Source organism: Telmatherina bonti, assembly GCF_933228915.1.
Source record: "Telmatherina bonti genome assembly, chromosome: 17".
Classification (NCBI taxonomy): domain Eukaryota; kingdom Metazoa; phylum Chordata; class Actinopteri; order Atheriniformes; family Telmatherinidae; genus Telmatherina; species Telmatherina bonti.
In genome coordinates, this window is record NC_136615.1 from 24,417,642 (window position 1) to 24,561,820 (window position 144,179).

A 144,179-nucleotide genomic window follows, 5' to 3' on the forward strand; every position below is an offset into this window, starting at 1 on the left:
CTTGAAAGCAAAAGTTGTTAGGGGTTTCTCAGCCTTGGGATGTTGCCAGGCAGAAATGTTCATTAAAAATGTCACTGTGCCAACAAACTTGGAGTTTTCAGGTTAGAGAGTTGTGTGGTGTGACTTTACATTTTGCAATGCTCTGCTCTGCTTTTCTCAACTCTGCTTTGACAAAAGCAGATCTTCCAAGGTTTAAGATCAAATAAAGTGTTTTGATATTAATACCGAACATAAATCAGCCATTTCTGAAGTGGTTAAAATAAGCAGCCATTGTTTGGTAACAAGTATGAACTGGTAAAAATGATAGACATAAAGAAATGTATTGCTAGAAAGACATGCTTTGGATTTTCACTTCGTCTTGGCTCCAGCAAACCTCTCCCTACTCCATTCCACACACACTACTTTCATGACTTTAGGATAATGCAGAAGATCAAATTAGAACCTTTATTTTAAAGGGGAATTAAAGGCATTTCCAGCCTCTTAACACATTTATGACTATTGAATATCAGCAGGGATGTCAAAGCTTTGATTAATGCCAATGAATTGAAAATTACTGCCTCAAATACTGACACTTAGCTCTTATCTTAAACACTGAAATCTGCACCCACTGAAACTATTAAGCACCTCTTGCATATGAAGTCAGTTATTTGAAATAGTGTTATGTGAGCAAAAGGGAATTTTGAAAAACACGATTTTTATGCATAGAAATTGGAATTAGGTTTTTATTGTATAATGTTTGAAAAATATCACAGCTATTCTTAAAGCAATACTACACAAGTTCTCAACTTAAAATCCTGTGTTTGACTCGTTTTGATGGCACACTGGCATTCATTGTGCATATTCCTAGGGTTGTCATTGCCTGCAGCATCTCCGAGCTACGAAAACCCACTTCATAACTTTGTGTTCAAGCCCAGAGCATCACATGACACGTTTGTTTTGCTTTATGGGACCACATCACACACCAGCAGCACATTAATTGTTTAAAATGTGCACCATTGTTGATTGAACAAATAACCTTAAGAAGACAGAAAAGGAAGGGGAAAAAAAAGGGATGTAAGCGATGGAGTCAGAGATAAGAGAACCGTAAACATTTAACTGACTTCTATTGACTGTGGGGAGCTCAGAGAAGAGATGGGATGCAAGACCAAATGAAAATCTGAAGCTGAAGAGTTTTTCTAACTGGATTTAAACGTTTCTACATCTGATGGGAATTTAATCTCCAGTGGCAGTTTGTTCCTCTTGTTTGCAGCATAATAGCTAAATGCAGCCTCTCCATGTTTAGTCTGGACTAGTTGACCTGAGTCTTTGGATCAAAGAGCTCTGCTTGGTTTATATTCTCTGAACATATCCAAGATGTTTTCTGGTCCTAAACCATTCTGGGATAAGTAAACGGCCAGTACGATTATAACAATTATTCTGTGATTGACTGGAAACCAGTGTAAAGATTTTAAAATGGGTGTGATGTGTTCAGATCACATAGTCCCAATTGAAGTTCTAGCAGCAGCATTTTAAATGAGCTGCATATGTTTAATGCTCTTTCTAGAAAGTCTTCTTAAACGACCACAGTAATCCAGTTTATTGGAGATTAGTGCACGGAGAAGTTTCTCCTGGTCTTTCTGGGAGACTGTACTTCTTTTTCAGATTATTCAGTTTGGTAGCAGTTTTTATCTTCATCCTTTATCTTCATTTAATTCAATAAAATTTCTTCCTCATCCAGGTGTTTATTTGCACCAAGGACTGACATGGTAAGTCTATTAGAATGCAGTCATGTGCTGAAAAACACACACAAAGTTGTGTATCGTCTGCGTAATTTAAGTTCTGTAATATCTGACCCGAAGGGAGCGTTTGCATGCTGAACAGAAGACTTCCAAGTACTGACTTGATGTTTCCGTGTTGTTGCAGAGTGAGCTGCTGTGAATCCTGAGAGCACAAGTCTCCTGACAGGTGACAAGATGGCATCCAATAACACCCTGCGCAGCTATTCTATCATCCCATGTTTCATCTTTGTGGAGGTGAGAAGTTCTGTGTGTAGGCATGCAAGATTGTATAAGAATGTATGTTTTGTAAGTTTGGAAACTTGCTCTGAAAAAAGGAATGGTTTTAAAACCGACTTTGAAAGATCCAAAGAAGATTTACTGTCACCATGGCAATAAAATGAAGCTCCCAGTTGGGCAAGATGACTTGCTTTAATGGGGTCGGCCATTCAGTGTTGAGGGTGAAGGTAAAGGCGAGGAGCTGGGAATTTTTAATGTCACTGCAAGGTTTCCACTGGGATACAGATAGAAATGTGTGTTTGAGATGATTTAACTATCAGCAAGTGACCTCCTCTGGTAAATTATACACAGCTAACCAGAACAGAATGTGTTGGAGTGTGTCTGCGAGCTCTCCAGCTTCTTCATATTTAATTACAGCGTCAGCTGAAAGTTCTTAATCAGGAAGATGTCTCAGGGCACTTTGCATTCTTCTCCTCCTATCTGTGTTTGACTCACATGTGCTTGTGTTTGTGCATGTGCACACACACTTGCATTAGAAAACATTGTTTAGATAGATTTATGCTAAATCATTTGTACATCTGTTAAAAAAAACAACAAAACCAAGTAATGCCTTTCTTCCTGGCTGACATTTGTGTTGTGATTCACCCACATCGTAAAGGCGTCACTGGTATACAAAGTTTTGAGCACTGTCCTCTTAAGTTTGTGGCTGAGAGCAACAGTGATTTATGACATTTTTTAACATTAGCAGAGAGCTTTATGTGAGATGTACAATATCTTATTTAATATGTACAGTTTCTGAGACATTTAGCATCACTTAATGGTAGAAACGGGCCTGCGATGGATTGGCGAGCTGTCCAGATTGTACCCTGTCTGTTGCCCAAAGACTGCTGGGACAGGCACTTGAGCAAGAATCAGGATAAAGAATAGAGTCAATGAGGAAAAGCAGTGTCATATGGTGGGGAAAGCGCTCACAATAAACTCCAGACGCAAACGCTGCAACAAGCATTTACCCGTGAAATGTCATACGGCCATACTTCCCCCAGATGGAAGGAGATCACTGCTGCCGTTGCAAAGCACCTGTGACAAATACCTCATGACTGACACAAATTACACAAACAATCTTATATTGTTATGTAGATTGTTATAGGGATATAAAATGAGTTATATCAGGATATGAGATTTTGGTCGTATCGTCCAGCGCTATATAGGAGATATATTTAGACTCACGTATCGCATTTCATGCAGAGCAGCACAGATTCTCAGCACAGATATGTTTGTTGAGCAGCAAGAGCATAACAAACTTCTACATTTTAGTCAAAGAGCATCCATGGTGGAACTCATAGTGACCGTCTTGGTACTCTACACACAATCATTTTTAAGGAATGCTACATGTGTTCATCCAGGCATATTCTGTTTAATTGTTTTGGAAAGCAACAAACGTTTATTTGTTTAACACATTTCATGTACAAGACTACTCAAGTGCTTTACATGAAACATTAAAAGCACGACAGCAGGGTGCACAAGAAGCATGAAAACAAAGCGCATTTAAAAACAAACTTTGAAACAAGAAAATTTGACAAATGAACAAATGAAAGGAGTTGAGTCAAGACAAAAATGACAAAAGTTCGTTTTCATTAAACCATCTGTTTTGGTGATCAGAAGAGGCAAACAGAGGCACAGCTGAATTTCAGCAAACCTGCAGTTGTCTGAGAGTTTGTTTTTCCATGTTTAGTTTGGACTGGTAGAAGAGAAAGCGGTGGCCTGAGGGACCAGTTTGGTTCATAACAAGCCAAAGCTTCTGAATGTAATTTGGCCCTAAGTATGTCAACTCTAAAACATCGAGGAAACATCCACATCTGGTAAAAATACTATAATTTCAAATGTAAATGCGACTTACTACACTTTTTTTAGGATGGCTCAGTCAGACTAAGTTTAATCCAGGTGCTGCCGATGTCTCCGGAGGCAGAGGAGAAGGAGGGATGCATCCACCTGTGGTTGCTGCAGCGGTTGCTATCTTGGGCTCGCCACATTGCTGAAATAATCCAAGCTGTCGGAAGTGGTTCAGCGTGACACCTGACACACTTCCTGTTCTTCATAGTATCGCTGAACCCCTTTTTTTTTGTCCCTTTTCCAAATGTAATGGATAATAATACGTTGTCAAGGCTGGCTAATGACTGAGAGCTGAATACTGAAATAACTTAATAACTTGCAAACATCTCCAGGGGAAGTTTCTCAACCATAAAAAGAATTAATAAACAATTATGAATGAAATTTATTTTTAAACGTATGTAAATCAAAATAAAGAGATTACTTTCCAGGATGGGTGGGCCTGATTTGTGACTAGGCAGACCTTGGTTTGATCAGTTGACTGATTGGTTCTGCTCTCTATAAAAACAGGTAACAGACTTGAACCCTTTAAGATCTGAACCATGGAAAAAATAGAAAAAAAAGTACAAGTGTTTTAGTATGACATCATTATTTGTCCCTTTAAAAAAAAAAAAAAAATGCTTAGGGATATTTGACCTTTATAACAATGTAATATGTCAAAATTATTAAAGTGTATTTCTGCTCTCTAGTATCTATTAGGGGGGAGAAGACAAGTATCAGAATGTGATTTTCATCAAATCTTTTATCATAAAGTGATGTCAGATCTCCCAGAATGTTGTAGGAGAGATGTCACATGCGCTCTGCTGGGTTGATGTTGACTTTACATCTGTGGGGGGATTTCAAGTCTTTATTAATGTGCAATATTTATCAGTGTAATTTTTCTGAAAGTTTGTTTTATGGAGTTACAGCAGAATTATGCTCAGATTGTTCATATCACCCAAAACAACAGAAAGGATCATATTAAAATTAGTTTCACTCTTCAGCAGAAAATAGTCAGAATCTCTCCAAAGTCAGAATTTAATAGTCCCCTGAGTCATGTTTTCTGAAATTTACATCACTTTGCTTTTCCTTTTTACAGTTTTTCAAAGACATCCAAACCATCTCCCAGTTTGATATCGCCTGTTCATGTTTTTTTGTGTTTGATAACTGTCATATCTTCATAGCCTCGTTCCTCTGTTGCCCCTCCTTTCCCAGCTGAACCTGCTTCTCCATCCATCCTATTTCTCTCTGAGCCACTGGAGCTTTTCCTTCCCCTTTCCTCTCCCTGTCCTCCTCTGTGTGGCTTTATCTCCATTGTTCCTTTCCTGCTTGCTTCTTTGTCCAGCATATTTCTTCCTTCATCTTTTTTTCCCCCCTTCCTTCTCTTACTCACCCTGCCTGTCACGAGCAGAGTAAGGCGCTGCTGTCACATGACAGAAGGAGAGCTCTCTGATTGGGCCATGCATTTCAGTGCCAGAGGCAGTGTGACAGGGAGGATGCTTATTCATGGTGATTTTGTTTATTTAGAAATGAAACTTGTTGCTTTTATTTATCTGCTGCTCAACTTCAGCATTATGATTTGCTGCTTCCATTTGGCTGAACAGTAGCTGTTTTTCTTTTTTAGGAGTAACATCAAACTGTGTGATAAAAAGACATAAGATTAAGATCATGATGAAGAAGGGGGACTTGAAAGCAAAAGAGAGGTATGTTGTTTGTCTGAAATTAATTCAAATGCAGTGGATTCAAGGCAAGTTTGAAGACTGAGATGAAAACGGATGCATCTTGCATACGGTTATGTAACAGTACAGAGCTACAGGCATGATTTTTAAAAAAAGGCCAAATAGACCTTATAGGTTTGTGGAAAAGAACAAAAAAGTGGTGGCATTCGCCAGTTTCAGCCATTTATAAAGTAAAGAAAGCATCTATATTATTTGCTGTAAAAAAAAATAAAAAAAATAAAAAAAAAATTCAGGAAGCAAACTCATCATTTGACTTATGTAAGTGAAAATACTAAAATAATCAATTATTTTGCTCAGCATCATATTTCAGTTTGGGGTAACTGTTGTGGCCCATTTAATAAACAAACAAGGGGAAAAAACAACAAAAACAAAACACCCATCCCTACAGGAGCTCATTCTTTTCATCATGTCAACAGACATGTTTACAACATTTCTTGAACTGGGCTGTAATTCCAGGCAGACCTGTTTACATGGAGCCTGCAAAACATGATTCCGAACATAACGTGTGTTTACATGCACTACATCTTTGAATGGAATAAATTATTTTGGCATTCTTACTGATTTTATTTTTCTCCCCCCTTACTGTCTTTATTACACATTAAAATGCCTGATATATTTTTTGAAATATACTGTATGGTATAAGACAAACTGTGAAAAATAAGCTAGAAGATAAACAGCAGGATTACGTTATGTTGACATATAACAGGCATGCAATGGTTTTTACCAAAAATTTCAGAATATTTTTTTTATTCAGACAATCACAATCAATATAAAGTTATCAGATTCTTCCAGTTAGTATTTTTCTATAAAGAATTTTTAATCCAATCAGGTGTGTAACCTGAATGCTTGTGTCTGCTTAAACATGGCTGGTATAAGTTTAGGATAAACCTGAAGAGAATCTATTGACTTGAATATTTGTTGTTTTTTTTATTATTCTCGTTGACATTGCAAGTTTCAAATTTTTAAATCGGATGTGAAAACACCTCCAGATCAAAGCATTGACTTGCTTTTTCATCTATTTTTCCTCTTTTAATTTTCCTCTTGTTATGCACACGTTTGTAGTCCCATTCCTCTCATGGAGGAATATTAAATGAACAGATTGCTTTTCCAAAAACATTACAGCTGCTGATTGAAATATCCAAATAAAAAGAGTAATACTATGGGTGTGGTACGTGAAAGAAAATGTTTATCCTTTTCTAAGGCTCAATTTCAAAAAGGTGAAGTTTGTGAATATGTACGTCAGGATAAAAAACAATCCGGGGAGAGTAGCTGACTTCACTGTCACTTCAAGACAAGTTTGACAACATAGGTGTAATATCACGGTTTCTAGCTTGGCAGGCCAGGGTTAGATGTCTATTTCTGTCAGTGCTTTTTCTCCAGTCTACTAACACAACATGACAGTGAATTGAAAATCTAGGACTCTGTGTTGGATTTATATAACATCTTTGTTTTCACTTTGGGAAGGAGGGGTGAGTGACAGCTGTGGCGATACAAAAGATATGAAAGTAAAAGGAAATAAAAGGGAAGAAAAACAAAGCAAATGTAGATGATAGAATGTTGTTATTGTTTCTTTTGTACTGGAATGAAGATTAAAATGACTGTTTGGTGGTTAATTAAAAGGGTCTCTATTATGTCATTTCTAGTTTTCTACAATGTTATTATACTCATCAGACATATGAGCAGTGAGGGTTTTTTTTTATTTTATTTTATTTTTTTTTATCATCTAAACGCATGTTTGAGTTTTCCATGACTCCCTATGTTTGGTTTCCATGACGACGGAAACGATTCGTTTTAGAGTTTGGTTTTTTTTTTCAATTTTTTATTTATTCTACTTTGGCGTCCCGTTGGAGGGACGCAGTGATTGGTCTTCTTCTTTAGGTTGTGCATATTCATGAGAAGAAAGCCACGCCCACATTAACTGTTCAGTAAAACTACTCCTAGCAGTTGATCAATCAGAAGCAGCCCGCAGGCAGGACATAGGGCGAAGCTTTCTGTGTTTGCTTGTTTATGTCAGAGGCTGATCTGAGGGGATCAATACAAAATGAATGAAGGGATTTGTGAAAAATGCACTGTACTGTAGTTATCATATATATATATATATATATATATATATATATATATATATATATATATATATATATATATATATATATATATATATATATATATATATATATATACACACACACATATATATTCACAAAAAGTTAGGGATATTCAGCTTTTGGGTGAAATTTCACAACAAGCCTAAAATGCATTCAAACCTGTACAGGTGAACTTAATGTGATCTTCTCTAAGCTTTTAAATGCACATGTCCAACTGTTAAATGTTTCAATAAATTTTGCACAAGTTGCTGTTCTCTAACAAGGAGCTTAACGGCAAAAATCACGGCAGGTGTGTGATCCTTGAATTGACCAATAAATGTCCTGGTTCAATTAGAGCTGGTGTTTAAACAGTTGTCCACATCATGCTGTTCACATTTTGACATCATGAGACCAAGACGACACCTAACAATGGAACAACAGTCCCTTGCCATTGCGATGCTTCAAACAGGACGTTCTCAGACAGAAGTGGCCACTGAGCTTGGAGCGTCACAGAGTGTCATCAGCAGGTTGCAACGGAGATATCGAGAGACTGGAAGAGTCACAGAAAGGCCTAGAAGTGGACGTCCTTTGGCCACATCCCGTGCTGATGACCGCTACATTGTGAACACTGCCCTGAGAAACCGGATGATGAATGCCGCTCAACTCCAGGCATGTTTAAGAGAGGTGAGAGGCACCCAAGTGTCACGTCAGACCATTCGAAACCGTTTACATCAGTGTGGTCTGCGTGCTAGACGACCTGCACGGGTACCTGACCACACCACCAGGCACAGGCATCATCGTCTTGCATGGGCCAGGGAGCATTTACGCTGGACGAGGAACCAGTGGGCCTCAGTGCTGTTCTCTGATGAAAGTCGATTCACACTGAGCAGAAATGATGGCCGGCAACGATGTTGGAGACGTCAGGGAGAGCGCTATGCATCAGCCACTGTTGTCACCAGGCGAGCTTTTGGTGGTGGCGGTGTTACAGTGTGGGCAGGGGTGTCCACTTGGTACAGAACTGCCCTACACTTTGTGAATGGTACAGTGACAAGCCCAAACTACCTGAATAACATCATTAATCCAGTGATTGTGCCCCTACATGAACAGCACAGGCCTAATTTCATCTTCATGGACGACAATGCTCCTGCTCATCGAGGCCGCATCATCAGGGAACGGCTGTTGGAGACTGGTGTACCTCAAATGGAACGGCCTGCACTCTCTCCAGACCTGAATCCCATTGAAAACCTGTGGGATCAGCTGAGCCGTCGTGTAGAGGCTCGAGACCCTGCACCCCAGAACCTCAATGACCTGAGGGCTGCCCTTCAAGAAGAGTGGGATGCCATGCCTCAGCAGGCAATAAGTTGCCTTGTGAACAGCATGAGACGTCGTTGTCAAGCTGTAATTGATGCTCAAGGGCACATGACCAGATATTGAGACGTTCAAATTTTTTGTTGTGGTGTAACTACCATTGTTGTTACCTTTTGTGTTGAATGAATTTTTTGAGATGAGGAAATCAGTAGTGCATCCTTCTACTTAAATGTCTTACTTTTATGATATTATATCACTGTAGCATGAACATATTGCATTTTCCATAAATTTCACCTGAAAGCCAAATATCCCTAACTTTTTGTGAGTAGTGTATATATATATATATATATATATATATATATATATATATATATATATATATATATATATATATATATATATATATCTATATATATATATATATATATATACATATATATATATATATATATATCTATATATATATATATATATATATATATACATATATATATACATATATATATATATATATATATATATACATATATATATATATATATATATATATATATATATATACATATATAGGCTTTGGGATAGGGTAAGGAGTTTCCCTCTAGGGAGGGGCTCACAGTAGACAGTAGTCTTGCTGCTCTTTCACAGTAAATAGAGCCAACTGAGATGGTTTGGGCATCTGGTCAGAATGCATCTCTCAGGGGAGGGGTTTCTAACATATTCCAATGGGAGGAGGCGACAAAGCAGACCCAGAACATGTTGAGAATAACTAGAATAACTCCAGCAGTTCTGGATGATGCCACAGCTTGTCTTCATGTAAACAATCAGCGTTGCCTTATTGGAGGAAAACTAATAAGCCTGTCAATGCTGTTTTTGTATTAAGATGATAAGAAAGTTGAATTTAACGACTTTGATAGGGGCCAACAGCTGTGGTTTGGACGGTGGAGACTTCTGGCACAAAAGATTAAGGACAACTGTAACAGAAAAGGATATTATATATAGTATAAATCCTTCATTACCAAGAGGAAAACTTATATATTGCTGAAAGAAATTTCCTCCAACACTGTAACCCTTAACCCTTTATGGGGCAAGTGACTATTTTTGATCACTTCATTTTCTTTCATATTTAGCATAAAACTACATTTTATTTGTTAATGTAACAACAGAATAGAGGTCTTTGTTCAGACCAGAATGACAATTTTTAGGCTAAAATGTCTAATTTCAAGGTATTTCATTGAGTGCCCTATAAAGGGTTAGTACTCCCCTCCACTAAAATAAGGGTGAATCATTTGATGAGTCTGAAAATATTGATGCACACATCAAATCTTGTCCCAGTCAAATGCAAATTTTGAGCAAAAGTCATTTAATCTTTAAATCCTTTCAGTACTTTCTATGCTGGCTTGAACTTACATCCTTGTCATGCATCAGTATGTGTTACACCAGGGATGTTCTGCCACACTGGTGTGCAAAAGGTGAATTGTACTCTCCAGAGTCTAAGAATAATGGCATTCTGCAGTAACTTTACAATCGCCTCATGACAGGCAGTCTTGTCAGCCTGCCCTTCACACAGCTAATGCAGCGTGACGGTGGCTGAGCAGTGAATATAATAGAACCCCAAGTTATGCTTTATGCTGAGAAAAGAACATTTTCTCAGGTGTATGAACTCTCACAGAAAAATTCACCCCATGAAAAACTCCCAGAAATGGGCAGCATCCATCAGGGGTAACACTTCACCGCTAGTTTCTTTTCAATAGACCTGGCATGCTTCAGCATCTTAATCAAAAGGTAATTACTGGGCTGACTCCCAACCAAACAGGCTCTGCGACAGACTGCTGACAAGAAGAGCAAAGAGTCAGATCAAGCTGAAAAAGCTGCAATTGTTTCTCTCAGTTGGCTGTTTATTTGAAACAGCCTGATGACTCTTGTCATGACAAGTGGCTCTCTGCTTGTTTATGGCGTTCTCTGGTTTACAGAATGTGTACATCATTAGGATTAAGGTAAAGTTAACCAAATGTAGTGAACGGCAACAGAATTATTCTGTTTGTGCTTTGCTTTATGCATTTTCACATAAATCGGACAAACGTATGTGATCCTACAAGGTATTACATGGTATTTTTCCATGCAGGGGAATTTACATATTTTTAGGGGGAAACATGAATAATTTTACAGCCGATTACGTTGCTGGCTTGTTTGAGGAACCATAAAAAGAAGAATCATAATGAATGCCAGATTTTTGGGTGGTCAAACAGCTTTCATATCAAGATTCATATTATCATAACCATGGGTACAAGTTGAATTGATATGGCTTTGGGTATACTAGTTATACTAGCTATTTATTTTTTAATTAATTTTAATTATGCACATTGTGGCCCTTTGGTCAACTTTTAAGTTGCATTGCATTCCATTGTAGATGTCAGTCTTAATTAGTGCGTATAATTAGCATAAAAGAAGCCTCCGCAGCATGATGTCCTTGTAACAACGAGATAAAGCAAAACAAAACAAAAAATTCCTACTAGCCAAGCACATGCATGGGAAACTGATTAAGGAAAGCACACCAAAGACACATGAACACACGAGGAGATACACGTGGACGTCTTCATGTGGCCATCTGTTAGAGGACTATATGTGCCAACAATGCTCTCCTGTTCTCTGTCAACACAGTTGCTTTCTTGCCCTCGCTGCCTGAACCCACACTGGCCATAAGGTCCATTATGGCTTACAAGTGCACACATTCTACTGCAAATATGATTCATTGTAGTTGCATTTTAACCGCTTAATTTAATAGAAAAGCATACATTGTGCACTATTAACATGTTCTCCTTTTTATGTTAGTATTTTACACTAAACCCTGAAGTGTCAGAGCGATACAAAATCCACAACACAAATGCATAAACCACAAAACTCCACGATTAGCCACAAAAGCTGCAAAGGATGGTAGGCTGCTAATCTTTTTTTCAGAATTTATGCCACAGGTATACGACGAATAGCGATATTTTTCATTTGATTAAAACACAGTCAGTCAAGTCAGTATGTGCTTTTATAAATGTTAACTGAGACGTGTAAATAAAGTTATTTCCTGTTAGAGGTAGTGACTTCCATTAGTGCTTTCTGTGTGTGTTGCTGACTTCGTACAGTATAAAGTCAGGAGAAAAAAAAAAAAGAAGTGTAACTTCTGTTATAGCAGCTGTTGTGTTTGTGGTTAATTGTGGAGTATTGCCATACCATACTGTACCATGACTTATGCTTCAAATCATAACTAAACTATGTGAAGGTATGCTGTAGCATAGAACTTACAAATGGGTGATCCTGCAGTACAGATTGGATACAACTCTAAAACCATTTGGAGTGGGAATTGATAACAAAGATCATCTCACTCTAGTGCAACATTGATGTCACTATGGCACGCATCACCCACCGACACATTGTTGCACATGAACAGTTAAAAAAAAATGCTCAGAATTACCTCAAGCACCAGAATAAAGAGCTTAAAAGGACGAACAATACTTGAGTCCCAGTTTAAACAAGTATTCACCAACTTTGCCAGAACAATCTTTCAAGCATGGTCCTATTTGGTTCAGTGTCCCGGTGCCCCCTCATCACCCCACAGACTTCCTGTATTTGCACACAAACAAGTCTGAAGTACTCTTGCAGGCAGTGTTTTAATGTTCTGGCTATTGTAAGTTTCAAATCTCCCATGTCTGCCGTTGACTGGCGACCTGTCCAGGGTGTACCCCGCCTGTTGCCCAGTGACTGCTGGGATAGACTGCAGCTCTCTGCAACCCTAAATTAGGCCAAGCGGTTAAGAAAACGAATAGCTGGATGGCCTTTTTTTTTTTTTTTTTTTTTTTTTTTTTTTTTTTCATTTACTAAAGTATCAGTCCCCTTACCTTGGCCTTACCCCTGTGTTTAGCAAGGGTAAATGTCTTATTGTCATATGGGAATTAAATGGCTCTTCAGCACAGGTATTGGGAGCATTTTGGATGACTACATGACCACTACATTTTGCCTACCTTACTTTCTAAACAGCTAAGCAGATGCATCAAACCAAGAGGATGAATTAAAAAAATAGCACTGAGATCAATGATCGGGATATAGAAGCTTTTTAACTCATTATTTTGCATATTTTCTGAAATATTTGTTCTAAAATGTCACAAATCACAGCTGCTAATTAATAAAGTGGTACATTTTCTCTTTTTGTCTGACAAATGATCACAGTAACATAATGACACCTGGTGTTGGACATGAGTATTGCAAATGGATGGCTTGGCATGTTTTCAGAGCCACATCAGCAGCTTGTCCTCAATTACTTCTATGGATACGTTTACACAGGTTTAAAGATTTGGTAGGTTTTAAGTAAACCAGGAGAGAAAAGAAATAAGCTACCATTATCCATAAAGAGTCTTAAAGTTATCTTCTGCTCTGCAGTGGAGACAATGTAATGGGAATTTAGCATCATGACTGCTTATGTAAAACAGTTCCAACAGCGGTGGTATTTTAAGTCACCCTTTTTCTTCCACTTCCTCTTCCTCACATAGGATCTTTTTTCTTTTATGGCTTTAAAATATCTTTAAATAAAATGTCTCATCGCTTCCGCTTGATGCCAGTCTGAGCAGGATTTTCTTGAATGGCAGCAGTAGTAAGGCATTAGTGGCTGAGTGACACAAATGCAGATGATTTTCAGAAACCTCATTAAAAGCCTTGCTATGCAATGCGATGCATCCTCTGTTTCAGCACCGGCTCATTATCACTGACTAAAGACGCTATATATAAACGATATATATTTATAAATGTGAAATCTGCCTGCAGCTGAGTCTAGAAAAAAAAAAAAAGCAGTGAAAGGAGGCCAGAGACAAAAGATGATGTTAGTGGGATAAAAGGATGAGGGGGTGAGGGAGGAAGGGAGGTGGTAAGTGATGGTGGTGCCAGTGGTGGTGGTGGTGGGGGGTGTATATACACGATCTGAGTTAGCATGAGATGGAGAAAAGGAGAGCGAGAGGGAGAGATGCCATTTTAGAGGATATATTGTTTTGTTTGTTTGTTTTTTTTCTTTTAAACGAAGTCATTTCTGCTGGGAGAGCAGCAGAGCGATTAGCACAAATCAACCGCAGAACTGTTAGAGAAGTCGACTTCCTAAACCGAAAACTGAATCAGGACAACTCTACACCTTAGTGGATGCTCATCTGACAACTCTCTCTCTCTCTCTCTTCTGCCTGCTTCTTCTTCACTTTTCTGCACTCTTCCTCCATCTGGCATGTTTTTCTTCCAGCTCGTCATCATGTCCGGCACAGTGCTGCTGGCCTACTACATGGAATGCACGGACTTATTTGGCGTTCACGTTCAGGGTTTCTTCTGTAATGACGCTGAGCTGATGAAGCCGTACCCTGGCGCAGAGGAGTCCAGCTTCATCCCGCCCCTCATCCTCTACTGCGTGGTGGCTGCTGCTCCCACCCTTGTAGTAAGTAAAATCCATTTCATGTGTGTTTCACAGCAGTGGGTTCTCTGAGGATTGCGTGCATGTTATTATTTTTTCACATGTTAAATGAATTGATAAGATGTAGCATGCTTGCATTTACTTGGCATCTCTCATCAGAAATCCTTCTTATGTTTTAGTGGTAGAAAAATATTGATCATTCTGGAGACTATTTTAAAAGCAGGATAGTTGTAAAGACATATCAAATATGAATGAATGAATGAATATAAATATTATTAACGTGTATAAATACTCAGCAATGTTTTACTATATATTGTCTTATTGACTTTTTCTGCTAGATAGTATTTTAGTGTATGGAATTAGCACGTTTTAACGCAAACCTTTATCTGTTAATAGTGATTTCATTAAATATAGACAACTTTTTAGAGCCTGGTTTTGGGCAACATTCATATTTAGTTTCAGAAACTGTATAAAAAAATTAAACTTATTTGTAATAAAAGGGATGTAATTTATATATCCAAGCATTAAAATGCAGAAAACTTACTTTGCAACAATTTCCATGTCAATGATCAACAGAGGATCATTTTTAATTCAAATATTGTGTATTGTTTCCTCGTGAACAGCTACTTTAAAACTTCCATGTTTTAACAGGGTCATAATTCATATTCGTAAGGTTATTTTAATCTTAATATATATTATAAGTACACCCTAACAGGATCAACTTCGGTAGTACTATTATTTACCACCAATAAAATCACATAAGTATGTACATTTTATGTCTGTACTATGTTGTACTTTGCAGTCTATTTCTGGTAACATCATCTTAAATATAGGGCAGAAGTGGGAAACCTGCCATTGAGGAAGGAATGTTACCTGCATGCAAGAAGCTATAAAGATTATGATGAAAGGTATTTTAAATTTTAATGACATGTGAAGCGCAGGTGTAATTAAAAATGTGAAGGCATCATGGCAGGGAGTGAAGGTGGCAGAGTCTGGAAACTATTGTCATTCATATGATTTATCAATATGAACATTTTTAGATATAAAATAATAGATATAATAATTACATATAAAAAAAGTGTTTTACTTGCTTTATTAAGTTGAGTGATTGCTGTGGATAGATGCAGAGGAGTGGTTATGCATGTGTACATAACGCAGTTGATCTGAATGTTTCATGTTGGAGTTGCAGCATTCGACCACCAGGTGTCACTGTTGCTCCATGCTTGTTAACTTTACCCAGCGCAGCAGACGCCATATATCTCCAGGTCAGACCAGAGAAAAACCTCGTCATGTATTTTCATGAATGCATCAGAAGGAGAATTTCCATTTGTTTTCATGATGGTGCAGTTATTTCTCTCTTGAAAAGAGACACATAAAAAAGCAAACAAACAGAATGAAAGAAAATTAAGAAACCTTCTGAAAAAGCCCACGAGTCAATCCCACAGTTTACTATAAATCAGCTGATTTTAAGGAGCTGCAGGTTGTTCTTTGCCTTTCATGCAATTAAGTGTATTTTATAATTTTGTTAAATTTGTTACATGGATACCTCCATGTATCTGCCATCTTCTAAATCTCCAAAGACTGAAAGTCTTAAAGAAACAGGATCCCATGAGTCTGCTTGTGTTTTAATAAAAAGTATATATATCATTCATCTTGTATATGTAGATATATCCAGCTGTTTAAACATCTTGTCATTTCTGGATTTTTAATCTCGTTCCTCTCATCATGTTTGTGATGCGCCCTGTGATGTGCTACCTTCAAGCTTGTTTACAGTATTTTAAAAATCAATTTGCTGGTTTAAATTGATGAAAAGCTTTGAATAACAAATAGCTGATACTACTGCATATTTTTAGATCACCTCCTACAGAGACTGAAATTATAGAGCAAATTTGCCGTATGTGCACAAATATGAACTTATATAGTACATGTAAACATAAGATTGGAACGTCCTCCTCACAAAGGCATGTTTTAAAATAGCCTTATTTCAATAATGTTATTTAATTATTTGTAGAAACTCAAGTTATTATTTTATGTTGTTCATTTGAAAATATACTAACCTGCTTGAACTCCAGAGGGATATTATTTATATATATATATATATATAAATGTATATATATATATATATATATATATACATATATGTATATATATATATATATATATATATATATATATATATATATATATATATATATATATATATATATATATATATATGTGTATATATATATATACGTATATATATATATATATATATATATATATATATATATATATATGTATATGTATATATATGTTAAAGATCCTTGAACTGCAAAGTGTCTTTAGTCATCTGTGGTCCAAACTTTTTAATTGTGCCCTTTGAGAGTGCTATGTCAGGTGCCCAAGCTGAATTTGACACGACACACACACATATATAGAGACATATATATATATAATATATGTATATTGCTCAGTCTCCACATGCCTCATAAAACAGAGAGCAGGCAATCAGAATTAATGGCGACAGGGCTGAGATGTTGGCCAATTAGCACAGAGGCAGTAATTTTAACTAGAGCGTTCCACATGACCAGACCAACAAGGATCAGTGGAGGTTAGACGCATCGTATTCACACAGTCGTCAGCAAACTTTTTCAGCCTTGCAGAGATGATGATATATATAGTTTGATGTTTTTTCAAAATGCAGATCTCGCAAAGGTGGTGTTGATAGTGAGGACAGATTACTTAGCAACTTGTTAGCCTTTTGCGGTTTCTTAAGCTTTTAAAAAAAAAAAAAAAAAAAAAAAAAAAAAAAAAAAAATATATATATATATATATATATATATATATATATATATATATATATATATATATATATATATATATATATATATATATATATATATATGGTTCAGGTCTGGACTGTGGTGATCAATCAGCATGTGAAAATGATGCCTCCTGCTCCCCCAACCACTCTTTCCCAATTTCAGCCTTATGAGTCCTCGCTTTGCCTTTGTGGAATATGTCTAGGCTATTGGAGAAGAAAAAATCCATTCATAGATCAAGCTGGTCATTTAGCATCTTCAGGTTGTTAGCTGACCTCATTCTTTGGGCACATAATGTTGCTGACCCCACACCTGACCAGCTGCTGCAACCCCAGATCAAAGTTCTGCCTCCACAGGCTTGTACAGTAGGCAGTAGTCATGATGGCTGCATCACTTCATCTGCCTCCTTTCTTACCCTAATGCACCCATCACTCTGGAACAGGGTCAATCTGGTCTCATCAGACCACATGACCCTTTTCCATGACTCAAGTCAGATCGTTTTTACTCCCTAGCAAATTCAAGTGTTTTCCTTCAGTTAGCCTCTGATTAGTGGCTTTCTTTTTGCTACGTAGCTGTTCAGTCCCAATACCTGTGGGAATGCTTTTACTTTCACTATTAAATATAGCCCTGAGTTCTAGTGTTGTTTTTCTTTTATTTAAGTTCACCAAACGTTTAAAGAAACAAAAAGCTAATTGTTTACTGTTGAGCGCTGCCTGTAGACCAAAGCCAAGTGTGTCATGAGCCACACCTTCCTCTACCTGTAAGTGCAAACACACTGAGCAAATATGATAAATTAAATGCAGTTAGTGAAGATGTTGAAGTAATCCATGTTATTTATGTTGTTACTTAGAGTAGAGAAAGAGCTAGCTCCGAGTCAAACTGTAGCCCTTTAACTCTAGCTCCAAATACAAGGCCAGTGTTCATCCGTTCCTGGGCTTTTGTTTGTCTGACAACTTCGCCAACGACCGTAGTTGTTTTTAGAGGTAATATTGGATCCTGGTTGTCTTCAGATGAGCGTTTTTTTCCGCTCTCTGCCATTTTGCTTAGAAAATATACGTTGCCAGAGCTCGCTTGCTGGAGCTTTTTCTAGAGAGGGCTGCGAGAGGAGAGAGAAGGCGGAGATTCATATGAGTGTACATGAACGTGCGACTGGACCGGCTGGTAAAAACGAGGATGGAGATCAACACAGAGGGATGGTATGTGATGTCATGCAATACTTCAGATGAAATTACACCTCTAGATCTTCACAAGGCAGTTTTACAGTTCTTCAGTCCAAAAATAAGGAATTTTTGTTCATTATTTCTTTAAGTGGTCATAGATGGCGATCATTCAGGGTGTTTTTCTGACCACATTTTTTCCTGGAAGATGGTGTTTTCCCACTATCCTTCTAGTTTTCAGAAATGCGTCGGACAGTTCTCGACCCAATTTCAGTAGTTCCTGCAATTTTCTTTGATGTTTTCTCTGCTTGATGCATGCCAATGATTTCACCCTTCTGAAACGGTCTAACTTCTTTTTCACGACCGCAGAAGGTGTCTCTCCACATAGTTGTTTAAGAAATGAGAAGCTTGAATAAATTATTGTTGTTTATTGCCAGAATACTTCAAGTAAAGAATTGCATATTAACTTAATGAAATGAAAAAATACACCCCACCAATGTGTGAAATGAGTTGGAGCTTTTAAGGTGGACCTAAACGGCGCTGGCATGCAGGGAAAGGATGTGATATGAGATGAAATGAGAGCATCAGTGTAATATGGAGCACATCACAGCCAAAATAGGATAAAATAGAAGTTAGCTCTTGTTTTACTGCGGTCACATCCTCAACAATACTCTGTAAAAGGTTTGCATGTTTAACCTTTTCACTTTCTGCTAAATAAATCAATGAGTCAGTTGAACTTTAGGTTGTTTTTCACTTTCTAATGATGTACTTGGGGAGGTTTGTTTTCAGTTAGGTTTTTATATTAATATATTTTTTCATCTAGCCGTATTTTCATTGATAGTTTTACCATTTCATAAAATAACACAACAAGACAGGAGCATGTAACATTTTCTATTTAGACCCGAGAAGACAAAAAAAAAAAAAAAGTCTGGAAATGTTAATATCACTGAAAAAAGAAAATAAAAATGAAAAACTATAGCTCCTTTGAGGGTTCTGGTATTATAGGAAACCAGGGCTTCACTGTCACTTAGTGAAACAGCTGTTTAGACCAGCTTTTGACATGGTTGCATGGAAGATGATCTGAAGGGCACAAAGAGGTTAAACTGAGATCCACTAATTAAAGATCATGAGTTTAACACCGTTGAATATTCAGACAAAAGATAATTGGATGTGACCATTGACATGGAAACTGAAGAATATCTTTTGATAGCATGCTAAAGCAGAAGCAATGAAGACAGGAGGCCTGCAGTAGTAGCCCAAATATAGTAGAGAGTGAAAGAGGTTCATTCTTTCACTCTAAGGTTTAACTTAGACTTGGATCTCATTAAGTAAATATTTTGCTGTCATCACACATTCAGTAAAAATCTCAGTCATTATCTCATTGTTTTCTAAATATATAGATTTCCTTTTGGTATTATAGAGGTTGCCCCCTGCTGGCCAGTAGATAGAGTACAAGTTAAAGGTAGAGTATGTAAGATTTTCAATATTTTCAAAATACATTTACTAAAAAAAAAAAAAAAAAAATACAATCATAATTAGATAGTTTTTTTTTTTAAACATGTAGGTTCCAGTCTGTCCATATTTGATGCCCTTCTTGAATGTTTTCTGAACAGTAAAAAGAAAAAAACTTTTTTTCCACCAGTAGGGTGAGTATAAGCCCATTTATTGCAGAGCGGCTCTGAGCTACAGCTCACAAGTAATTCCTGCCCTCATTGGAGCTGGCAAGGAGGAGGGGTGAGGGGTAAGTTTTGCTCATTACTGCCAACCTGTGGTCGTTTGTGGAGGTAGCAGTTTTGTGGCTTTGCTCACGACCTGGTGTTTGCCACCTAGTGGTGGAAAGAATCGCCTTGAAATCTTACATATTCTGCCTTTAAATGCACTTTGCATTTATCAGGTTATAACAAACTTTTAGCTCCATCTACACTAAAGCCCATTGTCTTGCATACATTCTGAAATGTCTGGTCTGTCGACAGTATATGCAGCATTGATTATACTATGACAAGTTTAATCTACAATAAAGTATTTAGCCTTTCATTTGCCTTACTTCATCACATCAGTCGCTCTTGCTGCTTGTACGACTAAAAAAGAAAATAAAAGGTTAGTTGCAATAACAAAAACCACATTTTTTTGGGAAAAACACAAACACACACAAAAAAATCAAAACAAAAGAAAAACCATAAGAGATGGTGGAAAACACACTTGTCCTGGGGCTCTAAATAAACTCTTTTCTGAGGACACACATACATCAAAGGCCAAAACCATGCTTGCACACATATGCACTTACTGCATGCACACTGTTTCATATAAACACGCGTATAGTTTTATAACAGTCTGTGTTTCCCAAGGCAACCGGCAACGACTTCCATTATGTGTGTCCAGCAGCAGCTTTTCCATTAGACCTGATGTAATGTCCACTCTATAATGGACCAGAAGAAAGGTTGCATTAAGACACTGGTTTATATACACAGGCCAGACTGGGGCTAAACGTCCTTCTGCCATCTAGCAAGATATAAAAAATGCAAAAACTTTACTTTTGTTCTTCTTTTTTTTTTTTTTTTTTCTAATTTCTACATATATATTTTGACTTCTAAATGTTTCTGGATGCCTCAAGTAATTCCGTTTCCTTCTCTGGCTTCTGCAGATCTTCATCGGAGAGGTTTCCATGTATGTGATGAAATCAACGAGGGAGGTTCTCCTGGCACAGGAGAAAACCATAGTGACAGGAGACTGCTGTTACCTGAACCCACTTATTCGTCGCATCATACGCTTCATAGGTATGATGGCCTCCAAGCCATGTATATAATAAGGCCACTTATGTTAATATAACCACATTGTGAGATATAACATCGAAATGTACATCAAAACATGGATGCATGTTGCATGCAAGTTGGCAGAGGTCTCCATTGCCTCAGTTCTTTACAAGTCATGGGGTCCGTGGGGTCCCTTTACTTTCCACTGATGCACCACCTCACTGCAGCTTCACTGAAGTGAAAAACCACAAGCGGATTGTTGATCGAAATAATTTAATTGCATTCAACACAAAGTATTATACTCACTTAATGAGTAGTTTACTTTCCTTGTAGCTAATTGATCGGATCAGTATTCAAACATCACACACACACACACACACACACACACACACACACACACACACACACACACACACACACATACACACACATTAATGCAGTTCAGTGGTTTCATCACTGCCACACAAAAGTGTCGTCTCTAACTGTGTGTCTTGTTCCCATTTCCTGTAAAAGTTCATCAAACTGCCAAAGCTTTCATTTTGACATGTGTAAAAAGAAATTCAGAAAGATTTGAACACTTACGCTCTGGCTGCCTGAGTCAATCGATAAGTCCCGCCATGCTTCTATTAACAGTCTGTCTTACACTTGACAAACTGTAGGAACCCGAGATTGTTCTCAAATCCTGGCCTGTGAATATGCTTTAATTTACTAAGTGACATAATGTGACATTTAGACTAACCAGTGTGACATGCAGGAACACAGAACTGCGAGCGGATGACAGCTAAATTGTACATTTTGCATGTGGTAGTGAAGCATATTATGACTGACTTTCAAGATATTGTTATGGATCCCATTAAAGTCCTGATTTCATATCTTTAAATATTCACAGCTAAATACATAAAAACTGAATTGCCTTCAGCTACATTTAATATGCTTTGTAGCTTTTTGCTCTATTCAACAGAATTAGTTCTAAATGATGCCTAACAGGGATACGCCTGCATTTTAAGAAAGAAATATTTGATTTTTCTATCCTTGTGTTGCACCTTTTTTGCCATTTGAAACAAATTTTGATGAAATATTTTAAACTCATTTGGATCATCTTTAATTCAGCACACTCATTCTTTTTGATTATTAGAAGTTCATTTGTGGATAGAAGTTTGTTTTTCTGAAGACTCTAAGGTTGTCTGACTTACTGTAACAGATTTCAGCCTTATTTAGTGAAAGATCCCATTTGGATGAAGTTCAGGTGCCATACATGCCCTGTTGCTTTTAGAAAAAATGACAGCAGTAATTGAAACCGTGTTAAGTCATAGTATGATGCGTGGGATAGGATATGATGTGATGCAATACAATACACATTATTTTCCATATAGGGAACTTAGTCTTGGACTCAAGTAGGCCTGTCACAATAAGTCAATTAATCACACGATAAGAAAATTGGGCGCAATAAGTTTGCCGGATGCAATAATTTTCATTTGCTTTACTTTTCTCTCTTGTTACTCCGAGCGAGTACCGCATTTGTTTTAAAACAATATTACCTCAACATGGCAACAAAACAAGTTTCCGTCTGCACTTAAAACAAAAATCACCAACTGCAGTTTTCCCAGCTGGGACAAAAAAGATATTAAAATCTGCCTGGATGAACATACACGATGCAAACGGCAAATCCACAACTTCACAGTGACATGAAAAATGACATACTGAAGATCAAAGATATTCAATTTTACCATTCCACCTCTGGTCAAGACCAAACATGTCCCCCGATATAAGCTTGACCATAGACTGTGTTACATCGTGTTTAGAGACCATTTGTCCAGATAACCACATTGCCAAAACCTCAGGAGAAATCCTGATGTGTTTTAGCAAACCGGGGACTAGATGAGCATCAACTAGTCTGCATATTGAGCTAAATGTTCTTTAGAAATTAAAGTATGTTCTTGAAAGAGTGTACTTGACTTATTGTGACATTATTGTTAAAAATAGTCTCAAAATAACAATTATCGCTTTGCACAATATTATCGTCTATCGCAATAATTTCTGAGACAATTAATCGCATGGCAAAATTAGTTACCATGACTGGCCTAGTGTGGTGGAATTATGCGTATAGTGTAGTTTTAATATGTTACTCATTTATTAAGTTTCTTTTAAGTAGTACAAGATATATATTCTGCATAGTTAGAGTATTTCAGTAAGCTTGCTTTAATAGATTCATGCATAAAACTAAGTGTTCTGTTCAAGGCCTGTTTCAACTTTGGCTGTTGTTATCTCCAAGCTAGCAGTTGTTTTGACTAGTGCTACCAGGAAAAGGTTGTTTGTGTATGCTTAAAGAACACTGTAGCACTCTGAGCAGGGGCAGAGCTCTCGAGACCTCTCGCCCGCAACATCTGTACATGGCCAATAAATTGAACAGAAAACAGTTGATTTATAGATTTATTTCTCATTTGATAAATTCCACGACACCTAGACTCAAGTGGCTTTATATTAGCTGCCTTAACCATATCAATGTTTCACATAACATAACAATAAACCACCGTAGTTAACACACAACCATCAGCCACACAGAGAAATCATAAATAAATTGCAAAACTTCCATCTAAAATAAAATGAGAAGAACATCAGGCATAAGTTCTATTGCAGGACCCCCACAACCCCAAAAGATCAGGATATTCTTAATAAACACGTTGTATCATTTGAAATCTGTGTCTAATACAAGGAGGTTGTGTTCACTTTTGTAACTTACTGTATGAGTTTACACTGTAAATTACATACACACATATAATCCAGAATAATACGGCTTCAGTTTTAAAAAACCTCTTAAACACTTTTCACGTATTCATTATGCAAGTGATGTAAATCATATTTCCATCTGTTATTGAGCAATCTCTCAGATTTGAAGGATCACTGAAGCTTTTCATTTCCCGCTCTCCTGCCCCCTCCCATCTGCTCTCCCATCACCCTAATCCCCCCCTCTCCATTTCCCTCCATGCCCTTCACACAACCATGTCCCTGTACGCCTCACAGGCACCCCTTGACACACACACACACACACACGCCCCAGCAACCCACCACCACCACCCCCTTGTCTGGATGACAATACAAAGGACAGTAATTTCATGGCTAAGCAGGCCAGATAATCAGCAGCCATATTCCACAGCAAAAGGAAGGCAGACGCCGGCGCGGGTCAGAGTTGGTGGGCTGAAAGTGTCGGTGCAATCATTCTTATTAAATGCCTTTTTTTTTTTTCTGCATCTTTGTTTGCGTCTGTTTCTCATTTGCTTTCCTTTCCTGGTAATTTAAATTTAGCTCGCCCCCACCATCCAACGGCTTCCCCCGTTGAAAACAAACTCAGGTTTGCTGCATCATGATATCTCCTAAAATTGGCTCCATATGACACTGTTACCACCTGAACAGCAGAGTCAGAATGATCTGCATTCAAGTTAGATTCTCCGTGTTTATTCAAGAAATATCTACAGTGAAGTCAGTGAAGCAGCTAACTCCACATTCTTATTTAATCAGCTCCCAGATGAGATGTAAACAAAGCAATTTTGAAAAAAATAAGTCTGAGCATTCATTCCTAGCCGAGCTAATCGTTTTGCATTCTGCAGCGTCACGCTTGCATTCGCTCCATCCCAAAATGTTTTTGATCATTTACATAAGTTTGGCCATTTTATGGCTTAGCTGCAGTGGGGGATTTGTAGAGTATGGGTTTTAATGATGTTTTAGAGGGTAAATATAAAATAAATATAGCCCACGTAATATCGTCAGGGGGCTTTAAGAGTTGTCTGGTTATAGTAAAAGAAAAACCACCAAATGCAAATAGCAGAACTATGTCTAAACAAGCTGAAGTGTGTGTCATCGCTGCGAGTTTGTTGGTTTTAATGTGCTCATTTCTGTCTTGTGTGCTGCAGGTGTGTTTGCGTTCGGTTTGTTTGCCACAGACATCTTCGTCAACGCAGGCCAGGTGGTGACCGGAGGTCTCTCGCCTTACTTTCTGTCCGTCTGCAAACCCAACTACACTGGCACAGAGTGTCGATTCAATCACCAGTTTATCGTCAATGGTAACATCTGCACCGGAAACCCCATTGTTGTGGAGAACGCTCGCCGCTCGTTCCCTTCCAAGGATGCTTCGCTGAGCGTTTACTCTGCTGTTTACCTGACGGTGAGCAGAAAGGACTCAGTTCTACTTTGTCAACATAAATGGGAAGCTCTTCTTTCTTATCTTTTCCTCTTACACCCCGTTAAACTTTCAGTGCATTCACATTTTGGGTACAAAAAGTTATATGAAAAATTATACTCCAGAACTAGCTGAAAACATCTAGTTTGTTGTATAATTTAACTATTTCCTTTACTTACCAACAGCACCATTTAACACATTTACACAAGGCCATCTGGTGGCTAGTTTTCCACCCCACAAAGAAGGAATCTGCCATATGTCATGCCCTCACATCAACTGACCATCAGAGAAGACCTGGTCCTTGAAGGGACAGAAGTTATGGTTGTAAAACAGCGTTTCAGACAGAAAATGATGGCATGCTGCAGCAATTTGCAGTTTGAAATGACTAATTTTTTTTCCGCACAATTATTGTGCAAAAATCTTTTGTTAGCAGACATCCAAAACAAAAACCAAACCATTACATTTGATTTAAAGCTAATATATTTATTTGATAAACACCTCCAGAACTATGAATTTTTCTTACTATTCTAATATATATAGATGTATTTTAGATGGTGAAACGGTTTAGGGTGTGTTGTAAAATGTTATAGGATGTAAATGTAAAATGTTGGCAAATGTACATTTACATCTTATTAGAGGGGCTACTATCATCTTTTTAAGACAAATCTTTGCTATGCAAATCTGCGCCTCAGATTTTTTTACTTTCTTTTATTATGTTGGGTTTTTATAGAAAAACAGACAAAACAGGTAATATATTGTTTTGCAATATTTCACACATTCAAAGAAAATATTCTGTTTTGTAGAAAAAAAATGTTTAAAAAAACATGCCTTTTTTTTCATATCAGCACACACACATGACATGACAGAATAAGTGGGGATTTTGTCAACATGATGAATACAGAGAGACTTTTGAAACGTTCATATCCTTTTTTCGCATTGCTTGAGGTAACAACTCAAGAAAGAAGAGATACTGTAAGTGTAAATACTGGTTCATTTATTAGGTTCTTGTAATCTTTTATTCTTTGTGAAGAAAACCTCTTTGTTTTGAAAAGTTAATCCACACCTATGATGCAAGGTTTTCCCATCTTTCTCCCACTCTCTGTGGGATCATTTTGGTTGATCTGCGTCAGACAAGTCTACCTAAATAGAGGAGTATGAGGGTCTTGGGGAACATTTTTGGCAGTTGAGAACATAATCTGGTCTTTTTAATGACTCCCTTGTCGTCTTTATGTCTAGATGTACATCACCAGCACAATCAAGACCAAGTCCAGCCGCCTGGCCAAGCCCGTGCTCTGCCTGGGCACGCTCTGCTCGGCCTTCCTCACCGGCCTCAATCGCGTCTCAGAGTATCGAAACCACTGTTCAGATGTAGTGGCTGGATTTATACTGGGATCAGCCATTGCACTGTTTCTGGTGAGGACAAATGGATGGGCTAAATGTGTGGGGAAAGAGAGGACTAAATGAGATGATTATTCTAAGGATTATTACTTTAATGGTGAAGTTACTGGGTAAATGAAAGGAGAAGAGGTAAGACAACATAGTGCATAGATTGTTCTAGACTTGAAAAGAAACAGGTAATTTAAGGATAGAGTGCTGAAGTTATGGATGCATTAGCTGATTGGCTGGAATAAGGGAAGAGAAGAAAGGAGAGAAAGTACTGAGGTGGCATTTAGATTTCCACTGAGATCAGCAGTAGTTGGTCGAGTTTTCGATGAGCGTGGTGAGGAAGAGGTGGAAAAGAAAGTTGAGGTAAGTGTCGGGTTTAACCCTATAAAGCCAAACGTATCATATGTGATACGCAAAGTTTCTGGGACACATTGCATCACTTCACGGTAAAAACTTTGTTTTTACAAAATCCTGTTAAACACTATTGTTAAACACTACAAAATCCTGTTAAACACTATTGTTAAACACTACAAAATCCTGTTAAACACTATTGGATACTTTTCTTTAGGCTCCTAATAGTCAACAGGAAGCAGGAGTACACTATAATAATTTAAACAAAGTAATAAATGGTAACCCCCCCCCCCCGCGGGGGGAAAAAAAAAAAAAAAAAAAAAAAAAAATTGTAAGTTTATTTGTTACAATTTGGGCCAAATATTTTTATTACTATATTTGTTGCATTTTTATTACTGTTAAAAATATGTTTTTATTACCATTTTTAATAGGTTATATAACTATTTTGTTTTATTAAAAAATAATCTAATACAATCTGATGCTTCTCTCCAGAGGTAACAGATGTTATTACCGAAATATTAAAACATAAAATGTGCATAATTAACACATGACAGTGATTTCCCAGACTAGCTGTTGTCAAACCCCGTTCCACCGGTATCTACAGGAAATGAATGTGCCCCTCTCAACATGTGAGTTTTCATGCAGTGTTTAAAATGCAGGGCTCGTGATTACTGCTGAAACCCCAGAATCGTTTTGGGCAGTACTGAAAAGCCCACTAAGTAGGAAGGAAGGATTCACAAAAGGTTTATTTATCAGCCTCAGAGGCTTCATTACCTGTAATTGCTGCCGTGTCCTGGGCATCAAACAGGAAGGATTGCAGAGACAAAGAGGACGAGTCAAAGAGGAAATGTAGGCTTGTGATGTGGCCATTGGTTGCTTAGGGTGCTGGAATAGACTCTCATTGTACACATATCACAGCACTAGTGGTTTCTGTGCTCCAACAGGCATTGTAATTTGCACAGTGCCTTTTGAACATTTGGACATCCAGTATTTAAGAAAATGGGTAGGTGTGTGTAAACTCTACCAAGCATAAAAGAGACAATAGCAACACAAACTCAGTATCTTTTATTCTTTTTTAAACATGGTGGTTTAGCTTTGGTTCAGCCCACTGGTTAGATTCCTGAGTGGAGTCATCGTCACATTGCATTTACTTTAGCGTTGAGTCGGCCACTACCAAGTTACAATATGCTAACGTGTTTGGTTAGGTTTAGGATCTTTGTTTTGGAGAGCCAGATGTTACCTGAAAAATGACAGTTGAACTCTGCTGTAAGTTAGAAGAATGAATTTTTCCCCAGAAACCAGTGGCAGAACCGTTGACAAGACTTGCTTCTTCATGTGGTCGTACACATTTTGCTTCTTCGGGTGAGACCATCTTGACCTAAATTTTGAGATCAACGCATTGCACTGACTCATTTAGTATTCAATGACTTGTTTGTTCTTTTTTATGGTAAAGGAGACAAACACACTTCTTTCACACACTGACTTAATAACCTGAGGGCTTAATGATATGTCTATGAACAGATGGTTTTTAGGGTGTGGAATGAGCCACTTTTGTTTCTATATGTTCTATAGAACACATAGAAACATATATATATGAAGTAAAACCGTTTTTTGATTGTGATTTATTTATATATATTCAAGGTTGTTCATACATGTCTGTTTTTGCTGCATTTGGTAATGACCTGGAGCTTAACTGGATAAATCAAACTAAATGTAAATAATATGTTGTATTTTGAAGTTGGGAACACAGTCAGTGGTTATCAGTTCATTTCCGCATTTTTTAGGTAAAAATCGAACTTTTTGCTTTTGATCTAATACAGCATTTAACAGAGTACTATGGTCTTTATCAAGTTACTGTATGTGTACCTGATAGCTGCTTATGAGAATTTCATGTTAATATCGAGGCAAACATTTGTACTACCTACTTTAGATGAAACAGTACAAACAAAATCTTCTTTTGAATCATACTTGTTTGTTAAAAAAATCATATACATTTATAAATCTTAAGATTTTGGACTTATTTATCTAAAAAGAATATTTAATAAAACAGTCAATTTAAGTATAGTTTTTCTTAAACCTCCATTTGTTTCTGAAGCACAGCAATTTCCTGCATGTTAAAGAAAATATTTGAAATTACTAAATTAAAGATTTAAATAAAGATTTAAATTTCATTTTAACAAGATTTTTGTCTTGAAAGATTTTTGGGCTAGGTCAGCTTGACGTCCATCCTTATTCACTGCCATCGCTGTTAGCCACGACACTTTGTCTGGCGTATATTTGGTGATGCAGAGCGCTGCATACAGTCTATAACTTTGTATAGGAATGTGTTGCTTGAAAGAATATTAATAGCAGTTTCCTTATGTGGTTCATAATCAAAATCGTCAACTCAGAATTGACCTCAACTTAGCTTTCCAGAGGCTCCGAGGTTGTGACCGCTTTCCTTCTGCTGCTTATTTTGTAAAGCTCTAACAGAGCTTTTAGCTGCACAGAGTCTCTTTCTGAGTCCTCACAGAATGTGGCAAGCTTCATGGTGATATGTCTCTTCTAACTCATGTAATGAGTGATAAAGTTAAGGAAAAAAGTGCACAAAATGCTGTATAATTGTTGTGCATAACTGTTTACGGTCGAAAGCGAGTTTATTGACAATTCGGTTAGAAGATACCGTGTCAAGTTTGAGATATGGGAAGGTAACTGTAGGAGGTTTGTTGATGGTATAGATGAATAAATGCTTATATGATATTGTTTCAGTAAAAAATCCTTCCTATGCTTGCTGCTTTTCTTGTATTTTGTTTGTCTTGGCAGCACAGAGGTGCTTCTTGTCTTTGAAACACGAGGAAGCACATTTAAACGTAAGCTTTCAGAAACTGACCTTTAAAAACCGACATCCACAGACAGAAAGTCCATCATCACCTCAGCACCTTTTAAATAGCTCATTTCTGGCTTATTATCATTGCAACATGAACTGAGGTCAGCTTCATCTTTCCTACACACATACCTAATACTCCTCATGGAGCTCATCTAGTTCTTGCCATGTGTGAACGACACCAGTTTGATGGATTGCTATCCTGAGGGATATTAATTGATAAGGAAAGTGAAGAAAGCTGGTGTGTTTAAAACCCTTGTGCTGTCTGTGTTCTCAGAGAAGAAGTCTGAAAGGACTCATTAACTAGAAAATACCTTTAGTCTTTGGAGAGATTTGTCCTCAGGCAGCAGATTGCGGGATCAGTGTTAAGCTCTTGGTTTTGGCTCACAGGAGGACAGGTTTTTCACTTCATCCAAGGAAAATGTGGCACATGCTGTCTCATAGAAGTAAAATCCCATCTAATTCACTGGGAGTTACAAAATGTCCTTTTAATTCAAGTTATGTTAAAATGACATATAAAAGGTTTACATTCTTTGGGGTATTACACAAAAAGACAAAGTTTTTTTTTTTTTTTTTGTCATCTAACTCTCACATCCTTTAAGAATCTTATTAAGCACCTTGTAATAAGACCTTAAAGCCACCTGGTTTGTTTGGCACCTAATTTAATCTTGCAGCAAGGTTTTAAAACGCTAGGTCAAATTTCCCTTTTGCTTTAGGTGACAGCTTAGCAGGGCTGTTTGCCTCTGTGACAGGACACAGAATGGAAAGAAGCGGTCTGCTAAGGTCTGGGAGAGGCACATCCATTGACTTAAAATTAGACAGTGAGTGTTTGACAGCAGCTACACCGGCTGACGGCCTCAACTTTCTCCTCCAGAAATTTGTCTTCAATCTCTAATTCACCTATTTTCTTGATTTTGGAGGACTTAAAAAGTCAGGGTCCATGAACTGTCACAAACAGAAAAACCTAGAGAAACCTCCAGCGGTGAGCCAGTCTGCTTCATCTCCTTTACGCTGCCGTAGGGCATGGGTGGTGTCTGGTGGGATGGGATCTCCTTTAGGCTGCTGACTTTGATTAACTGGAAGATGTGGGAGTTCACAGAAGCTGGAACCGTTTTTTGCTTGTCTGGGTTTTAAAAGAATCCGACTCATGGGCAAATAAATTGAATGTAATTTGAGCACATACTCACATCAGGCTTTGTTGAGGTGCTTTATGTTTTAAAACCATAGAGAATAATTGAAATGGTTCAAACTTAAATATGAAGTAATACATAATTGGAAATTAAATAAAGCTTAGTAAAACATGTAATTATTCCAGGTTGCAAGCCTGCAATTTTGCGATAACTGTATTTTCCTAATTTTGTAATTCTCCATAAAGAAAGGGTCTTATTACAACCCAGCAACAACATAAACATCCCATAAAGGACTTTATGATCAGATAACACGCAGTGTATGTGATTATTGGCAGAAAGGGTCACACAGTGTTATTGTACTGCTTACAAGAACAAGTATTGTCATTATTATTGGTTATAAATGTTAGTGCAGCGTGGTAAACACCTACCCAAGGCCTCAGGGCTGTAGACAAAGCAGTCAGTGTTTCAAATGTCCCCATAAAACAAGAAATTCATGAGAACAAAATAAAAGCCTTTGCAACTTTAAGAGACTGTTATGATATCTGACTTTTACTGGCTCGCATCATGTTTGATTTATATTCACCCATATAAACTTTATATCACTGCAATAACTGTTCTGAAGCTGAAAATATGGCCGCCTATCTCCAAAAAATCTCTTGGGTGCTCTTGACTTTTTTTTTTATTGGAGTTTATAACTGCCATAGTTATAAAACTGACTGTTTTATTAAACGTTCAAGAAATCACACACCTGCCCTCTAAGTCTTCATGAATTCACGCTGTGATTTCGAGATAAAGTGAAGTACTAAATTTATAGACTGTGGCGTTACATTTGTTAATATTACCTTCTCTACAAACACAAACTTCATGCAGTTTATCTGTGTTTCCAATTACGGACAGGTGAGGCTGTGGGCAGTGAATATTGTAGCATCAAGATGGATCTTTTAGTTCTTCATCAGAGTTCATTCCGCTTAGTGGACTGGTCAGTCGGCTTATGAGAAATCTTCAAAATTTTAAGTCTCTGTGACTTTGCAGAGCAGCTGAACCTGATGACTGTCATGAGTCTGACAGTTATGTTTTAAGTGGAATAGCCGAGCAGCTGTAAGACAGATTCATGTGAAATGTGTTAATGTATACGTAAATTGGGATATTCATGAAATACAGCATGTGTAATCAGTGACTTTATCAGGTTCATATTGATCATTTTAAAGTTTACTGATGAGATGTTTTATTTGTTTATATCACACCACACTAGTGGAAAAAGACAAGTGGACCATAAACAACCATGAGTCTCTGCACTGATCTAAGTAACTAAGGATGTGAAGACTACAGAAAATCCAATGCTGATTTAAACTGAGTGTCTTGTATCTAGACATGTCTCCAAATTCTCTGAATCTTTTCATATTTGGCCCTTTGTAGAAGATCATTAGACTAGGAGACATTTTTGTGGAATTGCACCACATTTTGCAGTTTGTGGAAGACTGCTGAACCCCTGGCTCTTTATTTCTGAGCAACTCTGCCTCTCTGAGGTACTCTTTTCATACAGTCATATTATAGGCCTGCTGCCAGCTAAACATTATAGAACATTTTTTTCCCCAACGTTTCCTCTTTACTTTTATAGCACTTTGTTGCACATGTCCAATTTCAAAGTTGTCATCAGAGTAAAAAAAAAATTCATAAAAAGTTATGAAAAGTAATGCATTTTAGTTTTATTGATATTTACACAACTGAGCAACTTTTTAGAACTGGGTGTCTATTTACATGTATTATTATTATTATTATTATTATTTTAATTATTATTATTAAGTATTATCAATGTTAACATGATCTGTTAACATCAGTAACAAAAAAAACATTGACGTTTAAATAGCTGATCTGATTTGAAGTGCAAATATTTATCTGTTTACATTATAATATAAAAAATGTCAGACATCAGAGCATATTACGATCCAGTCTTATGCAGATCTTAGTACACAAAAACACGAGCATGGATGGCGTCTTTTTGTGGGATTGGTAGGATTTGTCGCATTTCTGTATCAGCTGTACTCTTAACGCCGACCTCCTCTCATTCTTTTCAGGGTGTGTGTGTTGTAAACAACTTTAAAGGTGTCCACGGTTCAGCCGCGAAGCAGAAAACTGAAGACTACCGCGGCCTGCCTCTGATGACTTTCCCCCGTGTAGAGAGCCCCCTGGAGACCCTCAGCGCACAGGTAGCTAAAAACACTTAACCTGGATGCACAACTACTTTAAAGTGTGTGATGAGTGTTATGTTTCTCTGTGAATTGGAAAAACTTCCTCAAAGTTTTGGGCTTTAAATGACAAGCTTCTCTTTTAAATTGTGAATTTGGTGTTCTGGACCTTTTCTTCCACTGTGATGGGAAGCAACTAGTTTTTATTGTCTCTGCTTTCTATCTGATGATAAAGTTTATTTTTTAGTCCCATTTTCTTTCTTTCTTTGTCTTTTTTACACACAAAAAAGTGACACATCAGGCATGATTTTTTTTTCACCAAATTCACAGGATATTACACAGAGCACTCCTTGCACCACTTTACCACTTAATATTGACCTTTCTCTTTCTATTCATTTCCATAACTTTCCCTACTCCTTCTTCCTTCCATTACATTCCTGCCCTTATCTCTCTCTATACTTATACTCCCCTTTTTTTTTTTTATTCCTCCCTCAACCTGCATTTGTTTTAGAACCACTCAGCATCGATGACGGAGGTCACATGACTAAGGGGGCAGCACCGGGTCACGTTTGCGTCTCCACAGCACTTCCAGACACAATGACGAGGACGCATGCCACGTGGCGCCGAATGCTTACTAAAAACACTCCTGAATTATCTGTTTCAATCACCTGGGGGGAGGACACAATACTCCATGTTTGTAATGGTTTTCATGGGGTTTGGCTATTCTTAATTATGTCCACCAAGAGGGGAGGATGACTCCACAAAGCCAACTTCCTGTAAGCACAGAGCATTTTGTTTTCCCAGGTATGTGAAATCCTTAAAAACATGGGATGTTTCTGTCCTCCAAGGTGTGCTGTTTTTAGTTAGAGGATGGTGTTTTGTACATTTTGTATGAGCGAGTGCTGTAGCCTCTCCTGACTATGTTAAACCCGCACACTTCCTGTCAGTCGATTCACTCTGTTTTACATCACATCCTGTCAGCTGAAACGCGACGTCAGTCACCGCCTCCATCACCACTCCGTCTGAAAACTCTTCAAAGAAAAAGTTATTGATGTTGTTCTGTGGTGTTTGTCATTTGTACAGAAAAAAAAAAAAAAAAAGAAACCTTCTTTTTATTATCTCTCTGTACATTAACTGACCGTTATCGGGTCATATTTTTTAAGGATTTTTTTGTTAATCTGTATGACTATTATGATCCATTTGGACCTGTTTGCCTGCTGTAAACATGGATATGTTTTGGTGTCAGTTTAGGTGCTTTGGGGACAAAAAAAAAAAAACTCTTCTCCCTTTTGGAGGAAATGTGAGAAAGAGTCAGAGATATCACCTGATTTACAGACATGGGGTTGGGCATCACTTGATATTCACAAGTATACTGTATATATCAGCAATATTTAATATATCACTGACTAAAGTGCTCGATATGAGTCGTCATTCACCTCAGTTTCCCCTTATGTTGATAAAAACATCTCTGTCGCATGTCCACTAGGGCTTGCCAGTGTCAGATCTACACAGAGATTCCACCACTGTGGGGTTCAAAAATAGATATAAATACATATTCCAGTGGAAGAAATCCTCATACCTGAGACAGATTTGTATTGAATGAAATCGAGATATTAACTCGAAGCTGGACAAGCCCTTTTTGCGATGGCTCCTGCTCCACCTTTCCTCCTCGAGGCACCCCTACCCCTCCCCGACCCACCAGTGGATTGTGATGCAATGTTGTGACTCCTTTTCCTATTGGAAGATATGCCCAGCATGAAGAGAGAAGTCAAGATGTTTTATAGATATTACTCATGATCATTGTGATTATAACTGTCTTTTACTTTAAGAACAAAAAATAAAAAGGCATTTCATTAGAAATGCTACATATATATATTTTTTTTCTCGGTTTGTCCAAAAATTAAATAGCCAGTAGCAAACGATGTGCTGTCTTGTGATTTTTATTGTGTGTGTACAGTGGAAAAAAATACTCAAAAACATGACCAAAGATGGTTGCTGTCCCGTCTTGACAGCGTTATTAAGTTACCTCGATGGAATAAAAGGGAAACATTTCTGTCTTTGTGTTTGTCTGACTTTTCAAAGATTCATTTTAGTTCTTTTTTTTATTTTTTTTTTTATTTGCAGCATATTAATCCTTCCCTTCCTTGCTGGCTCATCTGCAGCTTAAAGAAATGGTTACATTATCCCTCTACTGAAGAGAATTCCCTGAATTTACCCTGAAAACAGATGTCAGGCTTAAAACAGTTCAACACAAGATTGAGCTGAAGGATCATATATGGATATGTCTCATACGGTTGACAATATAAAAAATGGAAAGTTTCCTGGAGCCCCAACAGGTTGAGGAATGTGCTTGAACAACTTAACTTAAATTGAGAACAAATTTGTGTGTGCAATTTCAATCTAAAAAAAACATGAGCTTCCTTATTTTTACTTAAATCTGCAGCTGAAAGATGATGTTCTAATAAGATGTTTAAATGGTCAATAATGATAAACCTTTTTGTTGAATCCTCTGTGGAAGCTGTTTCTCTTTACTTTACACTCCTTGCAACCACACGTGCCTCCCAGACAGGTGATTAGAATGCGCATGGATATGCTAAAATCAGGTTCTTATTGAGTTCTTGTGTTGATTCATCCTGTTACCACCACATCGACTTCTCTGGCGATTATGTCACCGCAGAGCAAGGCGTACACGCACAGCGACACAAAGGAAAGCTGACGGCTCAGCCAGTGCGCTCTCTCTTTTGCTCTGTCAGGTATTCATTTCAGCTCTGACAGCCGGCGCTTACCCTGCAGACACACTGGTTAAATAGATAGGAGCTGCAAGAGAGTGTGTGCGGCGGTATTTGTCCATGCCATGTGTTCAGAAAAAATGTCATCGCTGGCTGTTCTGTGTATGCCTCCATGTCCAAATTGCTGTCCCAAAGCAATATGAGTAGAGAAGAGCGTGCCAGCCAAATATGGTTTCAGGGGTGAGGGAGATCGCTCAGAGTGGTTTGGTTATTTATATAGCTGCAGGGTGTTTCATAATGGAATCTAATAAGATGTGTGGAAATGAGTTTCTGCAGGTGGATCTTAAAGGCTAGCTTGAATGTGTGTATGTAAGATGGATGTGTCACTGGTATCAGTTATTGTCTTACTGGTGGTGACAGCTAGTAAAACAAACCTGTGTTAAACCCACAGATGATCAAACCCATCATTTTGTCCACAGCAAATGACTTCAGATCTTTACTCGAGCGACTTATTTTTATGTATTCGGTGATTAGCACATTGTCTTGAAATTGATTCTTAGCGGTATTTCCCTCAAGTAAGCCTCCATGTGTTTCTTCTGCTCCTCATTTTCTTCATGTTCTACTCAATGAAGACTTGCACTTGTGTGGTCAGAGCTCAATCAAACACCCAAACCTTTTACACACTCAAAATGACAAGGTGAAGGAATTGCCACACATGCTTTGTCGATGAGCCGATGCAAAAACCCAGTTTGCTAAAGAGATATTGGAAGCTTTTTTGAGAGACTAAAGAAAAGCAATTTCTAACTTACTAAAAAGGGAAGAGTAGAGAAGAGAGGTACATTTTTTATTAACAGAACCAAAACCAAAACAGAAATGATGCAAGAAACTACTCAAAAGAGAAACCGCTTTGGTGTGTTTAGGTGTAACTGTTACCGGTGATAATGTGTCAGTCACACCAGTGGTTCATGTGTAATGTATTTGCACTTATAAGTCGATGGTACTGCTGTGTTTGACATAGAGCACCAATATGCTTTCATTCAGAAAAGAGGGGGGCAAAGAAAAGAGAAACTTTCTGGATCAAATTTAAACAACAGAAGGAAACTTGGGTTTATTATCACTCCATATAACACTGATTCAGCTTGACGGTAGTGAAACCACATTGAAACACCTGTAGAGCATAACTCAGGACTCTGACAAGTGAAACAGTGGCTTTGTTCAATATAAAGGGAGTGTTTCAGTGAAGTGCAGGACAACATTATACAGTGATCCATTAGCAAGGTTGTGTATTGTCTTCTACAAGATGCCAACCAGGTCTGCTTTATGAGGATGTTTTGCAAAAGCTTTGGACAGTATCTTTTTTTTTTTTTTTACTTTTTCATAGATTTTTTTTTTTTTTTTTTTTTTTTTTTTTTTTTTCCCGCAACAACAGCCCCATCAAAGCTCAGAATACTTCTCAGAGAAAATGGCCAAAGCCAAAGAAAATGCACTGCCTGGGGCCAGAAACATTACATCACCAGTGGTAATATCAACCAATCACCAGCAGCTGTTTTTCAGCAAGACATATAGACTTAACTGGGTGGGTTCAACCAAAGGTTATTATATACTGTCGGGAGATCTCTGCAAACTCACTGAGTTAGTCCATTAAACACCAATAAGTCATCATACCTACGATCAAGCTTATCAATACAGCAAGCAAATCTGTTGCGTCAAAGAGACAGCGCATAGAGGGAAGCTATGGAAGGGAAAATATGAAATAATAAGCAGAAACAGAAAGTTAACAAAAAGCTGAAGGCATCAGACAGAAGTGAAATGGAGATTGAGTGGGAAAAGAGGATGCACAACTCTTCAGTGGCACAACAAGCTAGTGGAGGTCCCAAAACATATTTGGTTCAAGATTTTTTAGTTCACCCCTGTTCGACACACCCAATCAAATCTCACCTTCCACAGGTTGGAAAAAATGTCCCAGTTGGAGACACAGAGCATGATCTGGTCCCAAGTAAGTATGCCAGTCCAGCATTCAAGGGATCTCCTTTACCTAAAGGAGGCTCCTGCAACCAGAAGTCTGTGTGTTCCAACTCCAGAACTCAGGAAAGGACCAGTATCCAGAATCTAGAGGGTTTTTTTGGGGGGGGGGGGGTAGTCCCATTGTCTAACAAGGTTTCTCTGGACAAAACAGAGGAGGCAAGCTTCAGAGGTCTGGGACAGTGTTTGTGTGTTGGTTAGTCTGCTGGTGGGATTGGGTGTACTGAACAAACTGGTGTGTAGTGGGCTGACTAGGTGCAGTCTGGTTTGCTTGCTGGTTTTCTGATTGGTACTGTTCAAGCTCTCTCTTTCGTCTCATGGCTGACTGTAGCTGCTGCTTGATTACAAGGATTTGACTCTCCAGTTCTGATAGTTCCTGAACCAGCGGATTCCGGCCCACACCCAGGCCCTGACTGCAGTCACCCAGTCCTATACCCCGACATGGTATAAGGCCCTGTCCAGATCCTCCTTGGCTCAAGCTCCGCCCTAACAGGTCAGAGCGACCATTAGAAGCGGTCACCTTGGGCAGATGTTTCTCCAGCAAGGGGAGAGTATGGGGATGAGGGAGAGGGTTCGGGGGCGGTGGGGGTGGAAGATCCTGGGAAGACGGACGTTCCAGGTCATTTTGCACATCTTGTGGAAGGAACCTTCTTCTGTTGCAGAGGGAGGATTCTGCAGCGTTCCAAGAGGCTGACTGGTTGTTTCCCTCATTGCACCTGGAGATAAGCAGGATACATGTGAAATGTCAGGTAGAAAGTTTAAACCTCAAGATAGGAGAGCTGTATATCACCTGACCTCATCTTTTTAAGCTAAATCCAAAGTAAAAACAAATCCTCTGATGGTATTTCCATCCAACCTCAGAGCCCGGCTTTGTCTCAGCTACAAACACCGACTGTAAATTTCTATGCATACAAACGCCAACCTTAAAACACTCAACCTTAAGGAAGATACTAGAGAAATGTTCATGAATGTGTTTAGTCTTGACATGATCCCCAAGGTAATTACTTTGACATTCTTTGATATCAATTTGAAAACTCACTGAGAAGTTTAAATGCTTTCTCTAACCATTCAACTAAAATAAATAAAGTAAATAAATCTTTTTCTTGGCTGAAAAAAAATTCTCTAATCTTTCAGTTTTTGTCTATTGAGTGATATTTTCATTGCCTAACAGTAAAGGGCTGCTGTGTGCATAGTGGCAGGTGAAAAAGTCACAGCATCATTGGATTTGTATCCAATCCAAGTGCTCAGCTACGTGTCGGGCACAATATATAAACAGCATCACAGTTCAAACTGCCTTGCTACTTTGGCCTAAATTCTTACTAGTGGTGTTAGTTTATTGACTGAATAATTTGACCATCATATTGACAGTCTTTGGTTTTATCTCGTCAAAGGATTCGGATCTTCACCAAAGCCTCAAATTCCTAGTAGTAGTACAGAGGACCAGGGGTGTATCACAGAATTCTGGGGCCTATATACAAACCATCTTTGGGGCCCCTTCTGCTGAACTGATGAATAGTTTATGTGCATATTTTGCTCATGTTAATAGAAAGATAATAAACACAATCTAATCTATAAATAGACAAAAGTAGGATAAATAAGCAAAATAAAATTCAAAGGTCCAGTTTGATGACTTTCTAATAATAATTATTCCTTTCCTTAGATGAATCCTAACGCACTGCCTTCATAAAATGTTAAAGTCTCCAGAGCTCTAGAAATCAAATCCATGGCCTATTTTTTTTTCTTCTGCATCAGCACTGATCCCAGCAACCTATATCAACCAACCTGGAGGTCTGCTTTTGTCTTGAGCTAATAAGTACAAGCAGCAACATGGATTTAAGGGGTTAGTTTGGCACAACAGAGCCGATGTCATGTTCATTTCAAGCTTTAGCATGCACCACTTAACAAATCGTCTCTTATGCGCCCCTTCTCCCTGTCTTTCTCTAATGTTGCTGCAGGGTGTGATAAAGGAGTTGTGTGATCCCAAATTAGTGTCCATTGTAAAGCGTTTGTAAAGCAATTATACCTTTTGATCAGGTTACTTATGCCTCATAACCACAATTCATGTACTTCAATGTGGAAACAGCGCAAACCGAGGGGAAACAAATTCCCATTGATGATGCATTATGGTCTTTCATTCACAAGATGAGAAATTATCAGTACAATGTAAATCTGCCTCTGTTTTTTTAAGTGAATTTGCATTAGATGAAAAGATGACAAGAAGTGGAATCTGAAATATTCGACACACATTAAGATGGTGGTGTCTCACTGAGTTGAAACCCAAAAAAAAAATATGTATACATTTAATATCCTTGATTGTATAATTTACCAATTATAGAAATTTTCAGCAAGAAGCAAAATGATAAATGTTTGTAAAATCTTAGTTTTAGCAATCGTTCTAATATTCAAGTCTATTAAACAGTGAGCACCATTATATAGCACCTAACCAGTGTAAAGAAATGTATAGTTTCTGTAGATGCCAATATTTTCTGTAGCAATAGGACTGAGTTGTAACTGTTATTGCACCATATCAGCATCACTGCACCAGAACTGAAGCCTGACCAAACAGCTCTGACAATCAAAGCTATTCTTGCAGGTAAAAAGAAAAAGTGACATGAGATATCTAATGAGATATTCCTGACTTCAAAAGAGACTTTAAGCCAAGAGATGACATATCTGAGTGTAAGAACATGAAAAGACACCCATGTTAAATCTGTGCTTAGTGCGTAGTTGCAATGAAAGAGTATTTCATTCAAATTATCAGGATTCTGAAGCTGCAAATCTTAAGATAACCACTAGTTTAAACAACTTTGTGTGTATACATTGCTACAGCTACAAATTACAGTTTAGTAAAGTAATTTTGGGACTAAAAGAGATCGCTGGTTGTTAACATGTACTTCATGTAACTGCAGATAACTGCTCAGCTTTAAATCACAGCCAAAAGCCTGAGTTTTTTTGGACTTGCTTTTATGTTTTTATCAACTACTCTTGAGCTTTTTCTATCTTTTTTTTAATCTAGTTTCTGCTTTTATGGGTGAATTAGATTGTCGTTTTTCTTTGATTATACGGAAAGTATTCTTTGGCTGTTTGGAAATGTTTGAAGTGAATAAAAATGATTCTTTTATTGGTATTTCAAAGCCTCTGCACAAACTGCTCTGCCCTCTTTGCTCTGATGTTTTAATGTCAAACTGCTCATATGTTTTTTTGATATATCTATACAGGAGTCTACACATAAAGCCCACTTTAAGGGTCTTTAATGACATGTTAAGATATGAAAGCATTTTTTTTTATTATTAAATCTGTCAGACTTTGCCATGTTTTAAAAACCTGTCAACCGATGCGAGAGAAACACCATCTGAGATGCTCATTATTTTCCACTATTTGTCACTTTAAACTCAAGGACTTAATGTATCATTCAGTGTCGGGAGTTATGTGGATAAGAAGGTTAAAATACACTCTTATAAAATCTCATAACTGTTTTTTTTTTCCACAGGCATTAATGTATTTTTTTACTTTCTACCTCAAAACCAAGTAGAAGGTTTTGTTTTAGATACTGTATCCAGTATGAGAAGTCAGAAGTCTGTACGCGTGCAAGTAATACAGGTTTGTGATACTTTTTTCATTCCCAGAGAAATAATTTATGGTTACTCAAGTTCTGCAAAGTTTCTCTCTCTTATAGAGGAAGTAACTGCAGCCTCAGTCTTTTTCCAGCTGTCTCATCTCTCCATATTATTTTCACAAATACTTCCTTCCATGCTGAAGTGGTCAGTCTTTCACCGACATATGCTCTACTGGTTATAGATGCAAAATTATTCAACACACTTAAATGATAAAAATGTGTTACTTTTCTGTCTCATGCCAACCATCTAGGGCTTTGAAAAGAGATCAGTCTGTTTACATTCACCTGCAGCACTTTTCCAGGCTATATGAATCAGGCGGTATTTCATCAACAAAGGCTTTTTCACAACCCATCTGTCAGGACAGATGTCGTTATTGGCCAACAGACACTTGATGTAAAAAGAGGAGGCCATGCCTCAACAAGCAGGGCGTTAAGTGCATCCAGCTCGAGTGTCCTTGAACAAAACATTGAATAACCTCTTGACCATCACACATATATCATTCAAAAACTTACTGAATCGTCAAATTACTTGGTCAGTACTTCTGAATCCAAATTCTAATATTGATTTGTGTATTTTTTTCTACCTTAATTGTGGTTTAACTTCTGTGAAAAAGAAGCTTAGCACATAAAGTATGAAAATTGTGTTTGGCTGATTATTTCCCACCTTTATTCATACCAATAGGTGATATATTTGGTTGGAAAGGCAAATTATTCACCTATGCAATGAGGTGGGACTTTTGTCTTTTGTTTTGTTTTACTTAATTGGTAGATTTTATTTTTATGCTTTCCCAGCTATGCACACAGCAGCCCTTTACTGTCAGCCATTTTTACAGTGTATTCATTCAGCAACATATGGAAGATCCATACACAGCCGTACCAGCTTAGCACCTCCTCCTCTCGCTGGTCATCACTGTCTGTGGGATGGCATCTGATTCCTCAACCAGGAGTTGTTGAAGATCAACCAGCAAAGTTGTGCCGGTCACTCTACCACACACAGTACTCCCAAGCTGATCCCAAAAGTGTTCAACTGGGTTGAGTATCAACAAGACTGTTTTATTCTTTGCACTCCCAAATTTATGAGGTGTTGTGTCTGACGATCCCAGCTCTGTGGGAGAGAACGTTTGTCATCCTGGAAAATGGAGATAGGTGGGTTCCAGATTCCAGACTGGCACCAAAATCTCATTCTGCTATTTCTATCAGTTACATGCCAATCAGGTGTCAGTCACAGATCTGTGACTGACACACACACGGTAGCATTTGATTTTCAAAACAAGAGTTTATAAAGAAGATCGCAGGTGAGTTTGGTTTCTGGGGGTCTCTGCCCACATGTTGAGCCGTGTTGCTCATTTCTTAGAAGTGCAATCCTTAGTTATACCACAAAGTAAAGGTGACTAAAAAGTCTTTCAAAAATATATATATTTGTCTGACATCATCAGTTTGTATTATTAAAGAGAATAATTAATAGACAAAACATACATTTCTAGACCATTCATACTAAGTTGATGAACTACAAAATACAGAAAAAAAAAAACAATAAAATGTATTGTTTCACTTTACACAGAATACTAAATAAAGTAAAGTTTTAACTGTACTTTCATATTCAGACAATCTTATTTTTTATGCATTTACTATAGGTGCTTAGATTTCCAATTTCAGCCTGTGTGTGTGTGTGTGTGGCTTTTCTCGATACTAAATCGCACAATTGTAATTGGCCATCCGAGTGATTTCATGTTATTAAGCCTGCTCTTAATTTTTTCAGACAGACATTTCTCTGAAGCCGCTGAGTTCTTCTACATCCCCATTAACATAGCTAGGAAATTAAATACATTATGGTTCGATCGAAGTACTAATCGCAGCCAATTTAACTTCAACTCGTGTTCCGTTTAGTCACACAAGGCTTCCATGCAAACTTCCAGTAGCCACTGTGCTGTAGTGGTATCGGTCTGACGCTGATACTCTATGGCTTATTGTGTTTTAAGAGCTCCAAAGGTAGAACTGTTTACTTTATAAAAATTTGGTACATTAAATGTGAAGATCATTAAAATTCAGTGCAGTGCTTTCCAAGTCAACATTTGACACAGCCTTGAGTTTCTGTAAGACTCTGACAATAAGACAGTAATAATTTTTGACTCTGAGACAGCATGCAGGCACGATGCAGAGGAGCGTGATTGAATGAGTGTAATTATGCAAGAGTAGGCAGTCTATCCTCATTACTGCAGGCATCCCTCACATGGACTTGTCTCCATAATCATTACGTGTATTTAATCCCCACTTTGAGTGCTCCACCTGAGAGTCCCCTCTGTGTGCTGTGTTAAGTAGGGATATATGTGAAATAGAGTGCAGCTGAATTTTTAATGCAGAGTGTAATATAATATGATCTGTGTGCTCAGCAAAGGCTTTTGTTAAAAAAAAAAAAAAAAAAAGAAAGCATTTGAACACAAGTAATGGTGAAATATGACATACTATACTTGTGTCAGAATGAATCCCAAGACTTATGTAGCGCATGTAGAGCAGTGACGGCTTTCAGTAATTCAGAAATTGGGTACTTTTGGTCAACGTCTGTCACGGTGATGGAAAATTCATGTTGTATTAGACTAAACAATCTGTAAGGTAAGAAATATCACTAAAGTCCACAGAGCCACAGCTTTCTTACTCCATGGCGTCATTCATTCTAGCATGGAAAGCTTCAAGTGGTTGTAATTAACAGTTGACAGAAGCAGCTAAAAGTTTAAACAAATAAAAGTTTACAGAACAATTCATCCAACTTTTTTAAATGAGGGTTTTAATATGCCATGAAAAAAAGGAAACTAATAATGTAGTAGTAATAGAAAAATGCAGCAATGTGGAATAAATAAATTATTGATTGGAGTAGTTTGAAATATTGAGAAAATCAGACTAAATGCTTCAGTTGCGGGTTAAACACTGCCTGTTTTCTCTGTTGTATTTCCCTCAGATGCTCTGCAAAAGTAATTTAATACTTATATTAGCAGGATATATTATATTACCAAATAATATTAGTAATATAACAGTAATATAACATTTATATTAAAGATCATGGAAGAAAAAATACAGATCAAAACCCTAATTAGTCAACCACTGCTTTGTAAGTTCAACTGTTTATCAGTTTCATTGCTGTGTCACATACTGTTCTGCTAAATGTGATATATGCTGTATATAATATAGTATGATATGTTGGGTTCAACCTAGCCAGGTTTCAAAGTGTTTCAGAAAATACCAGAATGCTTTTAGATTATTGTCACTGCAGATATTTGGTCCTTAATTGGGAGAACTGCACGTACAAAAACTGCACTTAAAGAATTTTTCTTTATGTTCAATTACTAGCCAACATGCAGAGGTAAGTAAAATTCAGTTGTCATTAATACACCTGAACTTGTTCTTTTTCATTTTATAATCTCTGCCATAAAAGTCCCACATTAAACACCAGTGAAACTCGTTAACCTCCATCTGCAATAGGTGTTGGCCAGATCTGCTAAAGGTTTGTGTGTACCAAAACATGTGCAAACACATTGCACATGCAAACAAATGTTCACACGGATTTACTAACAGCTCACACTGAGGGTTGCATCTTTTGAAGGTGCAAAATAGCGTGTTGGTATTCAGATGGTATATTTGTCACAATGAATATGCAATATGTGGCGTTCATGCTCTGTCTTGCTTTTTTTGGGAGGAGAAAATGTAAATAGAATAATTTAGTACTCGCAATATTCTCTATTAAACCTGAGAGCAATTTTGCTGATAGAAACTGCACCTATGTTTATTACATTTACAAAGGATGTGCAACAGTGTGCTAAATTGTGCACAATGTAGTGGTTAATGTGACAGCAACAACAACAAGAAAAAAAGTTTTTTTTTTCAGATTTAAATACAAGTTTGTCCTCAGAAGTCACTTTCACAATACTGTTAATATAACTGAAGTTGTGCTTTTGACATTAAATTAAAAAATAATCACTCCTATTCATAATGAATTGCAGATTTAACACTGGTTTACAAATATCTTATATAATAATAAACATGATTTATAAAGCGTCCAGAGGTACAAAAATCAGTGAATGTAAAAATATCTGTGCAGGCACAGCTCAACAATACACCAACCAAACTGGATGTGGGCAGAGTTGGATGATCCAAACATGCATCACAGCCAAAAATACCTGGCATAAGGCAACCACACACTTTTAAAAGGACACCAATACAGCTCAAGAAGAAGCTCTCATTATTTACTGCACCTTCCTACCACCGATTACCGCAGTACTTTGACGGCAGTATGAGATTATTTCCTCAATTTCCTTTACAGATAATTGCCTTCCAAGAGGCTGGCCATTCTATTTAGTTTCTGATTAAAAATGGGTCCTTTAACAGCCACTTGGGTGTTAATTGATGTCACTTATTCTCAACCTGATAATTTGCCCAATGGGGCATAGAAGGTTAGAAAAATGGCCTTCCTGCTGGAAATGCCTTTATGAAGTTTTAGTATGAATGGATGTTTGATTACTCAGTCCATATTTGATTGATGGTGACACTCCAGACTTAAGTATGACATCTCTCTTAATTGAAGCAATTTTCTTGGTTTGTGGGAAGTTTATGGTATTTATAGATATATACACACACATCCGCTCAGTTCCATCAGGTAGTTGAAGGAGGAGGAGCAGTGTGGTTTTTGTCTTGGTCGCAGAACAGTGGACCAGCTCTATATTCTCTTTGGCGTCCTGGAGAGGGCATGGGAGTTTGCCCAACCAGTCTACATGTGCTTTGTGGACTTGGTGAAGGCGTTTGACCGTGTCTCCCGGGGACTCCTGTGGGGGGTACTCCTGTGTTCGGTCCCTGTACGACAGGTGTTTGGTCAGCATTGCCAGCAGTAAGCTGGATTTGTTTCCGGTGAGGGTTGGACTCCGCCAAAGCTGCCCTTTGTCACAGATTCTGTTCATAACTTATATGGAGAGAATTTCTAGGCACAGCCAAAGTGTTGAGGGAATCTGGCTTGGTGGCATCTAGATTGGGTCACTGCTTTTTGCGGATGATGTCGTCCTGTTGGTGTCATCTGGCTCTTTGGCGTCCTGGAGGGGGCATGGGAGTTTGCCCAACCAGTCTTCATGTGCTTTATGGACTTGGTGAAGGCGTTCGACCGTGTCTCCCGGGGGCTCCTGTGGGGGGTACTCCTGTGTTTGGTCCCTGTACGACAGGTGTTTGGTCCACATTGCCAGCAGTAAGCTGGATTTGTTTCCGGTGAGGGTTGGACTCCGCCAAGGCTGCCCTTTGTCACCAATTCTGTTCATAACTTATATGGAGAGAATTTCTAGGAGCAGCCGAGGTGTTGAGGGGATCTGGCTTGGTGGCCTCTGGATTGGGTCTTTGCTTTTTGTGGATGACGTGGTCCTGTTGGTGTCATCTGGCCGTGTTCTCCAACTCTTGCTTGAGCGATTCACAGCCGAGTGTGAAGAGATGAGAATCAGCAACTCCAAATCGGAGAGCATGGTTCTCAGCTAGAATTGGGTGGATTGCCCGCTCTGGGTCGGGAGTAAGGTCCTGCCTCAAGTGGAGGACTTTAAATATCTCAGGGTCTTGTTCACAAGTGGAAGAAGGATAGGGCGTGAGATCGATAGGTGGATCGATGCGGCATCTGCAGTCATGCAGGCTCTGCGATGGTCTGTCGTGGTGAAGAAGGAGTTTAGCCAGAAGGCAAAGCTCTCGATTTACCAGTCGATCTACGTTCCTACCCTCACCTATGGTCATGAGCTGTGGGTTGTGACCGAAAGAACGAGATCTCGTATACAGGCAGCTGCAATGAGTTTCCTCCGCAGGGTAGCCGGGCTATTCCTTAGAGATACGGTGAGGAGCTCCTGCATCGAGAGAAGCCAGTTGAAGTGGCTCGGGCATCTGGTTAGGATGCCTCCTGGATGCCTGGACTGCGGGAGGAGACCCCATGGAAGACTCAGGACACACTGAAGGAATTATATCTCTTGGCTTGCTGGGAAAGCCTAGGGATCCCTCCAGCTGAGTTGGCAGATGCGGCTGGGAAGAGGGAAGTCTGGGCTTCCCTGCTTAGGCTGCATCCCCCACGACTTAACCCCAGATAAGCAGCAGAGAATGAATGGATGGATGGATGGATCTGCTCAGTTCATGTGCAGTTTTGTTACTTCTGAAATGTGATTTTCAATTCAATTCAATTAAATTCAATTCAACTTTATTTATATAGCGTCAAATCACGGCAATGCCATCTCAAAATGCTTTGCAGACAGAGGGGAAAACATAATGAAGGCCAATTCATAATAGCCTATATAAGGAAACCAACAGATTGAGTTGAGTCCAACTCAATCTCCCATCCTGAGCAAGCACACTGATTTTCCTCAAATCAAATTAGTAAAATAAATATTATTAGAATGAAAATACATGGCAGCAATTGACTTGTCTACTGCATTTACTCATACCCAGCTACACTAAACCCAGCCTTCAAAGACAAGACCATTACCTTTTCTCGGGCTTGGCAACAGTTGCTAGCTTGTCATCTGTAAAAGCTGAGTTGAGGGCTCGGTGTAATCTCTGGAAAAAAGCAGCACAATAGCTGTTAGTGTAGACTGCAAAAAATTTGATGGCTTTTCTTTAATAGTTGTTTTGTTTGTGTGGACTTTACTGAAATTAAAAAGAGGCCATGTGTACTCAATGTTACCAGCAGCAACGCAATCATAACAAACCTGGTGAAACCTGGCACTTCGCTTGAAGTACAGGCTACACTGTGCAATTATAACTTTTTACTTAGAACTCAGTACCTGACTTGTGTGCAGCCAGTATTTATAGCGGGGCTCCTTGACCCTTGGGATCACCAGCTTGTACACAATGTGCTCTGCTATTGTGGTTAGAAGAGATAAGGCCACACCAACACACAGCATCACAAAAAGACCAGAGAAATGCTTTATTCCCATCTGAAGAGTCTGAAAAGAGAAAGGGAAAACATTAGTAACAGACAGAAAAAAAGATTGAAAGGTTGAACAGAACAAAGTAGAAGTCAGATAATACACACATCCACTGTAACTTCAGTAGTGTACACACCAAAACCACTCTGGCCCACTAAGGTAGAGATTCATCAAGACCTCTAAAAAGTTCTCTGATAAATCTTTTAAAGTTTGACAATAAAAAAGTAACCTGAGCTCCTTTTTGTGTTCCCAAAGGCATTTTAAATTTAACACATACTTACAGTGTTGAAGGAGCATTAACCCACAAAAAGACACCACTGCTATTACTGGAAACTGTTTCAGTACCAGTGTCATCGGTGGCATGTCTCAAGGCATGGCAGCGAAAAGATTGCAGCTATGTTCGTCTGCTAAATTTTACCCAGAGCAAATTGCTTTCTGCCACTTCTTCCAATCCCAGAATTGCACATGAATGGAAAGAAAGTGTGATTTTTCATGCTTCAAAGCTTTCTCTCATTATTCTGTTGTCCAGTTTTGACACTGATGTACTCATTGCACTTGTTCTTTTTTTTTCTTAAGAAAGGATGAAGGTAAACACCGATACCGACTGGTTAGAAGCAACAACAAAGGTAATAAGCTATGATGCCAGGTAAGCACTGGCATTCTGTAAGGCACCCTGGCATTACTTTTATTGCAAAAATTAGTTTAAATGAAATAGTTATTATAGTTTGACTCATTGGATAAATGTTACCAAGGTGAGACTATGAACTCCTACCAAATTCTTATCCTTAACCTAAGCAAGTCAATTTGAACAAAGAATTATTGTCCCAAACTGGCCTTTAATGTCAGTAATGGTCCGATAACTTTCATCTACCCTGCCTACAACCGCTATAAGAAGACTCACAATGATGTTTGCAGTTATTTCTTCTTTAATTTGATTTTACCTTGGCTAGAAATAAAGTTGGGACATTAATAGCAAAGAATGATTTGTGTGTATCAAAGGAACACTAAGGGCTTTGATGAGACAGCATAATTTGACTCACTGGAAATGTAATCAGAAGTTGTGGTTTCTGACAATCTCTGTCACAGTTTATATTAAAGTTTCCAGCTACAGTGATTGCTAAATGATTTCATCTGTTGGACCAGATGACATGCTTCAGTCTTGACTTTCACAAAGTGTCTGTAGGTGAACTTGTGACCCTGTTGGTAGTTCACTGGTTGCCTTTCTACAGACGTCTTAGGAGAATTATAAAACAGTAGCATGCTGGAATCTCTGTGGAGATGCTCTGACCCAGTCGTCTGGCCTTCACTGTCTGCTCCAAATCAAAACAGCTCTAATGTTTGCTCATTATTACCGCTTTAAATGTCAAAAACTGAGAGTTTGGCTTGCTGTTCAATATACCCAATACCTTGATGGGTGTGCCTGTAATGAAGCAATCGATGTGATTCTCTTCATCTGTTTGTGACTCTGATCTAATCCGATCAGATCGGGTGCACATGCTGTTGTTTCACTTTTGATAGCGATAACTAACTAAAAAACTTCAATCCAGAAAATGATTAAATGTTTGTCATTTAGTGTTCAATTTGTGTTGCACAGACATCCAGACAGGAACATTTAGAGCTAAAACAGAACACAACAGTTTTGGCAACCCTGACCTCTGAGAAAAACCTGTCAAAAAAGACATTTAGATGTCAGAAAAGTTTCATTACCTGTAATTCTTTTTTTTTATTTATAAAACTTAAATGGCATTTAAAAAAAAATATAGCCACTGGGTCAAAGTTCAACATATAAAGCAGTTTTAATGAACGCGAGCACACTTTTGCACTTTAGCACCCCCTTAAAACGGCTAGCTTGGCATCCATCTTAGATCTGATCTCCTCTCTTAGCTCTCCAAAGCCAGTTCAACGTTTAATTCAACATCTCTCTAGGTCTCTGGCTTTCTTTCTATCCCTCGCCTTTTCTGATAATATCCTAGAAGACAAAGCTGTAAAATGTGGTTTCTCAGCCATATGATGCTACAGGGCAAAGATGGCTCCAGGATTTTACGTCATGGATGTCGGCATGCCAGAATGAGACAAACACACGTAGTTTTAAGGTTGAAAACATTCAAAACATCTTCAAAAAGGTTTAAAGTAAATTCTTGCTTTCACTACTGTACTTAAGACATGCATTCAAATAAAAAGCAGAATGGAAATCAGACATAGTAACTTTTTATTTCTGACGATCACAAGTTGCTCACTGATTCTACCTAAATATAAAAAAAATCTTTACTTTTACTGCAGGATATCCCACAAAAATGCAACCTTTTCTCTTTTACTCTGAAATAAATGTTTCAGTAATAAAAACCTCTCAGTATTACGTCACAAATCAGCAAGTGCAGCCATCTCCAAATGTAATAAAACGTGTCCAAACAGACCACTTGTTGCACCTTCTCCAAACATACATTTATTCTCATAAGAATCTTTTCACTGCTGAGTATGGAGTAACTTGAGATACAACAGAGGAAGCAGTGATTGCATTATAAAGTCATGTTGGAAAAGAATAAAAGATGGATTAAATTCATCACTGCAGTATTTTCACTTGGCAAGCTCCCTGCAAATGACATTTTTAAGAGTGGGAGTAGGTGATTCTTTGAAAATTGGACGGTAGAGACAGAAGTTGCATGTGATTGCTGAGATATATATTTGATGAGAGAGAGGACGAATAAAAGTATAATTCCAGCAGTATTACCTTACATGGACAAGATGTGACTAGTAAAGACAGATAACAATAATATCTAATTCTCATGCTCAGTGTTAGAATTAAAGTTAGTTTTGTGTGCATCAGATCAACTTTATAGGCAGGAGTTTGTCCTGGTTTGGCATATTAACACATATTATATTCAGGCACTTCTTGGCAGCCATCTCACACATCTTGTCTCACACCATCCAAACTGAATGATCATTTCTTACAAGCACGATTATTTTTCACAATTAATAGCAAAGCTTTGCAGCAAAAAATCTATGAAAAACTTCAATACAGCACATTACCCTTATCATCTTTATCCCTTTTATCACAATTTACTTCTTAGTTATGTTACATTTAGCTCTTTCAGTGTTGGATAATTGAATAATATGCCATTTATTGGTATTGATTCTATTACTTCAAATGGGATCAACTCCTTTGAGGCGGCAGAGAGCTGGAGGGATGCCAGAGAGTTTGGGTGTCGCACTGAAGCCAATCCATCAGATTTTTCAGCTTTTCTGAATCCCCAGGCTTAAAAAAAGATTGCACTAAATAAATAAATAAATAAGTAAATAAAAAGTGCTGAGCAGGACTAAACTGAGCCAGGCTTGTCAGTAATTCATATTGCTCGTATCATGAATTTCCTGCTGATGTTGTCCAGCTTTCAGTTTGACAGCACTGAATGCAAGTGCACACACAGGTGATAAACACAGAGCTTTAACATAATTTCGGTCTGATGATAGAAAAACAGATTTGAAAAAAAAAAAAGTACTATCTGCAATATGAGGTCTAGTAGGCGTCCATCATGGGGGTTTCCAAGGCACCTGTGTGAAATAGCTGTGTGTGATATTCAACTTTGCATAGATAACAAAAAAAAAATACATTGGTTGAGCAGCTTTCTCAGCGACAACTTCAGGCAGCCTGCAAAACGAAATGTACCTGGAGCAATTTAAATGTCTGCCGCTGTAGATAGCATCTACAGCAAGTCTAGTTGCCCCACATTAGAAAATGTCTCACCGTAGGCTGACTGAATCTGTGGCATTGCAACGTACTGTTACTGCTGTTTGATATGACAATCACATGATGGCATTTTACATTCCTGATCAGTCACTGAAGAGATGCTGCATTTCACAGCTGCGTCACAGTTGTCTGGAAAAAATAGCCAGGCTGCAAAGGGAGCTAATTGCTGGGTAATAGCTGCACAGAGTCGACCACGGGGCCGAGATTGTTCAGGACTGCAGTTATGTGGACACAGCTTGTTTGGCAGCTGGAGGGTCAGAGGCCTTGGTCTGAATTAGAACGGGGCAATTACAGTACATGAAGGTTGTTGAGTGCAGAAAAGGCATTTTGAGTGTCAGGCTGGAACAGAGTTGGAGCTAGAAGCCCAATGCACTGTTTTGAACAAGCTAAAGAAAAGAAACTTTTCATTTATTCAGTGGGCAGGAAAAGTATTTCCACACAAATAGTGTTTTCTGTGTTTAATCCAATAATTAGGTGAACAGTTTATTGTTGCATTATGCAGTCAAATAAACCACAGAGATATGATTAACTATTCTTTTGACTTACCTCAGTCATGGCAAAACTGCGCTTCCCACAGGGCACAACTTTGTACCATTTGTCATGCAGCATGTCCATGAAGCCATCTGACTTGTACTGGCTAACAAGCTCTGAGAAGTTGGAGGTGAGTGGAGAGTTCTGAGGGAGGCCAATGCCATACCCTGCCAGTGGACACATAAACAAAACAGATTCCTCAGTGATTACTGGTCTATCACAACAGAAAAAAACACATTTGACTTTGTTTTTTTTGTTTTTTTTTTTAACATCATCCTCTCACTAGAAGCTGCAGAGCAGAAACCTGGCCATGCTGACAAACATAACCATTTCTTTGTGAAGAGCATCCTTTTCTAAAACAAAGCATGCAGAGGACACTGCAAGTGCGTCTCCGGATGTCCAAGCATGCCAGAAAAAAGGTAACAAATTCTGCAATAGCCAATTACAGAAGTACCTTGACTGTACTGATTGATTTGCATTGTATCCTGAAGGCTTAAAGGTGCATTAAGTAATTACCAACAGCAGAGGAATCTGGGGCTGAGGTGGTTTGTAATGGAAGCAACTGCCATGGGAACATTTTCACAGTGGGAGGAAGAGGCTTGCTAAATGGACCAGAGATTAACAGTAGACTGTTGAGAATGTAAGCTTTTGAAAGCCAGATTAACCACTGTGCAAATGTTGAGTGATTGATATTGTTAAATTTAGGGCTGTTCTGAAGCACTTTTGATCAGCTAGTCTGCACTCATGCATAGAGGCCTCCTACAATCAAATCATAATTGAGAGACAATACATACACTGGATGTGAAAACCCCTGGGACCTGAGTAGTCATGAATTCAATCTAAGATGTCCTTAATCAATACATTAAGTGGTTGGAGAGTATATCTGAAGAGATGTAACACTGAGTAGTAAAAAAGAGTGTATATGAGAGTTTTAATCGTTCACTGAAAAAAAATGAAATGGTCATTTCTCTGCATTTGATCCCATGTGGAGCAGCGCTGCAAAAAAAAAAAAAAAAAAAAAGTTGGACTTGTAAGAAAAGTTCAGGGCTTTGATGGTTGTTAACTGAGGCCAAACTTGAGAAATATTTTTAATGCCAATATTCCAATCTAAGAATTTTTTTCTGTCAACATAACATCTGTGTATTTTGTGTCTAGCCTGTTGTTTAGAGTCGTCTGAGCCTACACACACCACTGTTGTTGCATTAGAGAAGAAATTTACTAACTTCAGCTTGCATTTTAGACCCCATTCCAACCAGATTGTTCAAGGAAATATGTTTCTTAGTCAATACATCTGAACTGGACCTGATCAGTTTATCTCTATTAACAGGATATGTACCTCAATATTTTAAGACAGCTGTAATCAAACCTCTACTTAAAAAAACACGACTCTTGATCCGGGAGTTTTAGCTAATTATAGACCGATATCCAATCTCCCCTTCATGTCTAAAATTCTTGAGAAAACAGTTTCAACTCAACTATGTGCCTATCTGAGCAGAAACAATCTGTTGAAGAGTTTCAGTCAAGATTTAGAGATCATCGCCCACAGACACCACTACTGAAAGTCAGTAATAATTGACTTCTGTCTTTACTTGTCCTTTTAGATCTCAGTGCTGCATTCAACACTACTGATCACAATATTCTGCTACAGAAGCTGGGACACGTTTTTGGGATTAAAGGGACTGCATTAGGCTGGTTACAGTCATATTCATCTGATGGATTTCAATTTGTTCATATAAATGATGAGTCTTCCTCACACACAAGAGTAAGTCTTGGAGTTCCTCAGGGTTCTGTACTTGGACCAATATTTTTAACATTATACATGCTTCCTTTTGGTAATATCATCAGGGAAGCATGGTATAAACTTTTATTGCTATATGGATGACACACAGATCTACCTTTCCATGAAGCCAGATGATAACAATCAGTTTCTTAGACTACAAAGATGTCTTACAGACATCAAGACCTGGATGAGTCTGAGTTTTGTCCTTTTAAACTCAGACAAGACAGAGGTTGTTATCTTCGGGCCTGAAAAACTTAGGAAAAAATTATCCAGTAAGGTAATTAATCTGGATGGCATTAATCTGGCCTCCAGTACCACTGTGAGAAATCTTGGATTCATTGTTGACCAAGACTTGTCTTTTAGCTCACATTTAAAACAGGTTTCTAGAACCGCCTTCTTCCACCTGCATAATATTGCAAAAGTTAGGGGCATCTTGTCTCAGAAAGATGCAGAAAAATTAGTCCATGCCTTTATTACTTCCAGACTGAATTACTGCAATTCCTTACTCATGGGTTGTCCCAAATATGCCCTGAAAAGTCTCAGCTGATCCAATAATGCTGCAGCGAGGGTTCTGATGAGGACTAGCAGGAGAGATCATATTTCACCAGTTTTAGCCTCTCTATACTGGCTCCCTGTTTAAAATGTTTTAGTTTAAAATTCTTCTCCTCACATATTGTACCTAAACGATCTCATAGTTCCATATATTCCAAAAAGAGCACTTCGCTCTCAGACTGCGGGTTAACTTGTAGTTCCCAGAGTCTCTAAGAGTACGATGGGAGAAAGAGCCTTTAGCCATCAGGCTCCTCTCTTATGGAACCAGCTCCCACCGTGGGTTCAGGAGGCAGACTCCCTCCACACCTTTAAGATCAAGCTGAAAACCTTCCTTTTTAACAACTCTTACAGTTCGGAGACGAGCATCTTTGGAGTTGGAATCTGCATGTACAAGGCCCAACTGTCCAAGTTATGCTCATAAAGTTAGGGGTAGTCTAGTCATCCATTACTTATGCAGCTATGGGGATGTCACCTGATGCACTTAGTAGTACCTCGCTCCTCTTCCTTCATACAAAAAATATGTCAGTATTGCCATCTTTAATATATTTCTCCTTTTTCCGCAGGTCTTCCTGAATAAAAATTGCAGTACATGTTGATCTGTCTTTCCTGTCCTCTCCAGCCCAAACAGTCGAGGCAGATGACTGCCCTCCCTGAGCCGGGTTCTGCCGGAGGTTTTTTTCTTCCTGTTAAAAGAGAGTTTTCCTTCCCATTGTTGCTTTATGCATGGTCTGGATTGGGGATTGGATCAAAATCAAGATTTGATGCAATCAGTTGGCTTCTTTTAGGCTATTTATGAATTGGTTTGAATTGATGTGTCTGTGAAGTGCCCTGAGAAAACATTGTTGTGAAGTGGCGCTATCCAAATAAAGTTGAAATAAACTGAAAATTGAATTAACAGTGGTAAACAGAATTACACATTAATCTCTTCATTTAATATTCTAGGACCTATCTAATTGTTGTGACATCAATAATCAACATTTTCAACCTTATCATAATCAGGTAACTGATTATTATGTAGTGTGATCTTGACAAAAAAAATTAAAAAGCTAATTTCTTAGGATTGCAAGAAAAATACTTAAATATCATACAAAAACAACAATCACCTCAGGATTTCAAATTAACAGTAAAACAAATCATTACAGGTGAGGCCGTCTTCTGTTTTTGTTTATGACACGTACTTTGTGACAGTCTTATTAAATTTAAAAACATATACAGATCAACAACCAATCATTAACTTGACCCTAACAGAAGAAGCACTGGCAAACAAATGAAAATCATTGGAAAAACTCTATTAGATGCCAATAAACTAAAAAATGTAAATTTCTCACATGCACTTACTGAACATGTCAAAGAGCTGACCAACCCTCCGGCAGCTTCCATAGACTCATAACAGTGACATATTTTCAGATTCTCTTATTTTCTATGTACAGTTAATTGGCAGGTCATTTATCACATTCTGAAGATCCATGTATTACCTTCTATTGCAAAGGGTTTCCCAACTGTAAGTGTTTTACAGTCTGCATCTATAGAGACCTCATAATCCAGCAGAGCTTTGTCCATGATGAATGCATCCAGTTTTTGGGGATCGGCTCTGTAATTATACAGCAAGAAGATTCACCGTGAGTGAACTGCAGCTAAGTCACTATTTACATCATGAGCAAAACTTTTGCAGGAGCAACATAAAAAAAAGGTGTGTTCAACTGTTCAGCTTGGAAGTCATCTGCACTGTTCTATAAATGCAAGTATTAGCAGCACAACTCAGGCGAAACGATACTCACTGTATCTGGTGATGCTGGGATTTCACACTGGGTTTGAATGATTTGCAGATATATCTGCACTGCAGCAGATACCTTTAAATATTTTTATAATCCAGCATTTGTGACATTTTTTCAGAAAGTGACAGGACAAAGTTACAGACAGTGTTGGTTTTTTTTTTCAGTCTTTCACATTTAATGTCTGAAAACAGCATTTGCTGCTTCAAAGGACAGTAAATTAGAGAAGGTTTAGTCTATGTTCACTTTTAAACTTTTAATGTGAATGTGAACATTTTAGCCTGATATGTTGAATATATATATATATATATATATATATATATATATATATATATATATATATATATATATATATATATATATATATATATACATATATATATATATTGCTCTCATGTGGCTCTCTTCACCTTACTGTTCATAATGGACTTGGATGATGAGAGAAGTTTGCTTTCATTCAGTTTGTCTTGGTCTTAGTTTGTAAACTGTCTTTGCTTCTATTTCTTTTCATGAACGCTGATTAAATAAAAAAAAAAAATGTTTGAATTGTCCTTCACAGAGAATCAAAGCTCCAATAAATGATAGAGCACCAACACCGACTGTAGACAACAATGAGCAATTGAAAAAGTGAAATTCAAATCAATGAATAAGGCATGGAAAGCAAGTTGTTTTTCTTTTGGATGTTTTGCAAAGCTATTTAAAATGCAGCTTACCACACTTACTGAAAGTGGGATGTAAATGATTCAACAATTTTCTCCCAACCTTTTGCCTTGCCTGAATCGTACATTTTCTCCCAGGCTGGCCTTGTCTGTTTTTTTCAGTGCCTTTGCTGGCCACCTGCCAGGATAATCATTGCCTGTCTACAAGTTCTGCCAGTTTATTTGTATTCCTCACAAACCAGTTATACAGAGGTGCGATATTAAGTTGCATCGCTCTCAGTGACGCATTTACAAATGAGCTCGAAGATGCCCTCAATGAAAGCTACAGCCTACAAATGCTATAGAGACTTTTCTAAGCTTTACTTTTTTCCACTATTTTCTTTTATCAAGGACAGTGTTTGAAAATGCTAAAACCCAGCTCTGTCCTTTGAAGAATGACTGGCTGTTCATTATTACAAGTTGAAACAGGATGCTGCTCATAACCTTGGTTTTGAATGTATTTTATGACCACAGCATGGGTTCATATCAAGCTGCTCCGGCAACCCAGTATGAAAACAAAACTTATAAACCAAAACACATATTCCGAGGCAAAGCTGGATTTTCTCTTCCTCAGGTAACTTAAGGTTTAACTCGGGGTTTTCCTTACTAGAATGCCTTTTCACACCTTAACAGGATAAACCACCATGGTAACTCAACCAGAATGGCGAGATTATGTTCTGGGTAAACGATCAAAGGCTTTAAAAACTTTCTGAACTTTCTGAAACAAAACCTTGTTTTGAGCCAAATCACAAGTTTTATCAGTGTTTCTTCAGCACTCCTGACCAACTAACTTCTTCACATCATCACAATTGCTGGCTTTATGGCTTTTTATATCTCCTAAGATGTTAATGGAGTGTACAGACAGGTAGTATCACCCGCACAGGCAAATGGCCATATGGCGCCTTGTGACTGCTGCATTAGGATCAACAACACGGTAAGAGGCCATTAGAGGTTTACCCAGATAAAGACAAGTTTACACTCACTTCTTAAATATGATTCTTCATATGATTCTTGCCACACCTGTTACCCCTTTGGGCCTGCCTTAACAAGGTGCTAGTGATAGTTTTTCAGTTTGCACAGTCATGGGGTTTGTGGGCAATGGGAGGTTTAGTGAACCTGAGCAACACCAAGAACCCCACATCCACAACATTATGGTCATTGATGTGTGACTGTAAAGACAAAAAGGACTTCTTAATGTGCCAGTATATGCATTCAGAAATCCAGAAAAGTTGAGGACGATTTTAAATTTGAAACATGCATGGACCTTCAATTCATTTTGTGTGTTCCGTTGTTCATGATATATTGGCTAATATGATTTGAAGGTTTTTTTTAGTTTTCATTTTTTTCAGATTTAAATAAAGTTACAACTTTTCTGGAATTCAGTTTATATTAAGAGGCACCAAAGTTTGAATGGATTTGAGAAAGAGGAAATACATTGTTCCTATAAAATTAAGAATGAACCAACATACACAACAGCAAGACTTTCCTCCAAGTGGAATTCAGCCATTGATACATGTCTGCCTCATATAGTATCTGTCAAGTTTACCATCTTTGCTCAGCTGTTGCTTACTGGACAAGCATAATATATTCTACATTATAGCTTGTAAACAGTATGATGACTATTGGTTTTATCCCAGAAGCTAATAAATCTTATTTTTTTTCTATTTAGTGATAGTTTAGCAATACTGTCTCTGTGTTTTCATGATACCTTATGATAAATGTAGGCTAGAAATTGGCTTTTGAACAGATGTTATACATGTTGATGGACATAGCTTAAACTTTTCCTTTCTACACCTCACCTTTTAAAAAATATAAAACACATTGGTCCATAATAAATCTGATCAGAAATGACTTTCTAACCGATTTTATAACAAATGTCGCTGCAATTCCAGGTTCTAGTAGGAATTCTGCAAAGTAACCAAATTACAAAGGATGAGCTACTTTTAAAGAATAAGACTAACTATGAATGCAACATGTTGGCATTGCCAAAGTTTTGTTGTGTATGTTTAGAAAAGAGACATTGAGGAGCTGCAGTGTATTGCATGTCTTCAAAACAGTTCTGCTTTAGCATAAGGCTAACTGACTGCTATGGTTAATATCAAGTCATTTTCAGGTTTAACTGGCATATGAACAGAAACTGAATAAAAAGACAGACAAAGCTGGAATGATGTCAAATGTTTTCCTGACAACCCACATTCTGATTTCTCAAGTTTTGCATTTCAATGCCGTCATGGTTGTTAGAGAGAAGCTCTGCCAGATTTGGACAAGAGATTGGAGCTTGAGTAATACTAGAAAGTTAATTGTACAAAATATATTTTTTGATGATTCATTAAATATAGATCAGATAGTGAAACCATAATGGCTCGTGGTACTAAGAAGTTGGCAATTTTTTAAAATGAAAATTTTACACTTAGAGATGTATATAAGGCAGGGTGGCCATCAGTCATATTGCACTTTGAGGTATTTTTGCACTCACTTCACTTCCAACAGCAGGTGTTTTTTTTAGCCTTTTTTTTTTTTTTTTTTTTTTTACAATCTGAATAAAAATCCCTGCTCCCTGGTGGAGTAAACCTCAACACACTGCAACACACTTGCTTGCTGTCTTGTTACTAAGTTGTGATTTTCAAAAGATGACATTCATCCTTCAACCTTCTAATCAGTATTTAGTAAGCCAAGTCAGGGAATAAAATAAATAAATAAATAATAGAATAAAATCTTGTTTCATCCTTTGAAATTGTGTCCTTGCCTTGGCCTGCATTCCAGCTGCCTTTTCACACTTTATTCTGCTATGCTCCACAGGGATGCCAGTTGAATGTTGAAGCGGCTTAGGATGACAGCAGTGGCAGGGTAAAGAGGAGGCTGGGATCTGAATGTGAACAGGAAAGCTTGTGGTGGGGAGTGACAGCAGCAGAAAATGATTTTTTTCTTCATTTTTTTTAAATGTTGACTTTCCTAAGACACAAATGTGATTTCTTTTTATTTTATATATTTATTTATTTATTTTTTCTTATCAGTTTCTTGAATGATGACAGAGAGATAACTCATCCAGTTAAATCTCATTTAGGATGACGGAAATATCTGCGTCCCTAAACCTGCTGCTACAAGGTTTCTTAACTTTCTGTGTTTTCAGAGGACGTATAGCTTGAATGTATCTTATTGCCTTACTTAAGATTATGTATGCCATCTGGTGTTGCTGGGACATTGTATCGCCTCATGTACTCGTGCATCTCAGGGAAACTCTTCTTGACGTAGTCCTCTGCGCTGCTCTCTCTCACTGTAGCAAAGCGGAATCCCTGAGAGGGATGGTGCAACTGCAGAAAAAAGGATAAACAAGATTTTACAGTGAGAATAACTTAAAATGATGGATATTTCAAATTGCAGTTCTTTGTTTCCTATTTTCTTCGGTTCTTGATAATCATTATGATTCTTTTTTTAAATCTTTGTTTTGGTTTTTTGTCTTTGTCTTGTAGATGCTGACCCTCAGGATTACTGCATTCTTGTAGCTCGGTGATTTAGCAAAACAATAGCTATCATACTCCAATTACCCTTGCACTCTTGAAATAAGGAATTTGCTGAGATGCACTTCAGAAATAAAAGTAGTGCAGTAGAAGAAAAAAAGTGTATTTTTCACATTTTACTGCAGAAGATCCACTTATCTTACTACATGGGCAAATTTTTCAGACTTAACTCCAGTTATTTGTTGTGTCTTTCTGCCTTTAGTACCTTTGGATCATGTATCCCTGACAGCTGCTCATAGGTTTTCTCCCCGACCATGACAGCAGCCAAGTTAGCAGTATACGTAGACAGACAGAACAAACAGAAGATGGCCCAAAGGTTCATCAGCAGACGGCCAGTCCAGCACTTTGGGGGCTTAATGGCCACCGTTCTCCCAAAAAGAATAGCATAGCAGACATTAAGAGCGGAGGAGAAAGAGAATACTCTGTCCCGGTTACGTCCACGTGGCGTCATTCCAAATGGGCTGTGCCACTCATACAGGGTGAGAAACACAGCAGTGACGTGGAGGGAAACAAAGATGCCGAGCCACATGGACCAGTGGAGAGGCCACATGAAGGCTCCGATGGGTGCGGCTGTGTCACGAGTACGCACCTGTGGGGATGTAGGCACAAGATTAGAAAATGTTTAAAACCAATGGGAGAAAAAAGGAATTATCCTGGGAAAAGCCCAAAATGTAAAAAAAAAAAAACAAATAAAAAACTTCATGTGTACTTAGGGAAGCAAATAAATAGGAGCCTTCCATGGGAAAAGTACATCAGTGATTATTATGGTTATGCTAACAAGTTATTTGATCATTACTGCTGGAGTAACTTCTCATTCCTTTCACCCTAATAAAAGAGTCAATTTGCTGGTCTTTATGATGCAAACAAACAACCAGAGACTTTCGAGATTTACTGAAATTTGAACGGGAACTGTCTGACGCACTAATTAATCCTAGAAAGTCAACTGTGAATCCTCATCTTTGAGGGGGAAATGTGGTTGGAGGGAAATGAATAATAACTGTGATCAGTGATCAATGTTAGGTGAGGTTACATAACAGGAAATCAACAGAAGTACAGCAATGTTTACCAGTCCAAGTAGGAGGACTGGGACTCTGTAGACTGAAGAAAACCACTAATTGATAAGACAGATAAAAAAAAATAAAAAAACAAAATAAAACAAATAAACAATACAGCAGCAGCAGTTTGTGTCCACAAAGTCAGCTGACTATCTGAATAAACTAGATACATGAGTTTGACTTGGGCTTTTTCCTGTATGATAGTGGTGGAATTTATGTAAGTCAAATTGTGATATTTGCTTCTGAGAGCAATTTTTGCACGCCATCGCCGTGTCAAGACTCAAGGGATCTCAAACTTCGGTCATCAAGGGCCAGAGGATGGTATCTTTTAGATGTTTCCCTGCTTCAACACACCTTGCTCAAAGTAAGGACTCATTGGGATGGCCGTGGGTCAAGCTGTGCAAAACCTGGAAAGCTGGCAGGTGTCTGTTCTGTACTACCAGTCAAAGGTTTGGATGCACTTTCCCATTGGTTTTAATGTCAAAGTGTATCCAAAACTTTTGACTGGTTGTGTATACTGACCAGTCTGTCACTGTGTCCTTGGGGGAATTATTTCACCTTCCACACCTCCAGTGTCAGCTACACATGTAGCTTACTGTCACAAAGTATGAATGTGGTATTAATGAATAATAGATACACTGTAAAGTACTTTGGATGCCTTGAAAAGCACTATGGAAATGTAATCCGTACTTTACAGACATTGACAACAAGCTGTTAGATATGTTTGATTTCGATCAGGTTCATTAGATCAGGTAACTTACTTTTACAACAGGCAATACATAGGCCCTCAAGGAGTAGAGTTTGAGAACTCTACTTTATGGATTTTGTTATAGCACTGAACAAAAGTGCATGCAATGGTCCACAGTGGTCATCTGCACAAGAAATTATGCTTCAGTAAGTAAGAACTATACTAGAAACCAATGATTATTTACTTTGGGTTTAGTGGTGTATTTAACAATAAGAGGAAGCAAGAAAATTTGGGGAAAATAAGATGGATTAAATGCACCTTATATACTCTACATCTGGGGTCTCCAACTCTGGTCCTCATGAGCTACCATCCATCAGGTTTTAGTGTTTCTCTGGTACAACCCACTTGATTCAAATGGAAAGGTTCTCCAGCTACTTGTCATCTCCTGCACCTGCATCTTAATGAGCCATTGATTTGGATCAGGTGTGTCACAGCGGGGAAACACCAAAACCTACAGGATAGTAGCACACAGGGATCAGAGTTGGAGACTCCTGCCCTACATATCCTCTGGAACAGCCTTCCACACAATATTCACACTGCAGACTTATTGCAGTCTCTATGACCTTTCTAGTCAGTCTATTGTACTTGTTTTGCTCTATGTTTTATTCTTTTTTATATCAGTTTGTAAAGCACTTTGGCCAGCCTTGCTGTGTGAAATATGCTTTGGAAATAAATTTAACATTGACTGACATTGACTTATACTACAATCAGTAGCTCTTTTTTACACAGTGAACATACAAACTCACTAATGTACAGATGACTTCATAAAGAAAGAAAATGTCCCCGTTACCTAGTGCTTTAAAGTTAGCGACAGTTGTTTTTAGAGGTTGTACAGTGAAATTGGAATTGAAAGAGAAAGAAACAAAAACAAAGATACGTATTACAAAAGACATTTGCTGTAAATAAAGCAGAACATCTACCTTTGCAGTGGCAATCTATGAGGAACAGAGGAGAGAGTGATTACCAGCATCACTATGTCTGTCAGCTGGTGAGACAAGCTATCGTAATTGTAGTAATAGGGTCACCCCACAAAGCTGTACATTCACCAGTTCAGCTTCTCACAGGGAATTGCAAGAATCCAATAATGTAGGACCTGCAGTAATAAAAGACTGCCATATTGATAGTGACCACCAGCATACCAAATGGAGAGTTGAGGTGAGGTCAATGACACAGCAAAGAGAGATCGGGCCAAAGAGTGACAGAAATGAGAAGCAATAAGTGGAAGGGGAAAAAGAAATGAATATAATAAGTAGAATAGAAGACGCCAGAGAGGCAGTACTGACCAGAATTCCCAGGCTGGTAGAGAAGAAGGGTGAGGTGAAGTCAATCACTTGGCTCCTGGCTGAATTAATGCTAAAAGATGTCACTGCCAGGTGGGCTGCACCACTTAGCAAATCACCCACCAGTCCTGTCCAGCGGCCATTTTTGAACCCGCCATACTTTCCATCGCCAACAATGTAAAGGTCAAAAGTAAAGCCCAAGTCCTCTGCCAGCTTTTCCAACAGATCAATGCAGTAACCATAGCAACATTTCTTTAAGTCTGTGGGAACAGATCCATTAGGTCCTCCAAGGTTCTGGAAAAGTCCTTCCAGAACTGAAGATTCATTGGTGAGTGGATCCAAACACAGCTGCCCAGCAGGACACAACCCATCTCCATCCACTTCACGGGTAAATACAAATGGGTGCTCCACCAGCGTCACCACTCGCATGTGCAATCTTGTGGATCGACGCCAGTCTCCTCCGCCTCCGGACCTTGGATGATTTGGCCAGGCCCCCTGGTCCATCAGAACTCTCCCTCTGCGCCAGCGTCCCAAGCGAGTCCAGGTAGGCTGGCCTAAGGGGTCCAGCTGGAGGGACCAGATGAAATGATGAGCCTCTGAGATGATGTTCTGACTCTGACTTCCCTTGGCTATAAAACCGCTCTGGCCTTCAAATGAAGTGTTGGCCAGAAATCTGAAGGGAAGGAGGAAGAAGGAAAAAAAAGAATTATCAGAAGGAAAAGGGGGAGGGAGGGGCAGTGATACAGAAGTGATGAGAAGCAAAGAGGACAGGAAAGTTACAATAAAAAACAGTGCATTTAGTCATTCCAAAGGACACACTTTAATACATGGTTAACAAACTGATTAAATCACCAACACACAGTTTGTATGCGTCATGCTTTAGAGTCCAGCATGACATATATGATACATGGAGTTTCTAAGACATTTGGCAACACTTTATCAGTATTCAGTACAATGAACTGCAGCAATATAAAATCTGTTTCTATTGCTCTGCTAATGAAACAATATCATTAGATGTCAATTAGCCAATAATAACTAATTATTGTCATGCTGTCAGAAAAAAAAAAAAGATATTGTCAAGAATTTACCAAGATTAAAAACAGTCTTTGGATAAACACGCACAAAAATGAATGGAATAAGATAACAAATATGTTTTATCTTGGTTTAATAAAACTGTAACTGCATAATGCCTTTTTATCTGTAAAAAAGAGTACTAATAGTGTATTATTAGCAAGTTTCTTAACATTCATTCATTTAAAGCAGAGATTCTTTTTTGTTTTAACTCTTTGAAGCCCAATCTAACTGAAGATAAAAGTTTTCTTTTTTTTCAATCTGAAGTCTGAAGAAGCGTAGAGCTGTCAACCTAATAAAAAAAAAAGTTTGGTCCTTATTATGTTATAACGTGATAGTTTTATTGTAAAAACTTGAACATATCACATTATAACGTGCTATGTTTATTGTAAAATTGTAAAACATATCACATTTTAACGTGATAAGTATCACGTTTTAACGTATCATGTTTTAACGTGATAAGTTTTATTGTAAAAACGTATAACCACTTAAAAGCTGCAGGGATCACATCTCGGCTGGCCTGGGAACGCCTTGGGATCTCCCCCGCAGAGTTGGAAAATGTGGCTGGGGAGAGTTAAGTCTGGGCTTCCCTGCGACCCGACTCGACCCTGGTCAAGCGGTAGAAGATGGATGGATGGCACTTGAATGCAGCTAAGATGATGTAGTTTGTAGTCATAGCGATTCTTGTGCCGCTCAAGTTTCAATCAAAAATGATGCCGCGTCATGGGGATTGGACCAGGTCTCATACTTCCTTCTGTACAGACTTGTCTCGTCTCGTCTCGTCTCTTCTTCGTGCCGCTTATCCGGGGTCGGGTCGCGGGGGCAGCAGCCTAAGCAGGGAAGCCCAGACTTCCCTCTCCCCAGCCACATTTGCCAACTCTGCGGGGGGGATCCCGAGGCGTTCCCAGGCCAGCCGAGAGATATAATCCCTCCAGCGTGGTCTCCTCCCAGAGGGACGTGCCTGGAACACCTCACCAGGGAGGCGTCCAGGAGGCATCCTAACCAGATGCCCGAGCCACCTCAACTGGCTCCTCTCGATGCGGAGGACCAGCGGCTCTACTCTGAGCCCCTCCCGGATGACCGAGCTCCTCACCCTATCTCGAAGGGAGAGACCAGCCACCCTGCGGGGGAAACTCATTTCAGCCACCTGTATAAGAGATCTCGTTCTTTCGGTCACGACCCACAGCTCATGACCATAGGTGAGGGTAGGAACGTAGATCGACTGGTAAATCGAGAGCTTCGCCTTCTGGCTCAGCTCCTTCTTCACCACGACAGACCGGCGCAGTCCACATTACTGCAGACGCCGCACCGATCCGTCTGTCGATCTCACACTCCATCCTTCCCTCACTCGTGAACAAGACCCCGAGATATTTAAACTCCTCCACTTGAGGCAGGACCTGACTCCCGACCCGGAGAGGGCAAACAACCCTATTCCAGCTGAGGACCATGGTCTCAGATTTGGAGGTGCTGATTCCCATCCCAGCCGCTTCACACTCGGCAGCGAATCGCTCAAGTGAGAGCTGGAGATCACAACCAGATGAAGCCAACAGGACCACGTCATCTGCAAAAAGCAGGGACCCAATCCTGAGGCTACCAAGCCAGATCCCCTCAACACCTCGGCTGCACCTAGAAATTCTGTCCCTATAAGTTATGAACAGAAACAGTGATAAAGGGCAGCCTTGGCGGAGTCCAACTCTCACCGGAAACAAATCCGACTTACTACCGGTACTGTGAGTACCCCACACAGGAGCCCCCGGGGTACACTGTCGAACGCCTTCCCCAGGTCCACAAAGCACATGAAGACTGGTTGGGCAAACTCCCATGCACCCTCCAGGACCCCAAAGAGGACCAGGACGACCAGGACCAGGACAAAAACCGCACTGCTCCTCCTCAATCTGAGATTCGACTACCTGGCGGACCCTCCTCTTCAGGACCCCTGAATAGACCTTACCAGCGAGGCTGAGGAGTGTGATTCCCCTGTAATTGGAGCACACCCTCCGCTCCCCCTTCTTAAAAAGGGGGACCACCACCCCAGTATGCCAATCCAGCGGCACTGCCCCCGATGTCCACGCGATGCTGCAGAGGTGTGTCAGCCAGGACAGCCCCACAGCATCCAGAGCCTTAAGGAACTCTGGGCCGATCTCATCTACCCCCGGGGCCTTGCCACCAAGGAGCTTTTTGACCACCTCAGTGACTTCAGACCCAGAGATAGGAGAGTCCACCCCTGAGTCCCCCAGCTCTGCTTCCTCATCAGAAGACATGTTGGTAGGATTGAGGAGGTCTTGGAAGTACCGACCCACAACGTCCCGAGTTTAGGTCAGCAGCTCCCCACCTCCACTGTACACAGTATTGATGGAGCACCGCTTCCCCCTCCTGAGCCGCCGGATGGTGGACCAGAATCGCCTCAAAGCCGTCCGGAAATCTTTCTCCATGGCCTCGCCGAACTCCTCCCATGCCCAATTTTTCGCCTTGGCAACAGCCGAAGCCGCATGCCGCTTAGCCTGTCAGTACCCATCAGCTGCCTCCGGAGTCCAACAGGCCAAGAAGGCCCGATAGGACTCCTTCTTCAGCTTGACGGCACTGCTGGTGTCCACCAACGAGTCCTGGGATTACCGCCACGACAGGCACCAAAGACCTTACGGCCACAGCTCCGGCTGGCCGCCTCAGCAATAGAGGCACGGAAAACAGCACATTTGGACTCAATGTCCCCCGCCTCACTCGGGACATGGTTGAAGCTCTGCTGAAGGTGGGAGTTGAAGCTCGCTCTGACAGGGGACTCAGCCAGATGTTCCTAGCAGACCCTCACATCACGTTTGGGCCTGCCAGATCTGACCAGCTTCCTCCCCCACCATCTGAGCCAACTCACCACCAAGTGGTGATCAATTGACAGCTCCGCCCCCCTCTTCACCCGAGTGTCCAAGGCATGTGGCCGCAGGTCCGACAATACAACTACAAAATCGATCGTCGAACTGCGGCCCAGGGAATCCTGATGCCAGGTGTTCATATGGACACTCTTATGTTGGAACATGGTGTTCGTTATGGACAGTCCATGACGAGCACAGAAGTCCAATAACAAAACACCATTTTGGTTCAGAGGGGGCGGACCATGCCTCCCAATCACTCCTCTCCAAGTCTCACTGTCATTGCCCACGTGGGCATTGAAGTCCCCCAGCAGAACTATGGAGTCCCTCGAAGGAGCAGCTTCCAACACTCCCTCCAAGGACTCCAGAAAGGGTGAGTACTCTGAACTGCTGTTCGGCGCATAAGCACAGACAACAGTCAGGACCCGTCCCCCCACCCGAAGGCAGAGGGAAACTACCCTTTCATCCACTGGGGTAAACCCCACGTGCAGGCACCAAGCTGGGGGCTGATGAGAATGCCCACACCTGCTCGGCGCCTCTCACCATGAGCAACTCCAGAGTGGAAGAAAGTTCAGCCCCTCTCGAGGGTACTGGTTCCAGAGCCCAAGCCATGCGTTGAGGTGAGTCCAACTATATCTAGCCAGAACTGCTCAACCTCGTGCACAAGCTCAGGCTCCTTCCCCACCCGAGAGGTGACATTCCACGTCCCTAGAGCCAGCTTCTGCAGCCGGGGATCGGACCGCCAGGGTCCCCGCCCCTTGCTGCTGCCCAGCTCACACTGCACCCAACCCCTACGGCTTCTCCTGCAGATGGTGAGCCCACGGGAGGTGGGGCCCATGTAACCCTTTCGGGCTGAGGCCAACCGGGCCCCATGGGCGAAGGCCCGGCCACCAGACGCTCGCTCGCTCTCGTACCCCACCTCCAGGCCTGGCTCCAGAGGGGGGTCCTGGTAACCCGCGTCCGGGCAAGGGAACATTTATGCCCAGGTTTGTCGTCGTCATAGGGGTCGATGAGCCGTGCTTGGCCTGGTCCCTCCCCTAGACACCTGTTTGCCATGGGTGACCCTACCACGGGCAGAAAGCCCCCGACAACATATTTGCTAGGATCTTCGGGATGCACAAACCCCTCCACCACGATAAGGTGACGGCTCAGGGAGGGGCTGTACAGACCCATGCCTTTTAAAACTGTCCTCAAACTACTCAGATGTATTACAATGTCATCCATAGTGTTCCAAAGCACCAAAATGTCACACTGTCTAAACCCAAGTACAAAGAAAAACCTTATCAAGTCCTGTAAATGAGCCATTTGTGATTTCCTATCCACTCTGCACACCTCATCTAAAGTCGAAAATCACCAAGTTCACGTTTTCAGATACGTGATGTTTCTCGTTTTTATAATAAACTTATCACATTATAATGTGATAGTTTCACATTTTTACAATAAAACTATCACATTATAACGTAATAAGGCCCAAACTTTGTTTTATTAGGATGACAGCTCTATGCTTTCGAAATATTTGACCCTGAAAGAAAATATGAAAAAAAAAAAAATTTTAGTTATTTCTTTTGTTGTTTTTGTATTTTTAAACCATTAATTATAATGTGATGCGTCAAAATGATGGTTTCTGCCTTCTGGTATCCATTAATGGCAGAAGACAAGTATGCATACCAGGCTTCAGAGGAATGTTTCTACATAAAGTGATGCAAAAGGTCTCAGAAACTAAACGTTACGTTTGGTTTCATAAGATTAACTTCTAAATTTGTGCTCATTTGGGTTGCCTGTAAATGGATCATTTTCTAAAAATTTTGATAAAATCCAAATCATACACAGTTGTTTTAATGTATAATAAGCTGTCAGATTTATGTTAGATAAGAATTTTTAATGGAGTTGGAGATTTTGACCAAATCAACCAGGCAACATAATTGATTTGAGTATCCCTTCACTATCTTTTTCATTATTCCCCATAAGAGGGAATGTTTTCACCGGTATTAAATGTTAATGAAAAAAAGCAAGAAAGAAAATTTGTGTTTTAAGGTTGGCCTACATTAAAGTGAAAGAAGAAGACGGATACGTAACTCCCAAAAATATACTCAAGTCCAAACATTACTAATTAGTTTTTTCTTAATTCTTTGTTAATGTAAAAATTCCTGTGTTCTTCTACTACCAAAGCCAGCTGTTTTGCTGGAAATTGAAAGCACTTATATAGTTGCCTAAACCAGAAGTGGCCGACTCCAGTCTCAAGAGCTACAGACTTGCAAGTGTTAAGAGTTTCCCTGCTGCAACGCACCTGACACACATCAGACTTAATTGGGAGACTTGAGCAGACATCACACTGCACAAGTCTGCTTTCACCCAGTAATTTGAATAATGTGTGTTGCAGTCGGGAAACTGCCAACACTTGCAGGACTGCAGCTCTCGAGGACCAGAGTTGGCCACCCCTGGTTTAAAACATCATGATCAGGCATAAAAATGCACAATTAAATACTTTCTTTTGGTGTGCATACTCTCATTGCATTTTACATGTTATGATAATTAAACTACCTGAGATTTTTATGTTACCATACATAGAAACCTTGCATTTCTAACACACTGGACTCCTGACCATGAGCACATGTGACATATTGGGAGTTAGAACAGGTTGAACATACAAACCGGATTACAGGATTTGAAAATCAAATCTTCAGATCAGGTCTGAATTTCACATCATATTGTAAAATTACTGTAAAACATCCAAGACACGATTTTTTTTACATTGTTAACAAATGCTAAAAGGTACAGACACACTTACTGTGCTAATGTTTAATTAAAACTCTTGCCTGACACCAATGGAAGCTCTTCCTTTAATGCCGAAAGCGAAACAATCTTTGACTTTTTTCAACTGTTCAGCTTTTCTTGCTCTGGAAAAACACAGCATTCAGCTCAAAACTGCCATGAAGTTATCTGGAAAATATAAGGCTGTCAAAGAAACTTTCTTTTGATTTGCCTTTGTGGTCACTGTGACCTTTCGCCAAACACCTTAGGTTTTCTTTAGTTGGTCTTTTTCTGTGGCTTAGCGTAAATTTATGTTCCAATTGAGAATAATTTATTGAAAGACTCCTATTTAATGGTGTGGAACCAACACCAGAGAGGTGCACTATTTTAGTGGCCTCAGTGTCTCAATACAGCGTGTTTGGGTGTGTTTGAGAGAGTGTGACAGCATAAGACTGACCACGCTCCAGTGATTAAGCCATCTCTTTCACTGAGCCATGCTACTGACTGCCTGGGAGTGTCAGATACGAGAGTAGAGCACCCTCGCACAAAAAAACCAGACACACTTTTCTAGTGGAATGGATATGTTTGGCTGTAAGAAGGAATGCAGACATGCATTCTCTTCAGGTTGATACACACCTCTTTGACAGACCCTCAGGTGGTAATAATGTAGTTGATGTGACCTTTTCCAAAATTTCTCTGTCTTGTCACCTTGCTCAGTAGAAAACAGTCCCTTTTTCAGCACCACATCGACTTTCTTACCAGGTCTTAAGTCCAACTGACAAATCAGCTACTTTGTTTGAAGGTCAGTATCTCACCTTACTTGGGAGATGTTGAGCAACCTGTGGAGTGTCTTTTCCTGCTTGTGTCTGCACACAAGCGGCATGCTTTTTCCCAATTCCTGACAGGGGAGGGTGTTGCATGGTCAGGGGGAAACGTTACATATTTTTAAAAGACCATTTGTCACATTTGTTTGTTCGTGTAATGAAGACATCGGTTATATTTTCAGTGTTTAAATGTTCTAATCTTAAGGATGTCAGATTAATCCAAGTCGCAAAACAAAACCCGCAGATGGCTGTTAAACAAGTATTACAGCTAAGCTTGATCCTGATTAGCCCCACTCATTAATGCAACACTCAAAATGACTTGCAGTGGTTGAAATGACACTCCCACGGGACTGCTCTGTCTGTGCTGACTGTGGAGGTTTTGAAACAAAAACCAGGACATGGACATAGATAATGTTCAGAGTCTGACAGAAGCAATTATGACAGCATGGACATCGTTTGTTCAATCCAGAATACAGTCTTTTACTCGTTTCTAGTGGACAAACCCAACTATGTAGAATTATTCAACTGTAAGCTTGACTTTGACCTTTATTTATTTTCTTTTTTAACCTTAAAACCATGCAGTAAAGAAAACAGGCAGCTATAGCTCTGGAGGAAGACTGGTCTGATCTCCAACTACCTCAGAACTAACTCGAACTGTCCTCAGGCAAGGTGCTGAGCCCCACTTTTCCTCTGATATGTATGTGAATGAGAAAAGGCACTGTGAAGGCGGTAACACTGTGGAAACTTAGTAGAGGTGTATGCATGTGTGTGAATGAGTGAACGTGGTTTGGGGCTTAAAAATGTTTAAGATGTAAAGGTAGGTCATTTGCTTACTTTGTCTGATGACCACACAAACACTAAAACAAACCCCAAAATGTTTCTAATAAAATGGTGAAGGAAATAATCTAAGCTTAAAACGAGTGAGCAGCCAGTGACCTGTAGATGTGATGCTTAAAACTGGTTTACAAACTACAGAAAAACTTTAACTCCATGGGGAAAAAAAGAGGAAAAAAAGATAAAGAGAAACATGCACAAACCCTGGCAGGAATACAGATAAACAATCACAAAATTTAATGGAATAAGCTAACAAGTATGCTTTATCCAGGCTTAATAAAACTGTAATGGTTTAAGCTCTTAATATCTGTGTGAAAGAGTTTTATTAAGTACATTTTTTACCAAATTCCTTAACATTCATTTAGTGAAATCAGGGCTTTAACCCTTTAAAGGCCAACATAAGAAAAAACTGGGGAGAAAAGTCCAATGTTCTTAATCTGATCTATAGTTGACCTTTTAACAAAACCTGAAAAAAAAAACCCCAAAACCTTTATTTTGTATTTTTACCAGTAATTACCATGTGATAGGTTAAAATTATTGCTTCTGCTTCCTCAAATCCATTAGTGGCAGGAGACAAGTATCCAACTTTGTATAACAGGTTTTGTAGGAAAGTTTCTACCACAAAGTGATGCAGAAGGTCTCAAACTGTATGCAAAATATATGGTACATTTGGTTTTATAGGTTTAAAACTGAACAAAATATTCCTGCCCCTGCTGATAGCCTCACAGGAAACTTGACTAGACTAGCTGATTTGGAATTTAAAGTGGCATTACTTCAGGCTAGAACACAAAGTTGTAAAGTGAGGTTTCTCAGCTCCAGGAACTTGCAAGGAAATAACGGCCTGAGGAATGTGCATAATGAAAGTCAGTTTGCCATCAAAACAAGTCAGACACATAGTTTTAAGGTCATAAACTTAGAAAGTTTTGCTTTAACAGAAAATACAGCAGAATGTAAAACTATAACTACTAAAATGTGTTACACAGTTTTCACAAACAGAAATCCAAATTGAAGGTCATGAGTTCACATTTAAGTCTAAAGTTTGAAGGTGTTTTTTTTTTTTTTTTTTTTTAATATTTTCATTACTCTCTTTTCTTCTTCTTTCATTCTTTAAGCATCCACTCAGAAAAAATGCTGTTAACAGCAAGAAAAAAGAATAAAATGTCATGAATGATACATGAATAAACCCCTCTGTGAAAACCTTCAGAATATAGACAGGATGAGATTGAAGTGCTACTGAAATCAAGTTTTCTGTCACAAAGACGTGTAAAAAAATGAATATATTTTTTAAAAGTCCTGAACAGATGTAGGCTTTAGAATTTGCAACATTATCATTCTGTACACCGAAGCATTCAAGATGTATCAATTCATGCAGTTTGTTTGAGCTAAATATGAGGTAATTTAAAGTGTAAAACGAGCAAGCATCAAAATTCACTAAAAACTGCTAAAAAATATCAAAACAAAACCATTTTTTTAAGTTTATTCAGTATTGCGGTGAGAACAAAACTTGCACTTGCAACTGCAAACATAAGAGATGCCTTTTCGATGTAGCCTAACAATGTATCAGTCAAAACATGCCAGTTTTCTTCCTGCAAAACTTTGTCCTGATGATGAATGCAGAGAGAGAGCTTATGGGGAAGCTGAATGACAAAACACTGCCAAGCATGCTGAACAGGTCCGAGGACAAGTCCCTGGTCTTTGCAGGGTCACACACTGCCAAACACAGCCTTGCTCTCCTCTGTGTCCGGAGCGGCTGAATTGCCTCCTACAGGCTAAATGAAAACAAAGGTTTTACTTTTATAAAATGCGACATGATTCATTTCCATCTAATAGAAAGGCAAAATCATGACATGAGGCAGAGTCTTCATGGTATTTTCAGCTTAAGAATGACGCCTGGATGAATCACATCTTTTCAAAGCAACACTAACTCAATGTCAGGCCTGCCTTGTGTTCCTGCCTCATGTGTCACCTTATAGTGCTTAAAATCTTCTTTAAAGGATGGAACTACAAAGTTGTGATCGTGTTAACATCATTGCCCGTCTATGACAAATGAAATGCTCTTTGATTTTTAGCTTATGTATGTTGGAAAATATTTTGCTTTGCATGTTCTTTTTTTTTTAAGAACTGTTCAAAACATTTAGCCTTTGAAATAAAAATATAGAAATAAGCAAGTTGCTGCTATCTTATGAGCAGCGTAAGCGTCTGCTCTGAGTATTCCTTCTTGTTAAACCGATCCTGCCTGAAGCAGAAGCAGAGTGTTTTACTTACACTGGATCAGGGAGTGCATGCCTCAGAGGAGAGACATTTATCATACAGCATTTTCTTTCTTTATGGATCATAAAGCTGGCATATCATGCTACTATACCTTGCTTTGATCAATGTGCATCTCTCTGGAGTGGTTTGTATCAAGAAGGATTGTCTCTAGTGAAGGAACAAAAAGAATAGACCAACAAATAGAGATAGCCTTGTGCCCTGTGCTCTGACTGTTTCCTGTGTGTCCATACTTGAGCCCTCTGAAATGTATTTTTGTATCAGCTAAACATATAAATCTCAAATCTTTGTGAATGAAATGACATGTTATCAGTTTGTAAAATGGGTTTTCTTCTTGCTCAAGGAGCTCCTCAGCAGTGTTTTGAAAGCTGAGGGGACATTATTCAAGTAACACAAGTTTTCCCCACAGAAAGCTGAATTCATCAACATGTTGAAGCTGATCAATACAGTTAAGTGGAAGTTTAATCTCAGCACCAAAGTGAAGCATAATAAACTGACATGATGGATGGATGGGTGCAATGAAAGCAGTGGTTTGTGCATTTAGGGTATGCTTTTTGTCCCTGGTTTTGTGCCAGAATATAAAAAGAGATTTTTGCACAAGGGGTTCAAGCATTTATACAGAAAAGTTCAACTGGTCATTTCCCCCAAGTTTTAAAGCACTATATTTCCCAGTTTTGTGCTTCCCAGTTTTGAACTGCATTTGCTTTCTATCAACATGAAAAAGTTTAAGACAAATTCTTAAACTTGATTACCGGTACTATCTAAAGATTTTTCTCGGCTTATGCTGGCACTTTATTTTGCAAAGATGTGATATCACAATAAAATACATTCCATGTGAACTTGAATACAATGAAATCATGACATTTCAACACAAAGGTCAGGAAAGTTTTATGAGTAGCTGCTATTAATCTGAGGAGCAATTCACTGATTTATATAAAAACACATATAATAAAATTAGTCTTTGAGGAAAAAAGTCAATCCACACAAGACAAAGCTCTGTAAATGTTACCTTTATTTTGTAGGATTTGTATGATTTGTCTGTTATATTTGCTGTATTGATTTGACCAACTGTGGTTTACTGTGCTTTTATGAGATGCTGTCTCACATTGTAGATCTGAATGAAATATTTTTATTAAATACTTTCTTCTTTCCATAGTTGAATATGCTGACAACAAAGTCACACAAAAATGATCAATGAAAATCAAATGTATCAACCCATGGAGGTCTGGATTTGGAGTTATTCTCAAAATGAAAATGGAAAAACACACTACAGGCTATTTATTGAAGGAATCCATAACTTAACTGCAACAAACTAAGCCAAAAGCAGTGTATCAATGTAATTCAAGGAAATGTACTTCCCAAAGCCAGGTTTTTCCAACAACTGCAACTGTAACAGAAGGTGTAAACTTTCTAAACTTTCTATATTTGTTAAGAGACTTCACCTCATGTGTTCTCGGTTGTGTAATATACCTGTTTGTATGTATGTATACTTATGTATATTTGCTGACATTTGCTTAAAAAAAAAAAAAAAAAAAAAAAGAAAGAAAAAAGTCATTTATCATAGAATTTACAAGAACAAGAAGTGCTTAACATGATATCGAGCGATTTCATGTCTGTTATGAGTCAGCTGTAAATAAATGTCAGAGTCATTCGTCATTTCAGCCGACATCTTCAGTGGTTGCTGGCTGGAAATTAGTGGCCTGTTTATCCTTGCTGTCCATGAGCGAAATGGTGCTTTTTTTTTTTTTTTAATATTCAAAATTTGGAGTGGTAAATCAGTCTGTGTTATCACTGGAAACCTTGAATGTGCTTTGGAGCACAATGAAGCAAAGAGCCTTGATGAAACAACAAAAATGTGATGATGTTCAGAGCTTGGCAGTTTATTACAAAACACAATTGCCATGCCTTCCCTTTGTTCCCATTGTTTTCCATCTGTTTCCCCTTGCTTGTGTCTCTGGTTGTTTTGGTTCTCTGTCCTTTCTGTGTATCTTTGTGTGTAAGCCAGTATCAGCCCACACATGGTGATGGATTTGCCTTCTTCTCTTTGTTATTATACACTTACCAGCCACTTTATTACATATACATGTTCAGCTGTTTGCTAAAGGTAGGGTAGAAGATGTTTTCCAGAAGCACTTATATTACAATACCGGCAAAAATTTGGACATAGTTTCAATTAAATCCGAAGGAAAATTATGTCCAAACTTTTGACAGGTAGAGTATATTACTAAAAATCCTCCTTTCACACTCTTATTGCAGCCAATTAACTAAATGCTCTGACAAAAAGACAAAAAAAAAAAAAGGAATTTGCCTGTAGACAGACATGACTGAAAAAACACTATCCAGTCATTTCAACTGGTCTGTTCTACAGGATTGAATGATTATATTTCTCTCAAATTCAACCATTTGTTTTGGATGCGCTTCTGTTGCAGGTTTGATTGGCTCTCTCCTGTGGATTTTAAAACTGGTTTAAAAACAGACTTTTACTCCTTGGCAACTGTGAACTGCAATTTGTGTTTTAACCTTTTATCCTTTGGATGTGTTTACATAATATTTTTTACATTTCTTCTTGTTCTTATGCATTAAATTTGAACTGTTTATGTGTTCTTTAATCCTTGTTTGTCATCTGTACTTATGCACTTTAGTGAATAGTGTGGTATAGTGTGTGGTGTTGTATAGCAGAGTGTGATATGGTGTGTGGTGTGTTGTGATGTGATATGGTGTGTGGTATGGTATTGTGGATGTGCACCTGACAAATCTGCAACAACCAAAAGCTGCTATCATTTCTAATAGATCAAAATCTATGATGAATATTTCTGACATTCCCAACTTTGGACCCCACATTCCCTGAGCTGTTGGTCCCTTAATTCCAGATTTAGCTGCCAATTTCCAACAACCCTGCTAAGCTGCATTTTAATCATAATCACTCATATTTATTTTAATATGAACACATTTGCAGGATTTGATTTAAGTATTCCAGGTGTAACGTATGTGTGTTTATTTTAAGAGTAAAAGTGCAGTAACATAGGATCATGCAGTCTGCAAGGATGTGCATAGAAATGCAACACAGAGTTCCTTTAAAAGCGTTCCACATGCTGTGTGAGTTACGCACAGAATAGTCCAATGTCCCTTTTGGTTTATTTGCTCTACATAATGCTAAGTGATGTGGCTTGAAAGAATTTTCCCACAGGACCACATGAATGAATGACAAAAAGCACAGCTCTTAAAGTGCTCAGTGAATGGAATCCAGTCGTACAGAAAGGGAAAAAGAAGGGAAAAAAAAGAAAGATCTGAGATGTGACTGTCAGAATAAAGAGTTTATCCACAGCCTGATCCGTGGCTGATCTTTCTTAGTTCAAAGCTTGAGAAAGGAAATAGAAAGAGGGATGAGAATTAAAGTAATAATGAATAAATCAACCACATAACCAAGCAGAATGTATCCAGGAGTGACTGCTTAACCCAATTTGATACAGGGAATCATACATCATCTATATTCTCACTAGATATACTTTGGATGTTTCTAAAATTTTTTTTTTCCTTCTTTTTTTAATACATTCATTATTTAACTCGGATTGATTGGTGAAGGAAATGTGAAGAATGTTTGAGTTTGAAGCATTAATTTGCTTATATTTTATGACAGCTCAGGCAGAATGTTTGCGTTTAATCAAGATTAATAGAGAGCCAGAAAAGCAGCACCTTCAGAGCTGCATTGTGAAAAGACATTGCTGATGTTAAAGCAATCCACTGTAAAGGGGGTACCACAAAAAATAGTTTGCATTCAAAAGTTAGTTTTAATATTATAATTTCACGTTTAACATTTAGTAGAGGATTCATGTTCTAAAAATGTTCAAAGATGAATCAAAACCTCTGGAGAGAGTTTTTCAATATACAACGATGAGCTGTCAGCACTTGTCTTTTATACTAAGCATAAAAAAACGCCATTTGTCTCTGTAATCACTACAAGTTATATTATATTAGTTCTATTATCTCTGTATAAGTAAAATGATCATAGCTGAAGGTTCTGCTAAATGGTTCGACCTTAAAATACTATTTGCTTTTACCAGAATGTACAGCTTTTGTTTTTTGTTCATCCCAAACAGCTGAGCCGGAGCAAATTTGTCCAACTCTCAGGAAATCTCAATCTTTTAATTATAAAGGTATATAAAAAAAAAAGAGAGAATTGTGTATATATTAATATATTTATTTAAAATAGAATTATTTCTGCTGACAGATAAAATAATCATTTTGTTTTGCTTTGGGTTTTGGCTATGCTATGTTTTTGCTATGTCATTTGGTCTGTAATCTCTGCTGCTCAAGAAAGATACTGAGTGTTCCCCAGGGCTGTTTATGACCCCTTTAGTTAAGGGACAGTTTGTTTGTAAGCAACAAATAAGTCCTAGTTTGTTTTTGTTTTTTTCTTGCTTACATCTAGATTGTGTGACAGGAAACAGGAAAGTAGCCATACCTGTCCTTTTTCCTCTGTAGTATGTGTTTTACAACTGCCTTTTATTCATTCATGCCGACAAAACCCCATTTCCATTATCCACTATCTTTAATTGACTATTGATTTTATTTGAGGTGCGGTACTCATTTCATCACGTCAGTGTCTGTTTGCATTTTAAATTCCTGTGTCTGCCTGACTGCTGGGTTCACGTTCTCCTTGCAATTTCAACTCGTCATCATCAGTGTTATCACCAAACTTGGAGAAAAACTGAAAAAAAAAAAGACATTTTTCCTCATGTTTTGGTTTTCAACAGACTTTTTATTGATACTAAAGAAGATAAGTCATTTTTTTAAATCTTCTAATGACTGTGTTTATTGACTATTCCTTTGTGTATTTAACTATGCATACTACCACTCAGATGTGAAAGTAGCCTGTTGACACAGCCTAAAATAAAACTTAATTTGTTTATCTTTTTTATAAATGTGCTCAATTTTTATTTTGTCATATACTTTGTAGTTAGTTGCCAAATCCTCAATGAACCCCATGTATCTGACAACAAACACCACTGAATGTCATCAGCTTTTTCCCCTTGTGACTGGTTAATGTCTTGGCAAGTGTCTCTGCTGCAACCATAAGTCCATAATAATTATGCCGCAGATTCCCTGAGGGTTAAAGTGTCCAAGCTGACAACAGCCTGTGTGCCTCTGTATTGCTCATCTGTCACTTGGTTTCTGGCTTCGATGCCAGTTGTTTTGACAACTTCTCCCTGCAGGTTAACTCTTTTACCAAGCACCTGATTGATAGCGTGACTCAACAAGAAGAAAAAAATCCCACACCGTCTTGAAATATCTAAAATAACAGTGGGTTTAACAATGAAAAGCAAGTACCTGAGAATCGCTTAAGGCAAGGATTTCCACTGAGGGAGTCAAGTGTTGAGGAAAATTCTCAAGGAAAATCTGTAAATTGAAGTAAAACGTTGGTTAGAAGCCAAAGAGCTGGTGCACAGTGGTACACTAATGAGCTAACAAGCTCCCGACTGAGTAAGCAACTTTCATTTCAGCTACGTAATCCCAGTACTTAAGCAGTCAGGTAGGGGACCTTTTTAATAATGCCACATTTCACTTTCAAATTTTAAAATAAACCCTCAAGCTGGAGGCTATTTTGTTTAGTTAAATTTCCTCATGATAAAGGATCTTTAGACTTAGCAGGTACACGGGCCAGAGCAAGATAAATAAGTCTTGGTTCTGTTTAACAAAACACTGAAAGAATTTTTAAAAGCACCAGATCTCTTTGTTTCCACTTGTAACTTGTAAGGTTGTTAAAACGTAAATAGGGTTATGTAATAATAATTTGGAAATATTGTTGTTTAGAAAACCTGCTGCCGTTTGGATAAGAAATGGCAGAAAAATCACATTTTTGATGCCATATTCTCTCAGCATCACACAAAAAACTTTTTTTTTTTTCAATAATACAATTTCCAGTAACATATGAAAGAGGAACATTTTTACACTTGCATAAGAAAAAACAATAATTATTCCATTTGGGGGGGAACTAACGAAGATTTAGGATTCGCCATGAAAGAAAGGTGACTGGTTTGTTTACAAGGAAATGCAACAACCTGTAGCTTCTGCACTGGATTTTCTTAATGACGGGATCTACTCGTCTGTAAAAGTCTAGGCATGATGATCAAAGCTGGGTTTATGTAAATGGTAGAAGAACTGATCTCAGTGACGGTTAAACATTGTCAGTCTACACAGGGACACAAGCATTTAGAAACCTCGAAGAATCTGAGCTCCCAGAAAACTTTTATTAAAGTTTATGATTTTAATTTGTTCATTGTCATCATAAACTGACATGAAGATGATGCAAATTTCAAAGCTCCACAAAAACAAATCCTTAAACCTGTCCTTACAGCAAAAACTTTGGCTTTCTACGTGTTGATAAGAAATAATAAGCCAATCAAATATGTAATATTTCTGTTTAATAAATTTAGTTTGTAATGTACTTAAAATATAGCATTTACCCAAAAACACTTAAGGTGAAGCTGAATTCTAGAACTTCAAATATATAGACAAAATGCTCATCCTTTGTTTAACTGCTCAAAATCAGGAGTGATAGTTTATGGTTCCCTCGAAAAACTGATCAGCTGAGAACCTTTTCCATCCTTGCCACAATATTAGCTACAAAGAATGTAATAGTACCTAAAGAAACCTCAAATAAGTCCTGAAGAAGGATGGCATTAATACCTTACTAATGTAATGATGAAACCCACCCCATAATGGTGAGCTTGGCTCAATTTGTTTTCAATGTTTGCTGTTTAAATCTGTAATATGTATGTAATGACGAGAAAGATTTCTCTGTCTTTGCTGGTGACAAGCAAACAGGCTGAGTTTTGTCGGCCTAAAGTTTATCAAACAGCATGTCATTGTCCTCTGCAGACACATTCTACTGATCAAGGCAGCAGGTTGACTTTTGCAAACCCCGTCTGCGTGTACGCAACAGTTTAGATTACATACAATAACACTGGAAACTAGACCACATCAGATAAATCCTTTATCTTCACAGGGTCATTGATGGGCCGCTGATAGGATAAGAGGTCCTGCTCAGTAACTCGTGCTTGTTCTGCCATTTGTAAATTACTCACCAAAGAAGAAAAAGACAAGAGAAATAGAACGAAAAAAAACAAAACAAAACAATTGGTTTTCTTTCAGTTGTGCCTTGATAAAGTATGATACAGCAGGATTTGTTCCTAAAGATATTTATTTAAAGAAAGAATGATGATGCATGTAAAGTAATCACATCACCAAAGTCAACAAAAAGAGAAGATCATCGTGCAATTCACTCTCTGGCTTCAAAGCAAAAGCACCTTTTGAAAGGTAAAAACAATCTTGTTTAGGTCTAAGTTTAAAAAAAAAAAAACACAAAACAAAAAGAATATTCTAAAGTCAAAATGAGCATGAAAAGATATCTTTCCTCAAACCATACAGGTACATATTTATGGGAAGTGACTCTGTCCAGTGTCACAACAGCGGAGTCATAATTAACATGGCAGGATCGAGTGAAAGTCTGAAATTTGGCCACAAACAAAAACACATTTAAAGGTGCAGTGACTTAAAAGCATCCTGCTTTCTTTTCTGCAAGCTGTAGAGGTAACAGGATAGAAAAAACAATAAATGTCCATGACATCAGCAAATTAGTCAATACTTGCATGAATTATTTGCCATCCTAACTTACTTATGAAAATAGAAAATAACTACATATCCTGGCAGATCGCCTCTAGTAACTCTGAGAGGGATTCATGTGTAGCTTTCCACAGTGACACAGTCACGCTTTCCAGATAAATTATTTTTAGTCCAATTTTGATGTGTAATGAGAGTTATTGAACATAGGAATTTGGGATTTATAGAATACAAGCTTCATACAAGACACCAAATGCAGCTGTGTAGTGCTCTTGGTAGAATCATGATTTGATTATATCATTTATAATATTAATACTTTATCTAAATATCCCTTTTCAACAACCAGCAGGTAACCTAATGGCTAAAGCCACAACAGCACTGAAACATTCTACATCAAAACAATTACAGTAACACATACAGAAATAGAACTGGGTAAAGGAAGAAAATAATAAAAATAATAGAACATAAAAGACAAAAAAGAGGAAAAGCCAAGAAAATAAAATAGGATGAGATAAAAGTGTCACTGTGGTTACAATGGACAGTTAAATGCTAAGATAAATAAGATGGTGGCAGACTGTTTATAACTCATTTATTGATGTACCAGGACTGTGACCTAATCTCATGTTTAATTTAAATTGGCTGAGAATATTGTTGCTCTATATGAACTGATTCAAACTAATTTATAAAGGTCTGAAAAGTTGCATTAGTCTACACAGATAATTGGAAACAGAATGGTAGTTATTCAGATCTGAAAGGTCTCCACCTTTAAATAGAGGGAGAACAAGAACTCTAATGGGAGCTGCACCAGAGAATAGGCCCAATTTATAAAGGAAAGAAAGGCTCAACATAAAAATCAGAAGCAAACTTAGAGTGTGTATAGTTGTCCAAATTGAACCTGAAGATGATTTCATTGGCTCACTGAACTCAGCAGGATGATTCTGATTTCCATTTAGTCATAAGACAATTGCTATATTTTGAATTTCTTATTTATTTAGTTATTTTTTAAATCATAATGTTATGCATGTATCTTAATGATAATTTTATCTGTTTGCTTTAGCTCAGGTAGACTTGTTTTGATATGAGCGGAAACAGTTTATGTATCCTAATCCTTGAACTGTTAGAAGTCACATGTTTATTAAAAATAGCCAATGGTGGACATAATCCCATGCTAGATACACATATGCAATTTTCCGAAACAATACCTTGATCCCTTTCATAGAGTTTTTTTTTTTTTTTAAATTTGTTTTGTAAAAATCCCATCAGGTATTCAACTTTAGTCAAATCTTTAGAGTGTGTTTGGTGGGGGAGTTTATCAACTGCACAAAACCAAGAATCACAAAGTCCTTGAGTTAATCTGAAGATGGAAATATCGTGGACTAGAGGCTGATAGCAGGTAAACACATCCAACCACATTGATGTCTAAGCTAAATAGCAACACTTAGTCAACAACTAAGAGTTGAAGACATTTAGACTTACTGGTGGATTGACTACAAATGCTGTTGAGATTCAACAAAAACTTCAGCCCCAGCTGCCTTTTTGGCTCGTTCTGCTCTAAAAACATTATATGCATTGATGTTGAATATGTATTCAGTGATTGATGTATGCAACCACCTCTCAGAGGGAACGGTGATGTCACAGTCAGCAGAGTCAGCCCATGTTTTAATCAAATCCATTTTGCTAATAAGTTTATGGAGACAGACCAGGCTTTTCCCCCCCAAGCCGGCAGTCATGCCAAAGCCACAGGTGTACCTTGCAAAGGAAGAAAACTTTTCACTTTCCTGGGACCACAGGAGGATATTGCATATCGTTTATTACATAAGAAAGAAGGAATAGAGCAAAAAGATGACATCCTTAAAGCAGAAGGGCAACCATGGAGGATGTCTGTCCTAAAAGGTTACCCATCATGAGACCCTTCATTCTTAGAGATCAGCAGCCAAACATGAAATGTATCAAAGACAATGTCAACATACATATTGAACGAACACAGGTGAAATAACCAAGAATGATCCTGAAAACATGCATGACTTGCGTACTTTGGAAGTTACAAGCCTGCACAGATGATGTAAATATGGCAGGAACTTTTTATATCTGAGGGGTCTCCCAATGCATGGGGTAAATTAGCATGGAAACACTTTTTTATTTATTCATATCACAGTCCTTGTCTACCTGTTGTTGTACCCTGCCTTCCTCTATTTAATTCTTAAAAGCCATTCAGAAATAATACATTATGTTGCTGGAACGATCTTTTTACAGTGCGAGAGCATAATCATCACATTATTAATGGGCACAATTTTAGAAGCTTATGTCATAACTACCTACCTTGCCAAGTATCCCCCTGAGCTGCCATTGCTCTGTTGTGCATCCATACAGTTGGTAGTTCCAGGTATGAGCGCCATGGCGGGATTTTCCTGGGCTGCACTGCCCACTGCTCGCGCTACCAGCTCCAATGAATCCTGAACATAGTGATCCAAAGACGGAGACCCCATGACTCCATGGGCCAGAAGCCCCAGGGGTAACCCTTCTGTTCTCAGCTCAGCTACATTCTGGCTGTCCCCCAAGACCCAGTGAAATTCCGGGAGTGTCATCCGAGTGGTCAACGTCCATAAACGGCGCACCTCACGGATATCGCACCCAAACGTCACCAGTCCTGTTGTCGATGAGGGTTCTTTCAGGGCTTCCAGCTGCCGCATGAGAGCTTGCTGCTGGTCTGACTTAGAGGTGAAAGTGGGCGAAGTAGAGGAAGGCAATGAGGAAGAAGAGGATTCTTCTGACCCCACTGGATTATCTGATAATGAAGATGAGGATGGTGACAGTGTCAATGTCAGGTTGACAAGAGTGCCCAGGTGAAAGCGGGTGTTGTTCTTGATGAGGACAATAAAGTTGCTGATGTTCCACTCCTGACAAAGCAGAATGCTGATATCCCACCAGCCATTCATCATCAGCAGATAGTAGAGGAGGTGGGAAGGGGGGGCCTCCACAGTCTGCAATGCCATTTGGAAGTGAAGAAGATTCTGTGAAGAATATTGATGATAAGATAAGAAAATGGGAAAAGGAGAAACAGAAAAGAGTAAAATAAAACAAAAAAAACAAGTTGATTTGGTGTTTCAGGACAGGAAAAGGGTGTTTAGGGTTGAATAAACGGAAAGAAATGAAATCATAAGGATGAAAAATAAGCAGGGATGAAGATTAAGTCAGGGAATGGGGAAGGGAAAGAGATAAAACAGAACAAGATGGGTTTGGGATTCATGATTATTGTAAAAAAAACAATAACAAGGACATGCAAAGGGTGGATGTGAGGACAACAAGGCAAAGAGAAATTTGGAAAATTAGTAAAAAGAAAATGAGGCACCATGACATGTGAAAAAAAGTGAGAGAGGAACGGAGGAGGAAATGAAAGAAAAAACACAGAGAGGTTTTTAAAGTCCAATGGGAAAATTACTTTCAATCTTAGAATTCAATTTATTCCTAAAGAAAAAACACAGTCTGGTGAATGTAATAGATTTCAACCTCCACTTTCCTGCTCCCATGAATATCATTACTCACATCGTAAGAGATACAGCTACCGTTATGTGAAGCCACTTTTCCTGAAGTTTAAGGAAACACAACAGATATTTGTTTCAAAAGGTGCCTCAACATACTCCACTTTATTTGATTTACTCCTGTGTTCTGAGATTGACTAAAGCGTGACAAGTCCACTTGATGGCACACACAGGACACAGGACTAACTGGTTTTTTGCAGTTATTTGAAGTTCAAACTACTTTATTTCAATGAAAATCTACTGACAGAACATAACGCAGAAACTAATTTGCATTCACAGAGTGATTGGCGATCAGAAAAAGAGCTTTCTGAACCATGCTACAAATGTGCTATTTCACCTTTAGAGGGGAAAACAATGCAATTAAGAACCACAGACATAAACCTGCGAGCAGAAGCCAGTTTGACATCTTGTCATCTTGCTTTTTGTACCAAAGTTGATTTCACTTCATTTCTCTCTGAAATATTTCCTTGTAAAGCTCCTGAAGATTAACAAAAGTGATGATGATGATGTGCAGATGATCAGCAACGGAGGCTAAATTGCATTTCATGACATTTTGTCTTTTCTTTCTTTTTCTTTCTTTTTTTTTTTTGGCTAATGCAAGAGTTTGACATCAAAATTGCAGAAATGATGGAGTTCTTTTTAACCATTATCTGATATTTAGTTCAACAAGCCCTGCAATGGAAATGCCAACAGATATTTTTGGTGCTTTTCCTAATCTAATCTGATTATCAGCCTCTGTAAAGTATAATTATTTTCAGCAGCAGAAGGAAAACACAACTTTAAATGTTAGAAACAATGTCTCTCTGGAGTGTTTGGTTTCAGGAGCTTCAAAACACATTAAATACCATGTTGGGTTTAAATATATCCTTTTTATAAAAGCTGCGGCCACCTTCAAGTACATGTTTTCACAATTTATATTTACCGTGCCAGTCAAAAGTTTGGACACACTTTCCCATTTGAATGAAAGCGCTGGCGGTGTAGATGCACTGCCACCACCATCATTTTTTTAAACAAAATTAAAAAATGTATGTATATATATATATATATATATATACATATATATATGTCTGCATGGGCAGTCTTGATCAAGTTGTTATACTGGATTACTGTTTTCAGAGAATAAAGTTTTTTGATCATAAAACAGTCCAAAACACATAATTTAGCTGATGAAAATCAAAAACAATTCCTTCAGAACATTCCAGGAATATTGGAAGTATTATATCAACATACAGCAGGTGTCCGAAAACAAATTTCCACTGGAATTAATTAACAAATTCCCTTCAACTTCCTCTTAAAGAGACTATGATCTGAGAAAACACACAGAACTACGTCAGGTTGGTCTCTAATGATCCCCAAAGCTTCACACACCTGAGCTTCACACACCAGTGCTTCTAGAAACTCGTGAGAGCAAACATAAAGTATAAAGCACTACAAGTCAGTCAGACCTTTAATGACAACTGGCATACATTATTTTCATATATACGCACACATAGTTTGGAGAGTGAAATCACTGTAATATCGCTCCTCTACGGGCATCACCATAGCAATGAGTTCATCAAAGTGTTTCAGATCAGCTGGTTTTTGGTTGAACTGAATGATTGAAACGCAATGTCGTATATAGTTTGAGGTAAATTTAAATGTTTTTTGACCGAAATAAATCATTTGATAAATTGGAAGTGGAGTTGTTGTGAGCACCCCTCCGTTACGGGTCGTCACTGGAGTGACGTGTTGATCAGCTGGTTCAGATCAGCTGTCTTTTAACAGGTGAATGAGAGAAACACTTGACAGCAGTTGTTTGGCATAAAAAGTACATCGAGGCCAACATGAAATAGTTCCTATGCTTTAGCCTATTTAGCAAGTGTTTTCAAAAAGAAATAAAAAATTGTTATAAAATGTTTACTTTGTTGGACCATGGTATAAGTGGATTAATACGTGCATTAGATGGTTATAATGCACTCTGCTGCGCGTCGTGGTGTTCTAGACTCTGTCGTCTAATGCATGGCTTCTCGTTGTTTAATCCTTACTTGAAGGGAGGCGCACAGTGTGTCCAATATGACTTCACTGATTTCTGTTTGCATTCTTTTTTTGGTTTCATCCATCCGTTCATACATTTCTTCTACACCCACTGAATCCAGTTCTTGGTGTTGGGGGGGGGGGGCTGGATAGGTTATTTGGTTTCATTATTTGCTCGATTTCAGAAGATTTAAGCAGCACACAATTTTGATTATAATTGGAAAGACTGTATCTATAGTGTGGATGCCCCCCCCCCCCCCCCCCCCACCTCCCCAATCCATGTTTGTTTTCGGAGTGCTCCCAATCCAAAGATATGCGTGTTTATTTTAATTGCTGATTCTAAGTCGCCTGTAGGTCTGGGAATGAGTATGTATGATCGTCACTCTCCCTGCTGTTAGCCCCTGGGTAATGAACTTTACAAGACCCACCTACAGAGGCAACATCATCACCAATCTGAAAAAAATGAATAAAGAAAATCTGAATGCTTAACCATGCTAAATAATCAACTATCATTGCTTTCTGCTGAGGTTGAGCTGTGCGCTGCTTCCTACAAGCCAGATGCTGTTGAAAATGTTCAGCGCTCAATTCCATAGAGCAATGTGATTATCTTCAATCAAAAGCTCTTTGAAACTTGATGGTCAAATATGGAAAGCGTGCAGATGATTATCTAAAACAGATTGAAAAATCTAATTGATCCCCTGATCGCTGTGGTCAGATAAATAAAAGCTGCACATGCAAAGTGCTGCATCTGCAGGATCAAATCAAACCACCAGATCAGAGCAGCTTGGTTTCAAAGTTGACACAGCGTTCCCTGTAACACTGCAGATAAAATAAAAGTGGCCAGATCAAGCTGCATGAGCTGCCTGACGTGCCTGAGTAAACCTTGGCCTACTGTACCCAGAACGCCACACGCAGGTTCTCCAGCCGATCAATCAGTCAGCCTTTGTTTGTTTACGGGCACAAACTGTGACACACGTCAAACAGCACACACTTAAAAAGCCCTAAGCAACTTATCTTAATTGACTTTACAACTTTTACACAAGCTTTGCACAAAAAGTCCATTAGGTTAATCTATTGGTTAATTACAATGATCCCATTAATCACTGCCCAATAGGCATGCAAAGAAGACATTATTCATCTGCTTTTTGGATATACGTGCATGGATTACTGCTGTGACAAAAACACCAAAAGAAGTATTGCATGTTTTAGTCTACATCTTAGAAGTCCTATATAGGGGAAGGAAATTGTAATGCAGTCCACAGGGCTTCGGGCTCTCACCTCCTCTCATTGCCCAGGAGGATTGGAGGATTTATTCTCAGCTGCAGCACTTCTGCACCGTAATCTCCATAAATCTGTAACCCGCTCTTTGTTCCTCGTGCAAGCAAAAAAGGAAATAATTTGCTGAAAGTTTGTAAGCCTGCTCCCTCACATACGTGTGGAGATCTGCTGCTTTCGGAGCACGCAGAGATCCCAGCTCGGTTGTCACCGTGATCTTTCATCAGTCCATTTCCTTGAAGTATAGTCTCGCAATACATTTGCTGTGAACTGCTGTGCAAAGACACTTCATGAACAAGACTTAAAGCATCCTAAACCAATAGACAAAGCAAGTTGACAGTGTTGACTTGGTTTGTGGTTCTGCTTTAAATAGACGATTAATTAGAAAGAAAGCGTGGAGACTGATAAAACATGAATTTTGTTGATTTGTTCATGGGATGAGTTTCTTTTCCAAAAAGATCAAAACCGTATTTTGTAAATATGTCTTGTTATGCAGGAACTTAAAACTGTTAATTTCTTAGCAATTACATCATCCACCATAGCGACCTACATTTAGCCACAGTCTCATTCTCACATCTTACTGAAGGAGTAGAACTTTGCACTTGTGCTTCCAGCTGTCAGCCCAATTATTTGATCCGCAAACCTCCTTACAGACAGAATATAACCTAATCAATGGCTTTAACTTTATATAAATAAATCATTATGGCATATTATTATATAATAGTATTCAATATACATAATATACATTATTCTGTTTAAATTATCCTCATCACGCTGTCAGCACTCCTGAAAAGTGCTTATTAAAATACTGAAATATTTTGTTCAGAGGAATTCTGTCTGACTTGACTGTGAGGTGAGGTTGTCCTTCTTCTCCAGCTATGCGCATGCATGCACAAATGTGAGCTCTACTGCAGCGTTCCTCAGTTGAGGTCCTCAGTGCCCTCTGCCCTTCATGTTGAAGATGTTTCTGTACTTTTACACACCTGAATGAAAGAAATGGCTTGTTAACAGGCTTGAAAAGAACATGATGGTGACATGATGAGGTTGTGGAAGCAAATGCTTGTTAAAACCAAAACTGTTGGACTGAAACAGTCATCTTATTAAAAGGAACATATTTAATAATAAAAATGATTCATTTTAGACAAGTAACTTTAATTTTAAACTTTACCAAGTGATGTTTCAGTCTAAAGGCAAACAGAAAATAATACATATTGAGGAATGCTTCTATGTAAACTAGCAAGATAGTATTAATTCATATGGAAATTCCATTTTAAAACCAGTGTATTATAATAAAACTGCTATTATTTCAATCTCTAAGAAATAAAAAAAAACAAAAAAAAAAACTTTTGTTAATAAATCCAACCAGGAATAGAAAATATTTCAGCAAAGTGTTTCCCGACCTCTGACAAAGTGAGAGATCTCTTGCTGTGCAACACTTAGCTGCTTCGTGCAGTCCCACCTCCTTCCTTGTAATGCAGGCTTTGTGACTTGTTGGATGATATGAACACGTGTATTTCTTTCAAACCTCTTTATTTTAAAAGAAGTTATTAGGAGGTGTGTTTACTGAACAAGCAACAAACAACTGTTTCAATCCGATTACAAATTAAAAAGAGAGTGTTTGCAGCTGAGAGAAGGTTATCTTAAAACCACTGATGAATCCAGACATGTTGCTCTACACTGCTTACCTGGATGATCACATTGTTCACATCATTAGTTACCAGTTATACTCTTATCTGATCTCCAGAAATGTATTAATCCTGATCAAAACTTCTTTTTGTTTTGGTTGTCTTTATGTTTGGTTTGTGCTGATTAGTTCACCTTAACTCCCAGTGTCTGTACTTTCATTTAAGCAGTGTGTTTTAAAACACGACTTATGTAAAAAAAGTGATTTCCATAAAGAGTTGTGGCAGAAGCTTTTCAACTCTGCTCAGTAGAAATCTTGGAAAGCTGAAATGAAGAAAAACTAAGACACTTTGAGAGAGGAAAACGGTACTTGAGTTTGCTTTAAGTACTTATGAGTAGTGATAGTCTGACCTGCAGTAAGCAGCGGTCAGAAGCTTCTCAGTTGGAGAAGTAAGGACTTTCTAAACAGCTCATCATGACGGACGAGACAGGAGAAAATGTTATTTCCCTTATTTTTAAACAGTATATTGCAGCAGTTCTCAACCTTTTGCAACACAGCGCCCCCTCTAAAATATTTTTTTACAGCAAAGTACCTCCTAACCACTGCAAAATATCTTTTGTTAAGAAAAAGCATGAAATGCAATTCTTTGCCATTTGTGTTTGGTTTAAAAACATCTCTACACTTCTACACTTCAGTAAGGACTCCATAGTTTGCGTTGTCAAGGCAACAGTGACTGACAGATTTAATTTGGCTTGCAGCAGGTGGGGTTCAATTCGCTGTGGAATGTGAGAATTTGTGAGGAATTAAATGGTATAAATCTAAATGTAAAGTCAGTTTTTAAATGTACACTTACATTTATTGAAATATAGTAAATATTTATATAAATATTATTATAATCATTATTATTATCATGATCATCATTATTATTATTATTAATAATAATAATAATAATAATAATAATAATAATAATAATAATAACAACAATAATAATCACATTTATTTATTTAAGGTTGTTTTGAAGAAAACATAAAAAACATGTTTTCAAAAAATTTCACTTTCCCCTGAAATGCCTTGAAGTACCCCCAGGGGTACACGTACCCCCATTTGAGAAACAGTGGATTACACTGCTTAGTTGTTTTTTTTTTTTTTTTAAATCTAACACATGAATTCCTTTGAGTATTTATATTCTTTGACTTGATGATAATATCTCTAATACTTATATGGCAGGATATTCATTTGTACAAAACTACATAACAGAATCAGATATTTTCACTGATGCTTCAGACTGAGTAGAAATGTTGTATCTTTCAAAAAGCTGTGATGTTATTGGTCAGTTTTGGAAAATATTCTGCTCAAGTCTTAAGATCAGAGACCCCTGCTCTTTTCCAGTTCTTTTCCCCTAGAGTTCCTTAGCGCTTGCTCTTTAATATGCTTAATTCTCAACCCCACACTTCTATCAAACCCTCCTCTCCATCAACTAGCAGCCCCCTTTTTTGAGGATATTTCATCCTCTGCTTCGAAAGCTCCACATTCTTGTCACTTGGCTACATAATGAACAGCGAGCACATTGCATTATCAAAGATTCCATGACGCATTGTTTAATACTTATTGTAATAGTCAAATTTGTCATTTATCATAAACTTTGGTGAGATTAACTGGGACAAAGGTCAAGAAAAGTGACAAAGTAACATTTAATGAGATCTTCTGAAAACACTGAGAAAGTTTTTACATTTTAAAAACCGTTTTGGAGAAAGTGCTGTCAGCTTTCATTTGGGATTTGCTCGTGAAACTAGATTGGGTCAGAGGGGAGCTAAGCCATTCCTCTAAAAGTCTCACTTGAGCACTGCATTCTATCTGGCTGTGTGTTTTCAACTCACTTTTTCTGCCTTTCATGCATCCATCCAATTCCATCTGCCCTTCCATCAATCTTAGTTTTTGTTTGTCAACTTCATCTGTTCGTGTTATTTCACTTCAAGGAACCGGTTTTAACTTTAAACACCTGCTGACTCCTAGCAGAGAAACGGTTCCTTGTGCACGGAGCAGAAAAATACGTGTCATACAACCAACACATAAAAATACCAAAATAAGTTAAAAGTAACTGTAAACTCTTATCAAACTAATTGGTTTTATATCCTTTGAAATGATAAAATAGTAACATAAAATAACACAACTATCCTGAAATTACAAAACATGTAAAATGGCCAGCAATCTTGCAGGTTTTCCAAGTATCCCTGCTCCAACATCAACCTGGAAAGCCAGACTCTCGCTGTACCAGCACTCACTTGCTTCAACGGATTTCTAGGGTGAGACAAACAAGCGCGGAGTAAACCAAGCAGAAAAAATGGCAGACATGACGTCAGTAAACCAGCAGCCCACAACGTCCAGAAGTGTTCAGTAGAGCGAACGCAACAGAAGAAAATAAACATGGCGTGCAGTACAGAAGACATAAATGACCTGTGTTGTTTTTGCTGTGAAAACCTGAGGCTACATGGCGTTATTGGCAACTCGATGTTGCTTTTTAACCTAATCGTAAGTCAGAAACTATATACATATATATATATATATATATATATATATATATATATATATATATATATTTTTTTTTTTTTTTTTTTTTTTTTTTTTTTTTTTTTTTTTTTTCTTGCTACGTCCGTGCACCATCCTGAATGTTTTGAAGAATACATGGTGATGCATGGCAAAAGGCAGGAGTCTCCTCAGATCAAAGATTTTACTTAAAGTTGGTCTCAATTTCATTAGATTTAGAAATGTTTTACTTAAAGATTTACTGTATTTCATGGCTACTCAATTTGGTAGAAGGGCCACAATCCAGGAGGTTTTCCATGTGTCCTGCTCCAACACACCTGACTGAAATTAGTCAGCCATTACGCAGAACTTGGTTGTTAGATGTGTTTACTTTCATGCAGGTGTGTTGAAGCAGGAAAACATTGAAAGTAACCCTACCTATCAGTGACTGCTTTCAACTATTGGAAAGTACAATTGTCGGAAGATGAAGTTTTACCCTCTTTGTTAAACCAAAGAAACACGTTGAAAGGGTCTTCTGAGGCGAGTATTTTCTGCTCATTCACATCAGAAATCCACCAAACAGCATCAGATTTATCCAGACTTTTTGGTTTTGCGTGAGTCGGTTCTCTCATCCGATATTACACCAGAATGCAGAAAGAGATTTGACTAAAGATCAATATTGCTGCTTACTCATGGGCTACTGAAGAGTTTCCTGACTCACATCTCAGCATGCAAAAGCAAATATTTTCCTACCAGTGGATGGACAGATGAAAAGTCTTAAAACTTATTCTAATTATCCAAATATTCAACAACAACTTGGGGTTAATGTGTCTGTGACTTAATTAACAGATGTCAAGGTGGTGAAATAGAGCACCAAAGTCTGTCTGTCTTGGTTCATAGTAGTAAATTTTCTACTCATGGTGTGTCGATGATCTTTTTCTGCGTAAATACCACGAGAACGAACACATTTCAGCACCATGGAGAGAGCACGCGTTTCTCCATGTGCCTCCTCGTGTAGTTGAAGCAACAGCTTGTATTGAAAGTTGCAAGCTCTCCAGACTAATTCAAACTAAACTTATTAAGACTGAAATCAGAATCCCTCAGCACAAGCAAGGAGTAAAAATCCTGCGTGAGAAAAGACTTCAAATACATTCTCCAAATTTAAAGATGGGGGTGTGGGCCAGCAGCCAGATTATGTGTCTCCTCTTTCTTCATCTGTCTAAAGTATTGCTGGCACTCGTGGGTTGAAATTTATACATCAGTATTAACTGTGCTGAAAACAAACGTATAACGTATAAAATTGTCGCGCTTTTCGTCCAGGTTTTGTTTCATAATCACATCTGGCGCATCTGAAAACACAAATCCACGCACAGTATTTGGGTGAAAAGCCACATTTAACATTCTGATCTAGTTGGGAAATAACTTTTTTTTTTTTTTTTTTTTTTTACCTCGCTGTGGCGCGAGAACTCCCTCTGCACAACGCTGACTACTGGCACCTGAAGCGCAAGTGAAATGAAATCCAACTTGACGAGCTCGTCCCGGTTCCGTGGGAAGGCGATCATGGCGGAAACCCCCTGAACCACCACCGTGTGACACACGCTCTCCAGAAAGGACAGCGGGTCCTCGTCCTCGGGAATGCCTGTAGAGGAGTAGGAGAAAGCGGGCAACTCGCCCAGCGCAGATCCAACCGCCATGACCAGCTCCAGAGACAAATTATAAGGTAGTAATCCTGCCCGGTTCAGAGCCTCCACAGCAAGTAGGACGGAGTCTCGGGGTGAGAACAGGGGGTCCTCCTTCAAGCTGTTTACCTCCCGTTGCCGCGCCTGGCTTTTACTCCTGCTGGTTCCCCTCTGACCAGTAGCGGGGACTCTGGTCCTGAGGTTCCCATATGCAGGCGCGCTGGCACTTATTCCAGCTTGCTTTTCCAACTCCATCTGCTGTTCTCTGGTCAAAGCTCCCACGTTGCCCCAGTCCTCGGAACCGCTGCCAGCAGCTGCGGACAGTAAACGAGGCTGGACGTGCAGAGCCCCGACCCGAACCGTGTGGCCGATTCGTTTCAGCACCTGGCACGGCTGCGGGTGCGAGTGAGCGCGAGGTTGGAGAAAAAGGAGAGCGCACAGAAGTAAACACAGTGGTGGCAAGACCCTGGTACCTGGTCGAGCTGCCGGGCCATACATCACCACTGACTTCATCATCCCCGCTCCACGATTGCACCGGATCCCCTGGCCAACCAGCCAACAGCCAAACAGAGGGGCAGCAACGTTGGTCCCCTTGCTGGCCCCCCGCCTTTGGCCCTGGTGCGCCGCTCAGACCAGCTGCAGCCCCCACTCCCGCTCCGGCTCCAGCTCGCGTTGAAGTTGTGCGTTTCTCCTCTGACACAGACAACAGGCTGTTGACGCACCAAATTAGGCACGAGCCGCGCATAAGCAAAAAGATGATCACTAAAAGTGCTGTTTTTCATCTCAAAGGATTTTCATCATTCAAGCCAGCTGATATCTAACCAATTCAGGGACTCAAAGTGGGAGATTTTTTTCCCCCACATATTCCACAGACAGACAAAATAAAAACAAGAAGAGCAGCATGCAGGGAAGCCCAGGAAGAAATGTCGAAAAGAGGTTAATGCGCATCAAACACATTCCCAAAACATTAAAATCCACCACAGCAGAAAAAAAAAAAAAAACCGTGATGGTTTTATGGCTTCGACGAATATCATCCCATGATCATCCACAGTGAAGGGTCCAAAACAGCAGTTGCTACTTCTTTCCGGAACTCGAGATTTTTGAAAAGGAAGAAACAAAAAAATAGATATATTCTTAAAAAAAATATGTAATCCCCCTCTTGTTAAATAAGTAGAAGGTCTGAAGGGCGCACGCGCTGCTTGGCTTGAGCCAACCTCTGTACTGACACTTGCTGTGGCAAGACCTCCGGCACTAGAGTGCGGTCCTTTTGCGCACACTCCAAGGAGAGTTAACCCCGTCCTTACTTCTCACAGTGTCAGGAAGGGTGTGAAATAAGACTTTACAGTTACATTATGTAGTAAGCAAACACATAAAAAAGAAATATTAGGAAAAATATGTCAAAAACACATTGCATCAGAACCATTGAAAAATCTCAGCGTCGTCACGTGTCAGTTTTTATCTATTAAATAAAATAACGTGAGTCTGATAGACAGACTGCGATTGCGCAAGAGCAGATTTCATAATCATGATTCAAAAGATTAAAAAAGGGCTTCTAAACGAAGTCTTGAGTCAATTGTGATTTTATCTAAAGTGTTATCCAAAAAAGTTCATGTTGATTTCCATGAATAGCTTAATAAACAAAACTTTTCAATTAAATGACACACACAAGCAGTGGAGGGAACATTTCGTTTGTGTTCTTTTGTATTTCTTTCTTTTTAGAAATGTGATGAAACCTTGAGTTGGATGCCAAAAAACATCAAGCAAAAAGGTGAGACAGAGTCACACTAACTGTTGAGGTACATCTTCCTTCATTTTTAGGATACTTTTGGGATACTATTTGTAGTTTTTCAGGGGGCTCTTTGTACTTTCTTGATGAAAATCAAATTTCAGCCGATTGATCCTGTCATTTTTGTTTGATTCTCATCATAACGAGTTTCAGTAAGAAACAGATCTGAACTGCAGGTCTTTCAGTCAAGCACACTTTTGTAGTTAAATTGTGCAGACTGAAGTATGAAACAGTCTACTCTTAAATAACCTGTTCGATGATACCACATGTTTATCCAAACTTTCTCTCATGTCTCCTTATATTTACATATCACATGCCATTCCAACAGCACTGATGCACCCACATAACATCATAAACACCGGCTTTTGCTGATTTTGGAGACAGCCTGAATGAACTTTTCTATTGGTGCTTTATACCTGGTATCTGTTACAAAGCAGCTGAAACATGGACTCACATGTCAGCTGTTTTTCTCCACATCTGAGATGAGCTCATGTCGGCAGAACTTGGCAGGGTTTTTGTATAGTTGATATTTGGCTTCCTCATTGCATCTTATAGTTTCAGCACACATTTCTAGGTGTGCTGGTGGACTGGGTTGCATAATAATGGTTTTCCCAACTGTTCCTTAGCTCATAAAACGGCATTGATCCCAATCGTATGAGATGCTGTCATTTAGTGTTACTTGAGGACTAAATAAAGTTCCCTTTATCAAAACAGCGGTATCTCTTCTTGGTCTTTGCACACCTAGATGGTGCTTTCTCAGCACTGTTCTCTGCAGACGATGAAAGACGAAAGAAAATTGCAACTTTGCAATTAGAAATCATTGATAGATTATTTTCCATCAGGGTTTGGCATGAGAGTCACTACCCGGGCTTGTTTAAAGTTTTCTGCTGGATGCTCAGTCATTTCCAGTCCTAACATCTTCTTTTGTCACTGATTGATCAGGTGATTGTCAGGCCTCTGCACTTGCAGTCTTTCTGTGCCACCCTCAACCATTTTTGAGTGCTTGAATAAAATTTGAGATTCCTTGAAACCTTCTAAATACAGTGCAAGTTGTTGGTGAAAGTACTGAAAATCAGCTGTTTAACAAATGTGTTTAAAAAAAACGAAACAAAATAAAAAAAAATAAATAAAAAAAAAACCCCCACACAAATATCCCACTTTTTAATGGAGAAGAGGTTTTTAGATATAATTTCACAGCAGGTAAAGCTTGTTTCAGTGTCCATCAATTTAAAATAAAGTCAAATAGAGAAATAGATGCAAGTCTAATATAGAAACACACCCGTCAAATAAGAATTGAAAGGTTTATGAAAATTCTCTGTTTGCATCATCCCAACTGAGATCACACATGAGAAAGTCACCATCTCTCAGTCATATTATTTACTTTTTTCATTTTGCCCAGATAGTGTTACCATCTGCTGATGGGTTAAATATTTAACTTGCTTCACGTCTCTGACGAGGACGCTGACCTAATCACGCCTGCTAATGGTTGGTTAATGGTCTGATATAGATTAATGAATAACTAATGGCTCAGTTTGAAATTAGAGATATTGGAAGATCAATGGCGTTCATTGATCCCATACAGACTGACCTCAAAGGAGAGGAGAGGAACTGGAATAAATGGAAAAGGTTTTGACATGGGAAGCACAGGAGGTGGTGACGGTGGTCGACAGGAAGAGAGGGAAGCTGATGAGGAGCACTGGAGGGGCATATGAAGGAGAGGGGATTTATGGGGGAAATTGGAAAATGAGGAAAGAAGAATGGGGAGGGGCATGGAGGGAGGGAGGGAGGATTCATTCCATTTTATTTATGCAGCCCCAGTTCAGCACATACGGCATTGCAGGACATTTTACATGGAACAGTGAGGTCATGACCCGGTAATATATAGTGAAACCTGAGAATTTCTCATCAAGCAGACACAGCGAGGCGGGGGGGTGGGGGTGGGGGCTTGGGGTGGGGGGGTGGAGAGGTTAATACTATAAAGAAACTGGAGCAGGTAAATGACAACTGAGTGGGTGGCATTGTAAAAGGATCAAGGAAATTCCAACTGCAAGGGAGCAATATTTTATTTGAGAAGATGCACCTCAAGCACATTTAAAACAAAACAAGGAGAATGTGTGGAGCTCAGAGATATAATAAACATGTGTTTAAGAGCCACCAGAGGAGCGGCAAAGCAATTCTGTATTGCTGCATGGGTCTGTCAAAAGGCTTTAGAGCCAGAGTGCTAACTCTAATTCCAGCTCTTGATGAAAAGACACTTTAATCATGCCTATGTTCAAGATTGCCTCTGCCATTTGAATTGAGCTCAGTGGATGGATGATATTCCCATTTTCAAAGTTGATCATCATTCGTATCACTCCCTCAAGTGAATTTATATTGGGGTGTGGGGATTGGTGCAAAAGATTGTGGAAATATTTTTAAAATTATGTTAATGAAGAGACAAAACATAGAAGAAAATATTTCATTTAATAAAAGGTGTGCCTTAGAAGTCCTGAGTGTTTCTGCAGAAATACAGATTAAATGAGATCTTTTTGCATTTTAACTCAGGGATCCTTATTCTTGGTCCTGCAGGTTTCTAATGGTCCCTGCTGCACCACATCTGATTCATATCAGTGTGTATTTAGCAGACATATGCAGAGCTTGTCTGAGTCTGAGTCAGGCAGAGGATCCCTATTATAACACACATCATGTAGCACAGAAAATATTCTGCATTGATGCTTTGCAAATGCACCGTTACATTTTATGCCACTCAGAAATCTGATGATCAGCCTGAATAACGGCCCATTCTTGGTTGTGTGAGTGTTCTTGTTAAGCCTGTTGCTTTGTGGTAAAAAAAAAACAAACAAGCAAACAGAAATCCTCCATCGCAGGTTGACTGCAAACCAGTCGACATTTAAAGGCTGAAAACTGTTAAGTTTGTAGCTTCAAAGCATTTGTTGGACACATAAAAATCTTCCCTCGCTCAGCTGAGATGAATGTGTCCAGTAGAACACATATATTAATTTGCAAAACATTAACTCTTAGCCATATTTAGAAACAAAGCCTGTGTGGATCTTAACTGAACAACATGTCAAACAATAAACAGACATTTCATGAGCACTTATTGTCTTTTATTTGTTTCCCCCAAAAAGCAGTTCTTGTGAAACACAACCCTGTTAGGGTTGTTGAAAAGGTCATTTTTTTTAATGAAAATGGTTCAGATTTATTGGGGGAAAAATCTAAATCCATATCTGTGCTCATTTCTAGACATTTTTGTCTTTCTCACTTTTTTATATTTGGCTGCCTGGTTAGTCAGCCCACTTTTGACTTTTATCATCTAACATTTTGGCTTGTACCACCATCTGATCTGACCTGCCATTCATCTGCATTTCTTTAGCACACCTAAGTCCTCTCAAACATCTATGTGACCCTTTGTCTGGTTGCATATTCATCTACATTTCTGTGTCTGCTTTGGCTGTCTACTTTCCTGATGATTTCCTTTACCTGTCTGATTTCCTGCTCATCTGTCCACCTGTCTGTCATTGTCCTCATTCAGCATCATTGCACTGCTGTCTGCTTCCCTGTCACTATGCCTGTGACTTTACTGACCTCCTACACTCAGAAAAAAAAAAATCCTGCATGGTTCAATTCTCACCCCCTAGAAACAGAGAGCAATGAACAGGTGAAATCTGAACACACACATAAACAGTCTCACAAACTCAAGGTTACTGCACCTATTAGGCAAACCTGCACCTGGTCACATAACCCAAAAGCACGGATTTGCAAAAAGACCATGAACCAAATCATTCCATGCATACAGCTTCATTTAACATTGTTACCAACTTGGCTCTCAGTGGTCACAAAAGAGAGAGTCAAACATCGAAAAAGAGTTACGACCATTTACTTAATTTACAGAACTTAACCAAAAATAAACTCATAATGGGGTCTGAACGTGTTAAATATCAGTAGTGAATGGTTGTGTGACTGTGTGTGTAATGTACAAAAAATGCAATGATGTGGAGAGAAATGTTACGCAGCAAGAGGAAGAGAGCATCAGGCTGGCAAAAGCCGACTTTATAAGTTAAGCCACTCCCCCCTCTGCAGGTGCAGTACATTCTCTCCTGATCGCCAATCACCACAAAGAAAACTTAGATGGCAGGCCATCACAAACATGAAGGAATAAATCAGGGATTTGAAATTCTTTATGACATTTCTGTATAAACATGATAAATGACAAATATTTGTATCCCCGCTGTGACACAACGTAAAGGAGCTCTGTGCATGGATAGTTGTAAAGAACAAAAGCAAAAAAACCAAAAAATAATCCACGAGCAGACATCTATTATGAGTATCTAACAAACTTTGTGACAAAAAGTCTCAGATAAGTGTGTTCTCTGCTGTTTCTCAGCTTGAAGGAACCAGCTCGTAAGTTTCCTCCCATGAACTGCTTTCTTTACGGAAGTCTGCTGAACTAAGAACAGGATTCTGTCTGACTTTTCTAAAGATCTGAATTATTCTTCCTTGAATATTTTTTAGGCAAATATATAATTTAGCCGTGGTCATAAGCTTGCTGTATAATCTGTTTTATCTAATTTAATTCCTTCATGCATATCAGCGCTTCACCATGATGATTCATGAGAGTCCAGTCGCCAAACAAGACAGTTTGAAATTCAGCTTTTGTACATTAATAAGTTTGGTTGCAGCTTCTTAATGGTCTCCTTATTGAACTATTGCCTTAATTTGTGACAGAACGGATAAAGTTTTCATGCTGGAATATAGCTTTTTTCGTTTCTCCAATCAGTTTCTAATCATAGAAAAAAGTTTCAGTTTTGATTTTGTTTGTTTGACAAACAATTCAACAAGATTCTGACTATCCATGTGATCTTTGGCAAAATGAAGAGTCACCAAAGTTCTTTTTACAGTGAATTTTCTTCTTACTGCTCCTCCAATTATCACTGTTTTTCACTTTCTTCTTGTAATGGACTAGGTCTGAAAGCTGGGCTCTATTTAGTTTTCCATGGGACTCGGAAATCTGATGATATTTTGCTTCATATCTGATGATTAAAAAAAAGAAATTGAAAACATTTTGAAAAATTAAACATCCATTAGTTTTCCGCACTGTTAAGATAATTACCTTCTTATTATGTACTAAATTGCTTATTTAATAACTTTAAACATCATGACATAAAGTTAGTTTATTTCCCCATAATGAAAAAAAGAAAAAAAAAGAGAAAAAATGTAATATGAAATATCAATAAATGAATAAACAGAAGAGGAAGTCAAATGCAATGGTATCTAAAGGTTATAAATCAAGGAAAAGATAAAACTGATAAAACAAAGCTGTCTCTTAATAACTTTCTTAGTGCAGTATAAATCATGCAAATTGAATGAAGCGTGGGAAGAAGCTAATGCTAATTGGGGGTGACACGTCGGATGAAGGAAAACGAAACTCCCATTTTCAGTCTTATTTCACTTGTTTCATTTCAGCCCCCTCTTCTCCTCCATTCTCCTGCGTGCGACCCAGAAATTGTTCACCAAATATACTTTAAGGACATGTCAAGTCATATAACTCCCACATAGGAAAGATGATCAGGTAGGAGGCTTGGTGGAGGAGCTAAAAGTGGGGATGGACAAGTATGTCCTTTACAGAAACTGTTTTAGCTGCTGCAGCATCTGAACGGAGCATAATCAGTTCATCCTCCACTTTGAGGCGAATAAAAAAAAATTCACTTCCCTTTATTACAAACAGATTTCATACTCACCAGATAAAACCGATTAAAGAGTCAAGAGCTACAACTAAACAATAGTGATGCATTTGTGTCAAATGTTTTTATTAGACCTGGATTAAAGACAAAATAAAGTTGTTTTTTTTCTTATTTTCTTTATTTAATGCCTGACTCCTTGGCACTTCTCTCTTTGTTTGCCCTCTCATTCTTTGCTTGCATCTGAAGTGGGAGGGATGAAGATGTAAATAAGAGCGAGCTGAGCAGAGGAGCCAAGATAAAGAGGCTTGTTTTGTTTTGTCTTATGTGCTTGTGTCTTCAAATCATAGCAGTAGAGGCTGAAAGTTGATCTACATGTGTGCTAAAAGCTTATATATATATATTTCCCCCAAGGTTCACTGACAAATCTAAAGCTTTAGAAAATCATAGAGATGTACAAACACACCTGCATATAGCTGCACAGAAAATACATGTAGAATTTAAGGTGAGGTGTTTCCTGCCAAGCCACTTAAGACCTTCAACAATAATTTGCCCTTGCTGTTTGGCTAACTAATAAATGTTTGCACAGCTTTGGCTTGATTCATTTGAGACGCTGCAGAAAATACCTTATTTTAATTATTCAATCCCCTAAATAGTTTTCTGTTTGTTTTTAAGGAGATAGGCCTACCTTTCTGTTGGCAGGAATGTTAATATTTCTATTCTGTTGCAACTTAACAATTACTCATCACACACACACACACACACACACACACACACACACACACACACACACACACACACTTGCACACACACATATACACAGTCAAATGATGTAATATACTGAAGAAAGGCTTTTAGTGGTACAATGACTACATTCCCTTAATAAATGCAATAAAACAGTAAAATAGCATTGTGTTTAACATATTAGCCGATTGAATAAGTGCATTCGCAAGCATTGAGCTTTACAATCCAAACTGTTAGCATGTGGTTCATTTTTTTTTACATGATGGAGGATCAGATAAAAAAAATCTCAACTTTATATATTTTTTTAATTCAAACCCCAACAATCCTAATCCATTAAAACTTTTCAGATCGACAAATAAGATAATTTAGGCACAAACATCATCACAACTTCAATGGAATGGTGACCCATCCAGGGAGTATCCTGCCTATGAATGAATGAATGAATGAATGAATGAATGAATGAAGCAGGTCAAACTGGATGAAACAGAAGTGTTAAAAATCATAATAAAAACAAGCATCAGCCACCTTACTTCATTGAATGTGCACTCCTCACATACATGGGGAAAGAGTACGTCTCATCTTAAGTGGATGTTAGATTTGAAATGATGAAGTGTCGTCCAGTAGCGTGTGACTTTAGATGAATGCTCCTGTATAGTGCTGCATTCATCCTGTTGTTTCCATAAGCAATGACATGATCAATAAATGACACAGTGCCAGTTTTATTGGCAGTCGCACCTGCACAACAGCTCCACCATGTTTTACAGATGCAGTAGGTTTTCTTTGGCTTGTACTCCCTTTCCATCACTTAGCGATTTTTTATGCAGCTTTGTTTTGCAGCTTTTTGAAAATCTTTCTTTCCACCTTGTGATGAATCTTCTGAGGCAGCAATTTAAAATGTTAAGGTCTGTTTTTCATCACTGCAACTATCTTGATTCTCATTACTATCTCTAAACAAGTAGTTTATTATGTTAAAGAGAAAAACAGGGACAAAACAACTAGTGTGGATAAAAGAAGAAATGGCTGATTTTAACAACAAGCCTTTAAAGGAAAAGTTATTTGGAAGTACTTAGGATGAGACTTAAATCTTAAATCAGCCATTTAACATCGTCCTCCAGTACCTCAAACTCCAAAAAGAGGAAGGTTTTTGCATGACTCATCCAAAACTCTAATTAATAAATGAATATTTTATGAAATGCTGGTGCAGCATGTCCCAAATACTGTTCTCAAGATACCACACATATTTAGGATCATCACTGGTTCAACTTTTTTGAGCAACTTCCAACAAATCATACGTTATAAAAGCTATGACAAGAGAATATCCCAATGAGTTTCTGTACCAGTCTGAACACCAAACAGCAGACCAGGGATACAGTCTACCTTTAGACAGTAAATTACCACAAAAATTAAAGTAATATCCCAAATTTTAACCCTGTGGCAGGAGATGTGTGTCTCTAGTCCATAAGAAATGGATAAAAGCCAGAGTATGAGTATTAAGGATAGCATGAAGTTATCAAAATTTTCTTGAATAAAAAATTAGATGGTGTCAATGAGATGGAGGCAATATAGAGAAGGCAGAAACAGGTTGGAGTGAATCTACTGTTTCATTAGATTAAAAATATATACATATATATATATAACTATAAATAAAGTCTCTATATAGAACTTGCAGTGCAAAGAAAAGCACATTTAAAAATGAATTAGACTGAAGCACAACCCATAAAATTCTGCCAACCCTTACTGTCTCTGTCTCTATCTTTTAAATCCCCTAAACTAAATACATTATTGAATGAAAAATCGTTCCATAACAATCATGAGTACTTTACAACCAATCAGATCAATATAACAGATGAAGTGTGTGAATTACAGCTGCAATATATGACCTTAACTACACCTCAAACTTGCCCATATCTGCCAGTTTAGGGCAGTGATTGGTTAAAAGTGCTGTGTTTGGGTCATGAACAGATTGCCTGAAGTCAAGCAAGGTCAATTCTCTCATAATTTATCTAACAGGTTATTCTCAAATGCAGCCTTGCAAGGTAAAACCAGACATGCAGCAAATGCAAAACTAGGGGCTCACAAGGGTGTGAACAATATAAAAAAAAAGAAAAGAAAAAAATATAATAAAGACACACTTCTTTAATACTTATTTTACTACTTATATACATTTAAATGTTGCAGTTTTCACACTGAATTACAATTTTTCTAATGTGTTTACCTGACACGGTTTTCAAGATTTACTGATAAAGATAAACATATTTTTAGAAAGAATATCAGATGAGTTTGTGATTTTAGTTTAATCAAAACTGACAAAGGAGACCAGAGGAAATATTAATACTTTATGATCAAATTTAGGGAAATGAATATAATTGTCATCCAGCTTCTTTTACTATTTTGAAGAGAGTCATATGTGAAATTTGTACTCTTTCAAAATTGAGAGTGTAGAGTACAAAAGGAAGGCCAGAGAAAAAAAAAACAAAGAAAAAATTTGGACAGCTGGTGAAATGTGGGAAAAGAACCTGCGATATGAACACAAGTGGAGGCGAATGAAGAGGGCCGATTTAGGTTTTTGCTGCATTCAAATCAATGTCAAACTTTCAGTCCTTCAGTCCAGAGCTTCATTTTATCTCACAGACATACAGTCTGTGCTCACTCCCCTTTGGACCAATGCCCCAGATTTCAAAACCCAGATTCAGCAGAGGAGAACAATGCTGTTGTTTACTGTTGGTCACCCCAGGGAAAGCGTGGTGCCATGCAGATGGAGGAGTTGAATGCTGTCATTTCATCTGCCTAGTCTGTACGTTGTGCAGCTTTACGTTATGATAGTCCTTATTCTGCACACCTATAACATGTTTTCCTCTTTATCACACAAAACTATTTAATCTAGAAGCAAAAACAAATAATTGTTATATCCCAAACAAACAGAACAAAACCTGAATATACCTCAAGGGAAAGTCATTTTAAACATTTATGTACCACCATTTATCTAAAGCCATCAAGACACCTTGTGTCATGAGGTTGTTTTCCTGTATCCTTTGTTCCTGATTTCCTGTTTTATTTTGTAGGTTGTTCCTGTTTTGCCTTTGTCTGTGTTCAGTATTCACCTGGGTTCATTCAGTTCATCTGTTTCACCTGTGTCTCACTGTGTTCTATGTATTCATACACCTCAGTTTTTGTCTTGAGTTGCTGGATCATTGTGTTAGTCCCCTGAGTTCCTCCTGTTCGGCATTAAAACGGTCTTGATCCTGCATCACGGTTCCTCGTCTCTGCATTTGGGTCCACACCACCAAAACGTGACGCCTTGAATATAGAGAGAAATCAAGAATGGAAATACCTGCTAATCAATACAATCCCTCAAAAAAATAAAAAAAAACTAAGTGATGCCATTGTGTTTTTGTTGAATGAATCAATTAATGAAAAAACAAATCAACAAATTAGTGATGATTTTGAAAAAAATGAACCAGTAAATTGTTTAAATTATAAGTCAGAGGTATGTGGACAACTACACAGCACTCTGTAAGTGTTTGGGAACTAACCAGTTCTGAAAGTCTAAGATGATGGATCTGACTCTATGTGGGGTCAAACTGTTGTAGTTTCTCACTGCCTTTCTGAAATAAAGTGTTCTTACCCTGAAACGTGGTCAACCAGCATAATATTATTCTCACAGGTGTTTGCATATCAATTGCTCTCATTGCAACTAATAAAGTTCCCTACAACATGGGATGTTTCATCCATGATATCTGAAGTGAACAACAGGACAGTTTAATGTTTCAAGGATGGGTTCAGTCCTAAAACATCTGGATATGGTTTCTGTATTGTTTTGTCTTTTGACAGTAGAGATTTTACCTTCTCATGTGGTGAAAAAATGTGTATGTGCTTATGTGGTGTGTTGTGCCTATGTACAAAGGCTAAGTGTTGCTGAGAAAGGGAACATTCGCACTGATGTTGTTTGGTCTGCTTTAAATAAACTCCTGAATTTCTCTGTGATACAATGTGGTTATGTGGTTATCAAATCCACAAATTCTGTTTTGTTTGTTTTTTTTACAGAAAGAAAAAAAATGTCAATAGATGCTTTTTCCAGTATGAAACCAAGTGGTTAACCCCTTCCTAACTTCTGAGATACATTCCAGGATGCCCTTATGTATCTGCTGACCTCTCGCCACCCGATGCCATCAGTGATGATTTTTCGTTTACTTTTTACTTCTGATATTTTGACTGTTATTTTTAATGAATACATGTCTTGACTGATGAGAAAACAGAGCTTTCTGTTTAATTAACAAGACTGACTTCAGATTTTAGCCCTGCAGCTGTTCTCCATAAATGTTTGCCTTACTTCATGCTCTAGCGTCTGTCCTGAAAGGTAGCTGTTTAGGTTAAAATATTGTAGGAAGCAGTGTAAAGCTGTTTGATTTAATGGTGATAAAATGCATTTATTACAGTACATCTCTAGCTGGTGCTGAGGTAAAGTGGTGACTTAGGCAGAGTGGAAAATGAGCTAAGTGATTCATTTCCCTTCTTCCATTTACTGTACAAAGTAGGGATGTTAATGTGCCAGAATAAAGTAGGGGAATATTTGTGATGGCAGAATTTGACCCTGTGACCCATTTCTTGCACTTGTGCTGAAAATTTTGCAGTATTTTAAGCTCCATTACAATTCTTTCTTCTTTAAATGTCCCATGTAGTGACCGCTGCAGTGTTAAAACAGTAATACTTGTTTGTTGTTGCTCTAAGTAACCTTTCCAAATCTGCAGCCTCATGCAAAGTGTCATGTTGTGAGATCCATACTGTGTCAGGTAATTGCTTCTGCAAACATCAGCAATGCTGAATCAATACCTGTCTGTCATATCAATGAGATGCTTATTACACGTGTTCATGTGCATTTTCTGTCATCCACAAGACTATACTGGTGGAGACAAAAGAATACTAATTTTCACAAAGTGGAGAGATAATCATTCTTGTGGCATCAATATAAACATAGAGGTTAGCTTTGCTAATCACAAACCCGTCATTAAAATGACAAAGCAAGTCGCTTTGTTTGAATTGAATACTAGTGATGTTGTAAATCCCAATATGTAAGTGTGTAACTGGATGCTAAATGGTCGTAATGGGATAAAATCTATGTATAATTTGTTTTTTTTCATTTAATCGCTGTCAAAGTTTTGTATAAAGAATGAAATCGTTTTGAAGGAATGTCTGAAAATTAAAATGAGCTTTCAATTAAAAAAAATGTTAATCTTTGTAAACTAAACAGTGACGCAGTCTCATGATGAATTGTAAAATACCTGTGCTGCACGAAACAAAACTACACTGCAGTTTCAAGAGGCTCAAAACTTGCCCGAGTTGTTTAAAAAAGTTTAAGTGCAGCTACATCTGTTGATGCCCCAGAAAGCTTCAAACTCCAACCTGTTTAATAATTAAAAAAAACAATTCTAAAATTAAATTAGAGATGTGCAAAGAAGTCAGGGGACACAGTGGCATCATGGGATTGGTAGATACAGTTATCTGCTAGCATCGGTTTCAAATCCTAGCCATCGATAGATAAAAAAACATTTTAAGAGAGACAGAGGAAAGGAATTATGAAAGATAATGTTTTATGAAAACATAAGTCAGGATGAAATGAGACTATGAACTTTTTCCAAGTCAGCAAAGTGAGAAAAATGTTTGCAAGAGCCCTCAAAAGGAAGAAACTAGCTTTGACAGCAGCTTTTCTTTGTCTAACCAGGGTAAATGTGTCAAAAAGATCCCCCAGACCGTGTGCATTATTAAATGTTTCCAGAGCGCCAAACTCACTAGTCAAGAAAGCATGAAGGTTTGGGATTGCAAAAAGAACTTCTTCTAGTAAATGTATCTTTTCTTTGTCAGGTCAGGTTTGTCACATATTTAAATGCTAAAATAGTAGATACAGAATCACATATTTTTGCAGCAATGCATCAAGTACTTAATGCAGTTTATGTACCATTACGGTGCTGTAAACCTTTTTTTTTTTTTTTTAATGATTTATTGGTCTAGGTAAAGTATAAAACTAATAAATCAGCTGCCAGGACTGTTAAAGTCAGTGTGAAAATTAGGAGTGAATGACTAAGTATGATTAAAGGACTATGAAGTGTGAGACATCTTTGATGTGTGGGTGTGTGGAAAGCTCTAGTAATAAAATATTCTACATGGTACACAAAACCAAGAACAATTTGTCTATAGGTAAAAACAAACAACCAAACAAACATGGTTTGAACAAATGTATTTTCTTTCCAAAGTAAGTGCTTGAAGAGGGAAATTAGTAAAGTGCTTGTCATCACTAGTGAAGGCAGAAATTATGCTGTCTGCCATGACAAGTAATCCATCATTTTCAGCAGAGGTTGTACTGGAGAATAGGGATGCGAGCCAGCAGAGTAACTTGTCCCAGCATGCTGCTTATACTGAATGCAAAGAGAATTTTACATTTAAAATAGAACAGATTAGTCCCCATCCTGTCCACAACATACTGTTGAGAGCAAATTTTTTGAGCACAATCTATAATCAGAGAGACACTATCAAAGGCTGTATGTATGTATCTGTGTGTGTGTGTGTGTGTGTGTGTATATATATATATATATATATATATATATATATATATATATATATATATATATATATATATATATATATATATATATATATATATATAATTTTTTTTTTCTATCCAAGCAAATAGTGTCAGAGGTCAGCATGCAACAGTCAAGTAAGCATGGAAAAAGCATAGAAATATAAAATGAAATTTGTGTTGCATTTGGAGTATTATAGCAGGCACTTGTTGAGTTTTGGTATTTAGGATTCAATCCCTTTCAGAAAAAAGCAGTAGAAAGATGGAATCTTTCAGGGGGACGTCATTAACCTGCATCTGGCGAAAAGTTCAGAAGTTCAAACTCTTACAGAAATAAACAGAATTAGGTGTGTCATATTTACACATAATTCACATTCAAATCAGATGAAAATGACTACTGTTTTGAATCGATGTTGATTTATTAGTATTTCAGAAAGGAAGATTTGGCCTGCCTATCTGATGGTGAGAGTATCTGATCTAACAGATGTTACAACATATGCAGAAGAATCTGTTATTAACATTTCCATATGATTTACTTAATGCGCTCATGTGGGCTGTATGAGAGCTGTTTCAACTGCTAAACAAGATCAGCTTGCAATATTTTTGTGCTGACAATGAGAAATTGTTTATCTGGACAGTCTGTCATTGACAATGAGAAAAATCCCATCAGCTTAAACCAACACAGATGTCTGAGATTTTGTACTTATGCCAAAATAATCTAACTGATGGGTAAACATATCCGTCCATTAGCTCCAAGGGGGCTGCACTGAGCCAGACTTTCCCAGCTGACACTGAATAAGAGGAAGACCCTGTATAGGTTGCATCTGCATCAAACCGCAAACAAACAGAGACAATCAACCATGCAAGCTCACTCTCTGTACAAACTTCCCTTTAGAAACCCATGTAGCAAGAAGAGGGAAACACCACCCAACTTGCAGATTAGTAGGGGAGAGAATCTTTAAACACATCACAGTTCAATTTGATTAAGATTCAGATAGCTGCTGCCCTGGAAATTCTTCATAAAACCATCAGCGAGGAATAAATCCATAAAGCTCCAGTTATCTTTAATGTAATTTATTATGCTCCAGCATGAAAAACAGATTCGACAGAGTACAAGAGACTGCAGACGATGTTTTCATAATTCATTCTTCCTCTAAGAGCATTTTATTCTACATAAAGTCTCAACCCACACCCCTTTCAGCCAATCTTGTTAGTGCTGAGTGTATAGATGGTGCATGCATGAAAACAATCTTCATTTAAACTAATTCCCACCTCAGTAAGACTGGAGCTAGAGTCAGACTGTAGCCCAGGGGTGTGCAGCTCCGGTTCAGAACGGCTGCAGCTATGCAAGTGTTAGGAGTTTCCCTGCTGCAACACGCCATATCAAATCAATTATAGTTAGCAGATTTGTGCAGAGTTGAATGTCAAGCTGTGCACAAGTTTCCTAATTAAGTCTGATGTGTCAGGTGTGTTGCAGGAGGGAAACTCACTTGCAGGACTGTGGCTCTCGAGTTGCCCACTAATCTTCAGACTAGGTCCCGAAGAGTCTTCATAAACACTCAACATGAGTGACATCTGTCTGCCATTACACTCAGATGAAACCTAACCTCAGCATTAATGTGATGATAAATTACCATTACATGAAATGATCAGATTGTAAATTTCCCAAACACTGCAATGCGACAAGAAAACTATTTCCGTTGCACCATTTGTCACAATTTATTTCTTAACATTTGCACATTGATTCTGAATTGACCACATCTGCATTGTGATGCATCTAAATAATAACTTCCCCCCCACACACCTCTACAGGCAATACCCATTATTCCTCCTGTGAAGCCACAATGCTTTATCCTCACCTCCAGCATGCTGACAGACTTAACTAAACAGCTTGAGAAATACAGTTTGTTGTACAAATGGTACAACTGTTGCGTTTTAAAGAAGTCCTTAAATGAAAGAAATGTATAAAAAAATCAGATTTTAGATGCTATAATAGAAGATTAAAGGTATGAAGGGAGCTGTTTGCAGGCCTTATAATGTGATTATTTGTCAGTCTTTGAACAAAAAGAAGTAAAGTCAATTTTCTATTCCAATTTGTTATTGTCAAAAAGCATAGATACGTCAGCAAGCACAGCATTACACCAACAGACTCTGGCACACTTTGGACACAATCCCTACTTAATAGTTTTAACTGGTCACACTGCTCTGTTCTCTCACTCCTGCTGCGCTCACTCAATGGCTACTTAAAGTGCAAATGATTCTAAACATCATTACATCAAATACAGGCTTAATAAAATACCTACAGAGAGGTTCTTACAAAAGCCAAGTGATGAGGTAAACAACAGGATGGCTCTGAAGATGATAAGCTACATATGAGCTGACAGCTGGGTGGGAGACAGCTATAGAAGTTTATCTGATTAAGTAAATATAGGTGTACAGCAGTGGCAGCCGGTGGTTAGAGTATACAGCTGTAAACCCAAAAGGGCTGAAAGTTACCAAGGTCTTGCAACCCATAGGTAGACCCCCTCTTTACAAAAAAACATCTATGTTGTTTATTTCATTGATGAATGACTAATACAAAATCCATCTTGTGAGGGTGACTCATCTGGTATCCCACCAATATTTAAACAAAATATAAAAATATTAATAATATATTTCATTATAATGAAAAAAAGATGGACTAAAACATAAAAAAAACTTACTTCTTGTGGAAATTCAATCTTCTCTCAAATACAAAATGTATTTATTGATATATACATAATACATAATAATACATAATACATAAACAGGGGATGTAATATAGTAAAGATTTACAGGTGCAGATATATAATTCCTTTATATCCAAGGTGTCTTTGAGCAGTCTTTTTTATCGGCTGTGGCTGAAGAATATTTTACCAAGGACTCAGGTAAGGTCTGTAACTAAGTGAAATTGGCTTAAAACTACTGTGGCAGCAACAATAAAAGCTGGTCAAATTCTTTAGAGTTGCCTTTTTCTTGTTCCTTTTTGCAATGGATTCAAGGACCATCTTCTCTGAAATGAAAAGTGTTTTGTAAAAGATTATGGTTGTAATTATTTTAACTACTTCACGCTATGCCATGTCCCTTTTCTTATCCAATTCAGCCTAGCATACTTCTATCCCTTCCCATCAGCCAGACGTTTCCAGATCATGTAATTTCCCATTCATCCACCAGTTTCCCCCAGCAAGTTTGATGCTTTACCCAACATCCGATGCTTCACGTGTTTACTCATGAGAATAATAAAAGTTAAATAAAGTACACAGCCCGAGAGGAAAACAGTGGGGCTTGATGGTATTTCTTCACCTTTTCTACATATTAAGTCCTTGTCATGAATGTATCATCAAGGTTTAATGTAATTCATCATCTGTGTGATTCATCTCAGGACAAGACAGTATTTAGATGTTTTACAATTCTTGGAAAATTTCTCAAGATTTGTTGCTTTGAAGGGACCTTGACACTTTTAAATGAACCAAACCTGACTTATATTACAAATAATGAACTCAAAACATCTAGTCATGATGATTCGTTACATTAATATTTCTTATAACAGCTAATTGATACATTAAATTGAGCAATAAATACCATAGCAATGCCCTAGATTTACTTATTTTAGCAGAATAACAAGAAATATTTTTACGACAATTATGGAGTGACTTACTGTACGGCACTTTCCAAGACATTTAAAGCGCTTTACAGTAAATCCATCATTCATTTAATCCTTATCATACTTGGTGGTGGTACACATGTAGCTACAGCTGTCCTGGGGCAGACTGATGGAAATGTGACAGCCAATCCACACCAACAGCCTCTCCAGCCACTGCCGAACATTCATACACCAGTGATGCTGACACTGGAGGCAAAGATGGTGAAGTGTCTTGCCCAGTGATGCCATGACAGATTGACAGGAAGGAAGCACGAATCAAACCACAGAGTTTCCAGATATTGGACCTGCTCTGGGCCACTTCCACTTCCACATGTCAAAATAAACACAAAATGTATTCATTCATTCATTCATTCATTTCCCACTTGTTCCAGTTTAGGGTTGCAGGAAAGCTTGAGCCTTTCTCAGCAATTAGAAAGTTGAGAAGCCCAGTGGGTCCTTCTGCACAAAATGCAAAGAAATCCTTTGCAAAAACATTTTTAAATCGATTACAAGCTGGATTGGATTTGAACAAATTTACACTGCACTGTAAATGCAAACAGTCATTATATGGAGAGACAATAATTGAATAACAATTTGGGAATATGTGTCCTAAATAAGAACAATTTGATATTTGTTTGGTAAAATATATGAAAATACTGGTTTGCTGAGAAGCATTGAATATAACTTTACTTTGAACTACACCTGATCACAGTGTGAGACCGTGCTGATGTGTAAATATGTTAGCAGCAGCTTTCATCTGTGGTCACTGGGTTCTGGCTGCATGTAGGGAATAGACTGAAAGGTATTGAAAGAAAGAAAGCAAAACTCCAAGGGTGTTCACTGAGCACAACCTCAAGTATTGGCCTGTCTCCCTGTGAAATCAGTTCCATAATCCTATAATATTTTGGGCCCTCTTATTTCGGAGTGGCGCTGGAGTCAGCATTTAGTTCACTTCTCAAACTTTTTTTTTCCACCTTTTTTTTTTTTTATTTTGTGTTCTGTAGAGCCAGGGGATTACTAGCTCTGCAGGGGGCTTCCCTCACAGCCGTGTACACTACAAGCTGGTCTGAAATAATCTTCTACTCTCTAACTGCTCCCATTTTTGAGTCCTTGTTACTAGCTTTCACTCACATTGTCTATCCATCACTGGAATTTATCAGTCTTGTATCATTGTTTTAATCTTAACCCCTTCCAACCTTTCAACATGTAAACTGCCCTGCTACTCTTATACATCATCCATGGATCAGTGGCTCAATGGATCCATCATCCATCCATCCATCCATCCATCCATCCAACTATCCATCCATCCGTCCATCAGTCTATCTATCTATCCACCCATCTGTCCATCCATCCACCCATCCATCTATCCATCTTTCCATCCATCCATCCATCGGTCGGTCCATCCATCCATCCATCCACCCATCCATCTATCCATCTTTCCATCCATCCATCCATCGGTTGGTCCATCCATCCATCCATCCATCCATCCATCAATCCATCTATCCATCCATCTGTCCGTCTATCGATTGTCATTGTTTGTCATACTATGTATTTTAAGGGTTAGAGTTAGGGTTAGGGGTTAGATCATCATCTCAAACTTAGGCTTAATGAAGCAAAGACATTTCTCTGGGTGTGTCTGTAAATGTGTGTGTGTGTGTGTGTGTGTGTGTGTGTGTGTGTGTGAGTATTTAAGTCAGTTCAGTTGACTCAACACAGCACTACTAACATATACATCTGCAGTCTTTTGTGTGGCACGAAGGGCAAGTGTGTCTCCTCCATCATTTTTAAAGTCCCTGTGACAAAGTCACCATCTATCATCGCTGCAGTTTCAATTATGGCAAGATGTTGACAGAGCAATCCATTACAGTACCCATTTCTTGCTATTTACTGCTAAATGATACATGCTAATTTCAGAGAAAATCAGGATCACAGTAGGTACCCAAAGGAACGGCCTGTGATAAATGTCAGCATAGTTTTAATTTCAGTGCAGTGTGCAAAACAAAACAAACTGTACATAAATGCATTTTTAATGTGGATTTGATCATATTAATAAGTAAACAAAAAGCAACACTACACAATAATTCACAATGATTAACTTCCCATTGCTCATCACTTTGACTAATTAATGTATAATTATATCTTATGTAAAGTATAAATCAGCATATATTGGCAAATTTACTATTCTTCTCTGTCCCTGCTGTGTATTTCTTTTTTTTTCTCTTCCACCCTCTCTGTTGCAAACCCTCTGCAACTCATTTACTCTGAAAGCCTGTAGATCCATTACATAAAAGACAACCCTCAGCAAGCTCAGGCAGTCATGAAAAAATGTGTTGATAAGCTCCTGGCTCCTTTTCTCTCTGTGGAGTTGTCTTTTGCTCTCAGTTTTGAAATGAATGAACCCTGCTCGGTGCTTAATGTAGCGTCAACAGTTTTTTTTTAGCTGAAATTTATAAATCAACATCCTTGGAATGCATCAACCCATCTTTCTTAATAATTCACTGTCAGCTGTCTGTCTCTCTGTAAACACACTTGTGCTTAGAACCAAACGAAAGCTGTATTATTATTCTAATTTTGAGTTAATATGTCCTGGACAGCAATCGCAGCAGAAGAGGGTTGCTGATAATGTACTTAAAATTTAAATAGCAATTTTTGCTTCAATTAAACTCATCTTTACTTTGTACTTCATTTCAGGACTTACTCTTCACCACTCTAATTATAATTTGCTCTAAAAGCATGTGACTTTAGGTCGCATGCAGTTTTATTCTGTAAATCTGAAAATCCAAGCAAAATAAAACCAAATAGCTATTAAAAAAAAAGTCTCCAGCTCTGGTTTCAGATAGGAGTAATGATTCATTCTTATAGTTGACAGTAAAGGCTCTCTTTTACTGACATTTAAATGTACTCTGCAGAAAAGGAGTGGGGTGGAATGGGGTTGGGGGAGTCATTATGTTTGATCATCAAAGAGCAGACTAATACATGTGCTGTGTTTGAGCCAAAACAGCTGTTTATTTATTTATTTATTTGTTTTTTGCATTTTCATCTACTGAAAAGAAAAGTCTAACTGCTGCCATCTAAATTCTGACTTTAAAGTGTGACCCAGTGAACAGATGTGTGACATCTGCTAGCTACAGGCCAATACTGGTCAACAAGCTACTTAGATGACTTGTATGGAAGTATTTATCACATACAGCCGCAACATCTCAATGACTAACACGTAATGTGAGTAAATTTTGTCATCCTGAGTTTGGTTTAGTGTTCTGTGGGGAAAAGTTGACTCCTCATTCACATGGATACATGTTTACATCTGCAACATATCATACGGCATATGTACATATATGGCCTTTAAATTTCAACGAGGAAGAAGAGTTTTTGTTATTTTTTCTGAGTAGATCCACAGATCAAAGCTGGTTTTGTCTTGCGATGTCCACTGACCACATACAAATATCAAATATTTGCTGTTATATTATTCTAGAAACAGTGCTGATGTACTTATTCTTTTTTTTTTATATATATCGTGTGTGTCTCTTGTGAGTCTGCTTTTGGATAATTCCTCCAAATGTGACAGAGACAGAATAATCTATGAATATAAAGTATTTTACAACCACTCTAAAATTCATGAAAATAAACCTCAAGTAAAAACAAAAACAGGAATATAAAATATGAAATAGCTGAAATTATTTTCCCTGATGCCTCTGGTGCTGCTGCACAAAAGCAATTCTGATGCTTAACTATAAAACCTTTCACAGGCTACACAATGTGTTTTCTTTTTTTTTTATTTTTTTATTTGGAATTAATAATTCAGAATTAAATAATTCAGAATCAACATATTCTCCTACAAGTTTACATGAAAATAACAATTCCGAATGGAGGTTTAAATAAAACACGTCCTCACTTAATTCCTCTTTAGAGTAGCGGGTTGGGAAGGGTTCTGTTTGGACGTATGACATGTACCAGAAATAAACAAAGTTGGCTCCCTGCTTCTCGTCTTTTCAGTCGTAACTTGTAAAAACTACATAATAAGTACCAGTTTCACTGCTGTTTTTATTATAAATTTGAAGTACCAGCTCAACGCGAGCATACTACTTCGCTTTTTATAACAACTGAGAAGGAGAAGAAAGATAGATAGAGACAGAAAAATGCGTGTCATTGAGACAGGACAAGGTAACGAGCATGCGCAGAATGACCAGAATTATCTTGGAGCGGAATAAAGGTTTACATGACAGAGGAATTAAATAGTTCGGAATTAAAATACAATTAACCTTACTTCAGAATTGAGTTTAATTCCGAATAGCAATTAGCATTAGGAATTGAGTGTTTACATGGTCATTTTTCATCAGTTTAAATAGGAATTAACTTTTATTCAGAATTAAACAGGAATTAACACTCCCATGTAAATGTAGCGACTGACACATGTGAAAGTGGAAGTTAACACCTGAACAGTTCTTACTCATTGTTACTTACTAGATTTTACACCCTTATTGCTAATCTCAACACTCAGACTGTCATTTCTACTACCTCTGTTGTCATCCAAGCTCCGAATCGCTCTTAACAGATGCACTGCTCACACTTCCCTGCAACTGTTTTTGAAGACATCTGCTTAGAAACTCACCAACAAACAAGACCATGAATCCTCTTCATTCTATGTGTTGAAATTTATAGATGAAGCCAACATCTGAACCATCTTGTTAATTTTTCAGGAAGGAAGGTTGTGATTTTCTATCAAAAAGAAAAAAGAACAAGAGGAAAATGACAATCATCTTCAGTCATCTTCTCTGCGAAATGGCTGCAGCACCTCCTGACTATTACCCTATATCTGGGTGTTATACTCTCTTTATTGCTGAGGGGACCTGGAACCAGCTAAAACCTGCATCTGCCACAGTACTTGTGAATGAAGCTTGAATGAAGTGCATCAAGAAAAGGATGAGATGAGACTCTGACTTCCAGTCGAACGTCAACTTTAGTGAACACTGAGTCATGAAGTTCTCATATGATGCAAGAATCTGGGCACATTAACATGTCTCAAATTTTGGATCAGATTCCTTTTACTGATAAATGATCAAATTAATTACTCCGTTCCTGTATTAAGTACTGTATTAAGACATGTCACGAACTGGCTGATGAAAAACAATCAAACTGTTCTTGAAAGCCAATTGTTTACAAGTGTTGGTGTTTTCTTTTTTCTCTTTTTTTAATTCAGTGTAACAAAAAGGGCTTAGGGGCTCCATGGTGGCATAGTGGTTAGCACTGTGACCTCACAGCAAGAAGGTCGCTGGTTTGACCCTCAGGGGTGAGGTTTGGACAGTGGCCTTTCTGTGTGAAGTTTGCATGTTCTCCCAGTGTATGCGTGGGTTCTCTCCAGGTACTCCAGCTTCCTCCCACCGTCCAAGGACATTCATGTTAGGTTAATTGGTTACTATTAATTGTCAATAGAAGTAAATGTAAGTGGTTGTTTGTCTCTGTGTGGCCCTGCGATGGATTGGCAAGGTGTCCAGGGTGTACCCTGCCTTTCACCCAAAGACTACTGGGATAGACTCCAGCTTTCCCACAACCCTTCACTGGATTAAGTGGTTAGGAGAATCAATGAATGAATGAAAAAGGGTAAAATTTGGCCCAATTCCTTAAACTCTTTTTAAGTGATGTCTGCTGGGATTGAACAATAGGATTTTGAGATCAGTAACATGCACTATAGAATCTGATAGCCTCTGAAATTGATTGATTGTCATGTTTCTACAAACAGGTACATGGCAGTGGTGGTCCCTGTATTCCTAGGGTGACCCCTTGGGGTGTGTTTAAATGCTCTCTCTGCATGTGCTTCACAGTGTGGCATGGCAATTGCACTGCTGCTGAGAGAAAGGCTCTGCAGCGGGTGGTTAGGGTTAGGGCCTTCCCACCCCTGCTAAATTTCCTCTGCATAAATAAGGCCAAAACTGAAGTCATTACTTTTGGGAAAACTGACCTGTTGGCAGGATGCTGTTGACTTGCTTGACTCTTTTCACTGCCTTTTTACAAAAGATTTTGGTATTGTCTTTGATTGTAGTTTTAAATTTGACAGGCAGGTCAGTGCCGTGGTCCAGTCTAGTTTTTATCATAAAGGCTTATAAGTAAAGTGAAGCCTTATCTCCCGATGACATCCTGGAGAGGGTTATTCATGCTTTTATCTTTTCTAGACTGGACTACCGCAACTCACTTTATACTGGGATTGACCAGTCTCTCCTCTGATGTCTACAGCTTGTCCAGAACTCAGCTGCCTGCCTGTTAAGTGGGATAACACGGTGTGAGCACATTACGCTTATACTGCGTTCTCTTCACTGGCCGCCTGTCTCTTTTAGAATAGTTTTTAAAGTTTTACTTCTGGCTATTAAATGTTTAATGGTCTGAATCCTTTGTACCTTTCTGAGCTACTGCAGCATCACCATCCTGTTAGAACTTATATTGGAAGACCAGATGCTTCTAGTGGTCCCTAGGACTTGACTCGTGACTTGTGGAGACAGAGCCTTTTCTACAGCAGCCCCCAGACTGTGGAACGATCTCCCTGTTTCTGTGAGGTCAGCTCGGACTCTAAGTGGTTATAAGTCTCTTTTAAAAATGGATGTTTTTACGTTGGCTTTTAACTCCAGATCTTTTCTGTCTTATTTAGTCTTTTTTAACTGTTTTCTTGTCTTTTAATTGTTTTTTTTATGCTATTGTTGATTTATTTTATTTTACCTGTACAGCACTTTGGTTACCTTGTGGTATGTGAAAGTACTCTATTAAGTTTTGATTGATAGATTAAAGACTACCGATTTTCAAAAACAGCTACTCCCCTGAAGTTTTCAAACTGTTAAAGTCAAGCTATGCACTTTAGACTCTCACCCCTTCCACCTTAAAACACTGATCTGCACAAAACACTTTACCCACGGTTAGTGCAATATTAAATTTATTTATGTATATTTCTTGGATATTTACTTTTATATTTTTAACCTTGTCGTTTTAATTTATTTATTGGGGTTTTTTTTTTGTTTTGTTTTGTTTTGTTTTTTTGTTTTTTTTAAAAACTGTATTATTTATTTATTTAGGCCATTTTAGCACCCATCCCAGGACCTGAGTCCTGATTACCTATCACTAATGTATAATGTGAGCTGGTGTCATAGTAAAAATTTCTTGAATCCTTGAATCTTTGGCTAAATCACAATCTAAAAAGTTGTTGTCATCTTGTGATCTTTATTTGCACCAAAATAAAATGACAAATATGGGAGATCTTAAAGCATACCCAACTACAAAACTAAAAATTGTAACATAAAGTCAGGAAAGTGAGAAAAACAATTGTATACTGTAAACATGTATTAATTCAAAACTAGAATTAAGGAACAAACAGAGTTAAGAGTTTATTGCACTGGGATGTATCATCAGGATACATCTCCAGCCAGCAGGTTTTGGCTGGAGCCTCTCATTCAATGCAAATGTTGTTTCCACCATTCTGCCTGTTACTGTACTGCTACATTATTTTTGCCAGTGCTGGAGCGCCCTGATAACACTTCTCCTCTGCTCACTTTCTCTCTTTTCTCCCTGTTTTTACTCCATGATATGCATGCTGCTATGTCAGTCTTTTTTGTTCTTCACTCCCCCCATCTGTGCCTGATCCATTCTCGTTTTGGTGTGTCAAAATTTCTCCTTTTCTCACCAGCTCACCTTCACTTTATCCTGCTGCCATCATACGAATGGATGGAGCCTTACTGCTTTTCAAAGAAAATTTATCAAGCCTTTTCAAAGCATATCACACAAGTTCAGATCCTGACTTATGAGATTCCATTTTTAGCATTGAATGGCCCCCGAGGCAGTTAAACCCTTAACCCAGACAGTGCAATGATCTGATAGGTAGACAACCACTAACAGCAAAATTGTAAATGGTATCAGATTAAGAGGTGAGGGTAGAAATAAAACACATATTCTAAACCAAATTTTTATAATGAAAATTTTTAAGTCCAATCTGTACACCTAAAACAAACAGACAAAAAAGAAAAAACAAAACAAAACAGTCTTTTATAGTTGCAGTGTAACAACATTAATCCTGTATCGTCTAGAAATTTTAATATGCCATTTCTATTGGTATCTAAAAACTTTACAAAAATAGCTGCTTTGGTTTCATTCTCTTAATAAATTTAAATAGCTCTTGTGAGGCAAGAGCCATTTAAAAGAGGGCCAGATCTTTCCAGCGGTGGCCCATGGTTAACCAAACAACCAAATTAAACTTCCCAGAGGCAGCACCCCTGGAAAGCCCGAATCTAAAGAATAAAACAATGGTAGCTTGCAAGGCAGTGAAAAGAGAGTTAAACCAAATCAAACTCAGGCTGGCTAGTCTTATATTTCCAGTTCAGTGTGAAGTCCAGTGCTCTCCTAGTATTGATCTTATGCTTGAAGCAGTTTGCTTGAGTCTGCCTCTATCTTACAGACTACAAGTGTTGTGTAAGAACAGAGCAGGCAGTGTCTTCGACATCACGGGTGGGCTATATTTCCTTTTCTCTTTATTGTTGTTCTTGGTATAGCTTTGCAAAAAGCATACTTTAAAAGTGAATTATGTAAACCTTAACAGGAAACATGAGAGGAAACATCTGGAGATGCAGCTGCAGAGAAGCATGAAGACCTGTGGGACTCTCGACAGGCGCGTAGGTTCCTAATTTCCATTAAAATTCATTTTAATGTTTTTAAAGTTGGTGATTTGTCTTTTAATTCTTGCATTTTGTTCAGGTGCAACTGTCATGGGGGCGTTGGGATATGGCATACTGCTGTATATTGTGTATGTGTGTGTGTGTGTGTGTGTGTGTGTGTGTTTGTAAGCCTGAGTACTGTGAACTCATTGACTCAGTAGTGACTGCAGCTGTGAACAATCAGACACTCAGGTGATCAGCAGGGATATAAGGAGGACTCATCAGCGTTTTAGAGATGTTGGCAGAGGACTGGAAACCTGCCTAATCTCTGGGAAAACTGTTTGGAGCGCTGGAGAAGCGGCAGAACCAATGCAGTGCTGTGACAAGGCCAGGCCGACCTGAAAGACAGCAGGCAGGGGTATCGGAGGCGCCGGAGAGGAAATCACCCACGGCTGGTGGGTGGGACGGGGACCGGCGGGAGTGTGGCGGGCAACCTAGAGATTGGAGAGAGACCAGCTTGCACTGGAGGACAGCGGTGATGTGGCTTGAGACTCTGAAATGCTGTGGTGCTGTGAGTTAAAGGAACAATCATTGTTCCTGCTGAGTTTATGAGGCTTAAGAATTCTAAGTGCCCCACACAATCGGGAGTTATTCCTTTTTACTTTCTCATAGGTGGGGTGAAGGAACACCAGGACACTGTGGGGTATTCCTTTCTAGCAGTGACGTCGTCAGGGGTTCCCACGAGTGGAGTGGAGTCACCCTCGTGCTTGGTATGGACCTTTTTTTTTTTTTTTAAATTGTACTGGTCGGAGGGAGACAGTCCAACCAGTACCAGTTTTCTTCTTTTTTTTGTGTGCATATTGAGTGGATTTTTCTTGCATTGGTTTGTGTTTTTGCTTGTTTATTTCCTACAAAGTTTTGTGCTTTTAATTGGGGGGTTGTTTACAGGGTGGGGAAAGTCGTGGGAGGAGATGCCGCCTTAGATCTGCAGAGTCCCTCGTGGCTAAAGGGATGAATCTTTAAGGCTCTGCATTGTCTGTTGCCTGGGAGGATGACAGACAGTGTTGGCTCGGGTCCTGGCACCTGACCAGTTGCTGGGTCTCTACCCGACACGACACAACCGCTCCATACCTGGAGAGGCAAGGTGCTGAAGAGGAGTAGAAAAAAGCCAAACATCATCAAAAAGATATGTAAATAGAAACTAGTGAGGCTTTACAAAGTTGTAGGAACATCTTTCTCATATATCTATATCTCTATCACCGTTCCAGTTGCATTAGTGAATTCTAGCCCAGGTGAGGGGAAATGATTCCATCCTCAGTGCGAGGCCTAAGAGGCCAGACTAATTAGCTGATACTGCTACATTATCATGTGACTTGCTTGCAAAGTCACGCTGCCTCCCTGAAGAAAAGTGCGGACGGCGGGGGCTCCAGGAATGTTCATAATGTCATTGTGTCATCAAATGAGTCAGAAGAAACCTGAAACCTTGTGCATTGTTAGAATGCAATAACAAAGTCTTTTACAATTGATTAAAGTTTCTATCAGTTCAGTAAAGCCCCCTTATGGTAGTTTGTCTACATTAGGGGTTGCATTGGCAACTTGGTACAGGGTTGTTGGCACAAACAGCAAACTGAGTGCTACAGATGTCTGTGACTTAAAGGATCTGAATGTTTCCATAAAACCTCCATAACATGGGCAGGTTGTGTTTTGGTTGAAAATATCAAGTTAATGGCAATGAAGTGAGGTCCAAAGGCACGGTGAAATCAATAGAAGCTAAGCCCTATTAAGCAGCCCTGAGTTGAAGCTTGTAAGTTTGCGTGGGAGACAGTCTGCCAGGTGAATGTCATCTCATTATCCTTAGCTGCTTTTCAGAGGACAGGCTTTGGTGGGTATTTTCCATTTTATATTTACAAAGATACCTTAACATTTTAACTTTCAATTCTTTGTTACATCAGGAAGTCTACAGGCTATAGAATTTATTTGCATTAGTTTTCACTAAAGTGTTTCCACTTAGGATTTGCAATTTATAATTTACTGATTAAAAGGACTATTATATTGTGGCTTTAAGTGTTTCTCAAATCATTGAATTATCTGCTTTGCTTTTGATCCTGTATTCTATCCTTTTGAGATGGCACAACGTTAAATTATACACAAATGGCTTCGGTACAACTTTCCATCAAAGTTTTTTTTTTTTTTTTTTTTTTTTCTTTTTAAACACCAAGATATTAGTGCGGTAAAACATGCGGACCGGAACTTTAGTTCTTGCAAATTAGTACATGGCTAATAGGTTATCAAATGTTTGTGGTTTAAAAAAAACAAAACAAACAAAATCTAGTTATGATCCCTTGAAAATTAACTTCATCCTGCCAACTGGTGGGATTCATTCCTACAGCTTGCTAAAAGTTTGAAGTAGTGATTTCAAAGGGACATACTCAAACTAAATCTTTTTTTTTTTATTTTTTTTTTTATTGAAAAAGTGACTAATATCTTATGTCTTTTAGCAGACAAACTATATGAACCCATAAAAAAGGTCTAAATTTATTAGTTTATAACATTGCTGGTATCACTTGTTAGGTAAGCTAGACCAGTAACACAAAGGATTCGTTTTAATCATTCAAATGTTCATGGCGTTGACACAATAACCGCATCTGCTTCAGTTCTTTCAGTTTTTTCTTTTTTTTGTTTTTATGCACGGCATCATGTATTAATCTCTTTGGAAAACTTCAAGTGTTACCAGACACAGAAAATGTGGCTATCTACTATGTTGAAGATGGAGAGGACAATAAAAAAGGGTCAACAAGCAGCAAAATTCTAAGCCAAGGATACATGTTTAAAAGGGGAAAAAAAAAAGCACAAATTAATTACACCACCACCATATGCATGCGAAATAAAGTGCAAAGACAGAAAAATTGGGACATGAGCTTAATGCATCGTAGGATTCTCCCCCCCAGCAGCCTACGTTTATAGCATTACAGCTAAAGAGATAGCTAAGGGTCTCCCATTTCAGCCGCAACTATAATCTTTATCAAAAAGGAACGTTTTAAGCCTTATCTTAAAGTGTCTGCTTCCTAAACCAAAACTGGTGGCTGTCTATATAAAAAAAGGAGCCTGATAACGCACTCTTCCTCCCTTTCTACTTTCAGAAACTCTAGAAATCACAAATGAACCTTCCATCTGACCCATGCATGCAGCTTTCTGGCTGGACTGGGGTTTCATTCTGAACATTGCTGCGTGGCAATTCACACCAGGCGCGTGATCTCACGGGTGTAGTTTGCATTCCTGCATCCTTGAGATTGCAAAATCACATGTTCTTTTAAAGCTGGGGTAGATGTAGGTGAGCTGGCGAGATGTGAAAGTGGCACCCTGTCTTGGCTCCTCCCCCTCTGGTTTTGATCCTTGCGTGATCCATGGCTTTTTTCTTACCTCTGCCAAGAAGGTTATGTTTTTACCAGCATTTATCTGTTTGTGTTTAAGATAACTCAAAAAGTTATGAGTAAATTTTCGCGAGTTGTTGGAAATGTGAAAAGGAAGAATAGGTTTAATTTTGGTGGTGATCCGGATCACCGTTTGGATCCAGGAATTTTTTTTTTAAATGTTGTGACACAAGGTTTTACGCTTTTTGAGTTTTCAGCTTTTTTCACAAACAATTTTCTCTTAGCTGTTTAGCGGGGGGAGGCAAATATACTGAGCCGGGTCTGGAAATCCATCCTGTATTTTCTCAGCCATGAAGAAGCTTACAAAATATAAGAAATGCACAACTTCATTTTTACCCGAGTGTTTTGATTGGTCAGAACTTTTAAAGAAAACGGGAGGGATCTAACTATATTTCTTATTGTTCATGATTTAAAGACGTACAAACTACTATAAGGACGATAAATCACTTCACCCATGGTGGTTAAAAAAAAAAAATGCCTCTGAGCAAGATTACCTACCCCAGCATTAATAGGTATATTATCTTAAAGCTATTTCCAAACAGCCTACCAAACTGAATGGGTGGTATCCATAGAAGAAATAGAAAAACTGCCTTCTAACCTGTATCACTGGTAATGACATGTTTAATGAGTTCAGTGATCAGACCTGAACGGGGAACTTTACTTTGAAATATGCAAAATGTTTTACACTGCTGCTGTGTCTGATTTCCTGTCTGGCTCTATTTGACCTGCTGAGATTGACACGTTCTGGAAGTGTGTGCTATCAAACATAGACCTGGTGCACACAGGTGGCGAAGAGCAGCGATGAGGCCCTTCTGGGACTCATCGGATACTCACCGCGGCACACTCTGTGTGAACCACACCACTGAATCAGTTAGTTCTGGAAGCCACAGCTGGAAAGTTTGGCAGCCAACACACATTGAACACACACCAAGTGGAAATTGAGGATCAACTATCCTGAAAAACAAAATAACTTGATTGATATATACAGTGTTTAAAGCAACTTTTTTTTAATTTTTTTTTTTAAGAATTTAAAAAATAAAATGTCAAAGGATATAGATCTATAATTAGCCAACTAACCTATATCAAGAGTAGCGTTGTACTATAAAACATTTATACACTAGTGGTTCCAACACTGGTGCCTTGCTCAATGACACAATGACAGACTGACGACTATGGAACAGAATTCAACCCATCTTTATCATTCGTACCACTGCCCCATAAAAAGTAAATGTGTGTTTACAGTAACCTTAAAAGCCTGCAGTACAAGGATTTTCAATAGAAACATAGAGCCAAATCTTCAAGTTTTAATTAAAGGAAAAAAAAAAAAAAGAAAAACTTTGATCAATAGGATGGGGTCTCCAGTACAAGTTGACGGTTTAGATGAGACTGTTATACTCAAGATTCCAGATGCATTTATTAGGACAGAAACAGTCAAATCAGGTTCTCCAGTCACATCTAAAGCTGCTGTGCGAACATTACCTATAGTGCCGAGGATATCATGGGTTTTCTCTCTAAATAAAATGTTTTTCTTAGGTGAAAAAACTCATGAAGCCTCAACAGAGCTGGAATCCCAATTAGCCCGACTGCACTGTTGAAAAGAAACATGGTTTCTTGTTTTCCTCTATCAATAATAAATGAAAAAATTTCTTTCCAAGCTCAGTGACATTTTCTAAATTAGATGTAAATACTACAAAAGCTGTGAATGGAATTCTCTGTAAAGACCACATGGAAGATACACAACTAACAGAAGGGGTTTCACTGTTTTCCACTGAGAGAATTTGAGAGTCAGGCATTTAATAGAATTATAAATGATTTTAGATGGAAGATTTATTAATATCCCCAAATGGAAGATGACTGGTATGCCTTCGTCAGTCTTTTTTTCCTGCCCTCCGAGGGCTTAACTAAATAGTTAAAGGGAGCTGTTTCTTTCTTACTGCAGCAGGTAAAACTCAATAAATAAGTGATCACCAATAAAGCCATTGTATAACAGACAAATATTGAAGATGAATTCATAATTTTATCAAGTCATGGCTATCCTCTTGTCTTTTATTAAATCTGGGTGCTAACTATATAAATAAAATAAATACAGTGTATGTATGTATGTCTGTGTGTGTATAATATATATATATATATATATATATATATATATATATATATTTATTTATATATTTATTTATTACAGTGGGGCTCCAAAGTTTGGGCACCCCTGGTACCCCTGGGCACCCCTCGATCTTATTTCCATAATTTTAACTTTTAAAATAACCGAAAACAAAAAATGGCATCTGCAAAAGTTTTGGCACCCTGCATAGTTCGTACCTTCTATTCCCCCGTTTGGCAAGCATGACAGCTTGTAAACACTTTTCATAGCCAGCCAATAGTCTTTCGAATCTTGTTTGAGGTATCTTCACACATTCTTCCTTGCAAAAGTCTTCCAGATCTTTGAGATTTCTGGGCCATCTGTGACGCACTGCTCTTTTAAGGTCTATCCATAGACTTTCAATTATGTTGAGGTCAGGAGATTGTGAAGGCCATGGCAAAACCTTCAGTTCATGCCTCTTGATGTAATCCACCCTGGATTTTGAGGTGTTTTTAGGATCATTATCCATTTGTGGACGCTATCCTCTCCTGCAGCTTTTTCACAGGTGGCATTACGTTAGAATCCAAAATTTGCTCAAATCCCATTGAATCCATTTTTTCTTCTACTCGTGACATGTTCCCTGTGCCACTGGCTGCAATACAACCTCAAAGCATAATTGATCCACCCCCATACTTAACAGTTAGATAGAAGTTCTTTTCATTTAATTCTGTGCCCTTTCTTCTCTAAACGTACCTGTGCTCATTCCGGCCAAAAAGTTAAATTTTAACCTCATCAATCCACAGAACTTGTTTCCAAAAGGCATCAGGCTTGTCTATATGTTCCTTTGCAAACTTCAAATGCAGATTTTTGCGATAAGGACGTAAAAGAAGTTTCCTTCTGATGACTCTTCCATGAAGGCCATATTTGTACAAGTACCTCTTTATAGTTGAATGGTGTACCATAACTCCAGTATCAGCCAGATCTTCCTGGAGGGATCGTGCAGTCAAACTTGGGTTTTGACTTGCTCTTCATACAATCCTGCGAGCTGTTCTGTCTGATATTTTTCTTGGTCTTCCAGATCTTGCTTTAACTTCCTCTGTTCCCAATGACCGCCATTTCTTGATTACATTCAGAACCGAGGATATTAGCATCTGAAAACACTTTGCTATTTTCTTACACCCTTCTCCTGCTTTGTGAGCATCAACTATTTTCAGTTTCAGTGTTCTTGACAACTGCTTAGAGGAACCCATGGTGCCGATTGTTGAGGCAAGGTCAGATGAGTCTGAGCATTTAAAACCTTTGAGATTGACATTTCCTTGTCTTTCCAGATACTAACTGTAAACAATCCAGGACACTGTCAGGTCTCTGTTGTCAAATTGGGGGCGTACAAGGCACTAACTCTGCAGGGTGCCCAAACTTTTACAGACACCATATTTTGTTTTCTGTTATTTTGAAGGTTTAAATGATGGAAATAAGATGTAACTTTTTTTGACATGTTATAAGAATGTCTAAACTGTACTTTGATGCCTTTTTGAGATTTTCCATTTTTTTTAAAGCTCCTTATTTGCACATTAAAATAAATTTTTACCAGGGGTGCCCAAACTTTGGAGCCCCACTGTGTGTGTGTGTGTGTGTGTGTGTTAGTTCAAACTGCTTACTCTACTGTTTTTAACAGTTAAGCAAGGCTGAAAAGAAACTGCTGGTAAAGTTTGTTTTGGCACTGTTGATGTTTACACATTATTTATTATTTCATGAAAAGTTATTTATTAGCTTGATTCTAATCCTGATATCTCTGAACCCTTTGAGTCATGGATCTGGCTCAGGACTAAGCCAGAAGCATATTTTAAACTTGGCATGACTAGCTCTGTGGTCTCTGTGATGCTGACAGTTCCTGATATTCATCCTGTGCTTGTCTGGATGCCTTGGCAGTGTGTAGTCAGACTGACCTTTGCAACAGGTTATTCTTCTAATATTTTTTTTTTTTTCACAATTATGAGACAACTACTAGATAATTGGGGATGAAAGAAACCGTGATAATTCAAAGGTGTTTTGCCATATATCTAACTCCTGAATGTGTCATTTAGATCCATCAAATTAGAACAGATTGAAGTTATAAAAGAGGTATGCTCTACAGAAAATCAAACAAGAGCTAAAGCTTCCTGCGACAAACGTCCTATAAATCCAAATAACAAAGTTTGCATACAGAAGTTTTTCTGTACCAGAGAAAGGAAGTTTGGGTGGGATTGTTCACTTGTCCATCAACTCAGCCACTTTTTGAGATTTTCTACATGGAACATTCACTATATGATAAGGACAAACTTGCTGCTAATCCATTCAGGGCCCTATTTGGGTGGAATGGTGCTTCATTATTATGCACAAATTATTCATAGTTACGTTATTTGCATAAGATTTAAGACTTTGTATTTCCATAGTAGCAGCATAGATAGCATGGCATACTTAAGGTTTTGCAACATTGACAAGAATTAAACAAACCACAGTCACTGTAATAAATAAACTTACTGAAATGTTATGTTATAAATGTGATATAACCTTACTCAGGAGTACATTCAGTTTAGACTGTGATGGTATTTAGGACACTTAAATAGCACGCTAAGTTAATGTTATCAAACTAACCTCAGTGCATGACTTGATTTACTGTAAAAATCCAAACACTGCATTGTCTCCACCTGTGACCTGTCTGTGTTTTTCTATACAGTGGATAAAAAAACACAGATTACAAACTGGACTCAGTCGGGCAGTTGGCCAACTTCTTATTGATTTGTAATTGGTTAAATTCAACAGCTCAATTTTTACTCGCTTGCAGTGTTAATAAATTGCCTTTATATAAGTTTAAATTAAGTCTACAGTTTTCTTTCAGTCTCAGACTGTCACTTTCAGTGGACAGAAGGAATTTCTTTTTAGCCCTCATTGCTACTTTATTTATAACATGTTTTTAAAAAATTATAAATACTGGAATGCATCAGACTCAATGTACTTAGCAATATATTAAAATATATTACTTAAAAGATATTCCATGCAGATCAAATCACATTTTTGGGCTTTTACCTAATAAATAACCATGATTCAAATTCATACATTGTTTAAACAGGTCTCCTACCTTTCTTGTTAGCAGCCAGTCCTCATGACTTATTCTAGTTTTGTTCTCACCCTCAGGAGAGGACCAGATGTGTTGTTCGAAAGGTTACAAGCACTTTTAATAAGAATATTTTACTGCACTGGAAGTGATTTGTATTTTTCAAAGATCTTGTTTAATATTTCCTCTTTAAATGACATTTGAAGAACTTTCTGTAGCAGGAGATTAAATAGTTCTCTTGGCAACAGGCTGATGACATGACTTGCACGTAATTACTAGACTCATTGACATCTCTTTCTTCCCTTTAAGGTGTCTGTCCTGTGCTTGTTTGTAATCATGGAACGTGTCATAGTTTACCTGAATATGATGTCTTTTTTTTTTTTTTTTCTACATCCTTTATTTTTTCTTTGTTATCTCCATAATAGCAGAGGTCATGTATTCAAGGTGGGTGGGGGGAGTTGGTTTGACTGTTTGTCTGTCTCTCTGTTAGCAATAATACTAAACAATTATGGACAGAATTTTATTCAATCTCAGAAATGGAAAAAGAACATGTGATTAAATTTTGGGGGTTGATTATGATGAAAGAATTTTTCAACAATAGAGACAATAATTGTTCTACAAAAGTTTCCAACATAACTATACAATTCACTATCATTTGGCAAAAAAAGAAACATTGGTCTTTGAGTGCTTCTATTATTTTTCACTCAAAAATTTTCATTTGGTAACATAAAAATAAGTTTTACTGTCTCAGTGTTGTGGTGCAAATAGGGCATCAGTGAAATAGCTGGGATGTAGCCTGACAGTTGATGACTGGTGTGGAGAACTCAGTGCTGCTCTATGATTTCATGGACTAGTCCAGCCTTCAACCCTTGTGCATGGAGTGTGTGGAGTAACGAGCACATCACACGGTTAGACCTCTAGTAACTCCTGGTTAACCTGTGCACTGAATATTTTAATGGAGATATTACAAAATGTGTTTATCTTGCTTTGTATTGTGATCAGTATTAGTTACCCGTTCATGTGACCTGTTGTACTTTTTGCACTGATAAGACATATTCTTTTATTTTTACTTAAAATATTCATTTATCTCTCTATAACAGGATTTGGATGGGACTGAACTAGGCAGTCTTTTTAAATGACTGACTTTATTTGTTGAGTGAAGCATTTTGTTGGGATGTGGGTGTGTGTGTGTATGTGTGGGAGATGGGTGGTTTAATGTTGCAATTCTAGCTGATGGTGCATTATATTTGATTTCATTAAAACTGGTCATGAAGAGAGGATGTGGAAAGTTATGACACTTCAACAGGGCAAAAAAAGATCAAAGATGAGGTGGAGCGATGGGGAGAGAAAAGGCAAGGCATGGATATAGAGAGTGGCGCTTAGGATGGATGCTCTCTTATTTCTTCTCTCATGAGGAGGAGGGCCAGAGAGATGGAGCGATAAGCGGAGACAGAACAGAAATGGAGGGATGAAAGGAGGATAAGCTTATAATGAAAGGATCACAGAAAATGACAGGGAAGAAAAGAGTCATTTAAACGTATCACAAACTGAAGGAAACTCAGAAAATTTAAAAGATAAAGAAAAAAACAAAACATAATCTTTTTATTTTCAAATTTGGCCTCAAAGTTGGGTTTGCATAGCAGTGTGGCAATTAGCACGATGGCCTCACAGCAAGAAGGCTGCTGGGTCAAGCCCCATTATAACTTTTTTGAGCGACAGCCTTTCTATGGGGAGATTGCATGTTCTTCTGGGCACTTTGACCTTTTCCCATCCTCCATAGACATGCATGTTAGGATGGCTAGTTATTCATGTTAAATTCTAACTCATGGCCCTGCAATATACTGGCCTGCAGTAAAAGATGCACCCTGCCTCTAGATTGCTAATTGCTGGGATAGGCTCCAGTGTTCCCAGACTCTGAATTGGACTAAATGGTATAGAGAATGAATGAATGAAAGAACAAATGCGCTTTAAATTCATAACTAGAGGAAAAGCCTGTTTTGAACTGTTTTCATCCTGGTGAGTCTGTTTGTCATATGATAATGATTTATTTAAATAAGCAACGCAGCATGAATAAACACCAAATATGGGAACAAAATGAATAAAAGATCTGCTTAATTTCTAAAAATAGTTTTTGTCAAAAGTAAAAAAAAAAAAAAATTGTCTTTATAAGCACTAAAAGTTATACCCTGCCTGTTGCAGCCAAGAAAACTAAGTGTCTCATGAGCAAGATGTGGTACATTTTAATGAACATCTTTTCAATATTCATCTGTCTGGGTAAAGTTCCACCTGGAAAGCACTTTTGCACTGTGGAGTGCTCCTGTTCGTCTGTGTGGGGGAATCAGTGTCAGCTATGCAAATGAAATCTATTGCGTCAGTCAGAAGAAAAGAAATGGAGGGATTGTCAAGGCCTCTGCCCACCAAACCATCTGTTCCAAACGTTTGGTGCAGGGTGGCAACATATTAAATCTGAGACTTTTTCTTCCCCCTCACGATCTGTTAACCCGTTTTAAAAGCCCACTAGCTCCTCCACTCTGACTCTTCACAACTTTATTTTTTTTTCCCCAGCCTTTTAATTCAGCTTAATGAAACATTACAACATACATTCATCTCCTGGTCTGATGCAATGGCTTCTCCATCCTCTAATCTCAGATCATACATACTGTATATACATACTGAATATAAATAAATCAATTGAGTTCTTTTAATTATTCTAAAACCCTGAAAACAATTCTATTTATGTATGCAACATTTGCCAAAGTATGTAATGAATGCCTAAACAACAAGAAAAACATATGTGAATTGACAAAAAATAGATGTGAGTTTTGGCCACATATTCTTATTGGGACTATTAACAGGGCTTTCAAACAATATAGTGGGTTGTTGAGCTGAGACAAGCATAACTCTTTTACACTAATTGAATTGCGTTTGTTTTATTTTTTATCTCCTTGTTATTTTTCTGTAAGGAAGAAAAAAATAAACCACAGACAAAAAAGAGAGAAAAATTCGGAAAAGTTAAGCACCAGTTATGTTCAATATGTTTTTATGCTTATTTCTAACAAGTAAAATCCATCTGCATGGTCAATCGACTTTGTGAGCTTTGTAATCTGATTGACCTTTAGTCATATTACCAATAAACTGTGACCATTCTTGAAATACGGCAAATAACACTTTTTACACTTCTATAGATTGGGTCCTATTTGACTTTCTAATCCTGTGATCAAGCTATTAACCTACAAGTCATAAAAATCTCATATGAATACATCTTTGGCAGCATACTGAATCTGTTATAATAAAATGATATTGAATTAAAAAAAAGGGGAAAAGCACATAGCGTATAAGCATGTAAAAAAGACAATCTGGACAAAAAGAAAATAAAATCTGTATGGGAGCAGATTTTGAAAAAGATCACATGCAATAATTTTCTATTTTACTCACCACCTTGAATTAACACCATGCATCCTTTTGTTACCACACAATACGCACTTTTATATGATTCTACGGTGCCAAACCTTCTGAAACACAGACGTGTCAGGAACTGTTTGAGCTGGTATAAATTTTCTTGTAATTTAGGACATTTATGACTAAATCACACTTGTTCTTTGGCCTGAAATGTGTTCCAACATCAATAATTAAGGCAGCTGGAGAGTGCTGTCCTCCGCCAAAGCCAGTGCACTCTCGTAATCTTTTTTTACAAAGTGATCTGGATCCTCACCAAAATGTAAGGTTGTTTTTTTTTCTCTTGCTGACAGATAAACAAATAGACAGAAAAGCCCCACTGAAAATATACCTCTACCTTGCTGAAGAGGCATCGACAGGCGCAGCCTCATGGATGGACATCACAATGAAATATGTATCGAACAACCTTAAATATTCAGCTATGATTCAGGGTTGATCAAATGTAAACTCATAGGTCAACAATCAAGGGCAAGCTTATTAATATAGCAGTTTCACAAAAGTTGTCCAAGGAACTGTGCTAATAATATAAACAATAACGTCCAATGAAAATACAATTTAAATATAACTATTGTGAATCTGAACCTTTTTTAAGGTACTAAGAAGTGGATACTCAACAGGGAAACCTGTGTGTCTGAGTTGCTCTAATGTGAACCGACAGACTGTTCGACATTTAAGGCCTCTAGTTTCTAAGCCTGAAATAAGGAGGCCTGTAGCAGAAGAAGGGTTGATCACCTCTGTGCTGTAACTGGAGTGTGTTGGTGTAGCGGCTCAGACTCGTGTAACCAAACCATACTATTTATAGATTTTAGTTAAGCAACACAAGTTTAAACTAGATCCTGAAACCAACAGGTTGCCATGACGGTGAAGAGAAGGGACTGCATCAGATTAAGTCTGATCCTCCCAGTCAACATGGAAGCAGTAGCATTCTGAGGACAATGTACACAATGAAGAGACGAATGTAACATTTTAACTTAGACATGATCAGTGTTTGGATGATTTTTTTTTTTTTTTTAAATTCATGAATCCATTTACTATTCCTGCCTAATCCCTTTCTGGGTCATGCAGGGCCTGGAACCTGTCCCAGCTGACCTCTTTAGAGATGACAGGATAGAACCCCGACAGTTTGCCATGTTATCACGGGGTCAACACAGAGGACAATAAGGCAACTTACCATGCGAACTCTGTCCAACGGTCAGTGTAGAATAGCCTGTTAACAGCTCTTAGGTCCCTGTGTGTCCAATGGAAAGGTTGTGTGAATTTTTGTCACAAAGTCGAGCTTGTTGAACTTCACCAAGACTGCTTTTTGTCACTAATCATGTTTAAGAAACCTGTAGTGTTCATGGACAGGATGTCAAAGTGCATTTGGGAGAGGAGGGAATAAAATGCTTCACCTCCAGAGGTTACTGTCATATTCCACTTTAAACAAGTGTTTTCGATCAGTCACTGGTGTTGAACTGAGCTTCTCAAACCTGGAACACATTACCTGTTGAAATACAGGAATCACCTACATTCTTTTTACAAACAAAAACAACAGAAATATGATGGCCATTAGCTGACAGCATTTTTCTCAGGGTAAATTGCACTGTAATAAGGTATTTATTTCTGACTATTCATGTATTATTTTTACTCCTCTGCTGCTTTGTGGTGTGACGTATTGTGTCTGACTCTGCCATAAAGAGATGAGCTTTGTTCAGTTCCATGTATAACATATGATAATGGATAAAATAACAGATTTATTTTCATCACCACTGTTGTCATTATTATTATTTTTAATCATTTTTTTCCATTTTAGTTTCATATTAAAGACATTTTATTTTAATTTTTGTTTTTATCTATTTTTCTATGGCTATTCTGTTAAAAAAGTTATATTATTTCAAAAGATTGCATCAATTTCTCTCCAAATTACATGTTTAAAATATGAATTATATCAGCACTGTTATATAAATTAAGTGAACTAAGCCATTTTTGTAATGCTAAAGGCAAATCATTACAGCTGCCGTTAATACTTTCCTGTTTACCAGTGCAGAGCTTATGATTAAATAAATTTGACAGATACCAACAGCATTTTCATCAGTATGCTGTGGACTTAAGCATTTTATTTTATTTTTTTTATTCATTTCTTTTAGCATCATTATAACAAAATGAAATATTTGTTGGTAGCTAAAGAGAAAACACCAGTGTTCCACCTCCACCTGTGCTTGTTTTTTTTTTTTTTTTTTTTTAACTTGTGTAAAATTATCATTGTCAAATGCAATTCAAGAAATTGTGATCAAAGACATGGTGGAACAAAATATATATTGTCTTTTTTCGAAACAGAAATCTCGATAATTACAAAATGATGAATTACATGTATTGGAAATATTTAAGATTTTTATGTTTAAGTTAAATTTTATACCTAGTGACTAGTCCAGGGTGTACTCATGCCTCTCGCATCCCAATTGCTGAGATGGGATCCAGCTTCCCTGTAACCCTAAACTGAACTAAGCAGTATAGAAAATGAATGAATGAATGAATGAATGAATTGAACTGTTATTTAACCAACAAGAGATAAAAGAAAAAAAAATCTTCTTTACAACTGAGGTTTCACAACCTATTTGAGCCACGGTTTGAAATGTTAAATACCAAAAATGTAATATTAACTCACTTTTTGACTCACCGCAGGTCAAATAAGGGAACACAAACACACATGCATGCAACAATATTACACTTCAGATATTGGAGGTATTGATTTTGCAGGTTGAGAGAAGGTCCATTACCGTTTTCCTCCAAAATCTTTCTCACAACGGCTCCAGATGGTTGACTTTTCGGGGCACATTTCTCTCTTTTGAAATTGATGATTCACCTGAGTTTTGTTCACCGAGGAAGGAGTTGCCTCTTCATTTTTACATTCAATATGCATTCAGCTCCAGAAAAACAACATGCCTCAATTTAAAATGAGTAAGATGTTGCACAGTTTCACTAGTGTCCCGGATAATGCAGCCATGACCAGAAACCACCTAGTTATAAATATCAAACATAGATCTTGATGTCTGTGAAACTTTATGTACATACTGGTTCCATATTGATGCCTTTTCTGAAAGGTAACACATGGAAGCACTGGTAGTTAAAATAACTGAACTAGTACAGGTTGCCTCAGCAAAATTTTGCTTCTTTTTTAAAATACTTCCAGACCTGTTTTATACAGTCAACCATTACGTTAATTAAGCTGTTTTTTGTTTTTTTTCTTTTTTTAAAGAGCCTTGCTGTCGGCTTCATGTAAGTCAGCAACTTGTGCCTCAGCTGGATTGAAAGGACAGACCTCATCTGCAGGTTGTTTCCATAAGCTCTTTCCTCTCCATGTGCGCTTACAGATACCATAAATATAATAAAATAACATGACAGGCGGCCCTGCAAGTGATCCTATAATTTGTAGCCTTATTACATCTAGTTTGTGTCTTTGCCACCAGCTGGTTTACAGTGACAGTTATCATCATGCTGGAAGGAATTTAAACAAAAGAAGTAAAATTCTCTTCGGCTAGCCCTGTACAAGGGTGGGATTGTTTACAAGTATCTGTGTGTATTATGGGTTGATATGCACTAAAACTCTACATTTTCTTTTGCTTTTACTTTTTATTTCATGTTTTCTTGCTCTGGACTACAATTTCTATACTTTTACTATAATTAGAGGGGTCAATATATGTAAGAGAGGTTCTTGATTGGAAGTCAAATAAAATTAGCCAGACACTTCATTAGGTACAACTGTTTCATTCCTTGTTAGCACAAAAATAAATAAAATAAAATAAATTTTCAAAATGAGAAGAAAGTGGATTTAGGTGACTTTGAGCCAATTTCAATAGAGGGACTGGTAAAAATATATTTAAGAAAAAACAACTTGCTAATCTACTGTGATTTTCTTTCCCAACTATCTCTAGGGTTTATAGAGATTAGTCTGGAAAACAGAAAATATCCAGGACGCAGTCGACCAACATGCCTTGTCAATGTCAGAGATCAGTGGAAAATGGGCAGATGGTTCCAAGATAGCAAAAATGGCAAAAGAAGTTCAAATAACCACAGTTTTGTGACCAAAGTATTCAGAAAACCATCTTTGAAAGAACACATTGCATCAAACCTAAAAGCAGATGGACTACAGCAACACAAGGTCACACCAGGTGTCAGTACTGTTAACTGAGGACAGGACACTGAGGCTACAACTATCACAGGCCCCCTTAAATTTTGACAGTATAGCACTGGAAACCAGTAGCTTAATCTGATGAGTATCAGTTCTGGCTGCAACATAAGATGGTAAGTTCAGACATAACATGAAAAGCATGAATCCAGTGAGGATTCTCAGTTCATACAATGTGTATTTATCAGATGTGAACAGTATTCTACTCTGTATACATGACATGCAGAGATGGGACTGTTGCTGTCATTGCAATGTCATCTCTCTCGGACTCAGGATAATTAAGAACCAGGCTGGTATGATACAGATAGAAGAATAATACATTTATAGGTGATAACATGATTACTAACAAGTGTTTGTGTGTCTGATGAGACATTCACTTCTTGTGCAATAAAAGATGTGACAGGGACAAGATTATTTGAGCTTGTACAGCAGAATGTGCCGACCTGCCTTCTGTATATCTTTCTTGAATGATCAGTTTTATACAAAAAAACAAAAACAAAAAAAAAAATAGTAATCACAAATAATTGTCTGATATCAATGGCTCAGGCTGCTGGTGGGGTAATAGTGTGGGAGGGGGATTTTATCTTAGCGTTCTTTGGGTCTTAAACATGAATGCTGACCATTTCCATCACTTTATGACCACAGTGTTGCCATTTCCTGCCCTGATGGCTATTTTCAGCAGGATAATGAACTGAGACAGAAGGCTCAAAATAATCTCAAACTAGTTTCTTGAACATGAAAATGATGTCATTGCTGTTCAACAGTCTTGGCAGTCACTAGATCTCAATCTGCTCAGATTATGTCAATGTGGTACATGAGGCTTGATTCATGAATGTGGCCCCCACAAATCTGTAGCAGCTAGGTAATGCTATCATATTAAAATGACCAAAAAAAAGAAGAAAATTAAAAACCCTACCGAGCCTTAGAATGACTTATAAAATGATGAAACGGACACTGCGGCACACAACTGATATAAATGATAACACTTTTTCTTTTTTTAAAATAAAGAATTTTTGGCTGCACCTTGGCGCCGGGTTAGCAATGTGACCTCACAGCAAGAAGGTCGCTGGTTTGAGCCTCGGCTGGGGGAGGAGACACAAAAAGTGTCCTCTCCATGGAAAGTTTGCATGTTTGTATGCGTGGTTCTCTCCAGGTACTCTGGCTTCTTCCTACTGTCCAAAAAGATGAATGTCAGGTTAGTTGGTCACTATAAACTGTCCCTAGGAGTGAGCGTGAATGGTTGTTTGTTTTTTCTGTGTTGGTCCTGTGATGGACTGGCGACCTGTCCAAGGTGTACCTTGCCTATCACCCAGTGATTGCTTGGATAAGCAACAGCTTCCCATGACCCCTAAATGGACTAAGCGGTTTGGAAAATGAATCATTGGGAACATGTCAACAACAATATGTAAATTACATATATGTAATGTTTTCATATTAATTTTCACAATGAAGCTACGAGGAAATGTAAAATGACCAACAGCAAAGTCAAAATGTACATAAAATGTAATCTTTGAAATTTAACCTCGCAATTTCTTCAAAATGATGCAAAACATCTGCAAGTTTCTACCAAGATGCAGAAAGAAGCTGATAATATATACAGCATGGATTGTTTCGTGTCTTTTTTACATTAGCAGGACAAATAGTGATGGAAATGACACTTTTGTGTCCAGAAGCCTGTTGTTTCTTGTAATCTCTGAAACTGAAATCCACACAAGTGTTACTGCAGTGCAGTCCTGTCCTGCTTTTTAAATGTCTGACTGTAACCCAAAACCTTCAGTTAAAAACAACACATTACGTGACTGTCCATGTTGACCATATATGACTAGAAACTTTCAAACAGACCACATATGTATAGTGTGTATGTATGTGTGTGTGTATGTGAACACCTCAGTGCAGTGATAACCTCATATTCTTTTTGTTCAGACAGATCTTAATCCTGCTAGACATGCCACTCCTAGTGCCCTTCCTCTGTCTTTCACCCTGTTATCTCTGCAACATTCCTCCCCTTCCTTTCCTCCCCTGCTGCCACCCTCCTACCCAGACTGTCCACCATGAGATGGCAATTAGAACTTTGTTGACACGTTGACTCCGCAGGGGCCTACGCCTGATTTTCTTGTCCTGCAGCATCTGTCTATCTGTCTGTCTCTCTCCCTTGTCTCCCTGTGACTGCATGTTTCTGTCTTGCTGCATTTTCATCCACACTTCTGACTTTCCCTTTTGGTCTTCCTCACATAGCACTGCAGCACCCATGGATGTCTTTCTCATTTTGCCCCCTCCTATAGCTCTCTCTGCACATTTACTTCACTTTGTGCTTCCTCCTCCCTCTCTCTTTCTGTTTTCTTTTTTTCTCTTTACTTTTCCCAGCCTGCTGCAGACTTTCCCTACAGACCCTGTTTAGACTAAGAATGAACCCATGGTTCTCTCACCCATCAATGCAAAAATACGGCGTCGATGGATATAATTTATTATTTTATTAGTTTTTTTGTTGTGTTTTTCTGAAAGAAAAGAATCAGATTTCCATCTCTTATTGTTTTAGGTGCACTGAGGGCTTTTCATTAAGTTACTGAGCTAAATGGTGGCAGCCCCTGAAGCACATAGCTGTTACGCTGCTGGTTTTATTATGTGGAAACAGCTTTATTTCTGCTTTTTAGCGCAATGGGAGGTTATATAGGGACAGCCCATATATCTAAGAATGTGTCAGCTTTTTTCATGTAAGTGTGTGTTTGTGTGTAGGTGTACTTGCTGTGGAAAAGGGCCAAGATAGTTGGCAAGTCTGTGTTGAGTGTCAGCTTTTATTGGAAATCATGCAGTGTGGAGAAAGCACTGCTTTTAGTAGTTCTTATGAAGTGTGGATATAAAACACTATCTTGAGCAGCTGGTGTGTGGTACTCTGATATCTGTGTGGTTTATGAAAATACAGCTGTGTGAGAGTAGAACAGCTATTAATAGCATGTGTATTGTAAAACAGAAAAGGACTATATAAATTCTTGTTCCATCTGTTTGAAATTTTAATATGGGATTTTTTAAGGAAAGAATGACGCCTTTGGGATTTAATCTTTAAAATTTAATCCTTTTTTGTAAGCATCAACTAGCATTACTCTTATGCACCATAGTAGCCTATAAAGGGTTAAACAGTAACAAACAAACACACACACAAGCAAACAAGTAAAGAAAAAGTCCTAACTGGCTTTTTCATTTCTGTGGTATCGCTTTTAAATATCAATTATTGAGTTAAATATACTGATGAATATAGATTTAATAAAAAACAAAGAAAAACAACTGATCTAATGAAATAAGAAGAAACAAAATGTGGTTTCTCTGCACATAGGTATTCTCGTTGAATGACAAGAAAGTGAATATTGACTCTTAAGACACAGAATAATAAAATCTAATTTGGTAATTGTACAAATATTCATCGAAACGACTGAATCCTCATTCAGTAGAATAATATTCTCTTACAAATTCATGAACTTGTATATTTAATAGAGGCACAGCGCAAAACATTGTGGTAATGAGGATGACACTGTTAACCTGCGAGCTGCCTTCATACAGGCGTGAAATTGTGCATTATCTTCCTGGAAGTGTAGCTCATCAAAAGATGGGTACACTGTGGGTACAAAGGGATAAACATGGACAGTCAGTGGTTCCCAGTCTATTTTTCTTGAGGACCCCCCCCATCATTCACATACCAAAAAGCCATGAACCTCCTGTCACACCCTGTGCTGAAACCATGCTTGGTTCGAAGCACTGAAACTGAGATTCCCACTGTAAATAATGTATTCTGGCTGGGCCCTGTCCTTTGATTAAGTTAAAGTTAATTGATAACATATAGCCATTATTCAACATAAAGCTCAAGTTGGCAACTACTGAACTACTTTATTCAGGTAAGCTGTGGCACTACAGTGATGCACAATTAATAGTAAAGGGTCGAAGTGTGCCAAGAAAATATCCGCCATTAATAGGATAAACCAGCTGGCTTTATGGATGGCTTTGAGGATAAACTAAACATTGATGGAACAAACCATGGATGTTGCTTCTGTGAGGAATGAAGCTGATTTAATACTAACGCGCTGGTGAGCGAGTTCAACATCGGCACTTTTCTTCATCTAAAATAAAAAAAAAACAAAAAAAAAAAAACTTTTCCACAGTTTTGTACAAACATTGCTGACACGTTTGTGTCTGTGCAGCTCAGGGTGGCTCCGTCTTCCTTTCCCCTCCATCAACTGTTGTTGTGTATCATGATAGCTACCAGTGTAAGTTTTCTGTCGAAAGTGCCGTCTCTCTTGTTGAATTTGTTTATCATTTAACTGACAAGAAGGAAACTATGGCTTCATGGTTAGCACCAGTACAAGCCACTCTTTTTGCATGTGAAAGCAAAAGTAAGCTATATTTAACAGTCCAACACAGTGTGTGTGTGTGTGTGTGTGTGCATGTGTGCTTTTTTTTCTTTTTGTGATCAAATTTTTTTGTCCATTTTCTTCGTTGATATAACCTGCTTTATTTCAGTCATCCCATGTTTGGGTTATAAATAATATCACCATGGTGATCGGTGGTAAGATGATGCTTTATGAATTCTGTATTAAAATCTAGAAACTGAGATTTAAAAAAAAAAAAAAGAAATATCTTGACACATCTGAGGGGTGCACTGAGATTTAGAAGTACATTGCATGCTGCATTTATTGACCTCTAGACATCTGACTTTCACCCAATCTAAAGGCGGACTGACTTTTAGAAATTGATGCAGAATTATTGTTAACACCTGCCTCAATAAGAAAATCTGTCACTTCAGTAATGCTTTTCTAACACAGTTTTATTGTTTTATACCATTAGGTCTTTATCTCCAATTTATGTTCCTTTACAATAAGCTGGATCTTACCATAAATACACAGTATTACAGGTGCAGCCTGTAGAACTGTGAAACCCCTTCACAACCTAGAAACTCTTGTATTGCCACTGCAAGGTCAGTGAGTATGCAGAGGGACATCACAGGCTTTCAGATATGATACGGTATGCACTCCGTTTGCTACAGGGTCAGGGCGCAGAGCAAGGGAAAAGGGTTTGCATGAGCAAACTGCAAAGCAACCAGAAAGAAACACAGGAAGTTGTAACTTTTTCTGTCACACTGTCAGAGGAAAACCATGACATTGATTTTACTGGGGAGGAGGATGAGACAAGTAGCAACTATGAGAGAGTGGGTTCACAATATCCTCAAGCAAAACAATTTTTGGAACATATACTGTACACACTGCACATGTGCAGTGACTGCTTCCAGGTCTACTTCAGGCTGAGTAAGGAAGGATTTGACAGCTTGATGGGGACAGTGACACAGACACTGAACTTTAGGCATTCGTCACTCTATACAATGTCTGGCAGTCTGTCTGATGTGGGGGATTTGATGAGATCTGCAAGATTCCATCTAAAGTCATCATAGAGTGCTGCGACCAAGTTGAATTTGTTTCAACTTGAATCCTGAACACACTGACTGTAAGTCTGATATCGCATCACAACTAGCTCTTTTCGCTTCTCAATACAAGCAACAAGAGAACTGGCTTCAAAGCGGTCAACAGTGAATATCATATGCTTTGTAAAAGTTCTTAAAAAGGCTGTTTACATCCTGCTAAATGATGATGATATAGATGCTCAGCATCTCCTCATGGCATTGACAGAATACGCATTTGCACCATTGGCCAGAAACACAAAAAGCTGCTACGCTGGCCTTAACATGTATGTGTACATTAAGGTTGGCGTAGCTGATACTGCTGAAGTGTGCTCTCGCACTAAAGCGTCGGGTTACGGCGACTTTTCACAATTTGTCTTC

At 38.2% G+C, this 144,179-nt stretch overlaps 2 protein-coding genes across 2 annotated transcripts; one reads left to right on the forward strand and one right to left on the reverse strand.

The window, feature by feature from the left end:
• Nucleotides 1–1,952: 1,952 nt before the first annotated feature.
• Nucleotides 1,953–33,764, forward strand: plppr1 (phospholipid phosphatase related 1; the record flags this gene model as incomplete). Its single annotated transcript, XM_079256639.1, has 7 exons — nt 1,953–2,012; nt 14,255–14,443; nt 21,022–21,154; nt 25,039–25,289; nt 26,541–26,717; nt 33,110–33,241; nt 33,732–33,764. The coding sequence occupies 7 exons, from the start codon at nt 1,953–1,955 to the stop codon at nt 33,762–33,764; spliced, it is 975 nt and encodes a 324-aa protein (XP_079112765.1).
• A 4,373-nt stretch (nt 33,765–38,137) lies between these two features.
• grin3a (glutamate receptor, ionotropic, N-methyl-D-aspartate 3A) lies at nt 38,138–95,587 on the reverse strand (the record flags this gene model as incomplete). Its single annotated transcript, XM_079257148.1, has 10 exons — nt 38,138–38,687; nt 48,072–48,142; nt 48,370–48,531; nt 52,802–52,953; nt 56,594–56,709; nt 60,754–60,899; nt 61,312–61,695; nt 64,193–64,862; nt 84,738–85,429; nt 94,841–95,587. 10 exons carry the CDS (start codon nt 95,585–95,587, stop codon nt 38,138–38,140), a joined length of 3,690 nt encoding a protein of 1,229 aa, XP_079113274.1.
• Nucleotides 95,588–144,179: the final 48,592 nt, after the last annotated feature.